Source organism: Marmota flaviventris, chromosome 19 (assembly GCF_047511675.1).
Source record: "Marmota flaviventris isolate mMarFla1 chromosome 19, mMarFla1.hap1, whole genome shotgun sequence".
In the NCBI taxonomy this organism is placed as follows: domain Eukaryota; kingdom Metazoa; phylum Chordata; class Mammalia; order Rodentia; family Sciuridae; genus Marmota; species Marmota flaviventris.
Window position 1 is genome coordinate 21,671,341 of NC_092516.1, and position 105,823 is coordinate 21,777,163.

Here is a 105,823-nt window from a genome sequence, read left to right on the forward strand (position 1 = left end):
ATATAAAAGTTTAAAAATTCTCAGGAGGGTTTGGGGGTTTTGCTTTGCAAAAGAAGAAAATTAACAGGGCTGGGGCTATAGCTCAATGGTATAGTGTTTGCGTAGTGTGTACAAGGCCCTGGGTTCAATCTCCAGGAAAAAAAATAAATAAATAAAAATAACAAAGTAGGAATTTTCAGGTAATTATTCTGAATATATCATAAATTAGCTGTTGGGGCTGGGGTTGTAGCTCAGCGGTAGAGCACTCACCTAGCACGGCTGAGGCCCTGGGTTCAATCCCCAGCACCACATAAAAATAAATAAATAAATAAAACAGGAGTATTAAAAAAAAATTAGCCCTTTATGTCTATATCGTCTATATCCATAGTAGACAACATGTTTTATATTACAATATAGTTTTTGTTGTTTATTATACATATAACATAAAGTTTACCATTTTATCATTAATAAGTGAACAATTCAATTACATTAATTAATGGCATTAATTGTACAGTCATCAACCACTATATCCAGAATTTTCTCATCTTCCAAAATTTACTGAAATTCTATGCAGTAAATAACACATTTCCCTTCTCTGCCCCATACCTGGTAATTACTACTCTATTTTCTATGGCTCTGACTACTCTAGGTACCTCATATAAGAGGAATCAAATAGTGTTTGTCTCCTTGCATATAATTTTTTCACTTAGCTTACTGGAATCAAGGTTCATTCACATTGTAGCATGTGTCAGAATTTTCTTCCTTTTAAAGGCTGAATAATATTCCAGTGTGTGAATATAGCACATTTTTTGTCAGTGAACACTTGAGTGGCTTCTACCTTTTGGACATTGTGAATGATGATGCTATAAACATGAATGTACAATAATCTGTTCAAGTCCCTGCTTTCAGTTCTTTTGGATATATACCCAGAAGTGCGGTTGCTGGATCATACTGCAATTGTTTAATTTTTTGCTGTTTTCCACAGTGGTTGGACTATTTTATATTCCCATTGGTAATGCACAGGGGTTCCAATTTCTCCATATTCTTGGCTAACACTTATTTTTTTTTTTTAAATGAAACCGTCAATTTCAGCCATACTCATTAAAATTTTCACTCTAAATTTTTTTTAAGAGAGAGAGAGAGAGAGAGAGAATTTTAATATTTATTTTTTAGTTATCGGTGGACACAACATCTTTGTTTGTATGTGGTACTGAGGATCGAACCCAGGCTGCACGCATGCCAGGCGAGCGCGCTACCGCTTGAACCACGTCCCCAGCCCAACACTTATTTTTTGGTGGTGTTGGTGATCAAAACCAGGGTCTCATGCATGCATGTTTTTTTAGTAACAACCATCCTAAAAGGGGTAATGTGTTATCTTTTTGTGTGTGTTTTTTTTAAAATTGTCAATGAATCTTTTATTTATTTATATGTGATGCTCAGCATCCAACCCAGGACCTCACACATGCCAGGCAAGCATTCTACTACTGAGCCACAACCCCAGACCCTCTTTGTGAATTTGATTTGCAATTCCCTAAGGATTAATGATGTTGAACATATTTTTATGTGCTTATTGGCCATTTGTAGATCTTCTCTAGAGAAATGTTTGTCTGCAATTGCATTCTTTTTTTTTTTTTTAATTAGTTTTTTTTTAAAAAGAGAGAGAGAGAGAGAGAGAGAGAGAGAGAGAATTTTTTTAAATATTTATTTTTAGTTTTCGGCAGACACAACATCTTTGTTTGTATGTGGTGCTGAGGATCGAACCCGGGCCGCACGCATGCCAGGCAAGCGCGCTACCGCTTGAGCCACATCCCCAGCCCCAATTGCATTCTTTTTAAAAATTTTTTTTAGTTGTAGTTGGACACAATATCTTTATTTACTTTTTTAATTTTAATTTTATTTTTTTAATTGTACACAATATCTTTATTTTGTTTATTTTTATTTTTATGTGGTGCTGAGGATCGAACCCAGTGCCTCACATGTGTGTGGTGGGTGCTCTACCACTGAGCTACAGCCCCAGCCCTGCAATTGCATTCTTAAAAATATACACTGAAATGACTAATAAATTTATCATTTCTGTTAAAATACCTGTTCACCATAAAAATTCAAGCAAATCTTAAAAGAGCAAAGAAAAAAATCCAACAAACCACCCTATTTTACCACTTAGAAATAATAACAAACATATTAATGTTTGGTGAACATTATTCCATTTTGTTAGATAAATAACATTTTAAAATATATGACAGTCATATTATATGTCATATTTTAAAACAAAAACATTAATTATTTGAATTTAGCAGAAAGAAATGGAAGTAAAACCGAAAGAACTGTGGAACTTCAGATAAATGACATTATTTCCTAGAATTCCCAGATTAAGAAAAAAGATCTTGGGTGTGGGTATAGCTGAGTGGCAGAATGCTTGACTAGCATGTGTGAAGTCTTGGATTCAATCCCAGCACTGAAAACAAAAATTTTTAAATCATGGATGGTTGCATTATTATTTATTAATCACACTTTTTGGAGATGGACATTGCTACTTGGTTGTTCCCATTGGTCATTCCCAATTAATTCTTAATATTTTTCCCTACCTTCCTCTGTATCCAAACTTTGGCTAGTTTTATTATTACTTTTGTTTATTAATATTCATAACATTTATGCCAGGCACGGTGGTACACACTTGTAATCCTAATGATTCAGGAGCCTGAAGCAAGCGGATCAAAAGTTCGAGGCCAACCTTAGTAACTTAGAGACACCTGTCTCAAAAACATATATATAAAGGGCAGGATATTGCTCAGTGGTAAAGTGGCCCTGGGTTCAATTCCCAGTATGAAAAAAAAAAAAAAAAAAAAAGAAAGAAAAAGAAAACTCCAAACAATTTATAGTATTTTCTATTATGCATCCTGACTTTTAAAATACTCAGTTTATTGATATTTACCTATTTTCAATAGTAATCAATGATTTAACATTTTGACTAATCTCTTGGTTGGCTGGATTCCATCTTCAAATAGCTTTTTTCAAGAAAGGATTATGCCCTTTTCATACTATTTAGAGAGGGTTCTGTTCTGTGTTATCCCTAGTTCCTGTAAGAACATAAACCTTAAAACTATGGAACTGGGGCTGGGGTTGTGGCTCAGTGGAAGAGCACTTGTCTAGCACGCCTAAGGCCCTGTCTTCGATCCCCAGCACTACATAAAAAGAAATAAAATAAAGGTATTGTATTCAACTACTTCTAAAAAATAACATTAAACAACAACAACAACAACAAAAAACTATGGAACTATATATGGTAAGTGACAAGAAAATGCCTCAGTGAGAAGTTGGTGGTCAATCCAGAGCTCAGGAATCAACAAGCAAGGTTCCCAAAAAGCCATATATATCTGGTAAGTGAAAATTTCAGACACCTAAATTCTTTTTTTCTGTTTTTAACTGTGATTTTTTAAAAAGTGTAATATATGGCTGGCAAACCAGCTCAGTGATAGATCACTTGCCATGTGTGAGGCCCTGGGTTCCATCCCAGCAACCAGCATTTCAACAACAAAAGAAACAAACAAAAAACCCTAAATAAAATTCACCATTTTCAAATGGGCAATTTTAGCCAGGCATGGTAGCACACACCTATAATTCCAGCAGCTTAGGAGTCTGAAGCAGGAGGATTTCAAGTTCAAATCCAGCCTGGGTAATTTAGCAAGGCCCTAAGCAACTTAGCAAGACCGTCTCTAAATAAAAAGGGCTAGGGATGTGGCTCAGTGGTTAAGCACCCCTGGATTCAATCACTGGTACCAAAAAAAAAAAAAAAAAAAGTATTTAATTTGCTGGGATATAGCTTAGTGGTGAAATGCTTGCCTTGTAGGTGTGAAGCCCTAGGTTTGATCCCTAGTTCCAAAACAGAAAACAAACAAACAAAAAAAGAAACCCCAATTCCCTACACCAAAAAAAAAAAAAAAAAAAGGAATTATGTGCTTGGTTTGTAGTTTAGTGGTAGAGCACTTGCTTAGCAGGGCAAGGCACTGGGTTCAATCCCTAGCACTGCAAAGAAAAAAATGTACTCAATTATTATACTTCTATTTTTGTTGTTGTTGTTTAGACCAAATTTTATTTTAATTAATAAGCTTGCCAGTAGGACAGATGGAAAGGATAGGAGTTAAATCTGATTCAAGGTTCAAGAAGTGTTAATTTTTTTTTTTTTTAGTTTTATTGATTTTTAAAAAAAAATTTTTTAAGAGAGAGAGAATGAATTTTTTAATATTTATTTTTTAGTTTTCGACGGACACAACATCCTTGTTTGTATGCGCATGCCAGGCGAGAGTGCTACCCCTTGAGCCACATCCCCAGCCCCTTGATTTTATTTTTTTAAATACATGACAGTGGACAGTGGAATGCATTACAATTCTTATTCACATATAGAGCACAATTTTTCATATCTTTGTATATAAAGTACATTCACGCCAATTCATGCCTTTATACATGTACTTTGTTTTGTTTTTGCATTACAATTCTTATTTATATATATATATATATATATATATATATATATATATATATATATATATATATATACCACAATTTTTCATATCTCTGTTTGTATATAAAGTATGTTAACACCCAATTCAAGTCTTCATACATGTATGTACTTTGGATAATGATGTCCATCACATTCCACTGTCCTTGCTAATCCCCTGCCCCCTCCCTTTCCCTCCCACCTCTTCCCTATCTAGAATTCATCTATTCCTCCATTGCTCTCCCTCCCTACTCCACTATGAGTCAGCCTCCTTATATCAGAGAAAACATTTGGCATTTGTTTTTTTGGGATTGGCTGACTTCACTTAGCATTATCTTCTCCAATGCCATCCATTTATCTGAAAATGCCATGATTTTATTCTCTTTTAATGCTGAGTAAAATTCTATTGTATATAAATGTCACTTTTTTTTTTTATCCATTCACCCACTGAAGGGCAGCTAGATTGGCTCCCAGTTTAGCTATTGTGAATTGTGTGGCTATAAACATTGATGTGGCTGTGTCCCTGTAGTATGCTGTTTTTAAGTCCTTTAGGTATAGTCCGTATTTATAGTCCATATATATTTCCATATATAGAGAGATATCTGGGTCAAATGGTAGTTCCATTCCCAGATTTCCAAGGAATCTCCATACTGCTTTCCATATTGGCTGCACCAATTTGCAGTCCCACCAGCAATGTAAAAGTGTGCCTTTTCCCTCACATCCTCGCCAACATTGAATGTTGTTTGCCTTCATAATAGCTGCCATTCTGACTGGAGTTGTTACCGCTGTTGACCGGTGACAAGTCCTCGCTTCCCCAATGTTGAAGAATAACACCAGAGAAGCACGCCAAGGCAAGGTGAGAGTGGAAAGTAGAAGTTTATTAAAGGACAGCAGAAAAGACTTCTCCCGGAGGGAGGAAGACGGGAACCCAAGAGATGGAATCCATGGAAGTGCAGTTGTGTCCCCTTTTTGTATTTCTTTCAGTGATGGAATGTAGGTGGGAAGGCCCGAAGGGTGAAGGGTGGGGCACAGGTGGGCCAAAGAAGTAATCTTCATTAACATTTCTTTGGGATGGGCTCTGGGCCTTGGGGACATTAACATTCCAAGAGTTGTTCTGCTTTTCCCGGAATTCATTCTCAACATGGCCTCCATTTTGGATTTTACATGATATTAGACCCGATTTACCTAACTACACTGACTTCCTAACTTTAAATCTGGCTTCAGAGTGAGATGATGTGCATTTCTCTGATTGCTGGAGATGATGAGCATTTTTTCATATATTTGTTGATTAGCTGTGATAGAATGTCCTGGGTTCAATACCCAGTACTGAAAAAAACTAATCTCAGGTCCAAGATAGCAGTTTTGAAATAAGGCAGGTGTCCTCCTTTTAGTAGCTTCCGCCTGAAGACTGGAAGGCATGAACTGTTTCTGAAATTGATCTGCAGGGCCTTCACCCTATGTGATTTCCTATGTGGTTTCACATAGGAAACCACCATTATCAAATGGCCTTAGCCATCCTTCAAAACGTTAAGACCAAACACATAAGTAAGACAGAGAACATCACTTTTTGTTATTTTGTGGTACTGAGGATTGAATTCAGGAGCACTTTATCACTGAGCTACATCCCCAGTTTTTTTTTTTTACTTTTTGAGACAAGGTCTCACTTATTTGCTGAAACTGGCCTTGAGCTTGCAATCCTCCTGCCTGGGCATCCCAGTGCCCTATTTTGTATTTTTGAGATAGGGTCTTGTTAATTGCTTAGGGCCAAAGTTGGGGAGGCTGTCCTTGAACTTTCCATCTTTCTGCCCATAGGCATGCACCATTTTTCTAGGCTGTTTTGTCTTTATATTTTAATGTTAATGTGGCTTGATTATAGTCATGTTCAACTTATATTTTAAGCACAATATCTATCTGCTCATGGTACACATTTCACTTATGAAGTAAAAAAATTTTTTTTTTTTTTTTTGCAGTGCTGGGGACATGCAGTGTCTCACACATGCTAGATAAATGCTCTATTGCTGAGCTTCACCCTTATCCTTTCCTGTATCTTTAAATGCAACCTCTTTATATGTTACCCTCTACCCACCAGCTGCAGGTGCAGGCACAGTGCCCAGTACTGAAAGGCTATAAACAGTATAAAAATTGGTCTTTGGCATCAATAAGCTTATTCTGGTGGTTTCCATTGATGGGAATGGGCCCCACAAAGATTATGCTAGGTCTCAAGCAAGCAGGGTGAAGACTGGGAGAAACCAGAGAGCATGTGTCTTTTCCAAAAGGGGTAGCCACTGCCCAGCTACAGCTGTTTCTTATTCAAGGAATGCAGACCCAGCACTGCTAGATTTCAGGATTTTTCAAGAGAAACTAGAAATCCATTTTTGCAAAAGAAATTTGTTGTTGCTATCTATACTAAACTAAAAACACATAGCTGGATTTGACCAGTCTATGGCTATTGTAGTAGTTCTGAGCATGGTCTCTGGTTTTAAATTCTGGCCCTACTATTCATCTGCTGTGTACAGTTGAGGGCCCCAGTTCTCTTCATCTATAAAATGGGCTTCTACCCTTATAGAATGGGGTTCTACCCTTATAGGCGTCCGAGCTTTCCCAGGATTCTTATGTGGATCAAATGAGATGCTGAAAGCCCTTAGTAACATGTGAACTCCTCATAAAGCTTACAGGTTACAGTGATTGAATGGATTTCATATGAAGATAACAGGAAAGTTCATTGGGACAGTGGCATTTAGGGATCCGAAGATTAAACAGTGAACTGGGTGGAGACGTGAGAGGGGAGGTGGCAAAGGGCATATCAAGTCCAAGAAATGCACTTGAGAAAGCCCTGAAGCTACATTAAAGTAATGAGGATAGACAGCAGACAGGCAATTCTGTGGAAGCCAAGAATTTCCTGACTTCTGACAGTGCGCGCTGCAAGGAACCTCAGTTCAGCTTAAGTCTAGTCCCTGCAAACTTGGGACTTTACACTACGTTGGCCAGCGTTAACTTCCCTGACAAAACCACACCCACCAAGTCTTCCGCAGGGCCCCCAAACGCAGAAGAGAGAGGGAAGCAGAGGGGGCTGGTTTGGGGTCAGCAGTGAGCAGTTTTCTAGACGGAGGAAGATCTAGAAGGCAGGTAAGACGGGGCAGAGGTGGAAAGCAGTCCCATTTGCATTGGCGACTGAGGGTCTAAGAAGAGCCCTCCAAGGTTGACTGGAAGTCAGGCAAGGCATTAGAGTGGACAGCGTGCAGCGCCTACAATTTCAGGTTGAGGTATTTGGCCAGTTTGTAGGAACTCAGTTAAATGGAGAATGGGCGCCCCCTGGGAGCAGTACTAGGTAGTGAATGCTGGAGGACCCAGATGAGGAGGGCGGGGAGGGGGCGACTCAAGATGGGGGTAGTCTGCCCGTCACAGTTTTCTTCTCACAGAGGCTAACTGTGTCCGGCATGATGGATTCCTGGGCTCCCAGAACGGCTGGGCTGGAAGGGACCTCGAAAAAGGAACTACCGTCACGTGCCCCGTGCCAGAGCTGGGCACTTTCGTGAACATTGTCTTAACACTTCTAACTCTGCTTCGAGGTGGGTATCATCATCCCCAATTTTCAGGTGAGAAAACCGAGATTTGGTGACTTCCCAGGGCGGGGCGGGGATTTTGTGTAATTCCTGAGTCTTTTCCTTGGAGCCTCGTGACTTGTAAAATACAACCTCTGGATTCCCAGAGGTTTAGGGGAACAAACATTGGATGTGAGGCGTCCGAGCTTTCCCAGGGAAAACAGCGCTGAGTACTTTCCGCGAGAACCACGCCTCCCTTGTCGCGACAATATTGATCACTGTTGCTTTCCTTTAAGAGCCTTCCTTTGAAATATGAAATCCTCACCACACGGGGAGGCGGGCATTCTGTGTTCCTGGATCTCTCAGATGTTTGTCTCTCACCCGCACCGATACCCACTGGTGACACCAATTCTCCTCCACTGGCGAGTGAAAGCTTGGGACTACATTTCCCTGCAAGCCATTCAGAAAGGGATGGCGAGGAGAGGCGGAAAGAGACTTTCCGTTTCCGTTGGCTCTCAATTAGGCATGTCGGCGGTGATGCACTTTTCAACAGCCAACGTTCTTTCTCTGTATAGAGCTCAGAAAGGGACTACGTCCCCCAGCAGGCACTGGAGCGGAGGTCGAGTTACCAGGTTGCCATTATTACTGTAGTCCTCTCTCCCATTTCCGCAGGGAATAGTCTTAGCGTTTGGACTACAAATCCCATGCCGCCATCCCTTCTTTCCCTTGGCCGCCATCTTGGTTGTAGTCCCCGCCCCATCCCTTCCATTGTCTGGACTGAAGATAATAGAGGGGAGCCGAGAAGACTGCAACTCCCGTCAGGCTTTGCGCCACCGGGTGCGGGATTTTGATATTATAGGCGGGCAAGATGCTCAAGGTGGCCGAATGAAGCGACCAGGAAAGGCTAGGTAGCCTGCCATCTTTATGGTAGTCTCTTCATCCCACCGGTTCCGCCATTCTTAAGGAATACTAGAAGGCTAGAAAACTACTATTCCCATCGCACCTCATAAGATCGGCAACTAGTCAGGTGTACGCCCCTCTTCCGCCATCTTGCTTGTAGTCCTCGTTTCTTTTCACCTTTCCATTGTTCCTGACGAGTAGAAATGGCAGCGGGAAGGCAGCAGATGGACTGCGACTCCCGTCAGGTACTACACACGCGGAGGGTTGTGGACAAGAGGGCGTGTGAGTGCCTGGGAAGGAGGTCGGGTCGGGGGAGAAGGCCATCTTGTTTGTAGTCATCGTTCCCGCTCCTTCTCTATGTTCTACAACGGGAAGCCTCAGGGCAACCGGACTATAACTCCCGGCATCCTCGGTTCCCGGCTTGGCACGCCCTCTGCCATCTTGTTTGTAGTACCCGCTGGTCCCAGCGTCCCATTTTTCCCACGGTAGCGCCAGAGTCCGCAGGACTACAACTCCCGCCGTGCCCTGCACGCGTTCGTCCTGGAAAGTTGAGGTGGTGGAGGAAAGAGGGGGCAGGGGGCGGGGTTCCTCCGGGAGAAGGAGGGAGTAAGGAGGAGGAGGAGGAGGGAAGGAGGAGAGAGGGGAGGGGGAAGAGAGAAGGAAGGAGGAAGGAGCTGAGGAGGGATGAGAGAGGCGGCCAGGGCCCCGGGCCGAAGCAGCGCGGGGCCGGGGGACCTGGGGGGCTAAGGCACCCCAACTGCCCCCTCCCCCTTCCTTGCTCCTCTCCATCCATTCCTTCCACCCTCCCGCTTGAGGAGGGGGGTTTATTCAAATTTTATTTAAATCCCTATCTCCCGAGGGTCGCGCGCTGGGGGGAGGGGGAGAGGGCGGGGGTGCGCGCGGGCTGGGGGGGCGGGGCCGGAGCAGCTTCCTTCACCCCCCTCGGTTAGTCCCGTAGCCGTAGGGCAGGGGGCCGCAGTCCAGGGGCGGGCCCAGGGGAGGGGGGCAGGTTACAGCGACCCCCCCCTCCCCGGGAACCGGCGGTGGGCGGGGCTTGAACCCCGGAAACGGTGGGGGGGCCGAGGCAGGTCCCTGGACCCCTGGGCAGGGGGAGTCTGGAAGGGGCCAGTTAAAGGGCCGGGGGCGCAGGGAGAGGCGGGGTGGGGGGAGGGGACCTGGGACTCGGACCGGGACTGAGTGGGGCCCGGGCAGAAGCTGAGCACCCTGCGCCCGAAAAGCCCCCGTTGGCCTGGGGGGGCTGAGGGACTGAGCCCCCCAGAGCAGGACCTCCCCCTGGAAGGGCCGCGCCGCAGCCCGTGGGAGGGCCTCGCCCCCGGCGCCCCCCATCTCCACTCGCCGCCGTCCCGGCCTCCGCCGGAGGGAGGGGCCGAGCGCCCTCGGGGGGCCGTGGACCCCGGCGTTCTGAGCGTTCCGCGCCCCGCGCCGCCCGGCCCCCCCGCCGCCGATGGCCGCCGACCCGCCGGGAGCTGCCGAGAAGGGAGAGATGGCTCCCGGGACACGTGTGAGGTGGGTTCATGCGGCTCCTCCTCACCCCCAGACCTGGGCAGCTCCCACTCCCATTCATCCTCAGCCTGGCCTCTCTACCTTCCCCGCCTCCAGCCTCACCCTCCCTCTCCCTTTGCTTCAAACTCTTCATCTTCAGCCCTCCTTCCTATAACCTCTCAACCCTGGGGAACTGGCCTTCCTTCCCAGACCCAGCTTCCCCTTGCAAATCCCCCACCCCCAAATCCCCGCCTGCAGTCGCCGCCCTCTAGGCCCCTCCCCTGGAACGCTGGAGGGCCCCTTACCCTCATGGATGGGTCTGGAAGTCCCTGGAAAGGGGGAAGCCAGGGTAAGACTGGGAAGCGACCCTCCAGGCCTGCTGAGTCCATGTGGGATCTTGGAGAATCTGGTTTCCATGGGGAGGGGAGCCCCCCATGGGATTCCAGACAATTAGGGATGGAAAGCAGCTTGGGAAGCTGGGGAATCTAAGTCTGAGCCCATCCTGAGTTCTTTGGAGATGTCAGGTTGGATTCTAGAATCCCAGGGAATCTGGGAGATTGCCCAGGTTGACCTAATAGGTCCTACAGGAAGTCTGGAAGCAGAGGGAGCTCTGTGGGGAACAGAGGAGTTGAGATCTTGGACTGAGAAGAAACTCTGAAGAAGCATCTTGGGGGTATCAGAGTCCTGGGAAGTTCTGGAACAGATGGGTCATTAGGGATGGGGGGGCAAGGGTCCCACTGGATCTGATGAGGTTTTGGGGGAAGAGCAATTGGATGATGTTACCTATAAGAAAGAAAAAGGAGAAAGAAAGAAAAATCTGGTGTTTCCACTGAGGAATCTGTGGGTGTCTTGAAGGTAAATCTGGGCATTTTAGACTGGGGAGAGCCTGGGATATTTTACATTTGGATAAGAGAGGAAATGTTGGGACCTCTCTGAAGGTAATGCCACAGACTAGGAGTTGCTGGCCTTTCTGAGGAGTTTTAACTTGGGGATGGCAGAGGAAAGGCCTCTCCTCTGTGGGTGAGGGTATGGGCACTGAGGAAGTGTTAGAGGAGGAGTGAGGTCAGGAAGTCAGTTTTCATGGATCCCAGAGGAGTTGGATGAGCTAGGGAGAGAGTGAGAGGCCTTGAGTAGAGGGAGTGGCCCCCCACCCCCAGACATACAGAAGGGGTGACATTTTTCCCCTAAGTAGGAGGGCAGACTCTGGCTGCCTATGGTTGGAGGGAGCTACCAGGAGTCTCCTGGGCCTGGGCTCCACTGGGCCCATCTGACCCTGCTACCATCTACCAACAGCCCTCGGCGTTGCTGACGCCCCCAATGTCGTCGAGCAGCCGGGGGCCGGGGGCCGGAGCGCGCCGACGCCGAACCCGCTGCCGTCGCTGCCGGGCCTGTGTGCGAACTGAGTGCGGGGACTGCCACTTCTGTCGAGACATGAAGAAGTTCGGGGGGCCCGGGCGCATGAAGCAGTCGTGCCTGCTACGGCAGTGCACTGCCGTGAGTTCCGATCCCCTCACTCATCCGCTGTTGGGCCCCTTCGCAGCACTCCTCTCCAAAACTGTCTTTCACCCTAGCCCCCAAGTACTTTTCCAGGGTGACCGATGAGTGCTTTCTAGAATGTACTGTAGAGTTGCTGTTTATTTCATTCTTTCAGTGATTTGCTTAAATGTCCATTTGTGTCCTTATCTCCATGTGAGGGGCAATGTTAGGGTGAACAGAAGAATGTGACAGTCCTTTCCTTCACCCCCTCAATTCTCAGAGACACAGACCCATAGAAAACAGCCTCTGTTGGGCAGCTCCCCAGAGGTATCTGTGCATAATGCAATCCATCCCCAGACCTGATTCCTAGAAAAGTCTCTTTTTTCTGGTCCCTTCCTCACTATCAGGGTGGTCTTGGATTTGAGGCCAGGCTTCCCCTTTGTGTGACCCTGAGTATATTACTTTGAATCTCAGGTACTTTCTTTGTAGAATGTTTCCTTTGCTGAGTTGTAAAGATTAAACAATGGCATGGATATGAATGTGCTTACCATGAGGCCCGATACACTCAGTAGGCATCAGGGAAACATGGGTTTCCTCTCTGCCTTCCTTAGCCTTTGAGCATCCCTGGGCTCCAGAGAATGGCCCCTCCCTACCAGCCACGAGGAGCCAGCTGCATCCTGCATCCCCCTCCCCACACTCAACTACCTCCCTCTCTTCCTACAGCTACTTTTTCCTGGTTGGACTCTTCCCCACACAGCCCCTCTCTTCCTTTGTTCCCCAAACCATTGCCTCACTTTCCTGTTTCTTTTTCCTCTACCTGCTTCTTCCTTGATCCTGTCATAACCTTCAGCATCCCTGATTTGATTCAGTATTGCCATTGTCCTCCCGAAAATCACATTGTCTGAGGACTACTCCCATTTTCCCTAAGACTCAGCAGCTATCTTTAGTGTCCCCAAAAGTCTTGCCAAAGTTTGGTTTACTGTAGGATCCAGAGCACCCGTGGGCTGCTCACTGAGCAACCTCGGAATTGCCCCAAGTTGCTGCCGTGTCTTCTCCAGCCTTCTCTGAGTATTATTGTCCCAGTTTGCCTGTGGTTTCTCTCACTCCCCAAAGCCAGCCATAATTTCAGGGTCACACTGGCTGTAACAATCACAACATTAATTACAACTGTGTATCAAATGCCCCTCATGCATTATCTCATACTTATAACAGTCCAGCAAGGGAAAGATTCTTTGCCCAGCTGTCCAGATGCAGAAACAGTGTCTTGAGGTTAAATCAGTTGCTGAAGGTCGTACTGCCAAAAAAAGGCAAATTCAAGATTTGACTCAGCTTGGCCCATGGGTTCTGAGCCTCACCCAGCTGCTGACCAGGGTCCCCAAAAGGAAGTCTTTCCCTTGTAGCTTGCTTTTGGGGTCCCTGATGCCTCCTCTCCCCCAACAGCCCGTGCTCCCACACACAGCTGTGTGCCTCTTGTGTGGGGAGGCTGGGAAGGAGGACACAGTGGAGGGAGAGGAAGAGAAATTTGGTTTGAGCCTCATGGAGTGTACAATCTGCAACGAGATCGTCCACCCTGGCTGCCTGAAGGTGATAGCCCTGGGGACCCTGGAATTAGATTGTCAGGGGGCAGGGAGGTGGACCACACTGCCTCTGGGTTTATATTGGCACCTTCCATCTACTCCTTGCCCTCTTGCCTGCAGATGGGGAAGGCTGAGGGTGTCATCAATGCGGAGATCCCCAACTGCTGGGAGTGCCCTCGCTGTACACAGGAAGGCCGCACCAGCAAGGTAGGGGAATGGGCTAGGCAGGGTTCTGGGCTCTGAGTCAGTAGAGGGTCAGGAGCTGTGCAGGGCCTCAACCCCAGTTTCCATCTCCCTAGGATTCAGGTGAGGGGCCAGGCCGCCGCAGGGCTGACAACGGTGAGGAGGGCGCCAGCCTAGGGAGTGGATGGAAGCTGACGGAGGAGCCGCCACTTCCACCGCCCCCGCCCAGGCGGAAGGGCCCTCTACCTGCTGGGCCGCCCCCGGAGGACATGCCTGGGCCCCCCAAACGCAAGGAGAGGGAGGCAGGGAATGAGCCCCCCACCCCAAGGAAAAAGGTGAGCCCCATGGGGCATGCTCACTAGCTCAAGGCATGTTGGGGCTGTAGTACTGGCCATTTTTTGGTGGGGGTGGGCCTGGGAAGCAGGGGTTGTTGGGAGATGTAGTTCAGGAGTGGCTGGGGTAGTAGATCATGTTCACAGTAAAGAGAAAATACAGGTAAGGGAGAACTGGCACAGGCCAGGAAGCTTTAGGAGCCCTAGGTGGGTTAGGGAGGAAGGAGAACGCATGCTCAAACTAACTGCTACAGAGGAAGAGGGAGGGGCTGGAAAGAGCCTGAGGGGGAAGAAAGAAGAGATGAGAGCATGCTCAGTGAGCTGAGACTCTGGTTGCAAGGTGAGCATGCTCAGAGTTCTCCCTGGGATGGGGGCTTCTGGGATTTGTAGTCTAAGAAGGTGGCATGGACTATAGGTTTGTGGGCACTGAGGGCCTAATGGGGTCTCCCCTTCCCCCATATCTTCCTTTTGCCCTGGTAGGTGAAAGGAGGTCGAGAGAGGCACCTGAAGAAGGTGGGTGGAGACGCCTGCCTCCTCCGAGGATCGGACCCAGGCGGCCCTGGCCTTCTGCCCCCCAGGGTTCTGAATCCAAGCCAGGCATTCTCGTCCTGCCACCCTGGGCTCCCTCCCGAGAACTGGGAGGTGTGCCGGGGATCTCCTCCCTCCCCTACCCACCTCTCCTTGCCCCACCCTTCACCACAGAGACTGAGATTGTCCCTTTCTGTTCACCTTTTCCTACCCTATCCCCACATGGCCCCAAAGGGCACCTGGATCCCTAGGAAGAGTGGGGTGGAAGAATGGGTTGGGTCCAGGCTACAAGAACTCCTGACTTCCCTAGAACCCTTAGGGTATTATCTGGCCCTTTTGCCTCATCTTTTTAAGTCTTAAAAGGAATTCAAATTTCTGCCCAACCACGGACTGTGTATGGTCTTGGCAACTGGTCAGCTGCCCTAAGCTTCAGTTTTCTCATCTGTAAAATGGGATGAAGCTATCTTCTTAACCTACCTGTGGTTACCGCACGACACTATATAAACCAAATGCTGTAATGAAAGTAAATGAACTTTGTTAACTATAAAGTTCACCTAGATTCAAGGAACATGAGGGAGGCCCAGGGAGGTTAAAAGATTTACCCAAGGTCATACAGCAAAGCCAGAATTCAGATAGTACCTTGCAAGAATTCTATCTGGTTGTGTTCAAACCTACTTCTACCATTTAGTTGGGTGTCTTTGTCTAAAAGGAGTGGCTCAAGTTGCCACTTAAATTATAATAGGAACTCTCATTTTGTGGAGTAGGTACTCAGAATTACCTAGTCCAGCTGTTTTATGTCATGAACAATTAAATGGTCTTCACAGTGTTGATGGACAAGCCAGCATTCAAGCTAGGTCTCTTTTTTTTTTTTTAAAGAGAGAGAGAGAGAGAGAGAGGGAATTTCAATATTTATTTTTCAGTTTTCGGCAGACACAACAACATCTTTGTTTGTATGTGGTGCTGAGGATCGAACCGGGCCGCATGCATGCCAGGCGAGCGCGCTACCGCTTGAGCCACATCCCCAGCCCCACAAGCTAGGTCTCTTTTTAAAAAATATTTATTTATTTATTTCAGTTTTCGGTGGACACAACATCTCTATTTTTTAAATTTTTATGTGGTGCTGAGGATCGAACCCAGTGCCCCGCGCATGCCAGGCGAGTGCATTACCACTTGAGCCACATCCCCAGCCCCAAGCTAGGTCTCTTAACTGTTGTCTTTTCTGACTTGAGAAATTTATGAATCATTGAAACCCATAAGGTGGTGTTTTTTTTTGGTTCTGAGAATTGAACCCAGGGCCACTTTACCACTGAGTCACATCCCTGGTTCTTTTTTTTTTTAATTTCGAGACAGGGTCTTGCTAAGTTGCTGAAGCCAACCTTGAACTTGCAATCTTACCTCAGTCTCCCAAGTCACTGGGATTATAGGTGTTCTATCATGCCTGGCTTTCCATAAGACTAAATTCTTTGAATTAGTGCCTTCATATTCAAGATGAGAAAACTGAAGTCCAGAGGTGGCTGAAGTATCATGTTATTTGAGAGCAGTTTGAAATTGAGGACCATCCCTTGGGCTCTTCACTCCCTGGTGATTCCCTGTGGGTAGAGGGGTGGGAAAGTATGTCCCAGGCCCTAGAACAGCCTCTCCCTGTCTTCTTTTAGAAACCAAAGCCGCCTTTGGCCTCTGCTGAGGGCCCAGCCGTGCCATCCCCATCCCCACAGAGGGAGAAGCTGGAACGTTTCAAGCGGATGTGCCAGCTGTTGGAGCGGGTGCCTGATACCTCTTCTTCTTCCTCGGACTCGGATTCCGATTCCGACTCATCAGGCACTTCGCTGAGTGAGGATGAGGCCCCTGGCGAGGCCCGGAATGGGCGACGGCCAGCCCGGGGCAGCTCTGGCGAGAAGGAGAACCGTGGGGGGCGGCGGGCTGTGCGCCCTGGCAGTGGGGGGCCCTTGCTCAGCTGGCCCCTGGGCCCCGCCCCCCCACCCCGGCCTCCACAGCTGGAGCGGCATGTGGTACGGCCCCCACCTCGAAGCCCTGAGCCTGACACACTGCCTTTGGCTGCTGGATCCGACCATCCCCTGCCCCGGGCTGCCTGGCTTCGTGTCTTCCAGCACCTTGGGCCACGAGAGCTGTGCATCTGCATGCGAGTCTGCCGGACTTGGAGCCGCTGGTGAGTGGTGGACAGACCTGAGGTCTCGCTTGCTTTGCGACCTGCCATAGCTCTCTGATCCTCTCTAGGCCTTGCACTTCTATAGTATGTACACATCATAGTGTGATACTTTCACATTTACTGTGGGCAGCCTGTTTTCCATTTAGGAGCTCATTTAACCCTCTCCAACTTTGTTAGGAAGAAATTATTCCTCCTTGTTCAGATGAAGCTGAGACCTGAGGTCATGCAGAGAGGAAGTGTTAAAACCAGGAATTTGAACCTAGGCCCTCTGGCTCCAGAATTTTTTCTCTTAATAACTGTTGTTATTTATATTGAGTGGTTAGTATGTGCCAAGTGTAATGCTGTAATACAATATCTCACTTTTTTTCTTTTTCTTTTTTTTTATTTTGGCAGTACAGAGGTTTGAATCCAAGAGTGTTTTACCACTGAGTAAAGCTCTTTTTATTTTTAATTCTGAGACAGGGTCTTGCTAAGTCATTGAGGCTGTCTTTGAACTTTGATCCTTCTGTTTCAACCTCCCAAGTTGCTGGGATTACAGGCATATGCCACTGAACCTGGCTATCTCACTTAATTTTCATGCTCCCTCTTCTGCGGACGGTCTTGACTAGTGGTCCCACGGACAGTCTTGACTAGTGGTCCCATTTATATATGAGAAATCCCTTTGCTGGGGTAGCCCCTGCTTTCTCTAAGACAGCCGTGCTTAGACCTCCTGACTTGGTCTATCTTCTTCTCCCTATTCTCCCAGATATATCCCACTGCCTCTTAACCCTTGTTTTTCAGAAATGTCAGTCATCCTCCCAAATCTAACTTTTCTTCTCTCCATCAGACTCCCACAGCACTGTGTTCCTCTAATGGAGCACACAGAGGCATTTGGCATGTTGACAAGCCTTCATTCATTTATTTGTTTTCATGTTCCCATCGCATATTGTGTCTTTTTTATCTTCATGTCCCCAGCATGAGACAAAGGGCAGTAGAGATGCTGAAGAAATGTTTTACTAAGTGAGTAATTCAGGCTCTTTCCCAGTATTCACTGTGGCCTGGGCTTCCTGTTGAGTGTTTCACAAATTTTAGCTGATTTGTTCTTTATAATAGCAGCCCTGTGAAGGAGTGAGGGACATCTGAGGCCATAGTGCAAAGTTAGAGACTAAAACTCAGATTCCATTCCCGGACCTCTGAGATGAAGTCTAGAAGTCAGCTCTAGACTTCTAGACTGGTCTGTGTGGAGAAAGGGGGTTGGGGTGCAGGCTATAGAGGCAGATCGCCTGCAGCAGACTTGTTCTTCCTCTGATGAGCGTTTGCCCTTGGACCAATTTCTTAACTTTCCCATGCCTCAGTTTATGCATTTATAAAACTGGGATAATCAAAGCTCTCACTTCATAGTGTTCTTGTGATCTGGTACACAAACTGAGCAGAGTACCCAAGAGGTAGAAACACTTGGCCTTAACTGTAATCTTTATTATTCACTCATTTTTAAAAGTATTTACTGAAAGCTCAACGTTTTAGTCCTGGGAACATAAATCTGTGTCCTTGAAGAGCTCCCAGTCTGCAACATAGAAGCCGATAGTTACAAAAGTTGCTGGGGATTACCACCCCACCTCAAGTATTAATTGAGAATTAACTGCAGAGACCCCTCCAAGGCCAGCTTTGTGCTTGGCACCTGGGACCCAGAACTGAAAAGAAACACATTTCTGCCTCAGGGGAGAGACTTGTAGCTGGAAGTAGCTGTATAGAGAGGCCATACTGCAATTTTCATGTTAATATAGCCCTGCCTCAGGGTCTGGGGAATTTGTTCTAAGACTCCATTCCCTCCAGAATACCAAAATCTAAGGATGTTCAAGTCCCTTATATAAAATGATGCAGTGTTTGCTATAACCCTTTCTTCTTTCTTTCCTTTCTGTCTTCCTTGATGCTAGGAATTGAACCCAGGGACCCTCTACCATAGAGCTAACATCCCTAGCCCTTTTTAAAATTTTTGAGAAAATCTTGCTAACTTATCTAGGCTAGCCTCAAACTATGATCCTCCTGCTTGGATCATATATAAATGGGACCACTAGTCAAGACTGTCCGCAGAGTTGCTTGGATTATAGGCAACAAGGAACTGCAGCCAGCTCCCATGTACTTTAAATAATTTGTAGATTACTTATGGTACCCAATACAATGTAAATGTTATTTAAATAATTATTACACTGTATTGATCATAGAGTGATGATGAAAAGTCTGTGCGTGTTCAATATAGGTTTTTTTGTTTGTTTTAAATGATTTTGATTTGTAGTGGTTGAATCCACAGAAGTGGAACCCTTTGATACTGAGGGCCAGTTGTATTTACTCAATGGGGATTAAATGAGGTGGTTCCTGCAAAGCACTTAGCACAGTTTTCGAAGGGTACTAAACACTTAGTAAGGCAGTAGAACAAGTAAGGAGGCTCTCCCATGTCTGTGCACAGAAGCAGTTAGGGAAGGGATCAGGTTGAGACCTTTTTAAGAAGGGCAGTTACTTGGACTTGGTGACTTATTGGCTATAAGGGCAGCAGGGCAAATCTCAGCTGAGTTTGTGGCCCAAGAACATGAATGGGCAACAGCACTGTTTCCCAAGATTGGGAATCACAGTGGAGAAGCAGGTTCCAGGGGAAAATGAAAGAGCTGTGACCTGTTTGGTGTAAAGGGGTTGTGGGCCAATTCAGGAGAACTAGTACAGCAGCTGAATCTGCCTGTTGGGTGCTCAAGAAAAAGGTGAGTTTGGGGGTTTTCAGCCTAAAGGTAGCACCTTGGAATGTGAGAGCAGATGATAGAATGTCAATATTTATGAGTTAGAGAAAGAGCAGCCCAAAAATTAGAGATCAAGGATGGAGGTTTGCCTAAAAAGAAGGGAGACTAAGGAAGGTGGAATGAGGAGCACTGGTAGATTTTGGTAACAAATCACAGGAGGTCAAGGACCAAGAGGTAGCAGTTGGATTTTGCTACAAGAAGGCCTTAGTATCCTTGGCTGTGGTATGTGGGAGTTGGGGGAATAAAGCCAGACCACATGAAATTGAGAGTGTTGACTCCAAGGCAGGGACCTGCTCCGTTTATTCTGCTGTGTCCCTGGTTTCTAGTGTGGTGCCTGGCATACAGTAGGTACTAAAATAATAGGAAAATTTGGATGGTATGTAGAAAGAGGTAGTAGAGGGTGGAGCTGGAGAGAACTTTGTAGGTGGGAGAGCAGGAAGTTGCAGGCTTTCCTGTCTGGTGACTTTCATCTTCTCCTGGAACTGGGAGGCGAAGTGATCTGCCAAGAGCTGAGGGAGAGGGCAGCAGGCAGGGAGGCAGGGAGGAGTTGTTGAGTTGCCAGGATTGGAACTTTCAAGGACATGGATATAGAGGGTGACAAGGGAGGGACTGGAACACAAGGTCAAGATCAATTGGGGTTGGGAGTGAAGGCCTAGAGGTAAACAGATTGGAGGACAGTAGTAGCATCAGGGAGCTAAGAGAGCTGATGTGAGCCAAGAACAGTAGTCAGGGACCAGGAGGTGGTAAGTTTGCAGGGAACAATTAGGACTGTTCAACTCTTTGTTCCCCAGGAGCTTCTGCAAGATGAGGCTTAGGACTAGAATGTAGGGTTTTGTAGGTGGGCTTAATAGGATGATGACTTAGTCAGAGAATTGCTGGAGTCAAGCAGAAGATGGATAGGTTGGGGCACTTGGATGTTAAGCCCTGCCTATCCAGGATGATGACAGGCTTCAGCTCTTAAGTCCTTCTTTCCTCTTGGCTTACCATCATTCCCTATCCACGCCTCTCCATCACCTTCAGTGAATTCCTATAGGGATGCAGGACATGAACCTCGTTCCAGTCATGGCACTAAACACTTACCCTATACAGTCTCTCATCATTGGTGCAGCAAACCTTTGAAATTAAGTGCTGTCTTTTGCCTTAATTTTTGGTTTCGGGAATGAAGGCCCAGAAAGGGCACATGCCTTGCCTGAGGACACCCCAACCATAGAGGTGGGGAAGCTGGGATTTAGATCCCCATAGTTCATACTCTTCACCTTTGGGCTCTGTGGCCATGACAGTTGGTTGCTTGGCATTCAGCCCTCCATGACATTGAACCCTCATCCCGAGCCTCTTGTGCAGCCTCAGCCCTGCTTCTTCCTGCTCAGAGTTTAGGCTCTCTCCATTCAGACCAGCTTGGTTTAAGCTTGACTTGGCTACCATTTTGAAGCTGTGGGACCTTGAACAAGTTTCTTAACCTCTCTGGACCTTGTTTTTCTTTTTCTTTTTTTTTTAAGAGAGAGAGAGAGAATTTTTTTTTAAGATCTATTTTTTAGTTTTCGGTGGACACAACATCTTTGTTTGTATGTGGTGCTGAGGATTGAACCCGGGCCGCACGCATGCCAGGCGAGCGCGCTACCACTTGAGCCGCATCCCCAGCCCCCTTGTTTTTCTTAACTGTAAAAAAGAGATGCTAATGATCTCCTAGGGCTGTTGTGAGGTTGAATGCTTAATGCAAAGAATAGTACCCAACTTGCAGTAAACCCTGAGTAAACATATGTTATTACTGCTGTGGTCTTCATCACCATTATATAGGATGAGCTTCCCTTGGTTCCTGCTGCCTGGGGTTCCCAGAGCTTTTGAGTTTTTTCTCTCCTGGGCCTAGATGCAGTCTCTACCCTGTTCCTTTTCTCCCATTGCTGGAAATAACAGAATAACTGCTTGCTTCAGCCTCATTTCAGGCACCGTCTCCTTAGGGATGCTCCCTTGTTCCAGTCTGCAAGTTGACTCTTACATGTCCCTTACTGCCTCAGTTACTGCAAACTGTGTCTCCCCTGATTGTATAGCAAGAACCCTGTCATCCTTAACTGCTCTGTGCCCAGTAGAAACTGGACACATGGTATCAGTAAGACCCTCAAAGATTGTTGCCTGCCACTCAAGTTTAAACCTATTGCTCTGGAACTAATTGCAATGAAATTGATTGGCTCTAGCCAAGAAAGGGTCAAGGAGACTTCCTGGAAGTGAGGGTACTGGAGCCAAGCCTTAAAGGGTCTGTGGTGGTTGACCTTTCCAGCAGAGGCATAGCATATTCCAGAATGTGTTGGCACCAGACAGTATTGTGTGTCTGTAGGCGGGAAGGTGGTTTGGCCTGGATCTTGTAGAGTGGTGCAGAAACACAATTGGGGACCTATGAGTGCCCCAAGGAGAGGGGTTCCCTTCCAAGTGTGGACAATTTCCTGAAGGGCTTCAAGGAAGCAGATGAGCTAGAATTTGCAACTAGGTCAAAGGGGAGAGAGAGAGGGTTTATTCTTTCTTTGTTGTTTGTTTTTGTTTTTTATTGTAATGGGGATTGAACCCAGGGCCTTACATACGGCAAGTTCTCTACCACTGAGCTGTATCCCTGGCCCAGAGAGAGGCTTTAGAGTAGGATTTCACTGAATGGAAAGAGAGAGACAGGGCAGAAGCTGGGTTGAAGGTAGAATTTCCCCTCTCCCTTTTCATTCTTAGAATTGGAGAGAGTTATGTTTATTGCTTGAGTGGAGGGAATCAGGAGCAGACTAGAATGCCAGAATGGAGGGAGGGATGGTAGGAGGAGGACTGTTGGAGAGGGGCTTTGGTGAATGCTTCTACAATTCCAGAAATATCATACTGAGGCTCTGGAGTATGCCTGGCAGGTTTTTTGTTTGTTTGCTTGTTTTTGTTGTTGTTGTTTTGTAGTACTGAATCCAAAGGCATTCTACTACTGAGCTATATTCCTAGCCCTTTTTGTTTTATTTTGAGACCGGGTATTATTGTTGCCCAGGCTAGCCTCAAACTTGTGATCCTCCTGCCTCCCTGAGGTAGATAATAGGCATGCACCATCACACTCTGAGTGGTTTTTTTTTTTTTTTTTTGAGTCTGGATGCTGCTGTGTTGCCCGGGCTAGCCCAAACTCCTGGGCTCAGGTGATCCTTCTGCTTCAGTCTCTTGTGTAGCTGGGAATATAAGCACACACCACCCTGCCAGACTGCCTGATACAAAACCATGGTTTAATCCTTCTGTCAGTTTTGAAAAATAACAGAACTTCTTTAAAACTATTGGGTGCTATCATATCTTTAGTGCTTCTCTAATATTTGCTTGTCTTTCTGTTTAACAAAAGTGGTTTAGCCTAAAGCCATAGCAACTTCTGGCTAGAATTTAATAGTTTCCTCTTGTATTTATTACTTAAGCTTACTATATTTATGTGAAACAATACTGGTTTTAAGTGCAGAGAGGGGATGATTTAAAGGTAAAGTCATGTTCTATAGATAAGTGGACTGCAAGTGACTGGAGTTTAGGAAACCCTTCTCCAGTTCAAGGCTTCTTGAAGGGAAAGCCCTTCAGTATCTTGGGGGTTGGGAGGGAGGTTAGGTAAGACTTTGAGGCCCATCTATTCCAGAGGGAATTTCCTGACATGCCATCAAGGACTACTGAATTAGAAGACAGTTCTCAAACTAAATCATCAAGAGAAACTTAGCCAGGCATGTTGGTTCACATCAGTAATACCAGCAGCTCTGGAGGCTGAGGCAGGAGGATTGCAAGTTCAAAGCCAGGCTCAGCAACTTGGCAAAAGCCTGTTTCAAAATAAAAAATAAAAAGAACTGGGAATGTGACACAGTGGTAAAGTGAACCTGGGTTCAATCCCTGTTACATTAAAAAAAGGAACTTAAGGTATCAAAAAGTGTTCATGCAATTACCTTAGAAGAGGTGGGGAAGAGTTCTTTGGTGAAATAAGTTTGGGAAGCCCTTTTCCCATTCACTGCATGTTAGCCTAGTCAAAGCAATTAGAGTGCTGGGGTTAGGAAACCTGTTTAGCTTTGTTTAGACTTCATTCGTCTTTGTAGTTTCAATACCTAGGACCTGCCAGACCTTCCAAAAACTGAGTGAATAACTGCAAAAATATAAATGAAGTGTGTGGGAAGGAAGTACTCAGTAGAAGCTTTAGGTATTCCACACTGGCTTGATTCATTCAATAAATGTGCAACAGATAACCTATACTTTATTCCTGGAAGTGTTGGATACTGATAACCTATACTTTATACCTGGAAGTGTTGGATACTGAGGTTACTGAAGTGTAAAAGAAAAAAAGAAAAGCCAATTTTGCCCTTGTAGAGCTTACATTCTAATTGGAGGAACACAATAACCAAAGAGAAAATGCCAGGACCATAAGTCCAGCATTGGGCAGCTGGCTATCAACATGGCAGAGGTTAGTAGAGGAGATGAGAAGTGCCAATGAGGAAGCCACCTTAACAGCAAGGGAGAAATCTAGAAGCTCAAAGGTAGGGGGTTGGGGGGCTGCTTAAAGATCCCTTTGGCATTACATCAAATAGTGTATATGGTGTTTGTCTAGTTATTTGGCAAAATGTTTTAAAAGCTGTAAGGCCTACAAACTATAATTACCTCATTTGATCTTACAGCAGCCCTGTGGGGCAGGCAGAGTCTGGATCATTATCTTCATTTTATAAATGAGGCCTCTCAGGCTCAGGGAGAGGAATGGACTTGCCCAGGGTCTTGCATTCAGTTAGTGATGGAGTTGGGTCCCAAACCCAGTGCTCTTGGCCCACAGCCTGGAACTTCTTGCTACCAGGCTGCCTGGGTGGGCCTGGATGTTGGAGGGATAACTGGAGTGAACTGTTGGGAGTGTGGGGATTGGTAGGCTCCATGAGAACTGAGGCCTCTGTCTCCCCCTTGTGCCCGGCAGGTGCTACGACAAACGTCTGTGGCCTAGAATGGACTTGAGCAGGAGGAAGTCACTGACCCCGCCCATGCTCAGTGGGGTAGTTCGGCGCCAGCCCCGTGCCCTGGACCTCAGCTGGACAGGTGTCTCCAAGAAACAGCTCATGTGGCTTCTGAACCGACTGCAAGGTAGGGTGGAGTGACAAGTCATAACAGGGTAGAAATGGGGACAGGCCTGGGGTGGAGTCTGGCTTCCTGACCCTCACCCCCACAAATCCTCTAGGCCTGCAGGAGTTGGTGCTCTCTGGCTGCTCCTGGCTCTCTGTCTCTGCCCTGGGCTCAGCCCCACTGCCAGCCCTGCGGCTCCTGGACCTCCGCTGGATTGAGGATGTAAAAGACTCACAGCTCCGTGAGCTGCTGCTGCCTCCACCAGACACTAAACCAGGTGTGGCCTCTGTGTGCTCTTCTGTAGAATGGGTTGGGCAAGGTGGGGATATATACCTCTAAGGTCTCTTCTGACTCATTGGGTGTTACAATTATTGGAGGAACACATGAATTTGAATAGGAAAGCCATCTTAGCTATCATTCATTTGTTCATTTGCCTTCGGTGTGCTTTGAACTGAGTCTTGAAAGATTGGAGTTTTCCCAGGGTGTTTGAGGTATGATTAGCAGTTCAGTGGGGCAGGAGGCCCATATTGGCAGAGAGGCATACTAGGAGCAGAGGCCTGTGCATATTGGAGGTATGTGGAGTAGGGACACTGAGGCCTCAGGGCTTCTTGTAAAGTTAGCAGATGGGATACTTATCTTTTCTGGCCCCCAGTTTCTTCTTTACAATAGACCCAGGGGAACTATCCAGAAGAATACATCTGACCATATCACCCCTGTGCTCTAAACTCATATTGCTCCTCTCTTATCCCTTTGGATAAAGATAAGGGTTTTACTGTAGTTACTGAGACCTAGCATGGCTGAGTCCCACTAACCTAGGCCATCCCTGCATTTGGCCTCCTCAGCCACTTTGCCAAGTTCCTTTCAGTTCCTACTTTTCTTTGCCTCAATGTTCTGTCCTCCTTCATTTAATTAATACTTTAGACCTTGGCATAGATGCCACCTTCTAGAAATTCTCCCTGACCAACCCCACCTCACTCCTTGCCTTGAGCTCTTGAGTTCTTCTCAGCCTTGGAAACAGGCCCTGGCATAGTGCTGTACATGTGGGAAGTGTTCTGATTAAGATGATTCTTGCAGGGCTGGGGTTGTGGCTCAGTGGTAGAGCACTTGCCTCGCATGTGTGAGGCGCTGTATTCAATTCTCAGCACTGCATATTAGTAAACAAAATAAAGTCCATTGACAACCTAAAAAAAAAAAAGATTAAAAGAAGAAAAAAACAAGATGATTCTTCTAGCTAGTCTCTTAGGCTCTACAGGGTACCATGTGCTCAAAACCAGCACCTTGCTCAGTGGTCTGCCCAGCAAATATTTGGTGAGTGAATGAACTGAATGAGCACAGAGATGATCAGGATGCAAGGGAGAGATCTGGTTTGAGGAAAGGTTTCCAAAGGGAAATTTGCTGTGGCCTAAATAAGAAAATTAAAAGGATCTTCTTTTTCTAAGTTCTTTCACAGTTCTTTTTTTTGGTGTGTGTCCCTTCTTCCTGCCCCACCAAGCTCTACAGTAGCCCTGGAAGGAGAATAGGGAAGCAACTAGGATTCTTCCCATTTTGTGGACAAGGCTCTAGAGGCCTATTTGATTCAACAAGGAGTTGAATGACTGATGTAAGTCAGGCAGAGCCAGGCCAGAGCACTCACCCATGGTCTGCTCTTACTGGAATTGAACTGAGCTGGGACGATTTGGGCAGGAGGGTGAGATGGGCATTGGGAGCAGTTTGTTCTTTGAGGTGAGAAAGTGCTGGCTGATAGAGCAAACCTTCCTCTCCTGTCTTATTCCCTTTATCAGGAGTATGCAGAAAAGAGCTTTCTTGGCTGTCAGTCCAGTTGTGCAGGTTAGGATTTCTCCCACCTTTCCTCTCATGGCTTCCTGGCTCCCTGTACCATTCTCACAGCAAAATATAAAGTTCTTTTACTTCTAGGCTCTTGCCTAGTGTATTCTTCGAGTTATTGCCTGGTATATTCTTTTCTTATCTTGCTGCATGTTCAAACCCTCGAAGACCCAGCTTAAATGCCACCACCTCAGGGAAATCCTCAGTGATGCCCACACTTGCCCCTAAGCCAGAAGTGATCTCTTTGATCTAGTGCCCTTTATCTGTGGCACAAGTTTGGGAGTTTTTATAAATATACCTCCCTCTCTAGGCTCTCAGCTCTCCAAAGACAGGAGGAGAGGGTAGAATTCAGGACATGCCATATGGAGTGCCTACAGAGGTGGCCTGGCAAGTAGCAGAAGTGACACATTGGTGCAGGACTTTTGGGAGTGGCACTGGCAGCCCTATTCTAGTCAATTACTGTCAGGCAGGAAGGGTAGTAGCCTAGTGATGCCAGGTCAGTTTTTTAAGGAAAAGCTCCACATCTAAATTTCTGTATAAAAATATCCTTTTTGTAGTGTTAGACATTCATGCAAGAAAAGTTTTAGCACCATGCAGATTCCATAAAGTTTGGAGGTTGGTTTCATGAGTCTGTGGCATCTGATGGAGTCTCTCTCAGTCAGTAGATCTGGGTCTCCTGGCTCATACTTCATAATTATGTGATGACAGCTTTATGATCTGAATCTCAATTATATATATATATATATATATATATATATATGTATATATATATGTATATATATATATATATATATATGTTGTAGATGGACACAATACCTTTATTTTATTTTTATGTGGTGCTGAGGATTGAACCCAGTGCCTCACACATGCCAGATGAGCACTCTACCACAGAGCCATAGCTCCAGCCCTCAATTTTCTTATCTGTAAACAACAATAATGATCAGAGAGCTTCTCTCCCAAGGCTCAGGTTCTTAAAATGTGGTCTATGGCCCAGTGGTCTCAGTGTCACAGGAAAATTTGTCAGCAAAGTAAACCCCAAGTCCTTACACTAAATCTACTGCAACTCTGGAGTAGGGTCAGCAATCCAGTCCTCCAGGGGACTTGAGCCTCTTGAGTTTGAGAGCCAGTAACATGGAAGAAAGGCATATTGGGTGCTTTGGGTGCAGTGGGGAGGGATGTGAGCTCTTCTCAGTGGAGATAGAGAAGAGGAAGCCTCTGAGCTCTGAAAGCCAGGCAGTATGCTAAACAGAGGTGGTCTTAGGAGTAGGACCTTATAAAAATTGGGATGTTCTTCCAAGGAGACTAGACTTCTTTGAAGTGCCCTCACAGTTTCTTTCTTTCTCCTTTTTTTTTTTGTGGTGCTGGGGATTGAACCCAGGGCCTTGTGCATGCAAGGCAAGCACTCTACCAACTGAGCTGTATCCCCAGCCCAGCCCTCACAGGAAAGATATTGTCACATTTGAGTTTGAGATCAGCTCTCTGGATTCTAAAAAGAAGAGACTAGAGGGAGTGAGGTAGTGGGAGCAGTTCAAGCAAGAGTGGTATGGACCTAGTGGTATGCCCTGGAGGGCTCCACAGGGCAGCTTAACTAATTATGGAGAAATAAGAGGGAGGTGAGCCTGGAGTGGTAGTCCCTTTAGGGATGTTATGTGTTGGATGAATGGGTGAAATTATATTGAGCACCCTAGCACCCTATTGTGTGTTTCATTGCTGGGGATAGAGCAGTGAGCAAGAATTTCTTTCTGGGAGTGCTGGGATTATGGCTCAGTGGTAGAGTGCTTGCCCAGCATGTGTGAGGCACTGGGTTTGATTCTCAGCACCAAACATAAATAGAAATAAAGGTTCATTCACAACTTAAAAAACAAAACAAAATAAAACTGTCATGGAACTGACATTTTTGTGTGGGGGAGAAAAAAATTAACAAGAAGAAATTAATGTGTCAGATACTGAGAGGTAGGAAATAGAGTACTCATGGAAAACCTCAGTGACAAGGTGATGTGAGCAGTGGACAGATGAGATCAGGGGTGTGGTGGTTTGGGAGAAGAGCAAGCCATTCATAGAGTACAGCAAGTTGGGGCCCCCATGTGATGGGAGCAAGTTTAGGACGGATGTTAAGGAACATGGAAAAGGAGACAGTCCTGGGTGCAACGATGGTAATGGCCAGGAGTACTGATATCTCCTTTGCCTGTCCAGGGCAAACAGAGAGCCGTGGGCGACTACAGGGTGTAGCCGAACTGCGCTTGGCAGGTCTGGAGCTGACAGATGCCTCCCTGAGGCTCCTCCTGCGCCATGCACCCCAGCTGAGCGCCCTGGACCTGAGCCACTGCGCCCACGTTGGGGACCCCAGTGTCCACCTCCTCACAGCTCCCACTTCTCCACTCCGAGAGACCCTGGTACACCTCAATCTTGCTGGTAAGCATGGTTGCCTGTTCATCTTGCTAGGCTGTTGGTTCCCCTGGTCAGTGCCTACTACCTACTTACCTACCAGGTCTCAGCTGCCACTGCTGTGTCTCCAGGTTGCCACCGCCTCACGGACCACTGCCTCCCGCTGTTCCGCCGCTGCCCACGTCTCCGCCGACTAGACCTGCGCTCTTGCCGCCAGCTCTCACCTGAAGCTTGTGCCCGTCTGGCAGCTGCTGGCCCTCCTGGTCCCTTCCGCTGCCCAGAGGAGAAGCTACTTCTCAAGGACAGCTAGTCGGGCGCCCCCCACCATCCCCCAGGACTCATCAGGAGCCTGGACCTCGGGCCTTCATTTCATCCTCTGTTGGGAGGCCAGGTTACCCACCTCATGACTTGGGATTCCTACCCAGGGACCGGAGCCAGCCTCCCGCTTCTCTTCCCCCTGCACTGATATCTCTGGGGGTCTCTCCTTCCCATCTCCTCCCCCTTCCACTTGCTTCATTGTCCATCCCCTGGGGGAAGTGGGTCAGAGGTACTGGGGGGTGCTGAGCCAAAGGGATGGTGGGAGGGGGGTTAAGGTGCAAGTTTGAGGGAGGGAGAATGGGGAAAGGGTATCTACACAGGATACTGGGAGCCAGGGGGCTGGGGGAGGTGGAGGATGGGTGGGTGGGGGGGCAGAAAGAGACCACCAAGGGTTCAGAGAACAAAGACCAGATATTTGGAGTGGGGGGTGGGGGGCCAAAAAGGGAAACTGGAGGAGCAATTGGGGATCCATGTATCAGAGGTAGGGGGACTTGGGGAGCAAGAGGAAAGCCAGGGCTGAATGGGGGTTGGGGGACAAGAGCAGGTTGGGGCAGTAGTACTCCTCCCTCGTGGGAGGGTTACCCCTCTTCTTTCCTCCTGCCCAAATTTGAGTTCCTTCCCTCTACTCTGACTCCTTGAACGTCACTGAAAATGGCAGCTATTGCGAGGAGTGGGGGCCATGGGTCTACCCTCTGTTCAACTCGTGGCCCAGGGGAGTGGTGAGGGGTGCCCCAGCCCCCTGCCTGCCTCTCCGCACAATACTTGAACATTCATCTGTACTGAAGTGTTACTTGAACCGGGGGAACCTCGGACCTGGGGGAGCCGAAGTGTGATTGGATGGGACCAGCTTGGACTGAGACTGAACTGGTGGGCACCCAGAGTGGACTGCACCGCCTCCAGATATCTCTGGCTTTACTGTCTTGAGCAGCTCTACCCCTTCTGACCCGAGTTGGGGGTGGTGGGTGCCAGCCCAATGATGGGGAAGATGGGACTCCTCCAGCTTGGCTCTTCCCACTCTTTCATCGTCATGGAAACTTGTATCCCATTCGCCCAGGGAACTGCCACTCCTGGTTGCCATGGAAATAGCAGCCAATGGACACCTCCCGATGCCAGTGCTAAGGCTGGAAATGGCCCCTCTCAGTTGCCATGGGAACTTAGTAACAGACTCTTTTTGGTCCTCCTCTCCACTGCCCCTTCCTCCTGTGTTGGGGTGGGGTCTTGGGAGCCAGAGGGAGGAGCTGGGCCAGGTTCCGCCCCTCAGTCCAGGCCTCTGGGGGCAGCCGGGTTGTACTATGTAGGGGAGGGGGAAATCTATCCACATACCTCAGGTAACAGGGAGGTGCGCGGGTGGGGGGAGGGACTGGGCGGACCAAAGGCCGAAGGGGAGGGGGGGCCTGGGGATGGAAAGGCTTGAGGATTGGGCCGTTTGGGGGAGGGGGAGGAGGCAGCCCGGCATGGGACGTGTTGGGGACCCAGCCGGGCTGGGCCCCAAATCTGTACAATATGGTTTGCTATAAAACTCAAAATCTTCCAGCCGGGGCCACCGTGTTCATGTTCGCGTGTGTGTGTGTGTGTGTTTTTGCGGTGTCGGGGGAGAATATGGGTCGGGTGAGGATAGCCAGAAATCCGTTCCTTGGGGTTCTTGGAGGAAGGCCTTTGGCTAGATCTGAGAGGGTTCCTGCATAACGGAGTCACCTTTCCCGACTTAAGTGTTTAGGTTGGGGGAGTGGGGGCTTGGCGGTCTGGACACCTCAGAATATCCAGGTATACCTAGGAGTGATCCAGGGCCCAAGAATTCCCAGTTATAGAGAGGAACTGAGGGTTCACCTGGATCTGGTTCGGGCGCATGGATATCTTTGGTGGGCTGGGGTCCCCCAGATCTTTCCCTTCAGGCCAGGGATTGCGGGGGCTCGGTCCCCCGGCTCCACCCCATCATGTGGCCGCCCCGGCTCCGCCTCTGCCCCAGTTCCTGTTTCGGCCTCTGCCGACGTCCCATTTCGGCCCCTGGGGCTCCCCGCAGACGACTCTTCTGCTCCGCTGGGGCCGCCTCTCTGGGAGCCCGCCCGCCTGCATCCGCGCTCACCCCGCCGGGGGATGGGGCCTCTCCGCTGCTCTGACCGGCCCTTCTGGGGTCCCCGAGGTGCCTTGGCCCCTCCCTGACCGCCCGGCGCTACTGGTGCCGCCGCCCCCAGGATGAAGGGCGGCGAGGGAGACGTGGGCGAACAGGCCCCGTTGAACCCGGAGGTCGAGAGCCCGGCGGGCTCGGCCACGTACCGGGAGTTCGTGCACCGCGGTTACCTGGACCTTATGGGGGCCAGTCAGCACTCGCTGCGGGCGCTCAGCTGGCGCCGCCTCTACCTCAGCCGAGCCAAGCTCAAAGCCTCCAGCCGCACATCTGCCCTGCTGTCAGGCTTCGCCATGGTGAGGGGCGGGAAGGGGCACGCGGGGAGTGGGGTGGGGGGTGAAGCACGTGGGGGGCACCGGTCGGAGGTGAAGTAAATGGCTCCCCAAGGAATACAGGGAAAGAGGAAAGGGAAGGATGGACTTTAAGAGCCAAAGGGGAGAACAAGCAAGGTCCAAAATGACTGAAGAAGTGTCTTTATATTGGGGGAAGAGATATAAACAGGACCCTAGTAATATAAACCGGACCATGGGGAAGATTAGTCCTCTAGGTGTCGTGGGAGAAGGGGTTAACAAATCAATGACAAATATGCAACGATGGAACAAAGTGGTCCCAAAGGAGCATATTTCCAGCAGAAATGGTTACTAAGTCCTCCTGACCAGGTTCAAAGGCAAATTAGAGCTGGATGCGGTCTGTATCAACACTGCCAGGGGGTCTGGAAGAATGAACTGTGTGGAGAGGTCACCCAGCTGAAGGAAAGCCCATCCCAGGAAGGAGGCTACTCCCCGATAGGGGCAAAGAGTGCTAGATTTCGTCCAGGAAAACTCTGAGAAGAGATAATGCCTGAGGATGCCGCTGGGGAAGGAAACTGATCAGGAAGCTGATAAGTGATTCTAAAGCTGATAAACTGCAGGTGTGGGAGGATGATGTCAGCTAACGGTCCCACAGTGGCCTCAGGAAGTGGGACTGAGGGTGGTCCCAGGGTGCAGAGTCAACATAAGTCCTGTTCCAACCTGGGTATGGCCAGCTGTGTAACCATGGACAAACCTCCACTCCCTGAACAGCCAGTGGGAAGTTGTGAGATCATGGAGGGTGCGTCCTCTAGCCTGCTAAGTGCCTGCCCAGGATGAGCTGAGATTCTTGTTATTGGGAACTCTAGATCCAGGCGTGTCAGAGCAAGACCTATTCACCAGAGGTGGCTCAGACCAACATGCTAATTGGACAGGTAGAAAACTGAGGCTCTGCCAAGGGCAGTCAGCAGGGGAAGGGTATATAGAATGCAATCCTATTAATCCAGGGTTCTCCCCCACCTTCATTACAGGAAGCAGGGGGTCCTTGGGGAATGTGCTCCTCCTGTGTATGTGGACACCAGAAGGAGCTGAGATGGGGTCATATCCCTAAGTGATTTGGGTTAATCCTTGCCCCTTTCTGTGCCATAGCCACTGGATTTGAATGGTGATAGGGAAAATCTGTAACTTTAAGGGTCATCCCAGACCTAGTTGTTTCATGGGGGATGTGGGGAGGGGGTGTTGTTGCAGAATCCAAAGATTTGCTCACCTTCCTGATGGGGATGACATCTTGGAACAGGGAGTTAGCTCCCCTTCATCCGTATGGACTACAGAAGGAGGGACGCAGCCACCCATGGACCTAGCTGAGGAAAGTGAGCCCTATGTTCCAACTTGTTCCCAACAGGACAGTCTGGTGTGCTGCAGGACTTGCAGATTGCTAGGGTGACACTTAAGGGTCAGAGCTTTCTCTTCAGGATAAGGAGGCTGGATGTGTAGGTTCTAGGGGCAGGACTGGCCCCAGTCCTGGCAGGGGAGATCAATCCTGGGCCAGACCCTGGGAAAAACCAGAACTAAGCCTGGCCCAGATCCCTGTTTGTGGAAAACACCTGCTGACATCTGCCATGGCCCAGTTTCCTAAAATACTCAGGCTTGTCTTCCTACCATCACCTGCCAGGCTCTGCACCTTCCTTTTCCTTCTCCTAGCCCCAGAGCAATCTTTTCTTTTTTTTTAAGAGAGAGAGAGAATTTTAATATTTATTTTTTAGTTTTTGGCAGACACAACATCTTTGTTTGTATGTGGTGCTGAGGATCGAACATGGGCCGCACGCATGCCAGGCGAGCTCGCTACCGCTTGAGCCACATCCCCAGCCCCACCAGAGCAATCTTAATGGATCCTATAAGAACTAGGAAAGAGGAAAGAACCAGATTACAAAACCCAGGTTGCCTGAGTTAAAATAACATTATTGGGATTGTATTCAACTGTCAACTAAGTACCAGGTACTGTGCCCAGAACTTTTCATGTGCATTCTTTATTTTGCCCTGTGAAAGATGTATCACCATTACGGCCATTAATTTTATTTTATTTTAGTTATAAAATTAGTTATAATTTTATTTTTGTTTAGTTATAGGACAATACCTTTATTTTTTTATTTTTATGTGGTGCTGAGGATTGAACCCAGGGCCTCACAAGTGCTAGGCGATCACTTTGCCGCTGAGCCACAATCCCAGCCCAATACGTTTATTTTTTATGTGGTGCTGGGGATCAAACCCTCACACATGCTAGGCAAGCACTATACCACTGAGCTACAACCCCAACCCTATGGCCATGTAGCAGACAAGGTCAGAGATGTTAGGACATTTTCCCAAGGTCCCATAACAAGTAAAGGGCAGGATTTGGACTAAACAGTCTGGCTCTATAGACCAAGAATGTTTGGGTTTTGTTTTTTTGGTACCAGGGATTGAACTCAGGGGCACTCAACCACCGAGTCACATTCCCGGCCCTATTTTATATTTTATTTAGGGACAGGGTCTTACTAAGTTGCTAAGCTCCTTGCCATTGCTGAGGCTGGCTTTGAACTTGCAATCCTCCTGAGTTTTAAAAGTAGGCCACTTTTTCATGTTTTTAAAAAGCACACTGTGTGAGCCAAGAAAACATGTTTGCAAATTGGTGTGGTATGCCAATTTGCAAACTCTAACTTTGGACTTTAGCATCAACTATAATAATAACAGCAAACACTTGCCTAGTGGTTACTGTGTGCCCAGACACTATTCTTAGCACTAGATGTGTATTGTCTCATTTAATTTCTCCAAAAACCTTATACATACTATTAGCAATCTCCATTTTCCAGATAGGAGTTTGAGCCACAGAGAGAACTAAATCACTTGCTGAAGATTCCACAGCTGGCTAGGTATGATGATACACACCTGTAATCCCAACCAATCAAGTAGGCGGTCGAGGCAGAAGGATCACAAGTTCAAGGCTGGCCTGGGCAACATAGTGGGATCCTGCCTCAAAATAAAAAAATAAAAAGAGCTGGGGATGTGGCTCAGTGTTATTGTGCCCCTGGGCTCAATTCCCAGTACTGCAAAGAAAAAAAGAAGGAAAGATTACACAGTTTGTAGGTCAAGAATGAACCTAGGCAGCCCAGAGTCTATGTTTTCTAAACCCTGTTATAACCAGGTAAAACTGTCAGAAACATGTCATCCAGCCCTCTTAATAGGTAGGTAGGGAAACCAAGGCACTGCTCTAGGTCCTAGGGATATAGCAGTCATGGGTCCTAACAGCCACAAAAATTCCTTTACTGTCAAGGAAGTTATGGGCACTCAATCCATCCCCTCTTGTGCCCACAGGTGGCCATGGTGGAGGTACAGCTGGAGAGTGATCATGAATACCCACCAGGCCTGCTGGTAGCCTTTAGTGCCTGTACCACCGTGCTAGTGGCTGTGCACCTCTTTGCACTTATGGTCTCCACATGTCTACTGCCCCACATTGAAGCCGTGAGCAACATCCACAACCTCAACTCTGTTCACCAGTCACCACACCAGCGACTCCACCGCTATGTAGAGCTGGCTTGGGGCTTCTCCACTGCCTTGGGCACCTTTCTCTTCCTGGCTGAAGTTGTCCTGGTGGGCTGGGTCAAGTTTGTGCCCATTGGGGCCCCTCTGGACACATCGGCCCCCATGGTACCTACATCCCATGTGTCTGGGACTCTGCCACCAATGGCTTCCTCCCTTGGTCCAGCTTCCAAACTCCCACCATCCTCAGCTTCTGTAACCCCATCACAGGTTGAGCCTTCTGAGGCCTGCCCTCCCCGGCAGGTATGTGGTAGTAATGGTGGGGTTCACGGACCAGGCTGGCAAGCAGCCATGGCCTCCACAGCAATCATGGTACCTGTGGGCCTTGTGTTTGTGGCCTTTGCCCTACATTTCTACCGCTCCTTAGTGGCCCACAAGACAGACCGCCACAAGCAGGAGCTAGAGGAGCTGAGTCGCCTGCAGGGGGAGCTGCAGGCTGTGTGAATCTAATGTTAGTCTCTGCCGTGTGCACTGCCTCCCTCAGGGCTCTGCAAGAGGCCACAGGGGCCTATAGACCATTCCCCACTCCTGGAGGGAGCCACTTCCTGTGGCCACTCTCAGGTAGAGACCAGACTTTTGCCCACAGGTTCTCACATTCCCAGGGATTTTCCCTGTCAGTCTGTCCCATGGTTTTTGTAAGCTCCACTCTATTAATGTCCAAATCTGGGAAGAACAAGCGTGAAAGTGAAACGTTCTCAGTACAAGGATCCTGGGGTAGATACAGGGAGGCAAGGAGACCCTAGAGGGATGTTTGGTGCTGACCTTCAGCTGCTCCTTTAGAGGACATGGAGATCAGAAGGTCACAGACCTACACAGCTGCCCCCAAAGGCCATCAACCCCTGCTTCAATTGTGTAGAATGTAATTTGCAGTTGGCATTTTTAGGGAAAATTTCCCCTGTACCCAGATTTTGATGGGTTCTACATTCTTGCTTTGGTGACTGTAGAGGGATTTTGGTGTTTCTGTGACAGATATAAGCCCAGGCCTTCCTAGGAAGAGCCTATTTTTGGATTCAAGCCCACCCTCCACTGTTGACCTGTGGCCACTGGCAGAAGGGGGAGACCTTGCCTCACTGCCCTAGGCCCATACTTACATGCCTGTAAGGGGGGGGGGGGGGCGGTTCTCACCCTCCTGGCCCCTGGCTGGGGGTTCTTGGAAGACTGAGGGCCTGTGCACCCAGTCTGACTCCTTAGCAGGGACTGGGTGAAGAAGTTTTAATGGAGAAAATCCAGTCCCCAGCCCTTGGAATGAGAGCTCTTTAACACTTAATTTTTGATGCACCTTGTTTTGTACAATAAATTGTTTTACAGATGTCCTGGTGGCTGTGAATTGGGTGAAGGGCAAGCCTTCTTGGGGTAAGATTACTTGTTCCTAAGACCAAGTGGAGGCAAGTGTGCCTGGTGGGAAAAGGGTTCCAGGTAAACCCCTATCAGGAGCTAACAAAGGCCAGTTGCTCCTTAATTTGGAGATATTCCAAGGTTGAAGGCCTTTGATCCACTGTTCCTGAGCTTAGGGTCTCTATCTCTTCTATGGAGAATTTCATGTAAGTTTTTGCATGACTCCATACTATATTCTAGGAACTTTATAAATCATCTCATTTAACCCTCACAACCACCTCAAGAGACAAAAATCTATCACTTCCATTTCAGAGATAAGAAAGCTGAGGCCCAGGAAGGCTGATGATCTTGCCTAAAGCCACATAGCTTATCAGGAAAATTGAACTTGAATTACCTTATAGTAACATCACATGAGAATCTCTTTCTGATGGAAAGAAGGAACCAATACCTTTCAACTAGGACAAAAAAAAAAAAAAATCTGATCTCATCTATGCCTCCATATAAACTAATGTTTCCAGCCTCATTTCCTTCAAATTTTAAGTCCTAATTCTCTGTCTTTTCTTGTGGTGGGAGACCTTGGACAAATCCCCCTTTTTCCCTTTCCTTATTGCTCAAAATGGTGAATGTGCAGCCCTTCTTGCACTATTTTGAAGACTACAATTAAGTCCTCTGTGACAGGAATTACCATCAATTTTTAGAGGAAGAATCTTAAACTTATGGAGGTCAGTGGCGTGCCCAAGGTCATACAGTGAGGGACTGCTGTATGTCACAAGAGATGAGATGTCATAAGCTTAAGGCATCCTCCGTCATGCAAAAGGGCCTGGTGGGAGTTGCGGTTCCTCCAGAGCAAGGCTCCGGTATTCACACAGAATAGAGAGGGTGATCAGACTTAGGGAGGCCTCAGCTCCAAGGTCCCAGGTTACTCCTGGACTGATGCTGCCCTCAAGCGGTGAAAACCTGTGAGCATAGGGAAGCACAGCTGGAGAAAGCGGGAACTGGAACCATTGATGTTTGTATTCCTGCACATTCTTTATTTTTTACAGGAGCCACGTAAAGTCCTTTAGGCCCTATTTAGGCTTATCCGAGAACCCCGAGACTAGCTCAGATTTAACCATAGAGCTGGGTTATGCACAGCAAAATGCAGCACTTTCCGCAGGCCTCAGTCTCCCCATCTCTCAAGTGGGCAACTTAAAACAGAGGTCCAGGTGGAATAACGGGAAGAAAACCAGCGCTGCATGTGTGTGGGGCCAGGCAAACTATCTGAGTCACCGCTCCTCGTTGTATTTTTCCACCTCCCGGTTGGCGGGGTTCAGCAGGTCCTACAGGAAGCTCCCCCGCGACGCCGGGCTTCGCACGCCCTGGCCACGCCCCTCTGCGCGCGGAGGCCTGACCCCGCCCACAGAAGGATCCGCAGATTCGCTAGACCCGCTCCTCTGCTGAAAATTCTCATCGGACTCTGAGAAGACCCTTTGCGTTGTCCATTTCCCTCTGGGTCGGAAGTGGGCTGTCCCCTGAGTTGTGCTAGTACGAAAGATCCAGAAAAAGTGGCTGACCCTGTCAACAGGGCCGGGCTAACCAGGCGTTATTTCCTTGACTCCACGAAGGCGGGTGAAGGGAGGCGACGGCTGAAGTCAGGAACAGTGGCGAATCTGCAGCCTCTTAGATCTTTGGCCGCGCAAGGAAGGGGCAGGGAAGAGGAGCAAAGGAGCACGCATCCTGTCCACCAATTCGCCCCGCCCGCCTGACGAATCTGCGTCTGTTCAACGCGCCACTCAAAACTCCCGAGCTCTGGCTGGCCTCCTCCCCTTCGCCCCGCCCCCTTTTCCTCAGGGATTAGTCGCAGCTTTCGTCGCCGCTGATTCGTTAAGAACCCCAGTCTGGAGCAGCTGGATAGTGGTGGTGAAACCCACTCTCCGGGGGATGCGGCCAATCTCCAGGTTCCTTGGGCCACAACTCCTGAGCCATACAGGGCGCCGGCCGAGGCAGGGTCGCTACCCTCGGACCCGTGGATCTCCAGGCAGCGCCTGTGACGAAAGTGCGAATGCAGACGCTGTGCCCTCTGAGCCTCGCGCAGGTGGCGGTGGTGTTTGGTGCGCGCGCCGGGGAGGTGGTGGTGGGGGGGCGCCGCCGCCGCCACCGCTGCGGGGCCGGGTCTCGCGCTGCCGCCGCCGCCACCGCCGCCTCGCGCCGCTGAGGTGCCGCGCGGGGTGGGGGGAGGGGGAGCCGCTCGCCACGAGCGGGTGAGTAGGGCCGCGGCGCGCGTGCGCGGAGACCGGGGGGGGTGCAGAACGCGCCGGGGCGGGAGGAGAGGGCAGCGGCGCGCGTTCCCCCCACCCCCCCCGCCCGGATTCGGGGCTGAAGCCGGGTCTCGGGCTCGGTCTCGCGGTGTTTCCAACGCCCCGAAGAGGTGCCACCTCTCGGCCAGAGGATCGGGGCGCGGGGACGGGAGCGGCTGTGTGGGAGCGGGAGCCGGGCTTGGCCCGGGCCGCTGGCCGGTGAGGAGGCGTGAGGGGGCGGGGCCTGCCAGGGGGCGGGGGAGGGGTCTTGCGCCGAGGCCAAGTGGGGCGCGCGCTGGGGAGAGCGGGAAGGTAAGGGGGCGCGAGATGGGCCTGGGGGCCTGAGGGTAGAGTTGGGAGGTGGAGAGAGAATGGGGTGTTGTGGTGAGACAGGGTACTTGGGGCAAAATCTGAGGGAGCCACGGGGTCTCGGTGAGGTGTGGAAACTGGAGTGATGAGAGAACCTGGAATCTGAGCTAGCCAATGAGGGGACAGCAAGGGAGTCAGGCCTAAGTCCTGGACCCTCTTTGCGTATCCCTCTTTTCCTAACAGTGTAAATGAGCAAAGATGGATCAAGAAGGTGGGGGAGATGGGCAGAAAGCCCCGAGCTTCCAGTGGCGGAACTACAAGCTCATCGTGGATCCTGCCTTGGACCCTGCCTTGCGCAGGCCTTCTCAGAAGGTGTACCGCTATGACGGAATCCACTTCAGTGTCAACGTGAGTGCCCCAGGGCTTCCCTTGCTTTCTAGGGGACTCTAGGGCCCCCTTTTCTCTCTTACTCCTTTCAGCACCTAGAGCTCCCATACTCAGAGCTTGCCTTCTCAAAAATGAGCAGGTGACCCCAGCTCTTTAGCATCATATGGGTCCTCAGATGGGCCTTTTAGAGCTCAACAATTTGGCTTCATCCTGAGCTGTGTTTCTGTTCCTACTTTCCTTACTAGGACTCAAAGTATATACCAGTCGAAGACCTCCAAGACCCCCGTTGCCATGTCAGGTCCAAAAACAGAGACTTTTCCCTCCCAGTCCCTAAGTTTAAGGTAGGTGTCTCCTGGTATGGTGGCCTTTGGAGGGTGTGGAGGATCCTGGCACTGTAGTCTTTACAGAGCCTGATAAAATGGGTATTCCAGTAAAAGACTGACAGCCAGATATGACAGCTTCTGGGTCTGTGAGGCTGGGATGTTCTGGACAGGAGGTACACTTGTATAGTTGTGGTGTCTCAGGTGTATCTCTGGTGGCAAGGCTGTTGAATTCTTGAAAGATGAGGTAAGGACAGGTTTAGCTGTCATGTCTGTCACTGTGTATTTCTAGACATGACAGCAGGAAATCCCAGTTCTTCAGCAATTAAGGGGAGTGACAAGACCACTGCCCATGTTCTTCACCTCTCATTTGGCCATGTGATCCTCCATCTTGTTTCCTAAGAGCATTTCCATTTTCCAATCCAAGCAGAGTACTCACCAGGCCTTGAACTGAGCTTAGAAAACTGGTGGTTCTAAGTTTTTGTCTTAATTATTTTTCCTTCACTCGTTTTCTTCTTTCTAGGTAGTTTATAGAGTCCCTTCACCCTTTTTTTCCTTGGTGTACTTTTTCTGGATAATCCCTATAGCTTTGACTATTACTTCAGCATTAATGATTTCCAAATATGTTTCTAGTCAACATCAATCTCGAACTCTACACTTGTGTGCCCTGTAGGGGACAGCTCCGTCTGGAGGCCCCACAGACATGTCAAACTCAAGAAGAGATTTAAAACAAATCACTTTACCTCTCAGTCCTATTCTTCCTTCACTTTCTCTACTGATAAATGTAACACCATTTCCTTACCCGCACAGACTGGAAATCTAGGAATTAACCAGCAGTTTTTCTCTTAATTTTTAAATTCCTGTTGCCATTTCCTTAATGTGGACCCTTGTATTAATTTCACTGGGTTTCCTTGTCTCTGTGCTTCACTCAACTGCTCTGTCCGCACTGCTGACAGTTGACTCTATGCTAGGGATGTGGCTCAGTGGTTAAGAGAATAGTAAAGAGATTTTACTATTCTCTTATTTTACTTTTGTTGCCAAGTCTGTTTTTGAGCATTGGCATGTATAGTGATTGATCTGGCCAAGCCTTATCCTCTGCTTTGACATCTATCTTTTCATACCCTATAATTTGTAATTTTTATAAATACCAAGTCTTTCCTAACAATCTTATTTGTTTATTTACATATTGTGTTATTCAACCTAGGGCCTCACACATATTAGGCAAACACTAAACTATATCCCCAGCCCTTTTCATTTTATTTCAAGATAGTGTCTCAGTTGCACAGACTGGCCTTGAACTTGTGATCCTTCTGCCTTTATCGCCTGAGGAGCTGAGAGTATAGAAGTGGCACCTCTGTGCCTATTTGCTTATTTTTTTGAGATGGGGTCTTGCTCTGTTGCCAGGCTGGCCTCAAACTCCTAGCCTTAAGCAATTCTCCTGCCTCAACCTCCTGAGGAGCTGGGACTACAGGTGTATGCCACTGTGCCCAGCTGCCAAGTTGTTTTATAGTTCCACGTCCTAGAAGTCCTTGTTATTTTGGTAGACTCTGTGAATTCAGAAACCCATGAGTTCTTCCCTGATTCAACTCTGTATATAGGTTCCCTTCTTTTGGCTCTCAGAAACCATTTACACTCTTTCTGTGTCACTTTGTGATTGTGTATGTCTGTCCTGGCTACTTTTGTAAATGGGAATCTCTTTTTTTCCACCTTTGTATTTCTAAGTGTCTAGCCTATTATAGTCGTTAAAAGCTGAACTAGTGGATTATTTCCCTACAACCAGTTCTTTACATGTGTATATTTCTATTCCTAGTTCTTGCCATTCTATAGTACAGGAATTCAGGGAGAGAAAGGTCAAGACTGATGTAGTCCTTGTTATGACCTCCTTCCCTTGCCCCTACTTCCAAGATATATCTCTCTTGAGTTCATGAAGCTTAGCTAAAGATTCTCAAAAAGCAAAGAAACAGTGATTAGTATAGAGATCTAAGACCAACTCTTGTCTTCTCCACAGCTGGATGAGTTCTATATTGGACAGATTCCACTTAAGGAAGTGACTTTTGCAAGGCTGAATGACAATGTGCGGGAAACCTTCTTAAAGGATATGTGCCGAAAGTATGGTGAGGTAGAAGAGGTAGAGATCCTTCTTCACCCCCGTACTCGAAAGCACCTGGGCCTGGCCCGTGTGCTTTTCACCAGCACTCGGGGTGCCAAGGAAACAGTCAAAAATCTCCACCTTACCTCCGTCATGGGCAACATCATCCATGCTCAGCTTGACATCAAAGGTGAGGGGCTTCCATGCCTGCTGCTCAAGGTTGGTCTTTATCATAGATTGTAAACTCACATGCTTGTTGGGATTCCTTTTCTGAAAGTCTTGGGGGCCAAATGTGTATTTAAACTGAGAATTTTTCAACTTTTAAAGAGGAATTATAGTCTGTGTATTATGCTTTCTTTGTATGTTGCCAGCATGGTTGGGATGGCACTTCATAGTTGCATGAATATCCATAAAAAATTTTAGCTAGGTGTGGTGTTGTATGCCTGTAATTCCAGTGATTCTGGAGGCTGAGGCAGGAGGATTGCAAATTCCAGGCCATCCTCAGCAATTTAGTGAGACCCTGTCTCAAAATAAAAAATTAAGGGGCTGGGGATGTGGCTCAAGCGGTAGCGCGCTCGCCTGGCATGGGTGCAGCCTGGGTTCAATCCTCAGCACCACATACAAACAAAGATGTTATGTCTGCCGAAAACTAAAATGTAAATAAAATATTAAAAAAAAAAATAAAAAATTAAGAAAAAAGGGCTGGTGGTGCACACCTATAATCCCAGGGGCTGAGGCAGGAGGATCATGAGTTCAAAGCCAACTCAGCAACTTGGTGAGGTCCTAAGAAACTCAGTGAGACCTTGTATTTATTTAAAATACAAAAAAGTGTTGGGGAAATGCCTCGGTGGTTAAGTGCCCCTGAGTTCAATCCTCAATACAGGGAAAAAAAAAAAAAAAGAAATTAAAAAGAGGGCTGGGGATATAGCCCAATGATTAAAGTACCCCTTTTTTCCAGTACTGCAAAAAAGAAAACAGGAAACTGTAATGAAGCATAATACGTGGTAGGATGAATAAAGACTATAATAAATCAGGTTTGATTTTAATAACAAATTCTCAAAAATATTAGGTTTTCAAGCCGGGCACACTGACGCACTCCTGAAATCCCAGTGGCTCAGGAGGCTGAGGCAGGAGGATTGTGAGTTCAAAGCCAGCCTCAGCAACAGCAAGGCGCTAAGCAACCTGTCTCTAAATAAAAATACAAAATGTGGCTCAGTGGTTGAGTGCCCCTGAGTTCAATCCCTGGTACCCCAAAAATATTTTTCTAGATATTAGGTTTTCAGCCGGGCATGGTGGTGCACACCTGTAATCCCAGCAGCTTGGGAGGCTGAGGCAGGAGAATCACAAGTTCAAAGCCAACCTCAGAATCTTAGCAAGGCCTTAAGCAACTTAGTGAGATCCCATCTCAAAATAAAAATTAAAAAGATCTGTGGATATGGCTCAGTGTTTAAGCATGTCTGGATTCAGTCGCTGGTACAAGGGGAAAAAAATTAAGTTTTCATTTTTTGGTTTAGTTTGGTTTGGATTTTGAAATTTTAGCCAGACGTGGTAGCACATGCCTGTAATCCTAGGGACTTGGAGGCTGAGGCAGGGGGCTCATAAATTTCAGGCCAGTCTTAGCAATTTTGTGAGACCCTAAGCAACATCACAAGACCTTATCTCTGAATAAAAAAATCAATAAAAGGGCTAGGGATATGGCTCAGTGGTTAAGCACCCTGGCTTCAATCCTTGGTACAAATAAATAAGGGCTGGGGATGTCGCACAGGGGTAGAACACCCCTGGGTTCGATCCCCAGTACCACAAAAAAATAAAAAGAAAGAATCATCTCTAAAGACAAAGCAGTCTGAGCAATAGGGAGGAGTGGAATCTGGTACACTGTATATATAACTCTATCTAAAAAGGCAGCTGTTAGCTGATATTAACCAGTTTGCAAGTGGGAATGAGGACTAACTTTGATTTTTCAAAGAAAAGTCAGTAACCTAGATTTTTATATGTAATCTGATGGTTTAAATGTTGCATCCCTTCCAAGATATTTTAAGTCATTTTACAAGGCAAATAAAATAGGTTTTGGGCTGGATTTAATCTTCAGGCTGCCATCCTGGAAACTTTAGTATATAGGATGATTTATCGTCAGACAACCTGATGTTTATTTGAATTCCATTTCTTATATTGACTGATTTTGTGACTTTGTGCAGATCAGTTTGCTTTAGGTTTATAAAATAGGGATACTGGGGCTGGGGTTGTGGCTCAGCAGTAGAGAGCTCGCCTAGCATGTGCGAGGCCCTGGGTTCGATCCTCAGCACCACATAAAAATAAATAAATAAAGATATTGTGTCCAACTTAAAAAAAAACAGGGATACTGATTCTTCTCCTGTGAATCTTCTAGTGTAAAGGCTGGAATACGTAGAAGTGTATTTGTAAACTGCAAAGTGTCATAAAATATGTTACTTATAGCAGTGAAGAGGTGGAGATGAGGTAGCAATTTGCAGAGATAGAGACAAGGTAGGAAAACTGAAATCCCAGAACCCAAGACTCCAAGAAATTGTAGGAAGCTTGAAGCCTAAGAAAGAAAAAAGGACTACCAAATCAGAAAGAAGTTGTTACTCTTTCTGACTATTGTTTCCCATTTGTCTCCCTCCAGGACAACAACGAATGAAGTACTATGAATTGATTGTTAATGGCTCCTATACCCCTCAGACGGTGCCCACTGGGGGCAAGGCCCTGAGCGAGAAGTTCCAGGGATCTGGTGCAGCCACTGAAACGGTAAGAAGTTTGTGGTTGCTATAATCCTAACTGCTTGATTGCTAGGAGCAGGAGCCATCTTTGGAGGTTCTAGACCTCACTATCAAGTGTAGAAAGAACCAAGAAAAGATGCTTAAATGCTTTCAAGTCAGGGAACTATGATTCTTGGTTTGGGGCAACCAAGTTTTCAAATGGTGTTTTCATTTCTCCTTGCCTCCTCTCTCCCTCCAGACTGAGTCCCGCCGCCGCTCTTCCTCTGACACAACTGCCTACCCAGCAGGCACTGCTGTGGTGGGCACCCCTGGCAATGGCACCCCTTGCTCCCAGGACACAAGCTTCTCCAGCAGCCGACAAGACACCCCATCTTCCTTTGGCCAATTCACCCCTCAGTCCTCCCAAGGAACCCCCTACACATCTCGGGGAAGCACCCCTTACTCTCAGGACTCTGCCTACTCCAGCAGGTACAAAGCACATACTCTCTGGGGCTCCAAGCTTTCAAATTCTGGGACCTGCCTATGAGGAGATGTTCAAAGTCTGAGAGAAGTTGGAAATCATTTGTGCTGGTCTCTGAAAATTTAGCCAACTAATTGCTATCTTCAGGGGCCGTAGCTCAGTGGTAAAGTGCTTGCCTAGTATGTGTGAGGCACTGGGTTCGATTCTCAGCATAGCATATAAACTGACAACTAAAAAAATATTTTAAAAAATTGCTGTCTTCAGGGATGCTAATTGGCAACCTGGACATTTAGTTTTTTGGGTGGCAGTTTAATAAGGATTTGGGCATGAGAACCAGGATGGTTGGATTTGGTCATATAGAGATGAGCCTATAACTCTCCTACTTCTTCTCCAGCACCACTTCAACCTCCTTCAAACCCCGGCGGTCAGAGAACAGCTACCAAGATTCCTTTTCCCGCCGCCATTTTTCTGCATCTTCTGCCCCAACAACCGCTTCTACAGCCATCTCAGCTACCACTGCAGCCACCGCTTCATCCTCCTCTTCTTCTTCTTCATTGTCCTCATCTTCCTCATCATCGTCTTCTTCCTCGTCCTCTCAATTTCGTGGTTCTGACTCAAACTACCCAGCATATTATGAAAGCTGGAATCGCTATCAGCGCCATGCTTCCTACCCACCACGCCGGGCAACAAGGGAGGAGCCCCCGGGGGCCCCTTTTACAGAAAATACCGCTGAGCGCTTCCCACCTTCCTACACCTCCTACTTGCCCCCTGAGCCCAGCCGGGCCACTGACCAAGACTACCGGCCTCCTGCCTCAGAGGCCCCACCCCCTGAGCCTCCAGAACCTGGTGGAGGTGGGGGTGGTGGGGGGCCTAGCCCTGAGAGAGAAGAAGCTCGGACCTCCCCTCGCCCAGCCTCACCTGCCCGTTCCTGCTCCCCAGCCCCAGAGACCACTAATGAGAGTGTGCCCTTCGCCCAGCACAGCAGCCTGGATTCCCGAATTGAAATGCTGCTGAAGGAGCAGCGCTCCAAATTTTCTTTCCTGGCCTCTGACACAGAGGAGGAGGAAGAGAACAGCAGTACAGGCCCTGGGGCTAGAGAGACAGGGAGCGAGGTTCCTTCTGGGTCAGGTCATGGGCCCTGCACACCCCCTCCGGCCCCAGCTAATTTTGAAGATGTGGCACCTACAGGAAGTGGGGAACCAGGGGCTGCCCGAGAGTCTCCCAAGGCCAACGGACAGAACCAGGTGAGGCTGGGGTCAACCAGGGGAGGTACTTGGTATCTGGGAGGCAGGGTTGGACCCTGAGGGAGAGGGAAGGGAATTAGAAAAGAAAAGGATCTGAGGAAAAGCCCAGGGAACAAACAGATTCTCTGTGACCCTCCTCTGCACCCCCACAGGCTTCTCCATGCTCTTCTGGAGAGGACATGGAGATCTCCGATGATGACAGGGGTGGTTCACCCCCTCCGGCCCCAACACCCCCTCAGCAGCCTCCTCCCCCACCTCCTCCACCTCCTCCTCCACCTCCTTACCTGCCTTCCCTTCCCCTTGGCTATCCTCCCCACCAACCTGCCTACCTCCTCCCACCCCGACCTGATGGGCCACCACCCCCAGAGTACCCCCCACCTCCACCACCGCCACCCCACATCTATGACTTTGTGAACTCCCTGGAACTCATGGATCGACTTGGGGCTCAGTGGGGAGGGATGCCTATGTCCTTCCAGATGCAGACCCAGATGTTAACTCGGCTTCATCAGCTGCGGCAGGGCAAAGGATTGACTGCTGCCTCTGCTGGCCTTCCTGGTGGGGCCTTTGGGGAGGCCTTTCTCCCCTTTCCGCCCCCGCAAGAGGCAGCCTATGGCTTGCCCTATGCTCTATATACCCAAGGGCAAGAAGGCCGTGGGGCATACTCTCGGGAGGCCTACCACCTGCCTTTGCCCATGGCAGCCGAGCCCCTGCCCTCCTCCTCAATCTCGGGTGAAGAGGCCCGGCTGCCTCCTAGGGAGGAAGCAGAGCTGGCAGAAGGCAAGGCCCTACCATCAGCGGGCACTGTGGGCCGTGTGCTGGCCACCCTAGTCCAAGAAATGAAAAGCATCATGCAGCGAGACCTCAACCGCAAGATGGTGGAAAATGTGGCCTTTGGAGCCTTTGATCAGTGGTGGGAAAGCAAGGAAGAGAAGGCCAAGGTAAGGGCCAGTGCCTAGGACTGGGCAATCTTGGACTTTAGTGGAAGAGGTAGAACTCTGGTTTTTGCAGGTCAAAGCAAGTGAAAAATGAGATAGCTGGCTTTGGGGGACATACTAGTTGGTCAGGGGAGTTTTAGTGGGGGCACAGAGCAGCAGACAAGAACAGACCTGAGCTAGAAGAGCTTCATCCTGGCTCTGTTGCTTACTTACAGTGGAAAAGGCCCTTAAATTTTTATTGTCCTCCGATTTTAGTTTTGCCATTTGTAAACTAGGAAAAATAGTAGCTGTTTCCTAAGGCCCATGAGCTAAGTGTGCAGACTTTTGAGGAAAATGTCTGTAAAGGACTGGTAGAGGCATGACAGAGATGGTGTCAAGTGGAGGAACAAGTTAATGCATCTCTATTCTTGGAACCTGGGAAGAGTGGTCGTCAGGCAGAAGGGATCGTCTGAGTTTCAATCCCCCTTCTGTCTGCAGCCATTCCAGAATGCAGCCAAACAGCAAGCCAAGGAAGAGGATAAAGAGAAGACAAAGCTCAAAGAGCCAGGCATGCTGTCCCTTGTAGACTGGGCCAAGAGTGGGGGTACCACAGGCATCGAGGCCTTCGCCTTTGGGTCAGGGCTGCGAGGGGCCCTACGGCTGCCTTCATTCAAGGTACCTTGAACTGTGATCTCTCTGAGTTGAGTGGGGAAGGGGGGCCTTCCATCCTTAGGGTAGGGGTGATTGGGAATTATGTGTGAGTTCTAAGTGGACCCTATGTCTTCCTTCTCACCCAGGTAAAGCGGAAAGAGCCATCAGAAATTTCAGAGGCCAGTGAAGAAAAGAGGCCACGGCCCTCCACTCCTGCTGAAGAAGATGAAGATGGTGAGAGGGAGATCAGGCAGAAAGAAAAAGGGAATGGGATATTTAAGAGAGGAAAAGAGCCAAGTGGAAATGTTGATATTGAGTTAAAATGAAAATAAAGCCATTCTGGGAGGTGTTAGAAGCACTGATAGGATTCTCCCTGGATCTTGGTTTGGGTCTTAACTCTGGTAGGTTGGCTTGAGTTTTTCGCCTACCACATGAAAATGATAACTTCAGTACTTGGAATCAAACTTGGAGGTTAAACAAGTCATCTACCCAAGTTTACTATCTTAATGTTCCCCTACAACCTTCCTCCCACTTTGTTGAAGTCTGAGCTATTGGTTAACAGCTTGTATAGCTGGGAAACTTCCTTATTGAGTCAGATCTACTTCCCAGGAAACCCACTGGCCTTAGTACTCTTTTCATGGGCCAGGCAGAACAAGTTGACTTGCTCTTGTTCTCCTAATGGAGAAAAGAATGAAAGATAAAATATGTGGCGTGTGTCTAAACTATAAAATATTAGGTAATTGTAAGGTGTTTGTGTTTCTTCTCTGAGCTTCCGCTTTCTATAAACTGAGGCTTGTTGGGAAGTTCAGCAGCAGTGTACAGAAAACTCTTTGTGTATGGGGTAGGGAAGTAGAAACATTATTGATGGGCATTTCCCTAAATTTCACTCACCTGACCTAGATCCCGAGCGAGAGAAGGAAGCTGGAGAACCAGGACGTCCAGGGTCCAAGCCCCCAAAGCGAGACGAAGATCGAGGCAAGACCCAAGGCAAGCACCGAAAGTCCTTTGCTCTGGATAGTGAAGGAGAAGAGGCATCCCAGGAATCTTCCTCAGATAAGGTGAGAGGTGCCAGGTTCCTGCCAGAAGCCTATTTCCTGAATCTTTATTCCTATGTCAGCTTCTCTCTGGGCTGGAGCCTAGGTCCTCATGGAGGACTAGTTGTTCCTTTCCTATTAGTCCTTATTCTTTTTGTTAAGGATGAGGAAGATGATGAGGAAGATGAAGAAGATGAAGATCGAGAAGAAGCTGTGGATACTGCTAAGAAAGAGACAGAAGCATCAGATGGTGAGCAAGATAGTGAGTTTTGTCTTAGGAAGAAAGGGATTCAGCCACATGGTTTGCCCTTTCTCGAGCCCACATAACCTTCCTGTTGATCATACTGGCCACCTTTGCTCTTTACAGTAGCAACCCTTTTTTTTTTTAATAAATGTGGTGCTGGGGATTGAACCCAGAGCCTTATGCATGCTAGACAAGCACTCTACCAACTGAGCTATATCCCCAGCCCTACAATAGCAACTCTTTCAGCCACATCTTTTGGAATCCTTGGCGCCCTGGAAACATTAACTCAAGTATTCAAAGGGATCTCTCCTGCTTGCTTCTTCTGAAACACAGCTCTTTTCTGAGGACAACTCAGCAAAGTGTTATTTTCCCAAGCCCCAGAGATAAGGGGGTCTTTATTCTCTCGCCCTTTGACGCTGTCAAACTGGACCCTGCTCTTCTTGGAAGGACCAGCCACCAAGCTGTGCCTCCCTCTTCCCCTCCTCATGACTGCCATCAACCAGTCAGTCCTCTTGTCTAATTAAACACCTGTTGGCTCCCAGTGTCCACTTAGATACATAGTTTAGTCTTCCTTTTCATTCATCCTTTCAGATATATATTGGGCCCTTCCTCTGTGCCAGATGTTTTAGGTACTTAAGACAGTTTTAGGTCACTTAAGGCAGTGACCAAGACAGATATGGTTCCTTGGTTTGAGAGCTTGTTGGATGGGTGGCAGAGACTTGACAAACAAGTGAACAAATCCTCTCACTTCAAATAGAGATTATGCTTAGAAGACAAAATAGGGTAATGGGGCAGAGAGTAATAGGGTGGCAGACCTGGGGGAAGATTTATTGTTCTCTGTATGATGGTCAAAGAATAGCTCTGAGAAGTACCATTTCAGCAGGGACCAGGATGGGGAACATAATCTGAGGCTCTCCTTTACTGAAACAGAGGACAGGATTAGCTACTAAGGATGAGGGGTACAGATCACTACTTTTCATCAGTTTTACCTTCTGATGCTTCTTGAATTTGTCACCTGTTTGTTCCCACTGCTGTCCTTTCTTTCTTACATTTTTTAAGTAGTCTTGACTGATTTCTGTCTCTATTTCCATCCTCCTTTCATTCCAGTTAATTTCCAAAATTACTTATGAAATTATCTTTTCTAAAATGTGCACCTAATCCTCTTCTCTCCATAGAGTCTTTTCCTGTTCCCTGTTTTCAACAATGTGACTCCTCGGACTGACAGCATAGGCCACTTATAATCTAGCACCTGCTTAACTGTTCAGCTTCGTCTCACTATTCTCCACCCCCCTTCCCAGTCACTAACACCTATTCTAATTTACCCAATTATGTTCCTTAAGGGAAATGAAGATCTTAGATATTTTTTTAAAGCACTTCCCATATTACCAGTCTCCCAGAGGCATGGAGCATGCAGTGTTCTCAAGCTTATTTCACCCCAGAATCTTTTCTTTTTTTTTTTTTTTTAAGAGAGAGAGATAATTTTTAAATATTTATTTTTTAGTTTTTGGCGGACACAACAACTTTGTTTGTATGTGGTGCTGAGGATCAAACCCGGGTAGCACGCATGCCAAGCGAGCGCGCTACCGCTTGAGCCACATCCCCAGCCCCCCAGAATCTTTTCTTACAGAGTCTTTCATCCAGGTTGTCCTTAAGACCCACAATGGGAAAAGCTTCAGTAGTACAAGCAGATGCTTTGCCTGTCTCCAGGTCTTTTTCTCTTGCCTTTGTTGTCCCTGCTTAGCCCCCATGTCTGCTCGGTGGGACCCCTTCATGTCCTTGATTTCAGTATCTCCTCAGGAATACCTTCCCTGACTTGCTTATGCAGGCAGAATCTAGGGCTCCCTTTGCCGCGCTCCCCAGCCCTGTGAATACATGTGCTTATCCAATTCCTTGACAAATTGGACTTCCAGCATCTGGTGTGTAGAGCCTTGTTTTCAGAGTAGTGAGTCAGTGAATGAACCTGGCTTGACTGAATGAGGGTCTTCCCATCTCGCCTGATTACCCCTTCTGGATTTCCAGGCGAGGATGAGGAAAGCGATTCGTCCTCCAAATGTTCTCTGTATGCTGACTCAGATGGTGAAAATGGTAGCACGTCAGACTCGGAGAGCAGCAGTTCCTCCAGCTCTTCATCTTCCTCATCTTCTTCCTCATCATCCTCATCATCCTCTTCATCATCGGAATCATCCTCAGAAGAGGAAGAGGAAGAAGAGCAGCCAGCAGTCATTTCCTCAGCGTCTTCGCCCCCCGGAGAAGTCCCAGCACCTCTCCCAGCACTTGTTGAGGAGCCCGAGCCAGAGAGAGTTGCAGGCTCCCCAGTTACACCTCTCTCTGAACAAGAGAAGTCTCCAGCAAGGCCTGCAGGTGGGTGTATAGGATCTGAAGTGTGATCTGTACATGTGTATTTGTACGCGTCCGTGTCTTTGAGAGAGAACAGTGCAATATTTATTAAGTAATTGTAAGTATGTGTGACTTTATTGGAAAAACATACAAAAAAAGTCACTATCTTTTGTCCCGTCCCCTTTGGAGACGTTAGTGGCTTAACATTCAAATTGCACTGCTGTGATGGTTCACAGAGCCAGACCAAGGTATTTAGTTACTAAAGTAAAACAGGATGATCTCCTCCCAAGTAAAAGTAAGCTAAGGAGGAAATTCCCAATTTAATAAATTTTACTACTAATTTTTCTTCCCCCTCTCCCCCCGCCTTGGCTGTACTGGGGATTGAACCCAGGGCCTCATGCATGTTAGGCAAGTGCTATACCACTAAGTTACATCCACATCCCTTTTTTTTTTTTTTAAGCTTTGAGACAGTCTTTCCAAGTAGCTGAGGCTGATAATTTGCAATCTTCTTTCCTCAGCCTCCTGAGTTGCTGGGATTATATGTGTGTATCACCAGGCCCAGCTTCTATTCATTTTTCTTAATCCTATTCCTTAATGTGTAGAGTATATTTGCAGGATTAATCTGACATATTAACATTAATCCAGAACTTGGTTTTATTTTTGCTTTCCTTTGTGAACTTGCACATTCTGTTATTTCATAGCACATGCATATACTTTATTCTGTGGAAATTGCTTATTCAAGAATTAAATACTGATTGAATGTTTACCACAGCCAGTAGCAGGTGCAAAGGGTATGGTGGTATGTCCGTTAGGCTAGTCCTACCTGCATAGAGCTTTACAGCCTATAGGAAGAGATATCAGTTGAATAATTCATACATAAGAAAATCTGTGATTGCAAACTGAAAGCATCATAAAGGCACAGTGTAGGGTACTCAGAACCTGCATGCAATCTGCAGGCCTGGAAACATTTTCCTGCTAAAGCATTGTCAGCTTGAAATCCAGGTAAAGTAGGCAGGCTGAAGGGATTAGATGTACATGGACCCTAAGGGAGAGGGAATAGCAGTTTGGGAGATCTGGAAGAAAGATAAACTTTTGGTGGTTGAAAACTAGGGCTGGTGAGATGACTAAAACTGGAAAGGTTGGCAAGAGCCACGTTGTGCAGAGTGCATAGGCCACATTAGAAATTTGGTTTTATCTTCAGAGTAGTAGAAAGCCCTCAAATGTGATTTCAAAAGATGCAGTGCAGAGAGAAGTGGAGAGGGAGCAGAATGATGCAGGGATACTACTAAGAGGCTGTTCAGTAAGTAAGATGAGCTATGTTGATAGCTGGGACTTCATGCAATCAAATTAGTCAGTTTTCAAGATACACTTCAAAGATACATATGATCTCCCACTTGTTATTGAGATCCCATGATCCAAGGTGGGCAGTGACCACAGGAAAACTTCCTAACACTGGCACATGCTGCTCCCTTCTACACCCTACAAGATAAAGAGCTGAGTTTCTACTGATACCTCAAATACTCATCAGCCTCTCCTGAGTCCATTGGGTAGCAGAAGGGGCTGTGAGGCTATAGGCAGTCCAGAGGGCATCCGTATTAGTAGCCTTCCATTCTCTGTGGGGCAGGAAGGCAAGGGATGTGATCACAACTGCATTTCAGAAAGACCATTCTAGGAGGAGGAGGTGAGAGAAAAGGTGAGGAAGAAGGTAGGGTGACATTAAAAGGTTTAAAGATACAGGCATGAACCAAACAAGGTGGTACTGAGTGGTGTAAGGGAGTGGAACTGGGGGAAATTTGATTGAGAGAAACTTAAGAGATAGACAACTTAGTGATACTACTTGTCAGGAAGGGAAACCAGGAAATGAGTGCGGTTTAAGAAGAAAATTGATGAGTTTAGTTGGGGTTAAGTTTGAGATACCTGTGGGATTGGCATCTGGATCAATTAATCTGATGCTGTGGGAAGAACAGACTGGAAACAAGGTGGATAGTTGGGAGTAGTGTGAGTTTAGGTGTGAACCCACCTCTGTATTCTAGAAGGATGTATGGCATGAGGGAGAAAGGGTCAGAGCCTGAAAGTCCTATAAGAGGTAAGTAGGCAAAGGAAACCCAAGGATACTAAAGAGAAGTAATTAGGAAGGTGGGGATGCCACCAGGGAGTGGTGAATTTTGAATACCAAGGGAAGCACTGGGTTAAAAAGGAGGGAGTGATCCATATTATCAGGCCAAAAGAGAGGTCTTTGAGGTGGGAAAAGTGTTGGATAATCCAGTGATTTAGACAAGGAGTAAGGGGAGTGATAGTTTCAACTGATACCTCAAATACTCACCAGCCTCTCCTGAGTCCATTGGGTAGCAGAAGGGGCTGTGAGGCTATAGGCAGTCCAGAGGGCATCCGTATTAGTAGCCTTCCATTCTCTGTGGGGCAGGAAGGTCTTCTGGAAGAGTAGACTACTCTTGCTGAGAAAGAAGAGAGTTGAGGGGCCATAATAATATTAGCTAACTTTTAGTGTTTATTGTGGGCCAAGCTCTAGGGGCTCATTGAAAACTCATTTTCTCATTCAGTCCTCATAGCATTCCCGTCATTCCTGTTTTAGAGATGAGGAATTCAAGGCTTAGTGAGATGCAGGAACATGCTCAAGGTAACTTAGCTGGAATTGGAGAGATAAGGAGAAGAGAATGCGGGATTGATAGAGGAGTTAGCTTTTCAATGTAGGCGACACTTGGGCATGTTCCTACACTGAAGGCTACCAGGGACAGTTAAGAACCAGAAGAGGAAGAAATTCTTGCTGTAGTGACATTCCTGGGGAGGGCCTGTAGATCTGATGCAAATGTATCTATGAGTGGGGAGACAAGGAGCTGTGGTGTTCGATTCCTGAAGAGCAAAAGAGCATGAGGGATGGCTTGAGTGGGAGCCTGCCTGGAAAAGTGAGGAGAGTGGGAAGCGAGGGTGGAAGCTGACCAGGCTTGCCAGCAGCACCGAAGCCCTGCGGAAGCCAGGGCCTGGGGGAAAGGAAGAAATAAGTAAGAAGTAAAGGGAAGTGACAAAGATAGAGGGTAAATAAGTAGAGATGGTGGAAGGATGAGGATGTAGAGGTGTGGAAGGTACTGTGAAAAGAGAGGACCAAGTGAGGTCCCTGGGGCCTAGGCTGAATAAAGATAGTAGTTAATATGGAAGAAGAGAGATGGACTAGAGGGAAGTCACAGGATGAGAAATCAAAAAGGGACGTGGGAGGGTGAACTGAGAGGTGAGTTTGGACTTGTCACATGGTAGGAAATCCAAGTGTGAATCCAAAGTGTGACTGGTGGAGAATAGCTGAGGATGAGTGAAAGAGATCTCTAGAGATGTGAGAATCCAGGTGAATAGTTGGGATAGTGAAGTCTCCTAGGTAGATGGCCAAGGTGGGAGATTAGAGGAAGATTAAGGCAAGTCTCTTGGGTTTTAGAAGAGAGGGCAGGACAGGGAAATCTGAGTTACCAAGAACAGGCCAGAACTGTATGACCTGATGGCAGGGCCCTGGGAGGGCAGCAAAGGGCAGTTCACCCCTATCTCCAGAGAACATGTGGCTCCTGGTAAGTGGGAGCCTAATTGAGGATTCTAGTGATGAGAACCAGTTTCTGTTAGTTTAAGTAGAAGAATGGATTTGTTTACAGGATGTGACCTGCCTGGTAAAACCTATTTGTTTACCTATTGTCTCATGAAGCAAGGACCAAAATGCCTGTAGGTCCTGCCTGTAGGTCTTAACATTCTGTGTCATTCTTTTCTCCTTTGAAAATTAGCTTCTTCATTCCAGTAGAGGGTGACTACTCCATCTAACCTCTAGACAGGCCTCTGACAGCTCTGCTCCTTTCTTAGATCCTTATTCTCAAAGAAGTTTCTGATTGTACTGGCTTGAATCATCTTAGTGGTATCCATTAGTGCTGGCCCTGGGGAGACGGGGGTGGGAAGGCGTATGGGGCCTTCCTCTGCAGATCTGAAGGCATCAGGAAAGCAATTCTCAGAGAAAGGAGGGATCCCCCAAATTGTCTCCTGAATGAAAGGAATGCTTTAGGTGAGGAAGCAAAGGGACATTTGTGTGAAGCTGAGCTTGGAGGTGGAATTTGTTCTCCTTAGCCAGGCTTCTGGAAGACAGTGGGCTGGGTTAGGAAAAGGGCTTAGTTGGGAGATTGCCCCAACATGGAGAAAAGAGGTGAGAAGATGCATAGAAACTGGAGTGCCTGGAACAAGCACCTGGGCCTCACCAGCTTTCAGGTGTGGATTGCCACTAGTATTCAGAACCTAGGACATTGCAAGCTGAGGGCCTTGCTGAGGATACCAGTCTTAGGAGCATGGGTTGAAGCCATGGACACAGGTTGACCACTGCCTGTTCAGGCCAGGCCTGGTGCTGTCTGCTCTTCAGGTTTTTTGTTTGTTTGTTTTTTAGTTGACAAAAGATCTTTTTATTTATTTATTTGTTTGTCCACTTATTTATTTATATGTGGTGCTGAGGATCAAACCCAGGGCCTCACACATGCTAGGCATGTGCTCTACCAATGAGCCACAATCCCACATCCTGCCCTTGAGTTTTGTGAGTGGTAGAGCCAGATGTGAAACCACCATATCTACAAGTGTCCAGAGCAGCATAGGGCAGTTATTAAGAGCATGAACTCAATCTAGGCTGCTTGTATGCAGATGTTCTGTCACTTGCAAACTGTGTGATCTTGGGCAGGTTATTAACCTCTCTATGCCTCAGTTTCCCTATCTGTAAGATGGGATTAATATAGTACTCTCTTAGGGCACTTTATTTTGGGGAGGGTGACATGAGATAGTATATATAAAAAAACTTGGATCCATGTGAGGTGCTGCTGTATTAGCTATTAATCTACTATAGCCAACCAAAAGTTCCAGGATTCTGGTTCTGCAGGGAAGATGTTACCAGTGTCTAAAGAAGTGGACAAGGCTTCATAAGGACAGTGACCTTGAACTTGGGCTAAAAGCTTCTTCCACTGACAAGGGAGGGGAAGGAGGCCATGTTCCCGGTACTAGGGGCTGAGTTTGGGAGACAGAGCAAGTAGCACCTCTCAGAGACAGATGTTCCTTTCTCCACCTGCTCCTCATTGTTTGGGTGTCTGCTTCGGTCTCAGCTTTTTCAGCGAAGTCTTTCTTCTGACCCCTTCCCCATTAGGAAAAATCACCAGTTCTATCTAGGAACTGGGAAGGAAGGCAAATTTTATAAAATATTTTTAATACTAAGATTCAGCTTTTTACATTGTATCTTTTCCACCTCACTAGACTACAGAATTTTATATATAATTGGAGTGGGTATTTTAGTTCAGATCTGGCTAATTGGATCCTCATTATAGAATGCAGCTGACAAAAACTGTCTTGGTCCATGTGCCTAGTCGTTGGATGTGGTTCCATCACTGCCCATCTTAGTGAAATGGCTAAAATCCAAATGTGGAGAGCCCTCCCCCATCTTCCCTGTTTGGCTGTGCATTTGATTTGTATACTCATTGGACTGAGAGCTCTGTGAGGATGTTGAAAGTGTCTGTCTCCTTTGTTGGTATAAAGTCAGGACTCAGTGTACATTTGCTGGCTATGTGAATGATCAAGTGCAGAATTCCATCCTATCAAGGGAGCCAATAGTGCTGAGGATAGTGTGCGGTTGAGAGGCAGGCAGTGTGTCCCCTGGGCCAGGAGAAGGATCTGTGCAACTGCCTGAGTTTGCTGGGTGGAAGCTGAGAGGAGAGTGAACACAGCCCAACTCAGCCCCAAGGCTCCTACCTCTAACAGCGCTAATGAAGTTGGGGAGAAGCTAACTCTCCTCTTTCTTGGTGTGCTTCCTTCCCCAGGTCCCACAGAGGAACCACCTCCCAGTGTGCCCCAGCCTCCCCCAGAGCCACCAGCTGGGCCCCCAGCTCCAACCTCCCGTCCTGACCAGCGACCCTCTTCTCCTATTCCCCTTCTTCCCCCACCTAAGAAACGCCGGAAAACTGTCTCCTTCTCTGCTGTGGAGGAGGTGCCTGCCCCAGAGCCTCCACCAGCTGCCCCACCACAAGCCAAGTCTCCTGGCCCGATCTCTCGCAAAGTCCCCCGGGGCGTAGAGCGGACCATTCGCAACCTGCCCCTGGACCATGCATCTCTGGTCAAGAGTTGGCCCGAGGAGGTGTCCCGAGGGGGTCGGAGCCGGGCTGGAGGCCGAGGTCGCTCCACTGAGGAAGAAGAGGGTGAGCCAGGGACAGAAGTGGACCTGGCAGTACTGGCCGACCTGGCCTTGACCCCAGCCCGGCGTGGGCTGGCCACCCTGCCTACTGGCGACGATTCAGAGGCCACAGAGACCTCAGATGAGGCAGACCGCCCCAGTCCCCTGCTCAGCCACATCCTCCTGGAGCACAACTATGCCCTGGCCATCAAGCCCACACCTTCCACACCGGCCCCCCGGCCTCCGGAGCCAGTTCCTGCTCCAGCAGCTCTCTTCAGTTCCCCAGTGGATGAGGTCCTAGAGGCCCCTGAGGTGGTAGTGGCTGAGGCAGAGGAGCCAAAGCAGCAGCAACTGCAACAGCAGCCAGAGGATGGGGAGGAGGAGGAGGAGGAAGAAGAGGAGGAGTCCGAGTCCTCAGAGAGCAGCAGCAGCAGCAGTAGCAGTGATGGTGAGGGGGCTGTCCGACGGCGCAGCCTCCGCTCTCACACCCGGCGCCGGAGACCACCGCTCCCACCCCCACCTCCACCACCCCCCTCCTTTGAGCCCCGCAGCGAGTTTGAGCAGATGACCATCCTGTATGACATTTGGAACTCGGGCCTAGACTTAGAAGACATGAGCTACCTGCGGCTCACATATGAGCGGCTACTGCAACAGACCAGCGGAGCTGACTGGCTTAACGACACCCACTGGGTCCATCACACAAATATCCTGAGCCATAGGGTTCGACCTGTCTACGCAAGATAGGAAGACACAGGCCTGGGGTGGGGGTGGGGGCTTCCCTGGGGTCACAGCCCCAGGCAGTGTCTTCTTCAGATCACTCCTTGTGCTACATTGATTTCCCTCCCTGTCTGTTCAATTCACTCTGCCATGTTCAGCCTGGGGGTTTCTCCTCTGGCTGCCCAGCCATCTTTTCTCTCTGCCACATACCTCTTTTCTGCCTCCCAAAGTTTTTCTGGCAGAAAAGGTGGAGTACAAGACTGACTTCTGTCATCTGCTGTCCCTTCACACCTAATATGCCCACCAGCTCAGACCGGCCGCCCTTTCCTTGGGCTGGGACTGGGGTGGATGGAGAGGAGCAGGCTCCAGGGATCTGGCCAATGAGGGACCCATTCTCTTCCTTAACACCCTGCACTCACCAACCTGAGCACTCCAAAGCGCAAGCGGCGGCCCCAGGATGGGCCCCGAGAGCACCAGACAGGCTCGGCACGCAGTGAAGGTTATTACCCCATCAGCAAGAAGGAGAAGGACAAATACCTGGATGTGTGCCCCGTCTCAGCCCGGCAGCTGGAAGGAGTGGACACTCAGGTGGGGCCCTGCCTCCTGGCCTACTCTATCCTCTCACCACCTTCCCATTGCTTACTTCCTTCTGTCCTCCTTGCAGGGGACTAACCGTGTGCTTTCGGAGCGCCGGTCTGAGCAGCGGCGGTTGCTAAGTGCCATTGGCACCTCAGCCATCATGGATAGTGATCTGCTAAAGTTAAACCAGCTCAAGGTGAGGAATGGGGACCTGGGAAGGGAAGAGGCTCAGTGAAAAGCAAGGTGAGCTACCCTGGTAGGATCCTGTGTTTGGGTTGTGAGGGGAATGAGATATTCTTCATTCTGGGAGGTCTGTAGGAAAGATGAGGAGCTTGATCTTGAGAGGCATGCAGCAGTAGAATCTACCTTCTGCCCCCTAGTTCCGAAAGAAGAAGCTTCGATTTGGCCGGAGCCGGATCCACGAGTGGGGCCTGTTTGCCATGGAACCCATTGCAGCTGATGAGATGGTCATTGAATACGTGGGTCAGAACATCCGCCAGGTGAGGCTCCACATCCAGCACCAGGCTCAGCTTCTGATCTGACATACCAGACAGACAGCACAGAATTTCCCAGGAGTTCCATTTGACCCTCTGGGCAAAGCCTTACTTACCCTCCCAGCTCCAAGAGTTAGCCAGTGAAAACCTTCATCCTTCATTAGTAATATGCAATAGTAAACAATATTAGTGGTCCAGCAGGAAACAGGACTAGTAGTGTCTTTCCCTTTAAGGAAGTGGGGTGCCGGGCACAGTGGCATGTGCCTGTAATCCCAGCAACTCCGGAGGCTAAGGCAGGAGGATCACAAGTTTGAGGCCAACCTCGTCAGCTTAAGCAACTTAATGAGACCCTATCTCAAAAACTTTTAAAAAAAGGTTGAGGATGTAGCTCAGTGGTAAAGTACCTCTGGGTTTAATTCCCATTACCAAAACAAGGAAGTGGGGAATATTGGACAATTAATGACACTAAAGGATAGTGTTTGATATTAAAGGGAAAGTTTAGGGAGACAGGAGCAGTGTGAGCACATACAATGGGGTCTAAGACCATCAAGAGATAGTATGTTTAAGTTGGGAGCCTAAAGACAAGGAGGAACTCCCAGGTCCAGGTGAGAAGTGTGCGAAAGCCGGAGGTAGGGTAGTCTTAGGAGTGGGAGATCAGAATGGCTAGTCAGAAAAACTAGGGCCAGTGGCAGATCAGAGTTTGGAGGAGAGGGGCATGTGGAGCCCAGATTTTCCATAGCTGGGGAGCAATATCAGTAAGTATGGGCCTCTAATGAGAGGGAATCTCTGGAAAGCTAAGCAGAAGAGGTCCTTGGAGGGTAGTAAGCTCCCTCTAGTTGTGCTGGGAAGAGAGAACTAGTCTAGGCTGACACCAGTGGTGCTGTCATAGATCAAGCCAAGGTGAAGGTGGCCTGGACTGGAGACCAGGCAGTGAGCTGACTGTGGAGAGTGAGGACAAAGGAGGAGGTGAGGCTCTTTCTTGGGGTGCTACCATTAGCTGTTATGACTCTGATGGGGCCCCAGTGTAATGGGAGTGAGCCGGAGGAGCAGATGTGTGATCAGGTTGAGTTCCAATCAGGACATATGATGTTGCAGGGCCCCAGGGAAATATAAAGATGATGCCCAGGAATTCTACTGAGGTGGATTTTGGCTGGAGATAGGAGTTTGGGAGGAGTCCCCACTACTTAGCTGACAGCAGAAGCTCTGGGAGGGAGGGAGATCACCCAAGGAGAAAGTGCAGACAGCTCATTGTCCCGTTTACTGGGATATAAGAGTTGCTGCTTCTCATACAAGACATGGGTCCTTTCAGGTGACCTGCCATTTGCATTGGTCATCTAGGCCAACAAGTGCCTGTTTTGGAGAGAGAGGGTCCTAGGAGAAGAGATGAAGTGGCCACTGCCAGTGCAGATTTCTCTGGAGTCCTCTTGTTGGTGACTTAGTCAAAAAGACAGAGGATTAGGATGGGTGGCCAAAGAGGCAGGCTGGGTTTCTAGAAGCAGTCAAGTTGGGGGTTGAGGTCCAGGCCTAGTTGGTATGGACACTGGAGTGATAGCTGGCAGATTATCCAGAGGGGCTGGTGGGACCAGACCTGGTCCATCTGGAAGCTGAGAGGCCATGCTATGACCTTTTCTGTCCTATATTGCCAGATGGTGGCTGACATGCGGGAGAAGCGCTATGTACAGGAGGGTATCGGCAGCAGCTACCTGTTCCGGGTGGACCATGACACCATCATTGATGCTACCAAGTGTGGCAACCTGGCGAGGTTCATCAACCACTGCTGCACGGTGCGCTGGGAGCTAGGCGGAGGGATGGGAGGGATGTGGAGGGGGGCACAACTCACACTGCCCTCCCCCTCTGTAGCCCAACTGCTATGCCAAGGTGATCACCATTGAGTCACAGAAGAAGATCGTGATTTACTCCAAGCAGCCCATTGGCGTGGATGAGGAGATCACCTATGACTATAAGTTCCCGCTGGAAGACAACAAGATTCCGTGTCTATGCGGCACTGAGAGCTGCCGTGGCTCCCTCAACTGAGGTGGGGCAGGACTGGTGCCCACACCCCTATTTATTCCCCCTTGGTGCCCTGAGCTCCCAGCACCCCCCCAGCCTTAGTGGGTTCAGCAGGGCCCACATACCCCCATCTCCAAGTGTGGGGTTGGGAGCTCCAAGCCCAGCGAGGGAGCCTCAGTCCCTTGACGAGGCAGCTTCTGCCTCCCCTGTTACCCCTGCCCACCCACCTCTTAATTTTTTTCTTTGCGGAGAAGAAGCTGTAAATGTTTTGTAGCTGCCAGCAGCTGTTTCCTGTGGAAACCTGGGGTGCCGGCTTGTACAGATCCTGTTCTTGGGGGGTTGCACAGCCCTCTTGCTTTGTGTTAATGGGGATTTCCCCTTGTGCCCTGCGTGCACCCCTCCCCAGTTCAGGGGTCTCTAGGGGCAGTGGCCATGTTCTCCCCCTGGGGGGGGGGGCCCTGCGCCCCCAGTCCTGGGGACTCCGTGCCTGGAACCCTGCCTCATCTTCTGTTCCTGCCAGACCCTTTGGGTCACCCTCCCACCCTGGTGTCTGGAGGCTTTGGCTCAGCCAGGCCAGGATGGTGGGGGTGGGCCCTTCTTGTTGGGCTGGATTGTATATATGTTAATAGCGCAAACCCAAGGCCACATTTTTATAATTGTGATTAAACTTTATTGTACAAAAGTGCTTGGTCAGTATCTTTGGGGGAGAGCAGGCTGGGATGGGGGTTGAGGAGACATGGATGGGGCAAGATGAAGAGAGGGAAAGGGTGGTCTGAAGTTTGGGGTGGGTAGAGGGCTTTCAGGCAAGAGCCCAGACCTGCAGACCCAGCTGCCATTGCTTTGGATCACCTGACAGGCTGACACAGCCATGCCAGGAATCCCCCACTGAGGCCAGCCAGAGTTGGGCCAAGGTCAGGCCTCCCTGTCCTTCCCAGAACCACAGCTGCTGCTGGGCCTCTGGGCCCCTGGGAGATACAGCAGGAGGGAAGGACTGAGGTCATGCAGTGGGAATGAGGTCACCCTGCTGCTTTGATCCTATGGGCCCCCAAATCCCTCAGCACCCACCCAGCAGGTTCTGGCTTGTCCATCCTCTCTCCCCAAGTACTTCGTTGTAACCAGATGCCGGTGGAGTGCTGAGTGACCACCAGGTGGCACCCTGTGGCAAGAGAGTGAGGGGCAGAGGAGTTGGAGGCTGGGCTAGCCTCCGTTCCTGGAATAGGCCAGGAGGGAGGAGAAGCGAGCGGAAGGAAGACGGTGTGTGGCTGGCCAGCCAGCCCAGGAGACCGCCTCCCCGGTGGCCAGTTTGGGCGCCCTGGGACAGTGGCTGCAGGTAGGCAGAGGTGATACCAGGATTCAGGCAGCCTTTCCCTGGTTTGAGCCCTTCCCTTGGTCCTGGCCTTTCCCACCTTCCTATACTTTCTCCTTTCCTCCCCTTCCCACAATGCCCTGTCTCCCCACCCTTCTTTTTTGTCCCCAAACCTCTCCCCATCCACCTCAATCCCTACCCTTTCTGTGCCCCAGGCCCTTACTCTTTTAGTAACTCAGCAGTTAACAGGATCAGAGGGCAGGTAGCCTGGCTGCTGCCCCCACCACTGCAGCCTCCAGGAGCAGCTCTGCCTCCCCACCCTCTGTCATGGAGCTCTGGTTCACTAGGGTGCCAGGCCCCTTCTAAGAGTAATGAGTAACCGGGGCAGGTAGTAGCAGGCAACTCAGGTGAGCCAAGGTTTCTCCCCACAGCTGGGCATGGCAGAATCTGCACAGGCCCCGAAGCTGGTGTACCTGGTCACAGGTGGCTGTGGCTTCCTGGGGGAGCATGTGGTGCGAATGCTGCTGGAGCGGGAGCCGAGGCTCCGGGAGCTGCGGATCTTTGACCTGCACCTGAGTCCCTGGATAGAAGAGCTGAAGACAGGTGACTACAAGGGGAAGTTGTCTTGAAGAGGGTATGGTCTCCCCCATTCCCTCCCAAACCAGGATACTCCCCTACTTGGTGGAAAAGATGATGCCTGCTATGCTGTTTGGTCCACACGGATGGGATGAATGAGTCACTTGGAACATGTGGCTCCCAAGGGTGTAGGCTTAACCAAGCAGCTGGCTGATGACCTCGAATCTGACATTGCCTCTGGCCTCCCCGGCTTTTCCACCAGGGCCCGTGCAGGTGACTGCCATCCAGGGGGATGTGACTCAGGCCCAGGAGGTGGCAGCAGCTGTGGCTGGAGCCCATGTGGTCATCCATACAGCTGGGCTGGTGGATGTATTTGGGAGGGCCAGTCCAGAGACCATCCACAAGGTCAACGTGCGGGGTGAGGTGCTCCCCACCTACTCTAATCTTGCATAGGACACTCCCTGGCACATGGCTTGATCTTACCTCTCTGTTCCCCCACCCCATTTGACCTTGACCTCCTTTGATTCTCATGTGACAACCTGTACTATTGAAAGCCCTGCCCCTGTGTGATCATTGTTCATCCTGTCCATCCTCACTCCACCTGTTCTGGTTCTCCCTGGACCTGGGGTGGGCAGGGGAAAGATGCAGAGAGGAAGGAAGCCTCAGCTTGGATCCATCTTCTTCCTCCCCAGGCACGCAGAATGTGATCGAGGCTTGTGTACAGACTGGAACTCAGTTCCTGGTGTACACAAGCAGCATGGAAGTTGTGGGACCTAACGTCAAAGGACACCCCTTTTACAGGTGAGCTAAGATTCCCCCATTACTTAAAGAGCCCACTTCTTTAAGCATTGAGTCTTCCTTTTACCCTCACTAGGGGCAATGAGGACACCCCATATGAGGCAGTACACAAGCATCCCTATCCTTGCAGCAAAGCCCTAGCTGAGCGCCTGGTCCTAGAGGCCAATGGAAGGAAGGTAAGCCAAGAGACAGAGATGGGCGTTGGGGGTGCAGCCAGGCCAGCACAGCCTGACTTGCAGGCTGCTTTGCATTCTGCCCTGTGGGCCTCCTATCTCTAGCCTGAGGAGGCTAGTACAAAGGGGAAGCTGCTAGGTCCCAGGTCCTAACAGTGTTTGTCATTTGGCTTTTGCCATCAGGTCCACGGGGGGCTGCCTCTGGTGACTTGTGCCCTGCGTCCCACCGGTATCTATGGTGAAGGCCATCAGATCATGAGGGATTTCTACCGACAGGGTCTGCGCCTTGGGGGTCGGCTCTTCCGGGCCATCCCAGCCTCTGTGGAGCATGGTCGGGTCTATGTTGGTAAGGACGGGGCTAAGCAGGGGGAGGCCAAGAACAGGGCAGGAGGACCTGCTTTGAAAGTGGGTGGGACCCATGTGGTTCTGGGAGGGGCAGTCTGTGCTCTGACTGGAAAAGGATGGTCTGTTCACAGGCGCAGGTAGATGATGATTATGTAGGCATTGTCTGCATGGACCACAACGGAAACAGTATCCCTGCTATTAGGGAATGCTGACATAAAAAGCTATAGGCTGAGAAGATTGCAGGCATGGAAGCAGCAGTTCCCCAGGAAAGAGAGGGGTAGCATGTACACAGACCAATCCAAGAGAGCAGTGGCCTCAGGATCTGGGGGAAAAGCAGCTATTCCCAGGCTGTGGTAGAGATATGGGCAGCATCTAAATGGGTCCAAATAAGGAGTGGCTTGTGCATAAGCTGGTCCAGAAAAGCAGCATCTTATGTGATTGCAAGAGCCCTTGGAGGCATAGCCACTTCCCCTCACTGGCAGGCAATGTGGCCTGGATGCATGTGCTGGTGGCCCGGGAGCTGGAGCAGCGGGCAGCACTCATAGGCGGCCAAGTGTACTTCTGCTATGACAAGTCACCCTATAAGAGCTATGAAGACTTCAACATGGAGTTCCTGGGTCCCTGCGGATTGCGTCTGGTGGGCACCCGCCCACTGCTGCCCTACTGGCTGCTAGTGCTTCTAGCTGCCCTCAATGCCCTGCTGCAATGGTTGCTGCGCCCACTGCTACTCTATGCACCCCTGCTGAACCCCTACACACTGGCTGTGGCCAACACTACCTTCACTGTCAGCACCAACAAGGCACAGCGCCATTTTGGCTATGAGCCCCTGTTCTCATGGGAGGACAGCAGAACCCGCACCATTCTCTGGGTGCAGGCCATGGAGGGTACAGCCCAGTGATGGTGGGGCTGGGGCCTGGGGGCCATCATGGCATATCCACCCAGGTCTTGAGCCCTCACACACTGGATGGGATGGAATGGCTGGATTCCAGAGCTGGAAGCTCTGGTGCCATCTAGCTGTCCCAGAGCCCTCCACATTTTATGGCTACAAACTCTTGAGTCTGGGTTGTGTTCTAATGCTTGGTTCCAAGTTTCAGGGCAGGGTTTTCTTCACTCTCAACCCAGGCCTGCTGGATGTTTAGCAAAAAACTGATTTCCAGATGTTCTCACTATGCCATCCCACTTCTGATTCTCAAGCACGAAGTGGCCAAGGTTCTAAAGACTGACACCCAAGTGCCTCTGGACTAGGTTCAGATTGAAGAGACTTCTCTGGTTTCTCCCTCCACCTTTGTCCTCAGGGCATTATCTTCCCATTATTTAAAATAATATATCACCTTTAGACATTTTCTTAATTCCCCTCAATGAAAGCCGAGAAAAATCAGTGTTTTTTCACTTCTTATCCCTCCTCCCAAATTGAGATCTTGCAATATTATTAGCTCTCTGCCTGAGGATATCTCAGTAATGTTGTACCTTGCCAAGCCCTGTATTAAAATCCTTTTCCAAGCCTGTGTCATCAGTCTGTCCAGCAACTCTGCCACCCACTACCCCAACAAGTTTCCCCTCCCCACGGCGCCAGTCCCATGTGGGGACAGAAGGAAGTGAGCACACAGCACGCCCGCTGTTGGATTGGTTGCTATTTCTCCCATCCCACGGGGCCCGGCCCGGCCCGGGAGGGGGGTTGGGGGGCTCTGGGGACAGGACATGCAGGGCTGGGGGGTAGAATTTCTGTATTTTATCCATTTGCAACTTGGTCACCAATAGAGAGAAATGAGACTGAGGGCTAACAGGAGAGGGTAGCCTGGCTCTGGGCCCCCAGCCAGGCCCCAAGAGTCCTGTCCCCTCTAGAGAGGGAAGGGAGAGAGCTCTAGAAACCAACGGAGAAACAGAGAAGGGGGCAGGGGCTCATGTCAGCAAACACAGCTACATCACGTGACACGCCAGCGACACAGAAACACACGCCAACGCACACAGCTGCACAGCGGGCAGGGGGCAGGTGGGAGAGAAGGGAGCCGGGGGCCACCCATCTTGTCCTCTGCGGGGCGGGCTGGGGGGGGCAGGGTAAATGCATAGAACACATCATGTGTACACGCTCAAGGCGTGGCATGAGCGTGCGACGACCCACGGGCACATGGGATGAACACGTTGTGTGCTTCATGAGAGGCCAGGATGGGGAATAAGGGAGGGAAAGCACTGAGCCCTGGCCAGGCCTGGGACCACCCACGGGGCACATGGCTTGATGGCTGTAGATGCATGGAGTGTGGGCAGCACACACTTGTCTGAGAACATGCAAAAAATTCCAACCCCTAGACAACACTCGGACACACATAGACAGCAGCCAACAAGCAAACCTATCATATAATGTGTGGGACTTTTAGAAAGCTAGGGCACAGCAGAACCTCAGGGATCCCCTGGTCCACCTGAGGCCCAGAGATGGGCAGCTGTGAGCCTAATGCTATTCAAAGAGGCAGGAGCAGCACTCCAGCCTCAGCTCCACCCTTCTGGTGAACTTCAAAGCTGTGGGGCTTCTGGAAACACCTGGGCTGAAAGGGGGTCCTGGCTGGGAAGCAGGAAGGAAGAAGGGGGCTGGATGCTGGGATCAGCTCTGACATCTCCATAGAAGCCTGGGATGGGAGCAGAAGGGCTGCAGTCAGACTCCGGGCAGACTTCCTGTCCTGTAGAAGGGCATTCTGGGAATGGACAAGCAAGCTCCCTTCCTCAGGACAGCTGATCTGGGGTTTACATACATGTGGCCATATTGACACAGACACACCCAGGATGGGCAGAACCTAAACAGTGAGGTAGGGAAGAGGTTGGCTGTCTGAGTTTGAGGGGGGGGGGGCGCTGGGAAGGATGTGTTCTGGGAGGTCACATTTGCATGGGCTCTCATACAAACACGCAAACATTCACACTTTGCATGATGTGGTAACCTGCAGTCTACACACATAAACCAGAGTCCTTCAGCTAGTACACAGGTATGCCCCACCCCAGGGCAGGGCAGATTCATGTACTTTGTATGTTCAGCCTATTTGTTCCTGGGCCATTGGGAGGGGGTGGGTTTCCAACACTGTCCTTTCCCTGTCTACCCTCTACTATCACCAAATACAAAACCCACCAACTATGCATATGCTATCTACACCACAAAGAAGAAATTAACCCTTTCCTCACCATCAGAAAACCAAGTCTACATCCCTCAATCTTACCCCTGGTGTGGGGAATGGCCATTGATGATATTTTAGCAGGAGAGGTGTCTAGGGGATGGGGCCCAGGACTTAACCCACACTGGCCACTCCAGTAAATCTGAAATCAACAGTTGCCCAAACCCAAGTTTCCTGAGGAAGAGCCCAGAGCATAGGATAGGATAGTGAAGACAAATGCTTCTCCCAGGTTCAAGGGGGGTGTGGAAGAGGCAGGAAGGGTCAATGCCCTGATTTTCCATCTGACTGAGGGCAGCTCTTGACATCTCACCTCATCAGTAACATCCCTACAAATGTCTTTCTGGGAGGCATTTGTGTAAAAATGGGTACAGACCTGAAGGGACACCATGCCAACATCAGCATGCATGGGTGCCCCAGTATACATGTTGTGCCTGGGTGTGGCTACCTTCCTGGGACCTCTTCAGCCTTGGTATGTGTGAGTACATTGAGCTGTCACAGATTCAGGCCTGTCCCTGGGCAGAGACACAGAGAAAGATAAGGATCTGGGTATGTGTGCACAGGGGCCCTGAGGTTGGGCAGGGCAATGTGGATATAGCAGTGTGTGCAGCCACATTGGTCAGCAGCTCTGCAGAGAGGGAGGGGGACAAATAAATCTGGATAAACAAACAGGAATAGGGCACATGTCCTTAAAAACAAACAAGTGTATGTGTGTGTACACAGGGGACAGAAACACACTATGTAGAAAGCCCCTAAACAGACATGTATGCACACACACACACACACACACACACCCTCACACACTGTATTCCAGGTAGCATAGAAATATAGATATCTGTACCCACCCAAAAAGGTGTCCAGTCCATGATGTGGAGGGCTCTAAGAAAACTTATCAATACTTCAGACAAGACAGAGTACGCACACGCATACACACGTACCTCCTATCACCTATTGGGGAAAATGCGTGTCTATGTAGGCCAAGCTAGGTCATTTACAAGTATATACTTCCATTCACCTCTGGGGATCTCCAAAGCCCACAACACACACACACACACACAAACACACACACACATACACACACAAACACACATACACATACACACGCACATACACCCTCCCTGGGGCACACAGCAGCCCCTGGGGTGTCTAAGCCAGGAGGGTTTGTTCTAATCACGTGGAGTGTCTGCCATGGCCCATGTGTCTCTGGGCCTCCCTGAATCCTTTGAGAATGTAGAACATCTGCACACACACACACTACCCGCCTCATTTGTAGCAGACGAGGGAGGAGGTGTCAGTGGAGGAATTGCTGTTGCATTAGGTTCAAACACTCAAACACAAAATTCCATGTACACAAACTGTGTGTCTACAAATCTGTGGCCACACACATACCCCCCCCACACACACACACCTATTCACTAAAGACAAACCAGGGTGTGGTGGGCTGCTATGTTGTACTCAGGAACAGTCTACACAACAACCCAGGTGAAGGGGAAGCTCAGACCACACACAGACTCAAGGTGGGGGCAAGAGGGGTGATTCGTGATTCGGTGCATCTACACATCTACACATGTACACACACGCTGGGGTGTCCACACGTCTCGAGCATGTGCCGGCGGCATGCATGTTGGTGTGCATGTGTGATCACGCCTGCTGCTATCTACGTGCGGGGGCAGGGGGTGGTCCAGGGCAGGGTGAGGCCCAGGAACTCCAGGGTCTGCCGTGGGTGGAGGAGGGAGTGGGGTTACCTGGGTCTGTTCTGGGGGTGAGCTCGGAGCAGGGGATGGAGTGAAAGGGGTGATGGGGGTATTGCTCCCAATGTGGTGGGGGAAGGGTCTGGGAGAGATAGGGGTGAGGGGCCTACAATCCCAGCGTCCCCCCAATGGATGACGCCAAGACCACCCCCAGCACCACACAGCAAATGATGATCATGATTTTCTTCTGCAGGTAGAAAGATGAGAGAAAGAGTGAAAGACAGAAACAGAGTGATAGAGAAGGAGACAAACCAACAGACAGATGGGGGAGAAGACGGGGGAGGAGGGTGAAAGGGAAAAGGGGAGAAAAAACAGAAATAGGAAGAGGTCAGAGCCAGAGATAAGGCCTCTCACCCGATTTCAACACTCAGCTCAGCCTTGGCCTGAGCCCAGCCCCACCCACCAGGCTCCTGGTCTCCCTGCCCCCATCAGGCCACCTGCCCTGGCTCACCCTCCGCGCCTTGCTCTGATATTTCACAGCTTTCTTGGTGTCGGACACAGCTCGCTCCACATAGTCCACGGAATGTTCCACGTTGTACTCGATGCGGTCAATCATCTCCCCCTGCAGACAGAGGAAGTGTGCACAGGGAGAAATGGGGGCTGGGCTGGGAGACAGAACCTTGGGGACCAGGGCAGCTCCTGGGGTGGCATGGCAGAGCCAGTACCTGGCTTTCCACAAGCATGGCCATGTCCACGAACATGTCGTGCAGCTCGCGGATGCTGGTTTCCAGTTTGATGATCTCATTGTGCCTCGTCTCAATCTCGTTCAGTGCCTGCTTTGTCATCTGCGAGTCCATTTTGATCTAGGACCATGGGAGTTAGGGAAGAACTGCAATTACCCTTTGCCCCCGTAAGAGCTTCGATTCAGCAACCAGAGTGTCTAGGTTCAAAACTGAATGTCATTTACTAGCTGTAACCTTGGGCAAATTTAACCTCTCTGGGCCTTGGTTTTCCCACCTAGAAAACATGGATCCTAACAGCGCCCGCCTCACTAGGCTGCTGTGAAAATTGAGTGAGTTAATATGTAGTATATCAGGGGCTGGGACGTGGCTCAGTGGTAGTGTTTGCATAGCATGCATGAAGCCTTGAACCCAGGGCTTCAGGCATGCTACGCAAAAACTGATAACCCTGCCCAATCCCTTGGCCACGCCCCACGCCTCTGGTTGGCTCTGGACCTCCAGCACCCAACCCGCCCAGCTGCAGCTAGGTCGCCTCTAGAGCACCACTAAATAAATAAAACATAAATCTTACTTTTAAAAAAATCAGTATATCAGTTGGAATATCTGGCACTAAAAATAAATTTTGTTTGATTATAAGAAATAAGACTTGTCCAGAGCCCACCACCTTGCCCAGGAGCCTCCTCTAACACACACACCAGGGAAGGAAGCCCAGGGAAGAAAGATGTCAAAGGCAGCAGGTGAGAAAGTGGCCCAGATGAGAAGGCAGTGTGCCCACATTGCCTAGAGCCTGCATGAGATGAGGCAGGGGATAAATAATAGCAAAATGTACTACAGTCCTTGAAATTCAAGTCATGGGGAGAGACTCCAATTCACAGTCGATCTCCCCTGCCCCAAAATTCCTGGCTTGAGCTGGTCTACCACTAACTTGCCAAAATTTAGACCATGTTAAGCTACTCCTTTTCTCTAAAGCCTTCAGGACTCCCCACTACCTCAGCCTACACACCTTTATTTTGAGAGTCAAGGCCCATTCTCCCTTTTAGCACACACTCTTGCTCATCCTATAAGAATCAAAATCACCCAGTAGCTGTTTGGTAAATTGTCTCCTCTTCCTGTTTTTTTGCTTTGTTTCTTTTTTTTTTTTTTAAGTATTTATTTATTTATTTATTTTAGTTTTCGGCGGACACAACATCTTTGTTTGTATGTGGTGCTGAGGATCGAACCCGGGCCGCACGCATGCCAGGCGAGCGCGCCACCGCTTGAGCCACATCCCCAGGCCCTTGTTTCGTTTTGTTTTTTCAGAGTTTTCTCTTTGCCTATTTCCCCCTGTCCAAAATCTCCTTGCTTCTTGAGAGACTGCTTAATATCACCGCGCCCAGGAAGTCCTCCACAGCCCTCAGCCCAGGTCCTGACCACCCTGCTTTATAATGATGGGTTTCTATTGTAACGATGGTGGGCCAGTTGGCAGGGTCAGCTCTTGTCCATTGAAATGACCCCCTTGGAACTGTCCACCAGGTTTCCTCCATTCTCATACAGACAGACAGATGGCCTGGCTGCAGGTGTTTGGAGAGGGAGAGAAGGAGCTAAATGGCCCACAATCAATTTGCCCAAAGTAAATTCAACAAAGACCAATTATCCAAATAACAACTTACTGCAAACTATTAAGACAATCACAGTGCATACTTTAAAGCTGGTAGAGAACCATTACTCAGACCACTCGCCTTCAGAAGCAAAAATAGGACTGGGTAGGCCAGGAAAAAAAATCCATAAGGAAAAAGAATTGCGGTTAGGGGAAAACTCAATAGGTCACATATAAAACAAGGAAAGGGCAGTGTGCAAAACTTAAGCAAAACTAAAAGTTATGTTTTAAAAATCTTCAAAATGTTCACAAATGCACCATATAGTGAATGACATGCTTCAGGTGGGGAGCATGTAGTAGATCTGAGTAGTGGAGAGTCCTGACTCTCATACTAGACGGTGGAGTCAAATCTTTCTGAGCTGGTTTTCCTCATCTAGGCCCCCCTGAGAGTTGTGGAGAGGATGAAATGAGTTAGTAAATGTAAATGTGTAAAATGCTTAGAACAATGCCTGGCACGCTATTGTTTGCCAATTTTATGGGGATGCCTTCCTGCCCTGCCCCCACGGAATTCCCCAGTTCCTCGTCCAGTCTGCCCACTGCAAGTTAGTTATTCCAGGGTGGACTTAGGACCTAGATCCAACCTGAACTTGGGGAGGAGAGGCAAAGGATTTCCAAAAACAGACTCCGCCCCCACCCGGGGGCTCACATCATCCGTGAAGATGGCCAGTTTCCCGCTCTCCAGCATGTCTTCCAGTTCTTCATTGGTCGTGGTCCTGCCGGCTGTGGGGAGAACCGACTATCATCTGCTCAGGGACGGGGCCCTGAAGTGGTGGGGATGGGGCAGGGACCCGGGAGTCCACCCTCCCGGCCAGCTTGAGTCAGGCGCCCCCCTCCACAGAGAGGAAGGGCCTGGAAGGGCGCTTGGGCAGCCGCGGGAAGTTTAGGGCAAAGGGCACACGCACTGATCTCCAGCTGTCGCTGGATCCGGTCCTTGCAGCGGTCCCGATACTTGGACTGGGTCGCGTTATATTCGGTCATTACCTCCACAAACTTCCGGGAGAGCGTCGAGTGCTGGGGTGGGTGTGGGGGGACAGACACAGGGAGTCAGGGAGCCCAGAGGGAAGCAGCACGTGGACGTTTGAGGGGGGAATGGCCTCAATTAGTTTACGGGTCTCTCTTCAATTCGGGCAGCGACCTAATGCCTCACAAATCCAGTCCCTTATTCCCCCAAGGGGTATCTCCACCCTAAACCAGCGGGTGACCCCCAAAGTGGCTGGGTTACGCCCACCTCTATAACTCCGCCCAATCCCTTGGCCACGCCCCGCGCCTCCGGTCGGCTCTGGACCTCCAGCACCCAACCCGCCCAGCTCCAGCTAGGTCGCCTCTCGAGCCAGATCCAGGTGCCGCCCCATCTGGGCCACTGACTCCTACCTGGGTCTTGCGGATGCGCAGGTCCGCGGAGGAACGGTTCAGTCCCTCCTCTTGTTCGATGCTTTGCTCGATCGCTGAGAGAGAGAGAGAGAGAGAGAGAGAGAGAGAGAGAGAGAGAGAGAGAGAGAGAACGAGAGAACACACACAGTGAGGCACAGGAAACCTGGGGCATATGGATCCCGGGTTTATGAAGGATCGACACCGGGGAGCAGGCTCCAGGCCTGAGAAGATATGTCATGCCCATGGCGAGGGCGGGCAGTAGAGAATCCAGGGTGAGGGGCAGCCCAGCAAAATGCACAGGTGTTTGTGGGGTTCCTGAAGGCAGGTAGATGGGAAAGTTGAGGGTCAAAAGGCCACCAATTAGAAGGGGGCTATTTGTCTAGTGGAAGAATCAGGTCTTGGAAAGTGCCTGGCTGTAGCTCCTGCCCAACCCCATGAGGGGATGTGGACCCAGTTCACTCAAGAAGGGTCCCACTAGTGAGGAACTCTCCATTTCTCTGGACAGGGGCAGAAACATACCTTGTGGTTTTAGTTCTTTTCATTGGGGTGTTTTGTTTGTTTTGTTTTTTGGTACTGGGGAGTGAGTGAGCCCAGGGGCACTTTACCACAGAGCCACATCCCCAGCCCTTGTTCCTATTTTATTGAGAGACAGGGTCTCTCTGAGTTGCTTAGGGTCTCACTGAGTTGCTTAGGGCCTGGCTAAGTTCCTAAGGCTTGCTTTGAGAACCTCCTGTCTCAGCCTCTCCAGCTTCTGGGATTCCAGGCCTGTGCCACCTTGTCCAGCTCTTGTTTTGGTTTTGAAACAATGTTTCATTAAGTTGTCCAGGCCAGCCTGGAACTTCTGGGCTCAAGCCATCCCTTCTGCCTCAGCTTCCTAAGTAGCTGGGCAAGTCACCACACCTGGGTCCCCTGTGATTTTTTTTGGTGGAAGGCAGACACTTCCAGGTAGGTGGGGTTCTAGCAGCCACCCTTTCCTTGAAGAATTCTAGGGCAAACAGATGGATGCTTCAACAGAAAAACAGCCCTCCCCCTGCTCTTCGAGGTGATCCCTGTCCTGGGAGTTTCCACTTCTAAAGGATGTTCTGGGAAAGCACACAGATTAACTGGGATTCCTGCTTCTGGATCGTGCACTCCTGACACTATCATTCAGATTTTTTAAAAAAGGAGCCTGCGGTAAGATCTACTTTAGTAAGATCAGAAAATGCAGCAGGAATGAATCACCAAGCCTTCTCAGACCTCACAGGGCCTCCAGGCCATTCCTGAGAACATCACTTCTCTGTTTTGCTGGCAGCAGGGAAGGTATGGGGCTGGATGACACCCCAAGGATCCCCTGCCAGCAATAGCAGGCACAGTGACTGAGTGATAGTTCTGGCCCAGCTGATTCAGGAAAATCACAGGAACACATATCAAGGGATACTGGAATCTGCTGTCCCAGCTTGGGGCCCTGTTGTCAGCTTTAGGGTTGGAGCCAAGTTGGGATGGAGGGGTCTTTTACTGTAGGTCACTGATCATGCTTCAAACTAGAAAATGAGTCAAAGGGATGAAACAGCTCTTTCAAGGTCACACTTAGGGCCTCAGTTCATGTCTCCAACAAGAGATCAGAGGAGATGAGAATCTTCTCTTTTTTTCTGGAGATATGGAGGGTCAGCTTCTTAAACCACTGCCTCTCTTATTTCTGGGTCTATTCATGAACCTTGAATCTGAGAGCTCTCCTCCGGGTCTTCTGAAGAACATTCAAGGTCGGAGCTCAATGAGCACAAAGAAATCATTGAGCTCAGGGGTTTTAAGCTACGATCCAGGAGGAACAGAGCTTTTGAGAAGGAACCCCAGGGGCTATTGCAGAGACTGAAGGTAGAGCCTCCCAAACCCAATTCAGGTAGAGCAATCTTTTATATGTTTCACATGTTGAGGGGTTTTTGTAAGATTTCATTAGAAGAAAAAGATTTTTATGCTAAAAAGAGAAAAGGAAAGAAAAAGAAGGCAGTTTTGAAATTGGTGTAATTTCTCTTAGTATACCCATGAGCAAGCTGAGAGGGAGGAACTTGTCCAGAGTGAGTTAGAGTGGAAGCTGGATTCCCTCTGCCTGGCTTGGCTCTTAATGTGACCCTGGGTTAGGGCATTTTCCATTCCAGCACACTCACCCGAGTGCAAAGGGCTTGATTTTATGAATCAGCACCAGAGATTCACATATGGCCTCCCCTTGAGTCCGGGAGGACTTGGGGTTTCTGTCCCTGGGACCAAGGTCAGCGCTGTCAGGCCAGATATCTCATAAAGTTCCTTTCCCCAAAGACTGAGACATTAGAGGTGCTTGGCAAATATTTCTGATGCTGAATTACTATGAGCACACAAATTACCATCCCGGTACCTCTGCTATTCCCCTGGCACCAGCAGACAAGGAGGTTCCCAACCCACAGTGCTTTGGGAGAAGGTGGTTATTACCAGCACCCAAGTCCTTAAATTAGAGTGAATACATGAGCATTTGGCAAGTCCCTCCTGAAAGCTTGCCAGCCCCTGATGTCAGCCACACAGTCCAATCTGTCCTGAGCAGAGGATACCAATTCAGAAGCATTTGCTGAGCCCACCTACTGGGTGCTCAGTGATAAGCTAGGGACCCGTTCAGGAGGAATGAGGACTTAGCAACACCAAAGCCGCTTGGAAGATTCCATTTTTCTGATGGACTTTTATGCAGAGCTCAGATGCAATTTAAACAGGAACCTTTCCTCTCCCTTATTTTCCTCTCAAGTGTTTTTCTCCAAAGAATCTGGATCAAGTGGGCCAAACCAGGCTTGGGTGCTTTCTCACCATTCAGGAATCTAGCTCCTGGAAGTCTGTGGACATTCCTTAGAAAAGGCTAGTTTTGTCCAATGGAGGACAGAGTTCTTTTTTTCCCCTAGTAATGGGACTGCATTCCTCACCTTTCAACTTGGACCGAACCTTGTTGGCCGTTTTCTTGATGTCTGCAGTGAGGTCCTCCAGTTCCTGTTTGGTCTCTGAGGGGAGGGTGAGGAGGGTAAGTGAGAAGTCTGGGTGGGACCCCAGGCCCTCCCCCTACCACTGACACCTGGTGGTGGCACTCACTCTCATCTGGGTTGGGGGCAGCCAGGATGGCACTGTGCTGTTTTTTCACCTGCTCTACATCTTCTGACAGTTTCTCAATGCAGCCTCGGATCTCTTCCACCTGGAGCAGAAAAATCGGTGATACCCAGTCAAGTTGTTGGGCCACATGAGGGGATCCAGGGTAATCAGCCAGGGCAGGAAATAGGCCGGACACAGATGGATTGATAAAAGGCCAATGAGAGTGAAGAATAGAGAAAGGGGGGTGCTCAGAAAATGGCTGGCGAAGGTCCAGGTTCTGGGTCTGGGGCCACTGGGGACTCATCACCTGTTCAAAGAACTCATCCATAAAGTGGTCCCGATCCACGTGGACGACCTCCTCCTCATCATCACTGTCTTTCGCCTGCAAGGCAAAGGAAGGCTGAATCCGTGAGCTGTCCCTATCTTGGTCCCCCAGGCTGGCTCTCTGGCTCTCTGGCCCTCTTCCCACGACACATTTATAGATATTCTAAGCTCAGAAAAGAGTTTTTGGGAGGGGTCCTAAGTAGGGGAGACGGCAAGGGCACCAAAAGGGGGAATGAGCACCTGATATACCTTGTGGAATAAGGTTCTGGAGACCAGGGTAGCTGATAACTCAAAGGACACCTTGGAGGGAATTAGCAAAAGGCAGGTGGATGTGGCCTTATGGGTACCTGGAATCAGATGGTATTCAGGGCTGCTGCTACTGACCAATCAGTATGAATGTATTTCAATATTTTAACAACCAGCTAAATGTCAGCTTTGCAATAATTGGCTCTGGGATCCAAGAGGGACTCTAGAATGGTGTCCCAGGAGCCTGAGTGTCCCTGACATCCCCAGCAGTGCCTGCCCAGGCCTCACTTTACTCCGCTACTATTTCCTCCCTGCCCCCACCTGACCAGCCATGTCCCCTGTGCAAGGTCACTTCACTGCTAGCAGCAGGCGCCAAGCATGGTGAGGCCCAGTGAAGGCTGGGTGAGATGCAGGCAGCGCCCAGACCTCCCTAGTTCCCTGCAGCTCCCCCCAGCACTCTCACTCCCCCCTCAGCCTACTCTTTTTCATGTATTCACTCTCTTTTATCCAACCCCTTCCAACTGCACACCCACCTCCTCTCACTGGCTTGGATTTCCCAGTCGAAACCTGCAGCTGCTCAGCCCTCCACCCTCAGGGCTCAGAGACACAAAGGGATTCACCCACCCACACCACCATCGCCACCAACAGACAGACCAGTGACACAGACAGAAGTGCACACAGAAATAGGCCCCCGACACCCACGTGGAGACACGCTGTCATGTTGAAGCTCACCCGCACACAGACCCAAGCAAAGTTGCACGTGAACACACAGACCTTCGGGCGGGCCGTGCCCCTGGAGACATTGAGGAGGGCCCTGGAGGTTTGTTCTCCCAGCCTCTCTGAACCTTGGGTTTTCACATTCATTTAGAGCTGGGCAAAGGGCACAGGGAGGGCTCCCCAGGGCTCTCCACTCCTGACTCCAGCTCTTCTCTGCTTGGGACAGAGGTCTGAGGGTAAAATCTGAGCCCATCAAGCTTAATTGTGTCTGGAGCTCTAATCAGCCCCAGTGGAAATTTCAACAGAGTTCATCCTGATTTCTAGAAAGACTCTAGCCAGAGTTCGGACAGAAGTTCATTTGGAGCCTGAATGAAATCAAGACAGGATCCAAAGGGAATCTAAAGAGAAGAGCTAACAGGGTCCGAGTAGAATGCAGACAGGCCCTCGCAGAAACCAGACAGGCTCAGACCAAACTAGGCTAGGCTCAGACAGATCCCAGACAGCTCAGATCGAACCGAGACAGGGCCAGATGGGACCTCGATGCAACCCAGACAGCCGAGAGAGCTTGGAATCCGCAGATCCCCGACAGCATGGGAAAGAGCCCGCACAGCCCAGAGGAGCCCTCCCACTGGACGCCCCCAAAGCTGCCCCAGTCTCCTGCCTAAGTCCTGCCCCAACTGAATTTGAGGGATTCTCCACACAGACTCCAGGCCCACACCAAGTCAGAACACATGTCAGACACTTCAAGACAACACCAAATATCTGCCTAGAGAGGTGGGTGCCTCTGTCACAGCTGCCCCCAGAAGGAGGAGTGGCACAGGTGGATCTTGGGAACCCTGATAAGACTTGTGGCTTCTCAAGCCTCCACCCCAGACAGACATTGGCCCTGAGAGGTTTTGGGATGTGGGGCTTATCTCTGAGGACCTGCTGGTCTCCCATGATAGTTTCTAACATCTCAGTCCTCAGAACCCAACTACCCTATGAGGCCTCCTTCCCCTAAGAGCCAAGAGCCTTGCTCTGCCCCTTCTGTTTCTGCACACTCACTCAGCCTTCGCCCTACCTCACAGGGGTCAGGACATCCTCACTAGCCTTAGTATCTGGGAACTTTCCTGTTCTGTCTTTCCCTTTCCCATGCCAACTTTAGGAAGTCCTTCCTAAAGTCTAATTTCACTCTCTCTTCCTGTTCTCAGAACCACTTCCCTTAGATTCTTCCTAGAGTATCTTGGGCTACCTGTTTACTTGCCCTTGAGAGAGGAAGAAAGGTGGAAGGGTGCAAATATGATTTATTTGGAATAATAATTATGAAGAGAGCTAAGAGTTAATAATCCTTCCTCTGCATTTATAAACACTTTTACACCCATAATCCCTTTTGATCCTCACCATCATAGCTAGTCCTGTGAGAAAGCTGAGCAAACATCATTATCCCCATTTCACAGATGAGGGAACAGGAAGTCACAGAGGGGAAAAGGAGAGTGATTTGCCCAAGAGCTAAACAGGACCAGGACCTGCCTCCTCCCAAGACCTCATCTAAGGCTCCAGGTCCGGTTCCCCACTCAGTGACTGTCACCAGCTCTTTCTCCTCTCAGGTCAGCTCCTGCTAAGGCCCACTCTGGGTAAAAGTCTCTGTGTCCTGAAAAACCTAACAAAATGTTATCATTTGACAGTAACTTCTGTATAAGTCTTACACTCTAGTTATCTTTTTCAATCTTCATTAAAACTCTGTAAGGATCATTGGCCAACATAATTACAATTATGACAAACACTGAGACAGTGTTTTACAATGTGCTGGGCACTCTTGATATATTTATCCACTTAATGTTTATAACAGCCCTCTGAAGTAGAGATTATTATAGCTCCCTTTTATCAATAGGGAAAATGAGGCAGTGGGGGCTAAAGAGCTTGCCCCAGGTCCCCAGCTAGAAGGCCATGTGACTTCTCCCTTCCCAGTCCCAGTATCTGCATTTAGTGAAGGCAATAATGTCCAACCCACACGGTGGTCAGGAGGGGCAATGAGATAACGTGGGGAAAATGCCCAATGCTGCAAGACAGAGATTAATAAGCGTTTGGTGAGGGTTGGCTATTACCCCCGGCCTCTTCCACATTACAGAAGAAGAAACAGTCTCAGACAGTTCACCTTACCTGCCTAAGGCTTCTTGGAAAGTAAGGCCTTATTATTAAGCCCTTAAACCTGAGACTGTCAAATCTCAGGTTTTTCCCCAACCATCCTTCTGAGGATGACAGTCCCTCTATTCCTCACTGGCCCAAAGAGCCCTCTCTGTTGTTTCCTCAGTACTTTTGAGCTCCTGTGGCCAGGACAGAAAATCCGTAAAATGGGCCCAGGGCTGCAAGAAGAATCCAGCAGCTAGGTCTTCCAGCCTCCTCTTGACTTGCTGTGTGATCCTAGCCCTCCTTGCTCTGAGGTGTCGTTATTTAATAATGAGCATATATCTTTATTTTTTTCTTTTTTGGTATGACACGTTTTAATGCATGTATGTACATACTGGTTACAGAGAAAAAGAATTCAATTGATTTCACATATTAGACACTGGACAACCAATAAATGCCCTCTGCATTGCTACCACTAATGTAACATTTAATATCAGTGAGAAAATTGTGCTGTTGTAGGCAAGTGTTCTACCACTGAGTTACACTCCCAGCCCACCTGCTATTCTAAAGATAAAATAAAATTAAACAAGTTCTAATAAACAATGAGCACATTTCTAGAAATCAGGCAAGCCTAAAAGAAATTAGGCTCTGAGAGTACTAGGCAAAGATGATCAAATGTGTCCCAGTCCACTTCATGGTGGCCTCAGATGGACAATTCAAGTCTCCATTTCCTCTTGGGCAGAATGAGGAATATAATAATTTATACTTGTATAACACACAGTACCAATGACCATGAGTTGGGCCTGGTTACAAGTGCTTTGCATTTCTTGTTTAATCCTTATAACCACCCTGTGAGGCAGATACCATTCTTATTTCTTTTTGATAAATGAGGAAACTGAGATAAAGAGACTAAGTAACTTGCCCAAGACTATTCAGTCGATTGGGTGCTGATGGGGTTGCAGTGCCTAGATTTGGACCCAGGCACTCTGCTCTTTACTGCCCCCGAACTGCTTGAGTGCTTGGGAGGATTAAGGGAGTTGGCCCTGAGCTCTGGAGCACATTCTAGAACTGTCTTGGCAATGGGGGAGCATCCAACCCAAGCCTTCTCAGACTCCTCGAATCCAGGTGTTCCACATCAGAGATACCAAGGGCCCCTGTGTGTGTGTGCGTGTGTGTGTGTAAACACACACGCATGCCTGTGCATGCTAACACACCCTGCTCACCCATGCTCCTCAGCATCGTTTGATCTAGAGACAGCAGCCTCTCTGCCCACGCCCCCCTCCTGCTTCTGTCCATCTGTCTCCCTGGCCTGGGCCGCTCATTCCTCCCTCCCTTCTGCCCTCCCATGGTCCAGCCTAGCCCTCTCACCCCGACCTCTCTCCTCCACTTTCCCTGTCTGACCCACCTGCCCCCGTCCCCATCTCCCTGCCTCACTGAGTCATTCATTCATTCATCTAACAAATAGGTACGATTTGTGCCAAGTTCTCTTCTGGATGCTGCTGGAGATACAGTGGCAAAGAAGACAGGCAGAGAGGTCCTGCCTCCAAGGAGCTGAAACTCCAAAGGCGGGGTGTGGGGGGAGACAGACAATGAAAAATGGACAAGATAATTTCCAATTGTGCTTAACTTGCAGGAGGGAGATAAATAAGAAGATGTGATACAGAGAAACAGGCACGGGAAAGACTTCAGATAGGGTGGTCAGGGAGGGCCTTTCTGGGGAGATATTTGAGTTGAGCCCTAAAAGAGCCAACTGTACTATAATGTAGAGAATACGGCACTCAAGGCAGAGGGAACAGTGTTCTGGGCAGAGGGAACAGCATTCTAGACAGGGGGAACAACATTCTGCACATGGGAAACAAGTGCAGAGACCCTTAACACACATTTAGTGTGTTTGAAAGGCAGAAAGAAGCCGGGGGGCCCTAGAGGACATCCACTCACTGCTGGGGTTCTCTTGGTGTCTGTCCGCACCCTCCTTTGTCTCCTCCTTCTCGCTTCTCTCCTCTTCTCCTGGCTTCCCACTCTATGTCCCTGCACGTACCCCCTCTTATCTTCTCCTCCCCACTACCTTTCTTCTCTACCTCACTTGCTTGCTTCTCCTCCTCTGGAGCCTCACCTTAGCTTACTCCTTGGATCTGGGAACTCCTCATCCATATCCAGCCCAGCACCTCCCAGTTCCAACCAAAAGTGCTTGGTGAACTGGAAAAAGAAAACTCTGGTTCAACCCCAGCTCTTACAGTGAGTTATGTGACCTTGGGTAAGTCATTTTTCTCCCCTCTGGTTCTCATTTAACTCCAAAATAAATTAGGGGTCATATCCTCCCCATTTTAGGGGGCTTACATGGTACTCAAGAGGAATATACAAATCGTCTGTGGAACAGCAACCACAGAGGACTGCTCTGCCCCAGGCCCCCTCCGAGACACTTTATGCAGGCCAAACTTCTGAAACAGATACTATTCTACTCCCAATTCATATGAGAAGAAAGTGAGGATCAGACAGGTTAAGCAACTTGCCCAAGGTCACACAGCAAGGAGCAAAGTTAGGATCTGAACCAGACCACTGGCTCTCAAGTATGGGACTTCAACCACTGAATGTTAAATAGACTGGAGAACCCCTTGGGAATGCTAAGAACCACTAGAAAGTCAATCAGGCCCTCAGGCTAACATTCCTTTCCAGAATCTCAGAGACCCTCTTTTAAGGGCTCCCAATGCCCATTCAGTCTCTCCTGCCTCTCAGCGCCCGTGAGGAGATCTTTCTTTTCCTTGCATCCTGCCAGCTTCTTTCTGAGCCCCACCCACTACCCTGCCAAATCTCCAGTCTCCCAGAGCTGTGACTAACACCAGAGCCATCAGCATCCACTCAACCCCCCAACCCCACACCATTCCAGCTCCCCAACCTGGGCCCCAGCAACCCAGCCCCAGGTTCCCTCACCTGGGGGTTGGGGGCCCTGACTCATTCAGCCAGGGAATGAGGAGCACTCCCCACCCCCACCTCCTCCACCAGACCTGTCTTAGCCTCTTCCCTCCTTCTCTATAATTATACCACAATTCTGCCACCACCTCACCCCAACCGCTTTGCATTTTTCTGGGTTTTGGAGACAAGGAACAGACTTGGCTGCAAGGGATCTGGGTTCAAACCTGCATTCCTCCCTTTGTGCTAGCTGTGTGACCTTGGACAAGTCATTTATCGCTCTGGGCCTCAGTTTCCCCAACTAATAATGAGGAAGTCTCTCAGTCTGCCTACCTATCCAGATTGGTGGAGATTATGATGATAATGGGCTTTGTAAACTGCACCATGAGGGAAAAGAGAGTTTTGAGAAAGGATGCTGAATCCAGCCGACCTGGGTTTGAATCTAGCTATGTGACTTTGGTCAAGTGACTTAACCTCTCTGGGCCTTTGTTTCCTTACTGTACAATGAGATCATATTTGTACCAGCTTCATAGGGTTGCTATGAGGATCAAAATGATTTAATATGTCTAAAACATTCAGGATAGTGTTGATGATTATCATTATTGTCATTTTCCTCATGCCTAAGTGTATATGCAGTAAAAGTTTAAAAGAAATAAACCTTTTGATTCCCTCCCCATAAACGGCAGTCACTGCCTCCAAGCTTGTGTCTCTCTGAAAGCTGAGTCCCTGCCCCCTAATCTAGGGGGCTCTCCAAAGACAGAGCTCTTTACCCCCAGTGTCAAAACTTCTGCTTCAAAGGCCAGGAAAACAGACACCTCTGTCAACTTGGCAGACTGGAAACCCACATTCGAGTCCAACACCTGCCCCCCCAGTCATGCGTGGTGACCTTGGGCAAGTCCCTTCCTATATCAAAACCTCAGTTTCCTCATCTGCCAAATGGGATAATAACCTCGGAGGTAACCATTGTCAGTCTCTTGGTATAGATCCAGTACATCAGGATACAGTGGCCACTGTCCTGAGCCAGTACCTTTATTAGCATAGCACCACAGGCCAGGATCTTATAGCAGACTGCCAGCTCTGCCTCCTTGGGACCCAGGTCATTTCCCTAAATGCCCCAGCATCTTCTCTGCCTCCCAAAGCATTCTCACCAAAAGCCCCATTCCCCAACCCTTCCAAAGAGAAGCTTCCTCTGCAGCCTCCAGAGCTGCTTCCCTGGTCTCCCAAACACAACTAACTACCTGCCTGGCTGGACTCCTAGAGCCAGGCCTCTTCCGGCCTGCAGACGGGGGGCCCATGTCAGCCTGGCCTGACTGCTCAAGATGCTCCAGTCCCCCCAGCACAGCACAGCCCATGTCACATAACCCAATTCTGTGACCCTATGCGTGCAACCTTCTTTCCTCTCCCACCTCGGAGGGGTCACCGGGACTCAGGCCCTAGCCCTCTGGCAGTCTCCTGGGGCCAACCCTTCTTTCCCTGTCTCTAACAGAGGCCCCCTCCCCACGAGGAGCAACACACGAGTGCACACACACGCACACACTTCATTCACTGCCAGGTGTTGGCATCCAGTCCCAACCTGTGTCCTTCCTCACTGCACCCCCCAAATCTGGGTCCTGCTACACTCTCAGCCTGGCCCAGTAACCATCCCAATCCTTCTAATTTGGCAAATCTGCTCCCAGGATGACAGTACCCTCCAATTCTCTACTGACATTCACTCTCTCCCTTCCCCAGGTTAGACCCAGAGGGCCCTCCTGGAAACATGGGGTGTCCAGGGCCCTGAGACCTCTCCTGCCCCCTCGTGTCTTAATGGCCTCCAACCCCTCCTAGCCACTGTCCCCAAAATGCAGGTTCACTGGAGACATCAGGTGCCTGGAAATACTGGGGTGCCCCAGCTCCCAGCCTCCAGTCTCATCATTCGCCCCCACCTCCCAGCACCTCCCCCACCCTATCCCCACGCGCTCCCCAAATATTGGGGTCCCGCCCCCCGTCCCCCCACCCCCAAGCTCACACTCCGCAGCTCCTGAGTCCGATCCTTCATCCTGCGACGGCTCCTCCTCCTCCTCCTCCTCGTCCTCCTGTCTCTGCTGCTGCTCTCCGCCTCCCACCTCGGAGCTGGAGGCCGGGGGTCTGGGGGCGCCGGGGGGCGCCGGAGCCGCCGAGAGGGACCTGCGGGAGGGGGCGCTGGCGGGGGCAGTGGGCCGAGGGCCGGGCAGGGACAGGGGCCTGGGCCGGGCTCAGCTCTGCCTGGGCTGCGGTGGCGATGCGGCTGCGGCACAGGGTTGGATGGAGGGATGCGGGAGCCGAAGCGCGGGGGAGGGGGGCGGAGGGAGGTGAGGAGGAAGGGAGGGAGGGGGGACCAGGAGGGGGCGGGGAGCAGGGGGCATGCGCAGCGCCCGGGGCTGGGGGCGCCTGGGGGTTGTAGTCCGGGGAGGGGGGGACCCACGGGGAGGGGGACTGGAGAGGCCTAGAAGTGGGTGGGGGAGGGCAGAGCCAGAGAAGCTGGGAGAGATGCCGGGAGACAGAGGAGATGCTGAGACAGGCACCGAGATGCTGGGTGGCCTGGGGGGTGGCGTGGACCGGCAGAGAGACGGGGCAAGGGAATGGACTCGGGGAATAACCTGAGGAGAGGTGCTGTAGATCCCTTTACACCAAGAGCTATAGATAGATTTGATGTTTCTGTCTCCGTGTGAGTTTGCGCACGACCCCCTCTCTGTGAGCGTGTTCCCTGCAGGAGGCTCTTTGGACAGTAGAAATAGCAAGACTGACCCTCTGTTGTAGCTTTTTTTTTTTTGATGCAAGGAATCAACCAAAGGCTCCCTGAGAAGAATGTGGGGCTTGTTTTGAACAGCCTTCCCTACCCTACCTGTCAGCATCCCTGGCAGCCGTGGGTCTCGGAGCTCTACTTGTCTACCTCCAGGGACAGGGTGCTCACTACCTCCCAAGACCTCCTGGCCCATCTTTAGATTGCTCTGACTGTTAGCAAAGTTTGTTCTGGTCTGGGAATGGAGCCTCAGTGGTAGAGCTTTTGTCTAGCACCCCCATGACGTGGATTGATCCCCAGCAGCCCCTCCCCACAAATCCTTACTGGGAAAAGGAAATCTATTACCCCTGCGGTCTGAGTTGCCCTGACCCCTCCCTCTTTCAGGCCCACCTTTTCTCTCCTCATCTCCTCATCTTAACATCACATCAACTCCCCTGCAATGGGGCTTTGGCTCCTCATGGAACAGGCCTGGACCCTGCTTTTGCTTGATTACCTCTTTGATTACTGGCCTGGTAATTGATTACCCTCCATGACCTTTCAGTAGCACTTGACCCAGATGACCTCTTCCTTGACTCCCCACCTGCCTCCTGCTTCCTGTGCCACACTGCCCCCAATCTATGGATCCCAGCCTCCTTCCAGGCGCCTCCTCTCCTGCAACCCTTCAATGTCAAGGTTCTCTGCGTTGTATCCAAGGTCTCATCTTACTTTACACACACCTTTCTGCATCTACATGCCTGCAGTACCCACATCTGTACCTGCAAGACAGATCCCTTTGCTCAAAGGAAGCCACTACTATGTGTCTGAGCTGGCCACCAAGAACACCGAGATAAAACAGGTATCAGATCCATAATCATAGTTTGACATGGGAACCCCAAATATAGTGGTGCCCTTCCACTCCCCAGAAGTGCCCCTTCCTGTGCTCTCCATCAGGGATGGCATCTCCACTCACCTAGCTGTTCACCACAGACAGAAAGCTGTCCTTGACTTCTTCTCCATTGTAACAATGCTACCACGATCTGAGTATCCACCATGTCCTATTCACTACTCCTCCCGACTCATGGCAGCCACTGTTGTCATTCCAAATGTACAGATCAGAAAACTGAGGCTTTAAATAGTTAAGTATCATGTCCAAGTTTACCAGGTGGGACTCTTATCTGCAGCTTTTTTTTTGGTACTGGGATTGAACTCCAGGGCACTCAACCCGTAAGCCACATCCCCTGCCCTATTTTGTATTTTATTTAGAGACAAGGTCTCACTGAGTTGCTTAGTGCCTTGCTTTTGCTGAGGCTGGCTTTGAACTCATGATCCTCCTGCCTCAGCCTCCCAAGCCACTGGGATTACAGGCTGGTGTCACTGTGCCCAGTTTATCTGCAGCTTTTGATCACAAAGCTATTTTTTTTGGGGGGGTGCTAGGGATTGAACCCAGAGCCTTGTGCATGTGAGGCAAGCACTCTACCAACTGAGCTATGTCCCCAGCCCCACAAAGTCCATTCTTGTAAAACCACAGATATAGCTCTTCTCTCAACTGCCACATCCAGAGCTGTCTCCTGTGTCCTCTCCATCCCTATCACCTCTGGTCAATCTAAATCCTCCTCATCTTAAGCCTGGACCATCAGGACAGCTTTTTCCCTGGTGTTGCCACTTGGAGCCCCTTTTATTCATATCCATCTTCCTCCCTGGCCTCTAGTGTAACTGTCCCTCAAATAAATGTGATAATGTTAACCCCCTGTACCAACACCTCCCAATACCCCCCATGGCTTGCCAGATTACACTCCAAAGCCTGCTCTGGGGTTTGAATCCCATCACCATCACCTTAGGTCTTCTACCATTTCCTTCCTAAGCTGCGGATCTCTGACCTTCATTGCACCAAGGAATCATGGATTCCCTGAGTTCATTGCACCCTGAGTCTCTCACTGTGTATTTGTTTTACCTGGAATACTGTTAACCACCTTCTGTGATAGTCCGACTTCTCGTCCTTCAAGATCCAGATCAAACCTCTCCCAACAGTCCAGGCAGACAACCTCACTAGGTATAGGTTCAGCTTGCTTCCCAACCAGACTAGACTGGGTCTGGCTGGTATCTGCTTCTCCCCAAACATAAAGGTCAGATATAAAGTAGATGCTCACTAAAAATCCATATGACCAAATGGCATGTTCCCTCACACATTTACCCAGGCATAAACACAAGGAAAATAAACTCTAGGAAGGCAGTAATTTTTTTTGTTGTTCATTGTTGGTTCTTTTTTTTTTTAAATATTTTTAGATGTTGATGGACCTTTATTTTATTCATTTATGTATATGCGGTGTGGAGAATAAAACCCAGTGCCTCACACATGCTAGGCAAGTGTACCATTGAGCCACAACTCCAGTCTCATTGTTTGTTTTTTAGTGGCACTGTGCCCTGCCCCCCAGCATGTAGCGGGTGCTCAGTAAGTATTTGATAAATGAATGAAAGAGTAAAAGGTGCACAACTCCAATCTGGCTGCAGCTCTAAAAATGGAGACAGGCACACATAATGTGATGACGGTAATGCCTCTCGTTGTTTAGTAATTTAATGTTTTGTTGTTTGTTTGTTTTCAATGCTTAGTATTGAACCCAGGTCCTTATATATGCTAAGCAAGTGTACCACTGAGCTACAACACCCCAGTGATTCTGAACTCATCACATACATGACCACTTAAAATCTACCAAAATAACCCTGGGAGTTGAGTTTCCTAAGTAGCAGTTTCATATATAGTCTCCCTTCTTGAGTGGTCTTTGTTTCTTTGTTTCTTGTACTGGGGATTGAACCCAGGGGTGCTCTACCATTGAGCTACATTCCCAGGCCTTTTTATTTATTTAATAAATAAATTGCTGATTCTGGCCTTGAACTTGCCATCTTCCTGCCTCGGCTGGAATTATAGGCATGTGCCACTATGCCCAGCTCTTAAGGAAGACTTCAGGTGGAGAAATTTATTTTATTTTGTTCTTAGTTCACAAGTTTATTATGAAAAACACTGCAGACGGTGGAGAAATTTATACATAGCTTATCAACTTGCTGGGCTCTGAGTTCCTCATGTTAAAGGACCCCATCTAATTAAGCTCTGCTCCCTTCCTGACACAGGACCTATCACAACTGTTGTGTTCAGAAACAAAAGAGTGAATACATGTTTGACCTATGATCCATTAGCTAGAGTTTATTAAGGCCCTACCCTTTGTGCCAGGACCTATGCTTTGGTAACCCTACTTTTTAGTACACAGAGTTTAAGTAACTTGCTCAAGGCAGGAGCTTGGATCCAATCCACACAGAAATCCCAGAATCAGAATGTTCTCTTGGTCAACTGGTTTTTGCCTCCCAAGGGACTCATTCCAGCAAAGTCAGCATTATACAGCAGAGACAGGATTATAGCATTGCCTTTCTAGAGACACTTGAAAGAATTGATGACCTTATAACATTGAGTTTTCCTATCCATTTACATGGTATATCTGTCTATTCATTAACTTGGAACTTCTTTAAAGAAAATTTTTTAACAAAATTTTAAAAATTGTAAGCCAGGGAAGGCATGGTGGCACATGCCTGTAATCCTAGTGACTTGGGAGACTAAAGCAGGAGGATTGCAAGTTCAAAGCCAGCCTCAGCAACTTAGGCCCTACGCAACTTAGTAAGACCCTGTCTCAAAATAAAAAGGGCTGTGGATGTGGTTCTGTAGCTAAGGGCTCAATCCCTGGTGTGTGTGTGTGTGTGTGTATGTATGTATATATATATATATATATATATATATATATATATATATATATATATATATATATATATATATATATACTGTAAGACAGGTACAGTGCACTCTTGTAATCCTAGTTACATACAAGAATTTGGGACCAGATTGGGCAACACAGTGAGACTCTCTCTCTTAAAAAAAAAGTGGGGCTGTGCGTCTGGGGATTTAGCTCAGTTGGTTGGGTGCTTGCCTTGCATACATAAGACCCTGGGTTCAATCCCCAGTACCACACACACACCAAAAGCCAGGGTGTTGGGGGGGACTGGGAGTGTAGTTCAGTGGTAGAGCACTTGCCTGGCATGTATGAAGCCTGGGTTCAACCCCCAACATACCCCCCCAATTAAAAATTTTGCCTTCTAAGGGACATTAGCATATTTTAGAATATTTATTCTTAGGCACTACATATATTTACATTTCCTAATAATTTGTTGCTGTGATTTATAAAGGCAATTTATTTTACGAATTTACTTCAGCAATTTTATTCCACATATAGCCATAACCAAGGACCCAGAAGTGATCTAGGCTCCTTCTATTCCTCATTTCCCCTTCAATCTGCAATTGTGCTTGATAAATTCCATCTCTTTAGTGGATGCTTTATCTCCACCTCCAGACCTCTCTTGATTTTTGGCTTGGTGTGATTCCTAACTGATCTCTCAATTAACCTTCAGAGACCCAGGGGTACTGTCAACCCCTAAATGCCCCTTTGTGTAAATTGGCAAAAGGTATACCTTTCTCACAACATGCCACCTCTGTCTGTCAGATAATTGTTGTAGTAAATATTCAAATACACGATGCCTAGGATGTGAATGGTGCCCATCTGGTATGATGCTTCATGTAGAGCATACCCTCATAGCCATTTGTGTTGTGGTGGCCTTGCAATTGACCACTGGTGGGATCTTTGTAAAATTAAAGTTCTGTCATGGCTATTCTGTTATGAACTGAATGTTTGCATTTTCTCAAATTTATGTGTTGAAGCTTTAACCCGAAAAGTGATGGGATTAAGAGGTGGGGGCTTTTGGAAAGCAATTAGGTATGTGTAAGATCATCAAGGTGCATCTCCCATGATGAGTTTTTCATCCTTACAAGAAGTAGAGACTTGGGCTGGGGATATGGCTCCGTGATAGAGTGCTTGCCTTGCACGTGTGAGGCCCTGGTTCGATTCTCAGCACCGCATAAATATAAATAAACAAAATACAGGTATTCTGTCCATCTACAACTAAAAAAATCAAAATAAAAAAAAGAAGTGGAGACTCCAGAGCTTCTTCTGTCTGTCATATGATAATACAAGAAGATAGCCCTCTACAAACCAGGAAGCAAATCCTCACTGTGAATTGAATCTGTTGACAGATTCATCTGGACTTCTCAGCCTCCAGAACTCAGGGTCACTTGACCCCTGAGCCACATCCCCAGCCCTATTTTGTATTTTATTTAGAGATAGGATCTCACTGAGTTGCTTAGTGCCTTGCTCGTTGCTTAGGCTGGTTTTGAACTCCCAATCCTCCTGCCTTAGCCTCCCACGAGGCTGGGATTACAAGAATGCATCACTGTGACTGACTTGGGATCTTTATATTTATTTATTTATTTAGATTCATTTTTTAGTTGTACTTGGACACAATACCTTTATTTTATTATTTTTATGTGGTGCTGAGGATTGAAGCCAGGGTCTCATACGTGCTAGGCGAGCACTCTACCACTGAGCCACAACCTCAGCCCTGGCTTGGGATCTTTTAAAAACACAGTCTTGCTAAATTATCCAGGCTAGTCTTGAGCTCACAATCCTCCTATCTCAGTTTCCTGACTAGCTGGGGTTATAGGAATGCACCATTGCCCTGAGCTCACTCTTTGACATATATATATATATATATTTGAAATATAGTACTTTTACACAGTTCAAAAATCTAAGTAATATGAAAGGTATACAGTAAAATTCTTACTCTAGGGCTGGGGTTGTGGCTCAGTGGTAGAGTGCTTGCCTAGCATGTATGAGGCACTGGGTTAGATTCTCAGCATCACATATAAAAATAAATAAAATAAAGTCCATACATATATTTAAATATATTATATATATATATATATATATATATATATATATATATATATAAAAATTCTTACTCTAACAATTGTAGTAACCTCCTTATTCCCATGGATCACTTCTAGGGAACTTGTATTAGTTTCTTACATAACTTCCCAAGATTTCTTTAAGATACAAACAAACACATCTCCCACACACATACACACCTTTCTTTCCTTCTTTTAAGTTTATAGCAGCTTTATTCATAATTGCCAAAACTTGGAAGCAACCAAGATGTTCTTCAGTAGATGAGTGAATAAACAAACTGTAGTACATCCAGATAATGGAATATTATTAAGCACTAAAAAGAAATGACCTATCAAGTCATAAAAAGACACAGAGAAGGGGCTGTGGCTGTGGCTCAGCGGTAGAGTGCTTGCCTAGCACATGTGAGGCACTGGGTTCGATCCTCAGCACCACATAAAAATAAATAAATAAAATAAAGATATTGTGTCCAACTACAACTAAAATTTAAAATAAATAAATAAATAAAAAGACATGGAGGAAAATTAAGTACATATTGCAAAACCAATCTGAAAAAACTATATACTGTGTGATTTCAAGTATTCGACATTCTTGCATAGACAAACCTATGAAGACAGTAAAAAGATCTGTGGTCTCCAGAGGATGAGGGGGAAGGAAGGGTAAGTAAATGAAGTGCTTGGGACATTAGGGAAGTAAGATTATCCTGTATGATACTATGTGGGATACATGTCATTATGCATTTGTCAAACCCATATAAAGTATAACATAAGGAATGAAATCTAATGGAAACTATGGTCTTGAGTTAATAATTATGTAGTTCTGATTCATGAATTGTAACAAATGTACCACAGTAATTCAAAATGTTAATAATAGGGGAAGCTGGATGGAGAACACATGGGAACTCTGTACTTTCAGCTCAATTTTTCTGTAAACCTGAAACTGCTCAAAAAGAAGTTTTATTAATTAAAACAGAACTAAATTTTAGTCTATGACTCTATGATTCTATGTAGCTAAATCCCTGCCCCCACCCTCCACATTGGGGATTGAACCCAGTGGGGATCTGCCATTGAGCTACTTTCCCAGTCTTTTAATTTTTTATTTTTATTTTGAGACAATATCTTCCTAATTTGCCCAGGTTGGCCTCAAACTTGAGATCTTCCCTCCTTAGCGTCCCAAGTTGCTGGAATTACAGGAGTGTGCTACTGTGTCTAGTACAGCTAATCTCTCTCTCTCTCTCTCTCTCTCTTTTTTTTTTTTTTTTTTGTACAGGGATTGAAGCCAGGGGTGCTTAACACTGAGCCACATCCCAGTCCTTTTTTTTTTTTTTTTTTTTTTTGACACAGGTTCTCGCTAAGTTGCTTAGGGCCTCACCAAGTTGCTGAGGCTGGCTTTGAACTTGCAATCCTAATGCCTCAGCCTCCCGAGTTGTTAGGATTACAACAACTCGGTTTGTGCCACTGTGTCTAGTTTAGCTAAATTCTTAGTCTGTAGTCAAGGCATCAGGAGACACTAAGGATGATTAGGACCCAACACAGCAATCACTGGGACACAAATCAATCTAGCTATGACTATCTCCACCTTTTGTCCTTCTTGGTAGAGAGGGAAGGAACTTGTATAGATGTGTGTCCTGTTTTTTGCAAATAGTAGGAAGGCAGAGCTTTATTATATCTGCTTCTTGACAATTGCCTTCAAGTAATATGCTAAAGGGACATATTTTTAAAAAACTTTTTTGGACACCTTTATTATTTATTTATTTATTTATTTATTTATGTGGTGTTGAGGATAAAACCCACATATACTGGGTGAGCACGCTACCACTGAGCCACAACCCCAGCCCCTAAAGGGACATATTTTGAGGTGGTGTAGTTTGGCCTCCTACAGCATGTTTAAACCACGTTGCTTATCCTTTCTCAGTGTAATGCTCATCAATTTTTTTCCTCATCTTCTTATTCCTCTTAGTATACTCAAGGTATCCCCCAGGCCTGGGGATGAGGCAATGCAGGCTGATAACCAGAAGGGATAAATCATCCTCTGGAGAGCATATTATGGCTTGGATCTGAATGTCCCCAAAAGCTCATATGTTGAAGGCTTGATTCCCAATGCAGCAATTACCAGAGGAGGGGCCATTAGGAAGTGATTGGATCATGAGGATTCTGACCTCATCCGTGGATTAATCCACTGACAGCTGAATGAACCACTGAGAGGTGATAGAAATTGTACACAGGTGGGGGCGTGTTGGAAGAAGTAGGTCACTAGAGACATGACCTTGGGGACTATATCTTGTCCCTGGCACTCTCCTCTTCTTTCTCTGCTTCAGGGTTGCCATGAGCTGAGAAGCTTTCCTCTGACATACCCTTCTGACAGGACGTTTGCCTTGGAGCCAGCAGACCATGGACTGAAACCTCCAAAACTGTGAGCCAAAATAAACCTTTCTTTCTTCAAGTTGTTTATGTCAGGTATTTTGGTCACAGAGACAAAAAGCTGACTAACACAGCCTGTCAGGCACCTAGGCCTGACCTGCAGAGAACACACACTTCTTTTTCTTATGCAATGGTAAGCCTGATATCCTTATTCTACACTTTCATATTTAAATAATGAATATTTCATAGTTCTATATATGAGGCTCCTAATACTTTTGTAGTTGGACACTATATCTTTATTTATTTTTATGTGGTGCTGAGGATCGAACCCAGTGCCTCACATGTGCCAAGTGGGCGCTCTACCAATGAGCTACAGCCCCAGCTCTCCTAATTCTTTTTTGATAGCTTCATCTTGCTGATCGACAAGTTTCTGATCTATCTCACACAACACCAATAAATACACAGATGTGATAAGTTAAAATTATATTCTCCCATTCTTTGAAGTTGGTATGGATTTGTGACTTGCTTTGAATAGAATATTCTGTAAGTCATGTGCAGATTCATAATAGGACTACAAGAGGCAATGCAGCTTCCACTTTCACCTTCTTGGAACACTGAAGTCACTATGCTATGAATAAACCCAGATGAAGTGTCACACGGAGGGTGTGGCTCAACCACTCCAGCCAAGCTAGCCATCAGAGCTAAGATCCCAGACACATGAGTATGAGTGAACCCATCTTGGATCAGCCCATCCCAGCAGAGGTGCCAGCTGACTGTAACCACTTGCGTAGTCCAAGGCAAGACCAGCAGAAAAATCACCCAGCTGCTTTCAGAATCTGTAAAAACAAAAAGTGGTTGCTTTAGTCCAGTAAGTAACCCCATGTTTCTGGGGGGTGATTTCTTATGCAGCAGTAGCTAATTAATATAGTGGGAATCTCTTCTGGTTTCTCAGAAGTAGGATTGCTGGTTCAAAGTGCATATATAGTCAGGAATGGTGGCACACACTTGTAATTCCAACCACTCAGGAGGCTGAAACAGGAGGCTCATATTTTTGAGGTCAGCTGTGGCAACTCAACAAAACCCTATCTTAAAATAAACTAAAAAATGGCTGGGGATGTGGCTCAGTGGTAGAGCACCCCTGAGTTCAATCTCTAGTACTGTAAAAAAATGGAGGGATATGTATGAATTATTTTAGTACTGGGGATTGAACCCAGGGCCTTGTGCATGTTGGGCAAGTGCTCTACCTCTGAGAGACACCCCACCCCTTTTTATTTATTGATTTATTTTTATATTTTGAGATAATGTCTCACTAAGCTGTAAAGGCTGGCCTCAAACTTGCAATCCTCCTGCTTCAGCCTCCCAAGTAGCTCATATTACAGGAATGTGCCTCTGTGCCCAACACATTTATCATTTTGATAAATATTATTTGGGTTGCATTATTTTGCATTCTTACCAATAATGAATGAAGTACTTATTTCCCCACAGTCTTGTTGACAAAGTGTCTTGTCAGATTTATGGGCTTAAACTAATGCAATAAACACAAAATAGCATTTCAGTATTTTTGGTTTTTTTGTGGATCTGGGGATTTAACCTGGGGGTGCTTTATCATTGATCTATATCCCCAGCCCTTTTTATTTTTATTTCGAGACAGAGTCTTGCTAAGTTGCTGAAGCTGGCTTCAAATTTGCCATCCTTATGCCTCAGCCTCCTGAGTAGCTGGAATTACAGGCATGAGCCACTGTACTTGACTTCATCATTACCTTATTTTCATTTCTATTATTTTGAGTAATGCTGTACATCTGCATACATGTTTAAAGCCTATGTATTTTTTTTGGTGAACTGTCATATTCTTTGCCTATTTTTGTTATACTATGGGTCTTTTTTATCAATATGAATAGTAGGGAGATTAGCTGTTTGTGTATGATAAGAATTGCATATATATATGATAGTATATATACATATATATTTCCCAATTTGTTTTTTGACTTTGCTCATGTTTTTACCATGCAGAATTTTTTTATAGAGATAGATGTATTAATCTTTTCTTTTATAGCTGCTGAATTCTGAGTTGGAGTTGGAAAACCTGTCCTCATTTTGAGACCTATAAAGGATTTTCCCCTTATTATCTTGTAGTGTTTTAAAAAATATTTAAAAATTTTTAGTTGTAGATGGACACAATATCTTTTGTTTATTTAGTTTTCCTATGTGGAAAAAAAAAAAACCCAGTGCCTCATGCATACTAGGCAAGTGTTCTACCACTGAGCCACAACCCCAGCCCATATCTTGTGGTGTTTTTATGAAGCTTATCCTGACAAATAACATTATCCATCTTATTTATTTATTTATTTATTTATTTGCAGCGCTGTGGATCTGGACCCAGTGTTTTGCATGTTAGGCAAGTGCTCTACCACTGATCTATATCCTCAGGTCTCCCATCACCTTTAGAATAAATTTCAAGGCCAAAATAATGGCATGAGTTAATAGTGTCACTTATCACCCACGTGAAGAGGAAACACAGGAAGACAGGAAACTGGTTTAGGAGGTTTCCAGGGGAAGGTGATACATCCTGTTTTGTGTATGTTGGGCTTCAGATGCCTGTGTGGCCTCCAGGAGGGGACATCCAGGAGGCCAGTGGATTCTGGGATTTGGGATCTGGAGCTCAGGAGAAAGTTTGGGTTGAAGATGCACCTTTGGAGGCAAGTATATGGATGTCAGTTAAAACCATAGGAGTGTGTGTAGAATTTGAAGAGGGGAAGGTCACTCAGATGGAACTCTAAGGAGTAGTCAAGTTCAGGCCCCAGACAGGCTCAAGAAGACAGAACTATGTGGGCTCCGTTCATGGATCACGGGGTTTGCACAGAAATAGTCTTGGTGATTGGAGGCTCTTAAGTGACATATGGGTGGATATCTTTGGCTTCTGGAGACAAAGCAAATGAGGAAAGAGGAGGACCAAGAACCTCTCCAAGAGTCAGTTCCAACCCAGCAGGTTTGGAGACCCTGTGACAGGGGAACAGAGGCAGTTCAGTCAGCAAGCATCAGCCCCCTCCTCCCCCCAGATAATCCAAAACATCAATAGGTGGCAGCAAGTCCCCAGAGGTGGTGGAACATGCAGAGCCACCCCTAACTGGTATTTTCCTTGGATCATAGTGTAATGGTTAAGAGTACACACCCTATAGTTGCACTATCTGGCTTCAAATCCTAGCTTCATCATTTACCAATTGTGAAACTTTGGGTAAGTTACTTAACTTCTCTGTGGTCAGTTTTCTTTCCTGTAAAATGAGGGCAGTGATAGCATCCATCTTATAGAATTATTACAATTAAATGGGTTAATGTTTATAAAGTTGTTTATATTGGTGCCTGGTACAAATAAGTACTATATAAATATAAAATGAAAAATGAATAATTCTATTCACTCATGAATATTTACTGACCAGCTAGTATATGTGAAACACTGTTGTAGTTGCTGGAGACACACTAGTGTATAAGGCAGGTAAAAATCCCAGTCCTCATGAAAGATTTTTTTTTTTTTGTATTGGGGATTGAACCCAGGAGCTTAACTACTGAGCCACATTCCCCAGCCCTTTTTTATTTTTTATTTTGAGTCAGGATCTCATTGAGTTGCTGAGGGCCTCACTAAATTGCTGAGACTAGCTTTAAACTTACAATCCTCCTGTGTCAGCCTCCTGCTAGGATCACAGGCATGCACCACCATACCTGGCTTCATGAAATTGTTGTTGTTGTTGTTGTTTTATACTCCATTTAATTAATTTATTTTTTAATGTGGTACTGCAGATCAAACCCAGGGCCTCACACATACTAGGCAAGTGAGTCTATCACCACAGCTCTATCACCACAGTCCCATGAAGTTCTTATCTAGTGAGTGTGGTAGAGATGAAGACAGACAAAATATAAAATAAATAAGCAAAATATACAGTCTGTCAGATCCAAGTGGAGACATGAGAGATGTGCAGGAATTAGTGAGTAGATTAGCACCCAGTGTACAGTGGTGCTCAGGGGATGGAAAGAGGAAGGCAGGCTTTAGACAAGCAACTATATGGAATCCCCAGCAGAGACACTGGGGATGCTGAAAGCCTCAGAGTAACAACCAACATCTTTACCCTCATAAAATAGAAAAAATACTTATATAGCACTGTCCTATAGCAGATCTGCTTATTCTCTTTACTTATATCATCTCATTTAATCCTTATAGCAAATCTATTTGGTACCACTATTCTTCCCATTTTTCAGATGGGAACTGAGGCACAGAGAGGTTAAGTAACCTGCCTCACAGAGTTAGTAGGTGAATGAGCGGGGATCCCTGCCCAGGTCATCTGGCTCCAGTGTGGGTAGGATCATACCTTCAGGTAGAAGGGACAGGACAGGTTGCTAAGCATCAGGACTAGGTGGAGTCTGAGCTTCAGACAGACTGGAAAAAATATACACCCCCCAATACCTACACACCCAAGGCCAATGTACTTAATACATATTTCAAGGTCACTCAGAGGGACTGGAAGTAACAAAATGCTCAGTTTCTGAATGGTCTGTCCCCTCTACACACCACTCCATGCTTTAAGTCCAGCTTCTTGTGACCTTTAGTCACCATCCCAAAGCCCTGTAATCCCACCCAGAGACCATATATGAAATAATGAATATCATAATCCTGAGTTGCTTAACAGAGACACCAACAACTTCATATTGCAGCTTGGAACCAAGAAAGCAAATCATCAAGCTGGGTGCAGTGGGGCACGCCTGTAATCCCAGTGATTTGGGAGGCTGAGGCTGGAGGATTGCAAGTTTTTGAAATTAACCTCAGCAATTTAGCAAGGCCCTAAACAAGTTAGCAAGACTCTGTCTCAAAATGGAAAATAGAAAGGGCTAGGGATGTAGTCTAGTGGTAAAGAGCCCCTGCATTAAATCCCCACTACAAAAAAAAAAAAAAAAAAAGAAAGAGAGAGAGAAAGAAAAGGAAGAAAGTCATCAAGAGGCTGAGATACAGAAGCAGATGGGACTCAGGGCCCACAGAGAGCTGGAATGCACAGTAGTAAAATCCCAGAGAGGGGGAAACCCTCATGAATTTACAAGACCCTTCTATATCCTTCCTAACCTCCCTTGACATCATCCAATTCTTACTTTAGGCAAGGCAGAAGTTGCCAGACCAAGTTGTCAAATGAGGGAATTGTGTCCCAGAGAGAAGCAATCATTAAAGATCACATACAGTCAGGTGCTCAAGAGTCCTTCCACTTCCAGAGAGAGAGAGAGAGAGAGAGAGAGAGAGAGAGAGAGAGAGAGAAGGAGAAGAAGGAGGAGGAGGAGGAAGAGGAGGAGGAGGGGGGGGGCTGGGGTTGTAGCTCAGTGGTTGAGCACTTGCCTCACATGTGTGAGGCACTGGGTTCGATCCTCAGTACCACATAATAAAAAAATAAATTATATATATATATATATATATATATATATATATATATATATATATATATATATGGAGAAGGAGGAGGAGGAGAGAAAAGATGTGGGGGCAGCAGCAGGAGGCGAGTGGCAGTTAATTGGAGAGGCACAGGCTAAAACGGAAGACCCAAGTGCAGAGAAATTCTTCTTCATGATCTTTAAGGGACCTCACCCTTAGCCTCCTGATAAGCCCTCCAACCCTAAATTCCCTCTGTACATTGATTGGCAGCATCATCTTCATTCCATTCGCAAACTCAGGCAAGCTGAGTTCTAAGGGGAAAAGAAACACCAAAGTCCCTCACTCAGCACTTGACAGTTTCCAACTTCATAATCATTGAACTTCAGAACCTTTCTTTTCTTTTTCTTATTGGGGATTGATCCCAGGGGTGTTTAACCTCGGAACCACATCACCAGTCCTTTTTTATATTTTATTAGAGACAGGGTCTCGCTAAGTTACTTAGGGCCTTGCTAAATTGCTGAGGCTGGCTTTGAACTCTCAATCCTCCCGCCTCAGCCTCCTAAGCCTTTGGGATTACAGGTGAGCGCCACTGCACTCGGCAAGAGCAGGGCATATTGATAAAGTTGATCCTCCTTTCCATCCCCCTGCTGTTACCCATTGTACAGATGGGAGATCAAGGTCCAGAAGCAAGAAGTGACTCTGTAGTCTGTAGCAACTCAGGCACAAGAATATAGGTTTCCTGACCAGTGCATACTGGAGAGGGACCTTTCCTTCTCTTGCTTGAAGTTTTGCATGAGTTCACTGCAAAGAGCTGTACTCTTGACATATGTATATGATCTATGCATTCTTGGCTATGTGGAGACTGAATGCTTTGGGAACTCCTCCTATAAAATGTAAGTTCCACAAGAGCAGAGATTTTTGTCTGTTAGTCCCTGATTATCTCCAGTCCCTGTAACAGTGTCTAGTCCATAGTATGTGCCCTATAAATATCACTCAAGTGAATGTATAGAGAGCCAGGTTAGGGAAGTGGCACCGTGAAAGAGCCTAAAGTCTAAAGATCAGGGAACCATGGGCTTCGTCTTCGTATACACGACAGGCTAAAATTCTGTTCAGAAATATTTCGTGAGTCCTTTACAGCAGTAGGTACTGAACTTGATGGTGAGGATTTAGATAAGAGCAAGACAGTCATGCTGTGACCTCAGGCGAAGAGTAGGGGTGGAAGGTGTGAGTGGCAAGGAAGCAGCCCGCTCAACATAATACAGACTTTTTTTCTCAGCCTGAGATGTCCTGAAATGGTCTCACTGATCGGAAATTGGTGAGTGCAGCGGGACTGCAGTGTTCCTGCAGGGCGCCGGCCGCCCACCTGTCAGAGGCTGAGCCAGGAGTATGCGGAAGAAATTTCTGCCTTGGGTGAGGTCACTTTCCACCCCCAGATTCTCTGCCTACTAACCCCTACAATTCTTTCACGCTGAAGACTTCGGATATTGTTATTTTCTGACTTTCAAGGTCCCATGATGCTGACAGTCCCAATTCTAAGTCGTAAGTCTGCCAACGCTCCTGGTCCCCAAAAGAATACAAGCGAATTCAAGCCAATGTCCCACCACCCACTGCCTCAAAAGGTCTCTGGGATAGTCAGTGCCCTCCGCCCCACCTCGCGGGGGCTGTAGGGGAATAGCTCAGAGCCCGGGTGCCGTGGACGTCGTGAGACTGGTCTCGGAAGCAGCGTTGACAGAGCCGGGACACGTGACAGTCAGAGTCACGTTCTGCGGTTTGCGAGGCTGGGACCAAGCCGCTCACGTGACGCGAGGGGCGCTATGGGGTGATGTGAGATGCGGGTCTTTTTCGATTACATAGAAATGACGCACTCCCACCCCTTTTGGCAACAGATTTCCGTTGGAAGAAGCGACGGTTCCGGTAAAGGGGGAGGGCTGTAGCATTGAAGCAGTTTTGCTTCCGTTCGGGGCTCTATAGCTTCCGACCTCGCCTTTCCCTCGGGCGAGGAAGAGACGCGACCTGCTGCGCATGCCCCAACTATCCCAGAGGGGCGGGGCTGAGGCTACGGGAGCGGGAGGGGGGGAAGAAAAGGGAATTCCAACCTGTGGAACTTGGGGGGGTCCTGAAGTCGGCTCCTTCCCATTGACTGTGGACAGTGCGAGGGTCAGGGTCTTTGGCGGCTCATGAGGGTGTTGGGGTCCGCAGGGTGAGGGAGGGGGCTGTCAATGCGAGTGGGGTGCGGGACTTCCAAACTTAGAATCTTGAGGCCCTCTGGGCTCAGACGCCGGGGAGAGAGCTCCCGCCGCCATGCGGGACAGGACCCGCGAGCTGAGGCAGGTGAGAAACTGGGGAAGTAGGGTTGGGGGCTGGAGGACCGACTGGATTGCAGGAGCCCTGGTCTTCGGGACAGGGAGGGGTGGCTGATGGCCAGGAAGGAAAATCCCGGAAGACTATGGGTCCTGCGGGGCGAGAACTGCAGCATGAAAATGGTGCCAGTGACTTCGGCCCTGGCAGGGGGATAACAGTTCGGACGATGAGGACAAGGAGCGAGTTGCGCTGGTGGTGCACCCGGGCACAGCTCGGTTGGGGAGCCCAGACGATGAGTTCTTCCAGAAGGTAAGGGGCTGGGGTCTTGGCCTGGATTCTCGAGGGGGTAGGAGGACCGAGGAGCAGTGAAATCTGGAGTACCCCAAATCTCTTTCAGCCCTCTCGGTCATCCTTCTTAGGTCCAGACAATTCGGCAGACTATGGTCAAGCTGGAGAATAAAATCCGGGAGTTGGAGAAGCAGCAGGTCACCATCCTGGCCACGCCCCTTCCCGAGGAGAGTAAGCGAAACCCCGGGTGTACGCATGCTCAGCCCAATGGATTGTGGGGGTTGTAGTTAAGTGCAGGGTGATTTCTTGAGGTGGGGGCTGTGGTTGGGGAATCAAGGCCTTCTCTTGTTTAGGCATGAAGCAGGACCTGCAGAACCTGCGTGATGAGATCAAACAGCTGGGAAGGGAGATCCGCACTCAGCTGAAGGGTGAGCTCCTAGGTCCTCCCTTCCCTTTGGTTCTTCCCTGTTCCTGGTATGTCTGGGGAGTTTTTGCCTCTGAGAGGCCAGTGATACATCCAGGTCACACAGCAGCCTGGGTCTAGAATCTCTGTACCCTGGCATCCAGTCCACTGTACTTTTCATAACGTATGCCTGCTTTTTAGGTTCCTTTATTTAGAATGAAACCATTTACTCCTATAGTTCTTGCTGCTCAATGTGCGTTCTTTGGGTTTTGTTATGAGTCTTCTTCATACTCATGGGAACTCACTGATATAATGCAAGGAAAAATAAACTTTCTGTTGCCAGAGGCTCAAAATTGGTGTCCCCCCCCCCCACTCCCTGACCCCATGGTGTTGGGAATCTAATCCAAGGCCTTGTGTATACTGTGCATACATTTTACCACTGAGCAACATCCCCAGCCCCTAGTCAGTTTATCATAAGTTATAGTTCCCTAAAAAATTCCCCAGAAATGAGAAGCTCCCTATTAGGTAGCTGTGATCTGGCTGTGGCCCTTTTTCCTGGTTTCCAATTTCCAGAAGTCTTGAGTCAATATCCTTTTCTCCGGACTCTTGCGTCTTCCCACAGCCATAGAGCCTCAGAAGGAGGAAGCTGATGAGAATTCTAACTCCGTCAACACAAGAATGAGAAAAACCCAGGTGGGTTTATTTTTCCTAGAACTAGGACATTTCAGTAAGTGGTTCATAAATCATTAAATGGCAGATGTATGAAAGAAGGGCCCTTTAGAGATCCTTGAATCTTAACCTGATGATTTTCCAAATAGGGAGCTGAGGCTCAGAAAGGGAAAGTATTCACTTAAGGTGAAGAACCTAGTTTTCCTGATATAAAATCTATTATAACACCCTGCTTTCTTCTTCTCCATTCAGTGAATTTCTTTGTTCATAGACATGACCTTGGCTTGCCTACAGGAGACATGCTTTCAAGAAATGAGATTGGGAATATGGGTTGATTAGGGAGCAAACACATTATTCATGTATGACTTGGTGACTCTGCACAGACAAAGAGAAGGAGAAGTCAGAAATGACTGGCAACTTTCTTGCCTACATGGCAGGGACATCCTTGGCCCCATGGACAGTATACAAGAAATCAGGAAGAGGAACTTTGCTAGGGCAGCACCGAAGAGGAACTTCACTGGGATGACATCTTAGTAAGGAGATTTGAAGTGATCTGACTGGCTCCCTCTGGGTGTCCAGTGAGAAGTGGCTTGGGGTTCTTGGAGGTTAGGGTTGGAGTTGGTGGACCCAGAGCTCAACAAAGGTCCCAAATCAAAGATGAAGAGGTTGGAGCATTTTGAAAGGGTGCAGTTGAGTCCAGGAGAGCAGATATATCTCTGAAGAAAGAATTCTAAAGGATGAGCTTATTTAAAATATCAGTGGAAGAACAAGGTGGAACAAAATGCCCCGGAGAGGATGTTTTAGGGAGAACCTAAAGCATGGTGATCTCCAGTGTATGAGACTGGCATTCAGCAAGCATTCAACATACATACATTGATTGCTCACTGTGTGCTGGACCCTTTTTAAACCAAAAATCCATATTTTGAGGGACTTATATTTTAGTGGGGCAGGACAATCGCCAATAATAAAAACACAATAAGTATTAAGGACAAACGAGTAGGAGAAGAGGGTCAAAGAGTGCTGAGAAGGTAGGGTTGCAATTTTAGTAAGGTAGACGGCTGACAGTAGTGTTCGGTGGTAGTGCTTGTGCTTAGGATGTTCAATCTCCAATCCCTAGAGCCACAAAAAAAATTTTTAAAAAGATGGAGAAAAGCTGGGCGCTGTGGCACATGCCTGTAGTCCCAGTGGCTTGGGAGGCTGAGACAGGAGGACCATGAGTTCAAAGCCAGCCTCAGCAAAAGCAAGGCACTAAGCAATTTAGTGAGACTCTGTCTCTAAATAAAATATAAAAAAATACATCTGGGGATGTAGTTCAATGGTCGGGTGCCCCTGAGTTCAATCCCCAGTACCCCCCACAAAAAAAAAGGAAGAGAAAGCTTCATTCAGAATGTGACATTGGAACAAAGATTAAAAGATGTTTGTGGGGAATAAGCATACTAGACAGAAGAAGCAGTGAATTCAAAGGCTAGTAGTGGAAGTAAGGAATAAGGAACACTCTGGAGGGAAAGAGGAGATAAGGTCAGAGAGTTACTGGGGTCAGAGCAGATCGTGTAGGGCCATTTAGGCCTTGGTTAGGGCTTTGGCTTTCACTCAGAAGTGAGGGAGCCTGTTAGGATGGTTAAGGCAGTAGGCACCTCATGACAGTTCATGTTTGCTCACTGTATCCTTGGGATGCTGAGGCCCAGAGAGGCAGGGATCCTCCTGAGGTGCCCAGCTTGTATTCTCCATCCTTAGCATGGGGTGCTGTCCCAGCAATTTGTGGAGCTCATCAACAAGTGCAACTTGATGCAGTCTGAATACCGGGAAAAGAACGTGGAGCGCATTCGGAGGCAGCTGAAAATCAGTGAGTTGGAGCTCTAGACCTGTGGTGTCGGGTAATGCTGACCCAGCTCTGAGCTGGCCTTTTCTTTTACAGCCAATGCTGGAATGGTTTCTGATGAGGAGCTGGAGCAGATGCTGGACAGTGGGCAGAGTGAGGTGTTTGTATCCAATGTGAGTGCCCATGGCCATCTTCCCTCTGCTGGGCCTCCCATTTTCTCTGATCCCTGGTGCCTTTTGACTCAGGGCATACTGCAGCCCAGTATGGAGTCACTCATCAGGTTCCTGACTTTGCTCCTTGGCTAGGGGACTGCCCCCAAAACCCAACAGGAGCTTCTGACCTGTTGCTGGTCACCCTGTGATCTATTTCCTCTCTTCTGTCCACATCCCCCCAGATACTGAAGGACACACAGGTGACTCGACAGGCCCTAAATGAGATTTCAGCTCGGCATAGTGAGATCCAGCAGCTTGAACGCAGTATCCGTGAGCTTCACGAGATCTTCACTTTTTTAGCAACTGAGGTGGAGATGCAGGTGGGTACTGTGGGCAGCCCCCAGATGGGAGGCTATGCATAGTCAGAGCCTTCAGTCTCAACCTGGGACCAATCTCTCCACCCTTAGACTCTTTCCTGGGCTTTTGTGCTCTTCCAGGCTTGGCCATGTCTCAGGTGGCCCCTACTTCCATCCCTAGCCAAATCCCCAGAATTGTGCCCACCTCCACTGCTACCCAGATGGCCACTCCTTTGTACATAACCTCCCATCCATCTCTCCAATTTGCACCTACCCCAGGTATGGCCTCAATCATGGCTCCTCCACTACCAACAGAACCCACCTTCATGATTCTAAGAGCTCCCAAGTTTCCCCCTAGAGGACCTGCCTTCTAAAATTTGAGCAAGGTTGGGGTGTCAGTGGTATTCCTCTGGCCCATTGTAGGAGCTGAGGTAAGCTTCCAGCCCTGTCCTTGAGGAGCTGACCTCAGTAGTGCTACAGCCAATGCCCTTTTGCAGCTGGGAGTCATGGGAAAGGGCTTTCATTCAGTAGGAGTACCAGGACCTGAAGGCTGGTAGTGCCAGGAGGAGGCAGGAACAGGGAGGGCTTCATAGCAGCTGGGAAACAGACATAGAAGAATGGATGAATTCAGATAGATTTGTAAGGGGACAAAAGTTCAATATCTATGAAAAAGGTAGGAGCCATTTGAGGCCCGTGGCTCCATCTTGCCCCTACAAAAGGAGGTTGTATGAAATAAGGGAACAGGGGAGAAGGGACCACATTGATTGAAGGAGCCCAGGAAGCCGTCCTTAGGAGTCACAACTTTTATCAGATCTGGTCCTGCCATATCTTCTTTAGTGCAGTTTTTTTTTCTAAGACTGTCCTTTAGTCATTTGTGTCTGGGGTGGGCAAAGGAGTTGCTGGGCCCCCCTTGCCTGGTCATCCCTGTCTCCCTAAATCATTCTATCCTCTGTGCAGGGGGAGATGATCAACCGGATAGAAAAGAACATCCTGAGCTCAGCAGACTATGTGGA

At 48.3% G+C, this 105,823-nt stretch overlaps 6 protein-coding genes across 24 annotated transcripts in view; 5 read left to right on the forward strand and 1 right to left on the reverse strand.

The window, feature by feature from the left end:
- Positions 1-8,142: 8,142 nt before the first annotated feature.
- Positions 8,143-29,350, forward strand: Fbxl19 (F-box and leucine rich repeat protein 19). 3 transcript variants are annotated; one of them, XM_071605272.1, is made up of 11 exons: positions 8,143-9,161; positions 11,713-11,913; positions 13,336-13,479; positions 13,593-13,679; positions 13,772-13,990; positions 14,468-14,500; positions 16,171-16,682; positions 24,366-24,529; positions 24,624-24,785; positions 28,526-28,744; positions 28,849-29,350. In XM_071605272.1, the coding sequence occupies exons 1-11, from the start codon at positions 9,120-9,122 to the stop codon at positions 29,025-29,027; spliced, it is 1,962 nt and encodes a 653-aa protein (XP_071461373.1). In that variant the 5' UTR covers positions 8,143-9,119; the 3' UTR covers positions 29,028-29,350. The 3 variants fall into 3 exon arrangements, with proteins under 3 accessions (XP_071461373.1, XP_071461372.1, XP_027804274.1); XM_071605271.1 differs by having other exon boundaries at positions 8,144-9,161; positions 14,468-14,629; XM_027948473.2 differs by lacking the exon at positions 8,143-9,161 and adding an exon at positions 10,127-10,443 and having other exon boundaries at positions 14,468-14,629.
- Positions 29,351-31,022: 1,672 nt separating this feature from the next.
- On the forward strand, positions 31,023-36,329 carry Orai3 (ORAI calcium release-activated calcium modulator 3). The gene is made up of 2 exons (XM_027948631.2): positions 31,023-31,456; positions 34,796-36,329. Exons 1-2 carry the CDS (start codon positions 31,229-31,231, stop codon positions 35,462-35,464), a joined length of 897 nt encoding a protein of 298 aa, XP_027804432.1. The 5' UTR covers positions 31,023-31,228; the 3' UTR covers positions 35,465-36,329.
- A 1,433-nt stretch (positions 36,330-37,762) lies between these two features.
- Positions 37,763-62,012, forward strand: Setd1a (SET domain containing 1A, histone lysine methyltransferase). Of its 4 annotated transcripts, none has more exons than XM_071605499.1 (19): positions 37,763-38,390; positions 39,184-39,348; positions 39,573-39,668; positions 41,656-41,926; positions 44,378-44,499; positions 44,710-44,939; positions 45,326-46,175; positions 46,328-47,113; positions 47,588-47,764; positions 47,887-47,974; positions 48,641-48,798; positions 48,937-49,024; positions 51,038-51,379; positions 57,181-58,233; positions 58,663-58,835; positions 58,912-59,022; positions 59,207-59,326; positions 60,967-61,104; positions 61,181-62,012. In XM_071605499.1, the coding sequence occupies exons 2-19, from the start codon at positions 39,199-39,201 to the stop codon at positions 61,352-61,354; spliced, it is 5,127 nt and encodes a 1,708-aa protein (XP_071461600.1). In that variant the 5' UTR covers positions 37,763-38,390; positions 39,184-39,198; the 3' UTR covers positions 61,355-62,012. The 4 variants fall into 4 exon arrangements, with proteins under 4 accessions (XP_071461600.1, XP_027804218.2, XP_027804217.2 ...); XM_027948417.2 differs by lacking the exon at positions 37,763-38,390 and adding an exon at positions 38,474-38,595; XM_027948416.2 differs by lacking the exon at positions 37,763-38,390 and adding an exon at positions 38,707-38,850.
- A 214-nt stretch (positions 62,013-62,226) lies between these two features.
- Positions 62,227-66,028, forward strand: Hsd3b7 (hydroxy-delta-5-steroid dehydrogenase, 3 beta- and steroid delta-isomerase 7). 4 transcript variants are annotated; one of them, XM_027948420.3, is made up of 7 exons: positions 62,227-62,660; positions 63,068-63,239; positions 63,475-63,630; positions 63,905-64,013; positions 64,141-64,186; positions 64,367-64,529; positions 65,011-66,028. In XM_027948420.3, the coding sequence occupies exons 2-7, from the start codon at positions 63,074-63,076 to the stop codon at positions 65,424-65,426; spliced, it is 1,056 nt and encodes a 351-aa protein (XP_027804221.2). In that variant the 5' UTR covers positions 62,227-62,660; positions 63,068-63,073; the 3' UTR covers positions 65,427-66,028. The 4 variants fall into 4 exon arrangements, with proteins under 4 accessions (XP_027804221.2, XP_027804223.1, XP_027804222.1 ...); XM_027948422.3 differs by having other exon boundaries at positions 64,460-64,529; XM_027948421.3 differs by having other exon boundaries at positions 62,228-62,660; positions 64,087-64,186; positions 64,460-64,529.
- A 110-nt stretch (positions 66,029-66,138) lies between these two features.
- Stx1b (syntaxin 1B) lies at positions 66,139-78,230 on the reverse strand. 8 transcript variants are annotated; one of them, XM_027948595.2, is made up of 11 exons: positions 77,493-78,230; positions 76,755-76,861; positions 76,498-76,572; positions 76,194-76,293; positions 76,031-76,105; positions 73,116-73,189; positions 72,647-72,755; positions 72,391-72,464; positions 70,094-70,231; positions 69,880-69,990; positions 66,139-67,197 (listed from the first exon to the last, which is right to left on the reverse strand). In XM_027948595.2, exons 1-11 carry the CDS (start codon positions 77,728-77,730, stop codon positions 66,982-66,984), a joined length of 1,317 nt encoding a protein of 438 aa, XP_027804396.2. In that variant the 5' UTR covers positions 77,731-78,230; the 3' UTR covers positions 66,139-66,981. The 8 variants fall into 8 exon arrangements, with proteins under 8 accessions (XP_027804396.2, XP_027804395.2, XP_027804397.2 ...); XM_027948594.2 differs by having other exon boundaries at positions 76,764-76,861; positions 77,463-78,230; XM_027948596.2 differs by having other exon boundaries at positions 77,535-78,229.
- A 15,950-nt stretch (positions 78,231-94,180) lies between these two features.
- Stx4 (syntaxin 4) overlaps positions 94,181-105,823 on the forward strand; it is a 12,200-nt gene continuing 557 nt past the window's right edge. For 2 of the 4 annotated variants that reach the window (XM_071605841.1, XM_027948612.2), the window contains exons 1-9: positions 100,887-101,153; positions 101,331-101,432; positions 101,543-101,642; positions 101,765-101,839; positions 102,437-102,507; positions 104,218-104,326; positions 104,399-104,475; positions 104,697-104,834; positions 105,768-105,823. The exon at positions 105,768-105,823 is cut by the window's right edge and continues 55 nt beyond it. In XM_071605841.1, coding sequence (XP_071461942.1) covers positions 101,124-101,153; positions 101,331-101,432; positions 101,543-101,642; positions 101,765-101,839; positions 102,437-102,507; positions 104,218-104,326; positions 104,399-104,475; positions 104,697-104,834; positions 105,768-105,823 — 758 coding nt within the window. In that variant the 5' untranslated portion in view covers positions 100,887-101,123. Of the gene's footprint in view, positions 94,290-100,098; positions 100,233-100,328; positions 101,154-101,329; positions 101,433-101,520; positions 101,643-101,764; positions 101,840-102,436; positions 102,508-104,217; positions 104,327-104,398; positions 104,476-104,696; positions 104,835-104,951; positions 105,090-105,767 lie in introns of those variants that run through there. The other 2 variants (XM_027948614.3, XM_071605842.1) reach the window with 2 other exon arrangements.

What these genes read in the sequence shown, in the direction of transcription:
- Stx1b (XM_027948594.2), bottom strand. Translation starts at nt 77,730, where the DNA reads ATGGGCTCAGATTTTACCCTCAGACCTCTGTCCCAAGCAGAGAAGAGC. An exon ending in TGCCCCCAACCCAGATGAGA is followed by an intron (nt 76,106 to 76,193) that starts GTGAGTGCCACC and finishes CCCTCCCCTCAG; the next exon opens with AGACCAAACAGGAACTGGAG. An exon ending in CCATGCTTGTGGAAAGCCAG is followed by an intron (nt 69,991 to 70,093) that starts GTACTGGCTCTG and finishes CTCTGTCTGCAG; the next exon opens with GGGGAGATGATTGACCGCAT.
- Hsd3b7 (XM_027948419.3), top strand. Translation starts at nt 63,074, where the DNA reads ATGGCAGAATCTGCACAGGCCCCGAAGCTGGTGTACCTGGTCACAGGT. An exon ending in GATAGAAGAGCTGAAGACAG is followed by an intron (nt 63,240 to 63,474) that starts GTGACTACAAGG and finishes CTTTTCCACCAG; the next exon opens with GGCCCGTGCAGGTGACTGCC. An exon ending in CCACAAGGTCAACGTGCGGG is followed by an intron (nt 63,631 to 63,904) that starts GTGAGGTGCTCC and finishes CTTCCTCCCCAG; the next exon opens with GCACGCAGAATGTGATCGAG.
- Fbxl19 (XM_071605271.1), top strand. Translation starts at nt 9,120, where the DNA reads ATGGCAGCGGGAAGGCAGCAGATGGACTGCGACTCCCGTCAG. An exon ending in TGGACTGCGACTCCCGTCAG is followed by an intron (nt 9,162 to 11,712) that starts GTACTACACACG and finishes ATCTACCAACAG; the next exon opens with CCCTCGGCGTTGCTGACGCC. An exon ending in GGTACACCTCAATCTTGCTG is followed by an intron (nt 28,745 to 28,848) that starts GTAAGCATGGTT and finishes CTGTGTCTCCAG; the next exon opens with GTTGCCACCGCCTCACGGAC.
- Orai3 (XM_027948631.2), top strand. Translation starts at nt 31,229, where the DNA reads ATGAAGGGCGGCGAGGGAGACGTGGGCGAACAGGCCCCGTTGAACCCG. An exon ending in TGCTGTCAGGCTTCGCCATG is followed by an intron (nt 31,457 to 34,795) that starts GTGAGGGGCGGG and finishes TTGTGCCCACAG; the next exon opens with GTGGCCATGGTGGAGGTACA.
- Setd1a (XM_071605499.1), top strand. Translation starts at nt 39,199, where the DNA reads ATGGATCAAGAAGGTGGGGGAGATGGGCAGAAAGCCCCGAGCTTCCAG. An exon ending in AGAGACAGAAGCATCAGATG is followed by an intron (nt 49,025 to 51,037) that starts GTGAGCAAGATA and finishes CTGGATTTCCAG; the next exon opens with GCGAGGATGAGGAAAGCGAT. An exon ending in TGGGTCAGAACATCCGCCAG is followed by an intron (nt 59,327 to 60,966) that starts GTGAGGCTCCAC and finishes CTATATTGCCAG; the next exon opens with ATGGTGGCTGACATGCGGGA.